The sequence below is a fragment of the Ursus arctos genome, unplaced genomic scaffold, assembly GCF_023065955.2.
Source record: "Ursus arctos isolate Adak ecotype North America unplaced genomic scaffold, UrsArc2.0 scaffold_3, whole genome shotgun sequence".
Lineage (NCBI taxonomy): Eukaryota > Metazoa > Chordata > Mammalia > Carnivora > Ursidae > Ursus > Ursus arctos.
This window is the reverse complement of record NW_026622985.1, coordinates 9,178,724-9,314,839: the sequence shown is the minus strand read 5'-3', so window position 1 is coordinate 9,314,839 and position 136,116 is coordinate 9,178,724. Positions and strand designations below refer to the sequence as shown.

The window sequence follows — 136,116 nt, the reverse complement described above, 5'->3', positions numbered from 1 at the left end:
GTGGGAACGGCCCCTGGAGCACAGCAGAACTTCCTGCCCAGAACAGCACATCCATGGTCCCTCGGCCACCGCCTGCAGCTGCGATGCACCCCCCTGCACCTCAGGCCGCCTCACCGGGAATGGAGGCTCAGATGGGCTGAGGAACCGTCCAGAGCCGGCCAGACCTCACATGACAGAAGCAGGACACATCTGCACAACGTCAGCGTTACTGAGCCCGCACTTCCTTGCCTGCTAAGTGCAGGCTCACCTGCTAGACGGAGCTGTTGCAGGCCTGACCCGCCCGCCTGGGCACACAGAGCCTCCAGCTCCAGGCCCGGCCTCCGGGAGCCTGTAGCCACGCGCTCAGCCTCATGGAGGGCAGGATGGGCCAGCTATGTGTCTGGGCCGTCCGAGGTCAGTCTCCTCCAGGGGTGGTAACCCCGCAGCCCCCGGCCAGGCTCACCAGGTGCAGTATGGCCGCCAGGATCCGGTGCACGGAGCCCACCTCCTCAGCACTGAAGCCGATCACCCGCATGGCTTCCATCACTGCCAGGTAGTGGCTCTTCTCGTCACTCTCCAAGGCCTGCAGGATGAGGGGCTCAGCACCCCAGGGCCACGCGGAGCCCCTGAGTCCTCCCAGGGAGTGCCTGTCACGTCGGAGGGGGGGGGCCCAGCAGGCCTGCTGAGGGGCTCAACCCCCCCCGCCCCGTCCCCCCCCACAGGTGCTCCCGAGGAGCCCTGCCCCCACTCACACTGAGCCCTGCGCCCTGCCGGGTGAAGTTGTACACGGCGGGGTTCCTCTGCAGGTGCAGCTTCTGCAGCTCTGCATCCTCACAGCCCCGCAGCACCTGGGGGCCCGCACACCCCTCGCTCAGGCCCTCAGAACTGCAAAGACCCCGCCCAAACATGCCAGAGGACCGACACCGGGGAGCTCAGGGCTGGTGTGGCCGCCGCCCCAGTCCAAGAAGACCCCACCTCACCCAGTGTAGACACCACACTCTTGGTGCCCCAGGAGATTCCCCTCCAGTGAGGGCAGGGGAATGGTGGTGTCACGGGCTGGGAGGGGCAGGGAGAGAAAAGGGACTGAGGATGGGGCGATCAGAAGGGCTTCCTGGGCGCCCCCACACGCCTGCTTGGGCTCACCTGGTAGAAGGCGTGGAAGTTCCGTTCCCCCACGTGCTGCTTGAGGACTCGAGACTGTGGAGGGAGGGGCAGCTGGGCCCTTGCCTGGGTCGCGGCCCCACCCAGGGGACCCCCCCCCAGAGCCCCTAGGGCGGTGCAGGCAGAGGGAGTCAGGCAGGCCTGGCACAGAGGAGCCCCGCCTACAAGCCTGGGACCACAGAGAAAGTGTGTCCCGCCCCCGGGGCCCAGCTTCTGGGAGGGTCAACACGCGAGGCCTGTGGCCGCAGGGCCCACCTTCTCCAGCAGGTAGCTGTGGATGTGCCCCCCAACGGGGTCTCCTTTAAAGTCGAAGTTGATGTCCATGTACTTGCCGAAGCGGCTGGAGTTGTGGTTGCGGTTGGTGCGTGCGTTCCCGAAGGCCTCCAGCACGCACGTGGACTTGAGCAGCACGTCCTTGACCCTGTGCGGGGCAGAGGGGCCTGGCTGTAGGGCACAGACCTTGTCCGGGGACTGTTCCTGCCCAGCCTCCCTGCCCAAGGCCTCCTGTCGCACAGGCTGGGGACCGGCTGGGCAGGCCACCTGCCCGGTGCCATGCTGGGTGTGGCGAGAAGGGCAGCCCCACACCTGGCGTGCTGCCGCCTGCAGGGAGGAGCTGGAGCTGCACTCTGCCCTCCACCTCCGGTGGCGGGGTGGGCCAGCCGCAGGAGCCCCCCACCCCCGGAACTCCCCTCGCCCCTCCCGACAGGAAGAGCCAGGGCGCTCACACAGGAAGCTGCTCCCACGAGGCCCCGCTGGTAATAGCCGGTGAGCCGCTGGTGAGGAGATGGACAGGCGGGGCCCAATCCGGGGCCAGGCCCTTCCTGACCATCTGGCCAGCTTCTCCCTTCCGTGGGGTCTCCTGTGAGGGGCCCAGCGCCCGTCTGTCGGCCCTGTGCACCTTGCCTCTTCCCTGTTCCTAGTGGCGGGGTCCCCCCGCGGCACTGGGCCCTACCTCTGCTGGGCGGACAGGTTCTGGATGGGTCACCTGGAGCCCTCCCTGCAGACAAGCGCTCTGAACTTGGCCTGAGCCACGCTGACTTTCATATCCTTCCCCGCCAGGCCTGAGGCCCCGGGCCGCCCCTGCACCAGCCCTGCCTGCTCTCACCTGTCCACCTCGGCCCTCTGGCTGGGGTTGGTGACGGCGGCGATGTACTGCATGATGTGCTTGCTGGCTTCCGTCTTCCCTGCCCCACTCTCCCCTGCCAGACAGATGGGTGCTCAGACGGAAAGCGTAGCCATTCCTCTTGACCGGCCCCCTGAGCCGCCCCTGCCATGGGGTCCGGGGAGGCTGCCCAGGCCCTGGCCACAGGGCCAGTACCTGAGATGACAATGCAGGTGTCCCTGGAGCGGCGCTTCATCGCCCTGTAAGTGGCATTGGCCACAGCATAGAGGTGTGGTGGTCGCTCATAGAGCTCGCGGCCCTGGTACTTGGCGATGGCCTCAGGCCCGTACAGGGGCAGCTCCTGGTAGGGGTTCACGGAGACCAGCACCTCGCCGATGTAGGTGTAGATGAGGCCCTTCTCGAACCTGGCACAGGCGGGGCCAGGCCTCAGCGCTCAGGGCTGTGGGGACGCACACCCAGGTGCTGGGGCCTTGGGCCCATGTGGGGAGTCTTGGGGACACTGGCCCGCCCCAGGGCTGAGAGTGGGAAGGGTGCGGGTTGACCTGACACTTCCCGGTGCCACCTTGCTGGAATCCCACCCCACCGCAGGGTAGTGCTGGGGACCACACTGTTTGGGGGGGAGGTTCCTGATGGCCCAGGAATCTCCATCACCCATTTTCTGAAGGGATAAGTGGAGCCAAGGGGTGGAGGTGGAGAGAAGAAAGGGGCTGGAGGCCGAGGGAGGGCCCTCTGGCTGTTTCCTGCCTTGAGGCCTGGGTGGGGACACAGAGGCAGCCGGGGACCCCGCCCAGCCCCACCCACATGGCTGGGACTAGGAAGGGCACAGGGAAGGGGCCTGGGGATGCCCCGGTGGTCCCCCCCTGCACATCCTCCTACTTCTCAACCCTTCTTTTCGGGAACTTTGGCTCCTGGACCTGTATCTGTCCCTCTCTTGACCTTTCTGCCCTGGAAGTTACGCTGGCCAGCCAGCTCAGCTCCCGCTTCGTCTGGGACCCGCCCTTCTCTGGTGGCTTGTGGTCCCTCCCCCGTCAGGGGTTCCTCTTCCTCCGCCTCTGCCTCAGACGAGGGAGTTCCCCCGGCTCAGCTCCCTCCACACCCTCTCTCATCTGCCCCGGGCCTGCCCCCCAGCGAGCTGTGTGGCCGGGGCTCAGTGCTCCATTGTTAAAACAGACACGGTAATGCTTGTCTCACAAGCTGGTGTAGAACGACGTGAAATTATGCTTAGCTCTGTGCCCATTCAGAATAGCCCATTTCCTGTTCTCTGACTTCAACAGTGTGTGCTCAGGGGGCCCCATCCTCTAAACCCTGCACAGCAGCCGCCTGTGCTCCCACTGGCTGTCCGGGATGAAGCCATCTGGCTGTCCAGCTCCTGGTGGCCACCCCATCTCACCATCCCCTGGCTCCTCCAGGGCAATCACACCCCGTGTCACTTGTACTAGCCACACCCTGCGACACCCTTCAAACCTCCCTGAGTGTCATCTCAGCCTGTCCCCCTGCACCCCGGGACAGCACCTGCCCGCTTCCCTTAGAGCCCCCAGGGTCAGCATGACCCCCAGCAGCAGATGGACAGTGTACCCATTCAAGGGCCCAGCACCTGCCTGTCCCTACCTGGCAGGAGGAGCAGAAGGCACCTGGGCCATGCGGGAGGCAGGGGTCTGGGAAGCCCTGTCTGGCACTGGCTGGCCGCCCTGGCCTTGGGAGGACAGTCCTTCCTGCCCCTCCAGGACCCCCTGCCGTCTCCCGCACAGTGGTCCAGGTGGGTGTGTGTGCAAGCCCACCTCCGGCTCCCACCCTGGGCTGATGGAGACCAGTGAGCCTGGGGGCCCAGGAGAGGAGCCGGAGCCCTGCGTCTACCTGAGTTTGAGGTTCTCCATGAAGTCCTCCATGGTCACTTGGTCCAAAAGCACAAAGTCGGGTTTGCCGCACTCCAGGCCTTCCTCGTCCATCCTGCCAGCGGGAGGCACCCAGGCCAGGTTGCTCTGGCCTTCCTGTGCAGAAGGGCGGAGGGGAGGGTGCTCCGAGCAGGCTCAGCCCTTCTGGCCGCCTCCCCAGCCCTGTGGTAAAGTAGGAAGTGGGTTCTGGCCCCAGGGAGGGGCTGCCCTCCCCACTTGCTGCTCCCTCCCGAGGGGCTCTGACCCTGGCTTCCTGGTTTCCGCACCCAGAAGGCAGGCACGCCTGACAGTCGAGGTGCTGGGTGCTTTGGAGCCTTCCTGCTAGCCCCCTCAGTAAGCTCCGAGCCTCTGTGGTCTCTGCGCCCACACCCCACCCCAAGCAGGGACGTCACCTGTGTGGCTTGACGCGATCACGCCTACCAGCCCTCTATCTGTTAACAGCCAGACCTCAACACTCGGTGCATCCTCAGCTAGGTACTTCGTATCTTGATAAAATTGGGAAATGCTGGTGCCCAGGCCTTTGGGGCGGGGCCTAGGGTAACATTCTTCAAAGTGTGTAAGACCACACCAGGATGTGAATGACAAAATTGGCTTCATGTTACGCTGAACTACAGGGCTGGCACTCTGGTTCCTCAGACTGAGATTCGGAGTCGGGCTGCAGGCCCAGGCCTCTGGATGTTACCCAGATGGCTGTCCCTGGGGTCCCACCACCTGTCCCACCTGGTTCCCCACAGCACTTTTAGAAGCCGCAGACTGGCCAGCTCAGATTTGTCTCCAGACAGCCTCCTTGACCCCATGGCACCCTCCAGGCGGGCGGTTTTCTCCCCACCCCGCCCTGGGGAGGCCAGAGGATTTGCCAAAAGTGAGTCATCCACACGCTGCTTTGGGGATTCTGTACTCAAAAGGCTAGTGTAATAATTGCCTTTCAATGAGCTCAGTCCTGAAACTCTGAAAAAACTGACACTCGAGTTAAGGGGTTTTTTGCCCTTCAAATTCATTAAGATGAATACACACCCAGTAAGATTGGGACATGCTTATGAAAAGCCTGATAAATGTGGGCCGTGCCCTTAGGCACCATCCTGAGGGGCTGTTGGCCTGCCCGTTCCCCTGGGCAGGATTCATTCATTCTCCCAGCTCTGGGGATCCCCTCTGCAAACCCCTCTGGGGCTGGTGCTTTTGAAGGGCTTTTCCACACCAACGCTCCAGAGAATCTGGTCCCGGGTTTTTTTTTTTTTTTTTTAAAGATTTTATTTATTTATTTATTCGATAGAGATAGAGACAGCCAGCGAGAGAGGGAACACAAGCAGGGGGAGTGGGAGAGGAAGAAGCAGGCTCATAGCGGAAGAGCCTGATGTGGGGCTCGATCCCACAATGCCGGGATCACGCCCTGAGCCGAAGGCAGACGCTTAACCGCTGTGCCACCCAGGCGTCCCTGGTCCCGGGGTTTTACTTCCCTCTCAACCTATAGGGTCCTCCAGCCCTGGGTTTAAATTGAGAGGAACAACTCAGCCTGTGCTCTGAAACCTCAACCTGATACAGCTTTCACGTCACTGGGTAGTTTTTGGGTTTTCTCTGGTAGGTTCCGAGGTTGGGCATTTGGCCCCTGGGCGGGGCTTGCTGTTAGTCTTTAGCGCTGCCACCCTGTGACCTTGAACCTAACTGTGGCCTGCACCGAGGGCTTGCAGCCCATGCGTCCTTTGTCCCAAGGCTGGGATGACATTGCAAGTGTTTTCCCTTTCTGGCCTGTCTCCTGTTCCTCTTGGGTGGGACAAACCCCTTGGAGGATTTCAGCTGGGGCACCAAGCAGGAGGGCAGGAGCTGCCGGGGACCCCACCCTGCCCCCTGCTCTCACTGATCTTTACTGAAGATGCCAAGCCCCCTCCAGTTCCCTGGCTCAATGAAGACTTAGGACATGTGGAACCGTGGGTTGCTGCAGGGAAGGGCCCCACCAGGGAACCTCGGAGGCCACCTCCCACTATTCCCATCAACCAGTGTGTGTGTGTGTTTGTTGGGGGTGGGGGTGCGGTTGCCATGACATCGGGAACAAACCAAATGTAAAAGTGTCCAGCTGCGTCTGTCCGTTTTTCAAACAAAGCCAACCATGTGCATCACTCCCACACGGGGCCTGCACACTTCTGTGTACCCACGTGTGAAGGTGAGCCCCATTCCCAAGTCTGACCCACACTGGGGAGAACAAAACATAAGCCTGTCAAGGAAGCAGAACCCATCCAGGATCCCCAGGGCAAGCTCCCGATGGCAGGTGTTGGTAGCCCAGCACCCACTCAGCACTTCACAAAGACCCCGAGCATCAAGCAAGGAGACACCTCCGGGCTGCCAGAATTTGGCTGCAACTCCCTTCACAGGCAGGGCTCCTGCTCCTTGTATCTAGCAAACGGAAAGGAGCCACACCACACGCTGAAAAGACTGTTTATTTTTTTTTATTTTTTAAACGATTTTATTTATTTATTTGACAGAGAGAGAGGGAACACAGCAGGGGAGTGGGAGAGGAAGAAGCAGGCTTCCAGCGGAGGAGCCTGATGTGGGGCTCGATCCCGGAACGCCGGGATCACGCCGAGCCGAAGGCAGACGCTTAAAGACTGAGCCCCCCAGGCGCCCCTGAAAAGACTGTTTACTAACCACCCCTTGTTTCCCACACAGAAGAGGTCAGAGAGGCCTGGGCCCTGCTCCACAGCAAGGATCCTTGTTTCAGGAGCAGGCAGTGCGGCACCGAGACCTGGAGGCAGAGAAATGTCAGTCAGATGTGCACACCAGGGCCTGAACTGCCCACTCCCCAGCCAGGGCCAGAACCAGAAACTCCCCTCTCCTCCCTGATGGGAGCCAGTGAGGACGCATACCTGCTGAGAGAGCAGGGGGCACAAGAGCCACTTAAATCCAGCCGCACCCTTGCGGGGCATGTCCATGGGCAGGCCACACCGGCCACACCCAGGGTCTACTTCCTTAGGCACGAGAAGGAGGCAGGTGGAAACAGCTTGGAGGCTGGCTGTGAAAATCAAGAGATGTGAGCACACAGCCAGGGACTAAATGCTGGTTGCCACCGAGAGGCAGAAGGGAACTGAACCGGAATCCCCCTCCTGACCCCACGGTGGGCTGAGGTCTCTGTGACGGGACTTGGCAGCAGCTGACTTTCCCAGGCCAACACACCACTGACCCAGCAGGGCCCTGGGGAAAAGGCTGCAGACTGAATCCCAAACCACAAAGTCAACCAATGCTGTGCCACAGAATCGGGGCCCCAGGAGGCAGATACTAGACCACTGCTGCCCAAAAACAGTCTCGTAAGCTTGAAGGCAATGAACCTTTCTGGGACTCAATCACCTGACTTACGAGATGGGAAGGTCAGAGCAAGTCAATGGTTTTGAACTTCTAGGGCAGGGGGGCTCGTGGAAATGAACAGAAGACAGGCCTCTGCAGCATACTTACCGCTGCCAATGCAGGATCAGCCTGGTGAATGTGGACCAGACCGCCTCTCGCGCTCTCCAGGCTCTGGCACCTGAGGACTCCTGCTGCTCAAACAGTGGGGGAGGGCAGACACCGAGTGTCCTGTGCTGGGGCAGGGAATCAGAGCAGAGCCTGCTGGGGTGCAGGTCAGAAACGGAAAAAGGTCAGAGGAACTCCCTGCCCGCCTCCCCCCCCCCCCGCCCCCGGTTTCAGGGATGCTGGTAGGACACGCGAGGCTCTCTGATTAGAGACAAAGACAGCTGATTCTTCTCAACAGCAGCAGCCAAGCATCAATCCCAGTCCCCACAGGGTGACACAGGGGAGCCAGGGGGCACTCAGGACACATGGTGGCCACGCAGTACAGGAAAGCCAGACCTCTCCCAGCAGAGAGCAGGCCTGCTCTGCAGGAAGGCACTACCTCGTCCATCCTGAGGCTGTCTGCTACTCCAACATCCTTGAAAAGATGGGCCAAAGTTCAGCCAACGCCTTGCTCCCAGGACCACAGACACAGGAGCCTCATGGAGTGTCTCCCGAGTGCAGCCCACAGGCTGATGTGTTCCTCGTCTGCACCTGGACTGAAGAGGTAGACCCCAAGTTTGCCAGAAGCCTTGACCTTCGAGGGAGATGTGGCATGACTAGCCACCCAGAGGAGCCCAAGAACTACACTGCCCTGCCACAAGCATCTTGGCTCATCCCTGACCGCACCCAGCAGCGCTCACACCCAGGTAGGGACCCATCGGTATCCTCCTCCCACCTACAGCTTCCCACCCACTCCCAGATTCCACTGCTTCCTCCCGATCAGGCATCTGGAAAGGAGCAGATGGTGGGCCTGGAAGGGCCTGGCGTTCCATCAAGACCTGCCAGTTTCTGGCTGGGCGACCTGGGCATGGGCCCCTGTTCTGTATTGGACCCGAGACCACCTCATGGTGGTGGCTCAAAGATCTGAGCTGGGCGAAGAATTAAGGTTTAAGAATTAAGACACAAGCTGGAGTGCCCTCCTCTCCTGAAAGGCCTCCCCCTCCAGCAGCCCTGCTATAGAACTTCTGAGCACCGCAATGCGAGTATTTTAAGAAACTGAACATAAACACTTATTAGGCTCGTCTAACCATACATGGCAAGGGGCCACCACACCAGACACAGACACCTGTCTGAAATTTCTATAACCTTGCTCTGGATGGAGCAGGGCAAGGCCTCAAACCGTTTCAGGATGCTCTCGCAAGCACTGTAGGAATGCACAGGGTCACCCCAGACCCAAGCACGCTGGAGGCTTGCAGCCCACACGGCCCCGATCAAACAGCGATACAGCCGGTACCCCAGAATGGGGGCTCCGGGTCAGGCAGCCTTAGAGAGCGGACCGGACGGCAGCAGCGCCCTTCCGCGGTGCCCGTGCGACCCCGACACCCCGGAGCAGAAGACCCTCAAGTCGCAAGCCCACGGCGTACCCGCAACCCCAGCATTACCCATTGCAGCCTCTCCCGGCACGGAGGCCACGGCTCCGCTTACACTCCGCAGCCGCAAGCCGAGGCCCTCGGATGCGCTCCGCAAGGGCCTCCCGTGATAGCCGGGGGCCGGGGCGGCCTCGCGATGGGGCGGGGGGGAACAAGCGGTCAGCCCACGCCGCGGTCGGAAGGCCTTAGGTTAGCACGCCCGGCGGCAGCCGCGACCCCATCCCCTCGGAGGCTCGGCCGGCGCCCTGCCGCAGCCCGCACCCCGGCCAGAGCTCACCCGGCCTCAGCCGGGCGCGGGCGCTGCCTGGAACCCTCGACAGCCTCGGATGGCCTCGGATGACCGCGCCGCCCCGAAGCTACCTGCCGCCGCAGACACATGGCGCAGCCGCGCACACATGCACGCTGCGTCATCACGCAGCCCGCCGGCAGCCGGACGCAGTGATGTCACGCGGGGCGCCGGGCGCGGGTAGGACGCGGGCGGAAGTCTCTTAACGGCTGCCGGGGGTCCGGCGGAGAGCGCGTTTTCCTAGTTCACATCGCGCAGCACGCAGCCCATGCTACCGCTGCTCTGCCCTACGCGGACGAGTGCGCGTACCTGGCGGCCCAGCGTCCCGGCGGGTTAATGGCCCCCCGCCGGCTGTGGGGCTGGGTCCGCCGAGCCGCGTACGACAGCGAGGTAGCGCTCTGCCCTCGCATCCCTTTAGCGGATTGCCCAGGATGCGCATCACTTTCTGGTTTAATAAAAGTATCTTCTCTTCTGCCTTTGTGGAGAGGTCGTCCGGGTTGGGAGGAGATTTTGGTTTTAATTTTATCCCCCCCCCCCCGTCCGCCGGCCGAGGAACGCGCACGGGAAGGTACTGAAGCTGGAAAGGGTGCGGCTTGTTGGAGATACAGCGAAGCGTTGTAGGTTGGCAGGGTGTTCTCCGAGAGGAGAGGTGGGCAAGAACTACACACTCAAGGGTCTTGAATAGGAAGGCGAGAACTTGTTCTGTAGGTAAAGAAGCCGAGTAGTACTTGAAACTCATTTTGCACCTGCTAAATTCATTCAAGCATTTTAGAGTATACAAATCCCATTACATATTTTATTAAATCTCTTGAGACTGGGCAGGAATATTACTTCCAGATTGCTAACATGGAAAATAACATTCAGCCAAGGAGGTTAACAAAGCTAGGGCTTGGTGCAGGTTCTAGCTCAGACTTCAGTGCTGTGTGCCTCCCGACACTCTGCCATGAGATAATCTAAGAGAACCGGGAAGGCACATGGTTATGGAGGGCCAAGGTATGGCTGTGAGGGTGTGGGTGTATATGTGTGACCCAAAAAGCTGGGCTCCCTGAGGACTGAAAGAGAAGAGCCTTTTTCTAAAATGATAAAAAAATTCATTAGAGACGTGAAGATGCCCCAAGGAAGTTTTTTCCCAAGGAATAAGAGAGGGTGCCAAAATATTAAAAACCACATAATCAAAGCTCAGTTGCATTGTACAGGGAGGCTGCATGAGACTGACACACAGACCTTCCAGCAGTTCTTAACCATCAGACTATTGGAAAGAACTTTCTCCAAATCCACATCTCAAAAGAATAACTCCATTATTCTTCCAAGCCAACTGGGATGTATGCCTGAAAAGAATATTAGCAATTTGGCTCTGGAAGAATACACAGAGAGTTACAGCCAAGGAAATGCCAAATACAGCTCACGGGGTCTCCCACAGGAGGCCACACAGCATGGTTGTGCTTCTGAGGAGGCATTATACCTAGAGCTGGTTTGGTCCTTTATCATGTACAGGCCTGGACACTAGAAATTACAAATTCATTGAGAATTCACTCGAAGTGATTAAAGAAATTCTTTTCTTCACTAAGCAAGTCAACCACTGGATTTATCATGGGCACAGCATGGTATGAAGTGCTGCATGGTATGTGTCAAAAAACTGAGAGACATCTAGTTAGTTATTTGCTATTTTGTTCTCCTGAAGAAGATAGTGGTTGGGCAAGAGGGACAAGAAAGAAAAGACCGAAGTCTTCCCAGCCTTGGGAACAGGGAAAAGATTCACTAAAAACAAGCAACAATAAGGAACCCCACACCAATTAGTTGGAATCTAGCCAAGATGTGAGTTGGGGAAAATTGTCTTTGAGCAGGCCAATTGAGGATAAATCTTCAGTTGTTCGGGGCTTTCTCAAAAGGAGCCTACCAGGAAGGCATCTTTGTGAGACCCTGTCTAGGTAACTTCAGTGTCCTCCCATCTTAGTCTGGTCAGGTGCATGTCATTTGTCTCGCTAGAGCTTCTCAGATACAAAGAGGAACCCCACACAGTCTCTAAAGGACCTTATAGTTTAGTAGAGGAAATGTCCTAACATGGCTAACTCTAGCATCAGGACATGCAAAGAAAGTGCTCTGGGGCTGGAGGAGGGAAAAATCGCATCCAAAGATTTAGTGGAAGAGGTGATAACTTGAGCTGGGTGAAAAAAACCCAGCAGCTAGGTCTACCAGGGACAAACCAGGCATCCAACAAAATGTGGTTTATTAACCTGCTGCAAAGAGAGAACCCTAGAGAAATCTGGGCTGTGTCTCATTGCGAGAGTAGAAAGGGAATTTTGTAAGGTTTGAGATCGCACTGAGTAATTTTTTTAGATTATTTATTTTATTTTTTAGAAAGATTTTATTTGTTAGAGAGAGAGCGCACAAGCGGGGGGCAGCAGGTAGAGTGAGCAGCAGGCTCCCCACTGAGCAAGGAGCCCAATGCAGGACTTGATCGCAGGACCCTGGGATCATGATCTGAGCAGAAGGCAGACGCTTAACCAACTGAGCCACCCAGGCGCCCTTGCACTGAACAATTCTGAGGAGGGGAAGTGAGGGTCAGCTCTAGATCATTGCTGTCATGAAGTGCAGACAACTTAGTAATTGGGTCTCAGTCTTTTTTGGCGGGGAAGGGCAGAGGGAGAGAGAATCTCAGGCAGACTCTCCCTGAGCACAGAGCCTGTCGCCAGGCTCGGTCTAATGACCCTGCGATCATGATATGAGCTGAAACCAACAGTCGGACGCTGAACCGACTGAGCCAACGAGGCACCCCGATCTCAGTCATTTTTGTTCATGAGGTGGGGCCACAGAGCAGGCTTGGGAGGTTCCTGGCAAGAAGAAGGAGGCCATCAGGACACTTTACAGCTGAAGTGTGACCTTGGGAGAAATGTTGTTTTCTGTTAACATTGCAGCTGCCTCATCAGTGTCAGTTCTGAGAAACTGAATATACACCTGGACGGTGGTCAGACCATTTATAGAAATAGGCCCACGACCTGCTGCAGGCTGCCCAGAAACCAACCCCTCCTCCACAGAAGCCTGCCCAGAAAGCTGGCTGCTGGAATTCAGACCCCTGTGTCTAGTGATGACCCAGGAAGCCACACAACACCCGTCACAATCCACATCAGCCAGATGGGCCGGCACTCAGTCAATAGCTGACATCCTACCTACTTTTTGTTCCCAGTTCCAACTCAGGACCAACTAGAGAACACCAAACACATGGGATGCCCCCACGTCCGGGTCCCGCATCAGGGCACCCCGGAGTCCTCCTTTTTCCGTCATGAAGCTCTCCCCCTCCCTGCCTGCCTTTGGGCCTCTGCAAAACCAAGGGATGCAGTGACTCCCTCATCATAGCAGGCTCTGGACAATAGCCTTTGCTTGTTCTCATTTGGTTGGTGCTTGGTATTTCCCCGATAGTATGGGGGTGCAAAGAGCTTCTGGGTTGGTGAGCACGTGGAGGTGCTGGTAGAGTTGCATCCCCCGAGGGGCGTGGAATCTCTGTGTGCCCTTCCCTACACCTTGCCCTTGGAAACTCTTTCATCTGGATGTGTCCCTGTTCCCTCTATCATGTCCTTTTATTAAAAATTGGTGAACAGTAAACTCTTCTCTTGAGTTCTGTGAGCCACTCTAGCAGGTTCATTGAACCTGAGGGAGGATGGAGGGAACCCCGATTCATAGCCAATTAGTCAGAAGCGCAGGTAACAAGTTGTGATTGCCGTCGGCATCTGAAGTGTGCATGGGGTTCTTGTGGGACTGAGCCCTCAACCCGTGGGATCTGATGCCATCTCTGGGTAGATGAAGCTAGAGTGAGTTAAATTAGTGCAGAAGGTAGAGTGAAAGATCATTTCCCCGACACCTGCTTTATGTGCCTAAGGGGCTGGAATACCTTGGGGGGTTCTAGAGACCAGCTATTTGTTTGGTATCTGTCTCAAATAGGGTCTAATCAGGAGACAGAAACAGGTTACAGGAAAGGTTTAATATAAAGCATTGTTGAGTTTAACAGTGGATTGGGGTAACAATGGATTGGCTAGTAAAAGGAAAGAAAACTCTGAAGAATACGAAATAGCAGCTATAAGGAGCAGCTACAATTCTGAGACTGAGATAAAGCTCCAGAGAAGAAACCCCTTCATCCCCAGGGCTGAGATCCAACTTTGTTAGAGAGAGCCTAGCTAAGGTCACCAAATGGTGGAGAGGCGCTGGCCGGACTTGCTGCGGGTCCCTCTAGAGTGCAGGGAAAGGTGTTCACGGGGAGTTGCCTTGTGGATATGAGGCAGGTGCTCCCAGAAGCTGGAGCTGGAAGAAGCAGTCCTTGGTGCAGGGAGGTGGGTCCTGGGGAGGCCTCTGATTCTGCAGGTGCCTGCCAAGGGAACTCCCCGGAGCCTGGCAGCAAAGCCCTTTCCTCCTGCACTGCCTCCCAGCGGTTCCTTTTGTACAGCTCTGGGACACAGGGCCACTTGGCGAGGGAGGAATGCTGAGGGCCTGGCTCCATGCCGCAGAGCAGGAAATGAGTGCGTACGGAGCTGGAGATAATACACTGACCACTGGCACGGGATCCAACACTTTAAATCCTAAGTCGAGACAAGTATCAGTTTACGTTCCAGCTGCGCTGCAAAGTTCTTACTGGCAGCTTAGCTTAGTGGCAAAGTCGTGGCCGGCGGCTGCTGACTCCAACCTGCAGTGGGGCGGGCAACCCCCCAAACTGTCTAGACTCAGCTGGAAAAGGCGGGGCCGTTATCCCGCTCACTGTTAAGGTGCTAGGTTTTGTTCGGACAGAGCCCGGCCGTTTTTTCGTTACTGCATCTCCCACCTTACTGAGAGTTTGAGTAACACAGGCGTTGGAGCAGGGGCAGTCTCAGAAAGGTGCAGCACTGAGGCCCCAGGAATTAAGGCGCAAATTGAGAAAGAGAAGGGAAGTGGCTTCGCCCGGTAGGCTCCGCCCAGCACCCCCCTTCTCGCCAGCCACGCCCTCCTCTTCCTGTTGGCCCCGCCCACCAATATGCAGGGCCCGCCCTCACCTTCCTGTCGGCCCCGTCCCTCCCCACCGGGCCCTCTTCTCCCCACCGGCGACGCCCCATCTCACAGGCTCCGCCCTTCCCTTCCTGCCAGCCCCGCCCCCTTCCCGTTCCCGTGCTCACTTTCCTGCCGGCCTAGCCCCTTCCCCATAGACCCGACCTCACCTTCCTGCCAGCCTCGCCCTCCCTTACCCACCGGCCCCGCCCCTTCCCAATAGCCCCGCTCCTCCCATCAGCCCCGTCTCTCCTTTCCTGTCCCCTACCTTGCCTCCGGCCCCGCCTTGACTCCCTGCTAGCCCCGCCCCCTCTGGCCGGCCCCGCCTTCCAGCCCTCCCCTCCCCACCAGCCACGCCCTCGCCTTACCCATGGCCCTTCCCGCGAGCCCCACCCCTCCTAGTGGCCCCTCCCCTCATCACAGGCCACGCCCACCACCATCTAGCTAGCCCCTCCCTTTCCCTCCGGCCCCTCCCCCCGCTTCCGGTCGGCCTGAGCTAGGGCTTCCCGAGCGGGAGGCAGGCCGGGAAGTTGGCTGCCCTAAAGATGGCGGCAGAATCGAAAAGTTGGAGCCGCTCCTGCGGCCCTGAAGGGCAGGGGACGGGCTCGGGGCGGGGCAGGCGCGCTCTCGCCCACCCTGAAGGGCGTGGGGCGGGATAGGGGCGCGATAGGCGCGCTCCCGCGGCCGTGAGGGGGCGGGGCAAGGCGGGCGCGTTCCCGGCGGCCCTGAGGGGTGGGGACGGGGTGCGGGGCGGGGACGGGGTGCGGGGCGGGGCGCGGGGCGGGGCCGTGCCTCGGCCCGGAAGTGCGGGGTGCGGGGTGCGGGGCGCGGACGTCCCCTGGCGGCCGCGGCCGGAGACTGCGGCCGCGCGGGCGGGAGGCGCAGGAGCGGCGGCGGCGGCGGCGGCCGCGGGGCCGGGCGAGCATGTAGCGGCCACGGGCGGCGCGGGGCTCCCGGGGCGGGCCGGGCCGCGGGGTCCGCTCGCGGCGATATGGAGGAGGAGGGCAAGAAGGGCAAGAAGGTGAGCGTGCGCGGGCGCGTTCTCCCGAGGGCCGGGCGGGGGGCGGGCTGGACCCCAGAGCGGGGCGGAGGGGCCGGCGCCGGGGGTGGACCGGGAGGGTCCCTCGGGGCCGCCCTTCGGCCAGCCGGCGCGGGGCGCGGAGCCGTCCCACGGAGGGAGGTCTGATTTGAGGTTAGGCGTGGAGAGGTCGGGGGGCGCACACGGTTGGGTGAGAGCGTGGCCGGCAGGCCAGGGTTCCCGGGTGGACCGTGCGCCGTCGGGCCCGGCACCGGGCCGCGGGAGTCGGTCTCCGCGGATGGGGTGGGAGACGAGCCCCTGGACAATGGGGTTAGGTGGTCCTCCGCCCGGCCCGCGCGGCGGGGGAGGAAGGAGCCACGCCTTTCCGCCCCTTCCGGTCAGTGAGTCCCCCAAACCCCGGCTCTGCACATGGCCATGCCCGCGGGTCAGTGAGCAGGGGCTGCAGGGGAGTTGGCCCCGCTGAGGGGCCAGAAAGTTTTCCAGGGCCCGTGTTTTAGAGACAATGGGGAGTCAGCGTAACGCAGGAACATTTGCTGCTTAGTTGACTTCAGTTTCTTGATACCAAGTAAAAGCAAAAGCTGTGCCTCACGGTCCAGCCCGTTCTCGGGCTCAGTTGTGCGCTACCTAATTCTCGCTGAGCGATTTCAGTGACGTTATATTTGGCAGCTGGATTTCGGGCATAGTTCAAGAGGCTCCTTAGTTTATGTAGTTTTAAAAATGTGGCTTTAATTATAGGCTAGAGTAGTTGATAAAGAAACTCATTTTCAGGAGACTATAATAGCTAAGCTGCCATTAACATGGAAAACGGGGTTTCAATGAAATTTCTCTTTTTCAGGTAGAGGATTTATAATGTGCTGAAATTTCGTTAGTGTGCACTTTTGTGTGCAAGTTTCAGACAGACTTTTGTAGGTCCTCTGATCTTACCAGCCTGTGCTGGCAGGAGCCAGCTGTGCCCTTCAGTTGATTCATCCCCTTGTTTCACAAGGTGCCCCATTTTTGAAAGGTTGTATTTGAAATCCGGGGTGGCCCGGTGGTCCTCAGGGGATCGTGTGGCACTTTTTCTCTCACTTTCGTTCCTCCTTGTTGTGTTATGTCGTGAACGCATGTCTAATTAAAGTGTGGTACCAGTTGCAGTTACCTAAGTCTGGAAGACAGCCGAGAAAGTGATTCAGCCTGCAGGCGCTAGACTGCAGAGGGATGGATGCTGCCCACCCTAGAGGGGGAGAGCTGAGTTTAATGTTTCTGTCACAGCGGGTGGAAGGCTCCAGAAGAAAGTCAGTCCAGTGCATCTTTCCCTGTTTGTTACAGGCAAGTAGGCAGGTGGGCCAGGAGTTGCAGAGGAGATGGTCCGTCCCCAGCGCTCTTGGCTGCCAGCATTAGTCCTGGCCCAGGAGATCACCAGTCTTGGCCTCGAAACATCTTCCACACTCAGGCCAGATGGTGCTGGCCGTGGAGGGTCACTTCCTTTGAATGGATGCTAACCTGTCTGTGATGGGGAAGCCTGGGATAGACCGACTTCTTTCAGAGCCCTCTACGAGGTTTCGAGGTTTCCTAGAAATGTGAGAATATTCAGCAATGTTGGGAGAGACAAAGAATCGGTGAGCCATTCCTGAAATAGAAGTGAGAAGCCAGTAAAACTCAGGAATTTTTGAGTTGGGGGCAGTGTTAAGATTTAAGAGGTAGAGAAGGTTAATGATGAATTTCATTGTGTCTGTTAGAGAAGATAATCACTTGTTACATAGTTGCCTAAGCCAGGAGCTCTGTGTTTTCTGTCTACTCTGCCCTTGCCCTAGCTCATTTTCCATAGGCAGGCCGGCCAGCCAGCTCTGGGGCGTGAATTCCTATCCAGGCCACAACTTAGCACACTTTCCCTCTCGCTCTCTGCCAATCTCAAGCAGGCAGAGCCTTGCTGCTCTGCTCCTCCATTCAATGTGAGGTCACCTCCAACTCATGAAATTTGGTGCTTACATTGTTCTCATTATGGTCAATTAACCAGATTAATCTATTGTAAAAGTTATACCCCAAATTCAAGCTAAAGTAGCAGAAGTAATGACCTAATAGTTTTATGAAACTACAGTTTGGGGGTGCCCGGGTGGCTCAGTCGGTTAAGGTCCTGGGATTGAGTCCCACATTGGGCTCCCTGCTCAGCGGGGAGCCTGCTTCTCCCTTTGCTGCTCCCCCTGCTTGTGCTCTCTCTGTCAAATAAATAAAATCTTAAAAAGAAAAAAAGAAAGTACAGTTTGGACATTTAAATTCTCCAAGTTAGCACCCTAAACATTGCAGATTTAACCTTTATTTTTTATTTTTATTTTTATTTTTATTTTTTTAAAGTAAGCTCTAGGCCCGTCATGGGGCTTGAACTCATGACCCTGAGATCAAGAGTCGCATGCTGTACCGACCAAGCAAGCCAGGCACCCCCAGATTTAACCTTTAAAAATGTGGATTGGGAGGCTTTTTCAGGTCTTCAGACACTTGTCCTGGTGTTTTGTTAAGCAGTTATTCAGGCTTGTTCTAATGTGGCCTATTTCTTTCTTCAGGACAGGAGTCAGTGAGCTGCCAGAGAATAAGTAGAACAGAGTGGGTTTCATAGAAAGTGGCCTCAGGTACAGCTCTGCCCTTTCTTTCTTTCTTTCTTGAACAGGGTGGGGTGGGGTGTGGAGAAGAGAGAAGAGGGAGAGGGAGGGAGAGAGAGAGAGAATCTTTTTTTTTTTTTTTTTAAGATTATTTATTTATTTATTCGACAGGATAGAGACAGCCAGCGAGAGAGGGAACACAAGCAGGGCGAGTGGGAGAGGAAGAAGCAGGCTCATAGTGGAGGAGCCTGATGTGGGGCTCGATCCCATAACGCCGGGATCACGCCCTGAGCCGAAGGCAGACGCTTAACTGCTGTGCTACCCAGGCGCCCCGAGAGAGAGGGAATCTTAAGCAGACTCCATACCCAGTGCAGAGCCCAACTCGGGGCTCGATCTCACCACCCTGATTTCATGACCTGAGCCAAAATTAGGAGTCAGATGCTTAGCTGACTGAGCCCCCCAGGCGCCCCCAGCCCTGTCCTTTCTTAGGCTACCCTGGCACATCTGATGAGGGTGACCCGAGCCCCTGTAATGGCCCATGGAAAGTCCTGGCTGATGGGGATGTGGGAGGAGCCGGTTGGGAAATGAGCAGGTCCCGGTACATCTGGGGGATGCGTGTGTGGACCAAGAAGTCCACTGGCTGCTAGAGGTGTGGGGCCTGGGGAGTAGGAATGACCACTGGGGGTCACTCTCCCACCAGCATGTCCCCAGAGTGACTGGTATCAGAGACCCCAAGTCCTGATTTGGGGTTTGGAGAATAAGGCTGCCTCCTTACAAAATGGACCCGAGTTCCAGGAGTTCTGACACTGTTCTGTCAGGATGTAATTCTTTTTTGTGAGAAACTTCTGTGTACCCGTGAGTTGCATCGTATGCTTGATTGGACGAGGGTGCCAGCCTGTGGGAGGTCGGCACCAGGCCTCTCTGCTGTTTGGGTCCTGGCTTCTGCTGCTCCGGCGGCCATGCTTTCAGCCTGAATGGTTAAATATGTTTATGTTGGGTTACTTTAATGTGCATTCTGTAAATGGGAAAAAAGAAAGGTTGTAAGGTACCCTGGAAATGTAGGACTGGATGTTAAGTAATAGCAGGGAGTTATTATTAATTTTGTTAGATATAATGTCTGTATTATGTGTGGTTGAGTTCTGAGCTGGTAGACATACACGCTGAGCTCTTTATAGGTAAAATTGTGGGATTCCTGAGATTGGCTTTACTCACGCTGGAAACAAAACAGGGGAGATAGCTGAATGCTCTGGTCATGGGTGTTCCTCATCCATTATTCTGTTTACTTGTGCGTATTTTTGAGTTTTCGCATATAAAGTGGGGAGAAAACGGTCCCCCAGGTTGTGGGCCCTGGGTCATCCGCTCCTATAGCTGCTGGACCAGCCCTCAGGCAGCGTGTGTGAGGAACTGGGGGCTTGGCTGGACTAGTTTCTTTATACCTTTGTGTCTCCAGCCGTCACACAGCCTTCTCCACAGACCTGTGTGTGTATGTATAGCTGAAATGAGAATTTAAAGAAGTGGTACTTCAAATAAGCAACGCACTAGGAGTTTTTTACTCTGTTCTTTTTTGTTTTTCCCGTTAAACCATGGCCATTCGCGTCGTGTTGCAGCCGTAACGTGGGTTAACAAAGGGACTTAGGGGTCTGTGCCTTGGGTAGGTTTCACAGTGACTCTTGGGTGACCACGTGGTGCTCCCGAGCCGGGAGGCGGGCAGATGGGGGCAGGAGGTGCCTCCAGAGACTGTAGGTCCAGCAGCCCGTGGATGAGTCCAGGGAGGCCAGCATTCGCAAGGCTCATTCCTCTTTGACTTGGAGAGTTACTGCTTACATAGTACCTTGTATTTATTAATTTTCCACGTAAGGAACCGTAGAGTCGCTGCCGCCTTCAGACCCGCGACCGGCTGGCCATGGCAGTGCCCCGAACCTCATGGTGCTTCTCTGTTACTGCTTGGAGCATTTGGGAGGAACGTCCTGGAGAGGGACACCTCTCTTTCGGCGATGGTACTGCCAAGGGGGCCTCTCTGAAGCCAGAGGGGCTGTCAGCATTGTGCCTGTGAGGTCGGGGACAAGTGCCTTCTTTAGCGATGGGCTCGGTGACTGCAGTCACTGTCGGTCTCCCGCGTCTTCCTTTCTGTCAGCAGCAGCACCAGCCCGGCTCATCCCCGCTCCGTGGTGAGTGTCAATTGCCACCCTTAAGTACTGCAGATCTGACAGTGTGAAATCCTCCTGTTCCTTTATCCGAGCGCTTAGGACATGCTGTGTGCCGCGCAAAGCAGGGCTGAGGCCGCCGCATCCTGTTTGGAGAGCAAGTGCCCACACAGCGTGGGAGATGGGGGCGTGGTGGGCGTCTGCTCATCCCACGCGGGGCCTGTGTGCATGACGTTCAGAAGCGGGAGAGGTGCAGGCTGGGGACCCCCCGAGGTGCTGGGAGGGCCCTGGGCCTGGTGGGGGGGATTGGTCCTGGGTGCCGCGGAGGCTGCTGCGGGTGTTCGTCTCTCCCTCTAACAGCTGCTCCCTGGCGCTGACCGAGTGCCAGGCCCAGATGCTGGGGACACAGATGAGCTCTGTGGTCACAGAGCTGGAAGTGGGGCTCAAAGGACCCACGAGAGTGGAACTTTAGAGAAAGCGCGCTTTGATGAGAGCAAATAGGAAACCCTTGTTGTTGTGAAGGCATCAAGTACAAGTGTAGAGAAACTCCTGTAACAAAGCTCCTGGGCCCCAACTTCAACATCTTCGGTGCGTGGGCGGCTTGTTCCTCATCTGCCCCTGTTCCCCAGGTGCTCTGGGCTGAACCGTTCTGCCCCCAGATCCACGGGGTGAAGTCCCGACTCCTGGGACCTCGGAACAGGTCTGTATTTGGAGAGGAGTCTTGAAGTGATTGAGGTAAAACGAGGTCAGTAGGGTGGGTTCTACTCCATTGTGACCGGTGTCCTTATCAGAAGAGGACATTAGGACGCAGACACGCACGGAGGGATGACTGTGTGAGGACATGGGGAGGAGACGACCGTCTGCACGGCCTGGAGAGGCTGCGGGGCTGGGGGGGTGGGGCAGGGGGGGACACCGGCCCTGCCACATCTGGATCTGGGGCGTCCAGGACTGAGAGAGAATAGATGTGTGTGTGAGCCACCCGGTCCAATGCTTTGTGAAAGCCAGTGAAGACAGGTTGTTTGGAAGCAAACCCTGGAGATCAGGGAGATGTGGCAGGAGTCCTATGCGAGGACCATGTTGAGGGAATTGGTCTCAGTCTAACCCAGAGGTTCTGAGCACCTGGTCTCCACCGGCAGCTCACACACAGGCTACTCAGAGTGGCAGGATGTCCTGCGCTGTGCTCTGCAGGCTGCAGACTGCATACGCGTGACCCGTGACAGGCTGTGTGGACGGGCTCCGCTCCTCGGAATCCCATCTGCAGTGGGGGAGCGGGCCGAGCGGTGTGTCCTGACCCGCGGTCAAGTGCTGACCCTTCCCATCACCGTCCTTGCGCACTCTCCTCCCTCATCCCAAGAACAGCAGCTCGCTTTTCAAGGTTATGCAGGGAGTTTAGGTTTGGATCTGTCAATTTAGAAATAGAAAGGAGGGGCGCCTGGGTGGCTCAGGTGTTCAGTGTCTGCCTTCGGCTCAGGTCATGATCCCAGGGTCCTGGGATCAAGCCCCGCATGGAGCCCTGCTTGGAGCTCCTTGCTCGGTGGGGAGCCTGCTTCTCTCTCTCCCTCTACTGTTCCCCTGCTTGTGTTCTTTTGCTCTCTCTGTGAAATAAATGAATAAAACCTTAAAAAAAAAAAAAAAGAAATAGGAAAATTTCCCCTTAGCTCTGTGCCAGTGCCAGAAATGTTACTCTTTTCCCTCCTAAGTGTGCCTGAATGGTAGCTGTTTGTTTGCCGGGCTGGTGCCAAGAATTAAGGCGTTTGATTGTGGGCATTGGATGCGTGCAGTGGAAATAATCCCTTTCACTAAGTGCAGCAGGACGTTGGGATTTAGGCTTTTGTTCGAGGCTTAGGATGATGGGTATCTTGTAACCTGGGAGGTGGGAAGGATCGTTGAACTCTGAAAGCGAGCATGGTCAGCGTGGACGTGCGGAGCTCCCGTCCTAACTTTTGGAGCCACTCCCTCGTGCGGGAGCCACGGATTCACCTGCTGACACTTGTGACTCTTGTTTCTTTGACTGTTTATGGTTCCCTGCACTGTTGGACCCACAATCCAGTATGCCTCCTGTGTGTCCTTACCGTTAACTCTGCAGTCCCGTGTGCTCTAGAACATTCCATTTTCCCTCATTGTCGACCTGGCGGGGATGCAGTTTATGAATCTAATGCTTGGATAGACCTGCATGTCAGCAAATGTCCCAGGTCTAACTTCCAGAAGACATGTCCCTCTCAATGGCTGTCACCGGTGTGCGTTCTGCGTTATAACAGTAGCTGAAGCAGACCTGCCCGTCATACACGGAGGTCACACCCATGTCAGGCCCTGTTAGACCTCCTCTCCAGGATGCCTGGGTGGCTCAGTTGGTTAAGTATCTGACTTCAGCTCAGGTCATGATTCTCAGGGTCCTGGGATTGAGCCCCACGTCGGGCTCCCCACTTATAGGGGAGTCTGCTTCTCCCTCTCCCTCTGCCTCTCCTCCCACTTATGCTCTCTGTCTCTGGCAAATAAAGAAATAAAATCTATAAAAATAATAATAATAAAAAAGAAGGCTTCTCTCCTCCCAGGATTGAATCTTCAGCCCCCTCCTTGGAAGAAGAGTGTGCGTCCGCCCCCCCAGCATTTGATTATGAACATTCTTGAATCCAGCAGAGTTGAAAGGATTTTAACAGCAAATCCCTGTCCACCCACTACCTAGATTCTACCATTAACGTTTGCTGTGCACACCTACCCATCCATCTCTGAATCCACCTGAAAACTCACCGTGCTGCCCTGCCTCTCTGAGGCGTTTGAGGGTGAATTACAGACACCATTCCACTTCAGTCTGGATACTTCAGCATGCTTCTCAGTAGCTGGAGTTCAATATCTTTAATAGTTTTCTTTTGCTGTAAACTTTATATATAGTGAAACGTACTCATCTTAAAAGTACATTAGCTAAACTCTGACAAATGTGTACACCTGTGCATCCCAAAGCCCTGCCAAGAAATAGACCATTGTCATCACTCAGAAAGTCCCTCATGCCTCCTGGGGCGCCTCTCCCTTCCCTGAGGCAGCTGCTGCTCTGATGGCTGGCACTCTAGATGGGTCCTTCGGGACAGGTTTCTGTTTGAGAACTTCACACACATGGATTCAGGCAGTACATATTCTTTTTTTCTTTTTTTTAAGATTTTATTTATTTATTTGAGAGAGCGAGCATGAGCAGGGCAGAAGGAGAGGGAGAAGCAGACTCCCCGCTGAGCAGGGAGCCCGATGCGGGGCTCGATCCCAGGACCCTGAGATCATGACCTGAGCCGAAGGCAGGTACTTACCCCACTGAGCCCCCAGGCGCCCCCAGGCTGTATGTATTCTTTTGTGCGGGGATCCCTTTACTCGTGTGATGATTCTGGGATTCACCCGTGATCTCGTGATGTCGAGTAGCAGTCTACTATATGTCTACACCACGACCTGTCATCTGCTGTTGGCCCTTGGGTTCTTTCGGGTCTTGTATTCTTATGAAAAGCAGTGAACATTTGTGAGTGGGTCATTGCATGGACGTATGTGGCCATTTCTTTCAGGTAAATACCTAATAATTGAATTGCCATTTATGCGGTAGCTATGCATTGAACTTTATAAGACACCGCCAAACTGTTCCCTGTGGAATTTTTGTCCACTGATTCTGTCAGTTACTGAGAGTGGGTGTTCACATCTCCAGTTGTTTTGGATTTGTTTCTCCTTGTAGTTCTGTGCGTTTTGGCTTCAAGTGTTTTTTTCTTAAGTACATACACATTTAAGATCATTATGTCTCGGGGTGCCTGGGTAGCGCAGTCGTTAAGCGTCTGCCTGCGGCTCAGGGTGTGATCCCGGCATTCCGGGATCGAGTCCCACATTGGGCTCCTCCGCTGGGAGCCTGCTTCTTTCCCTCCCACTCCCCTGCTGTGTTCTCTCTCTCGCTGGCTGTCTGTCACATAAATAAATAAAATCTTTAAAAAAAAAGATCATTATGTCTCGTTGAAATGAGTCTCTTTCATTGTGAAACGACCATCTTTGTGATAACGTTTCTTGTCTCGAATTCTTGTCCTGATGTTAATACAGCCACACCGCCTCGCTAGCTTTTTTTTTTTTTTGTAATGGTTTTGAAACTCTCTTTATTGTCTAGGTGAATAGAACACAGTGAGATTGTCATATCTGCTTCTGCATTTATTCTGTTGCTATGTGTTGTTTTGGTTGAAATGTATGAAGAAAATCTGGCCTCACACAGCCATGTAGCTGGAAAAGGGAGAAGTGTTTTCATAGTCTTCAGATAATGGTGGATTATTCTTTTTTTTTTTTTATTTTTTCATCCTTTTTAAATTTTAAAAATTTTTTCATCCTTTTTTTATTTTTTTTAACATCATGGCTTTATTTATTTATTTGAGTGGGCTCCACACTTAGCGTGGGGGCTTGAACTCACAACCCCAAGATCAAGAGTTGTGTGCTTTACCATCTGAGCCAGCCAGGTGCCGCAGTGGTGGATTCTTCCTTTTTTTTTTTTTTTAAAGACTTTATGTGAGAGAGAGAGAGAGAGAAAGAGAATGAGTGGGGGGAGGGGCAGAGGGAGAGGGACAAACAGACTCCCCACTGAGCAGGGGACCCGATGTGGGTCTTGATCCCAGGACCCCCTGAGATCATGACCTGAGCCAAAGGCAGATACCCAACCAACTGAGCCACCCGGGCGCCCCAGTGGTGGATTATTCTTGATCCTATACCCAAACTCAACAAATGGTGGTCTCCTAATGGTCATTCGCAATGTGGAATTTGACAGCCGCATCAATACACTTCGCATGTTCTATTGTACTGAAGCGTACCAGCTTCCTTACGCTGCATGTTGGCACGGTGTGCCCCTGAACGTGTCCGTAGCTTGGGATTGCATCTTCTGTAATCAGCATATTGCTTATGTAATTGTTATACCTTTTTTATTTTTATTTTTTTTATTTTTTTTATTTTTTAAAGATTTTATTTATTTATGTGACAGAGAGACAGCCAGAGAGAGAGGGAACACAGCAGGGGGAGTGGGAGAGGAAGAAGCAGGCTCACAGCAGAGGAGCCCGATGTGGGACTCGATCCCGGTACGCCAGGATCACGCCCTGAGCCGAAGGCAGACGCTTTAACGACTGCGCTACCCAGGCGCCCCAATGTTATACCTTTTTTTAAAAAAAAGATATATTTATTTATTTTAGAGAGAGTGTGTGGGAGGGTGCAGGGGAGGGGCAGACGGAGAGGGAATCTCAAGCAGATGCCCCTGCTCAGCACAGAGCCTGACACGGGGCTTGATGCCATGACCCTGAGATGGTGATCTGAGCCGAAACAAGTGTTGGACGCTTAGTCGACTGAGCCACCCAGGTACCCCTTGTTATACCTTTTTAATCTAGTTTGACACCTGGTACCTTTTGATTCTGCCTTCACTTTTAATATAATTGATAGGATTGTGTTTGCCACTTTCCTGTTTTTTTTTCTGTTTCTCTTTTGTGCTTTGTTCCTCCTTCATCTGTCTTCTTTTGGGTCGAGTGCTTTTAGGGTTCCATCATGTTGCTAAGCACGTGGAGGTTGCAGGACACACCCGTAACTCATTGCAGACAGCCACAAATCACTGCCATGCTCTTCCTCGTCTGCTGCGAGAGCCTGTCAGCAGTACTGCTCCACGGATGCTGCCTCCTCTCTTTGCAGAGCTCTTGGCATTTTATTCCTGTACATGTAATAAAGCCAACATTATTATTTTTGCTTTAGACCATTGAATTTTTACCTTTTTATATTGAAATAATGTTAAGTTTACAAAAAAGTTGCATAAACAGTACACAGAGTACCGAGGTACCTCTCACCCAGCTTCCCCAATTGTTTACATTTCTAAGTGATTTAAGAAGAAATTTCATGGGGCGCCTGGGTGGCTCAGTCGGTTAAGCATCTGCCTTCGGCTTGGGTCTTGATGCCGGGGTCCTGGGATCGAGCCCCGTGTCAGGCTCCCTGCTCAGCGGGGAGTCTGCTTCTCCCCCTCCTCCAACTGCTCCTGCTCTCTCTCTCTTTCAAATAAATAAATACATAAATACCTTTAAAAAAAAGCAATTGCAGACATGATGCTCTGTGACCCTTCATCCTTCAGTGTGTGTTTTCTTTTCTTTTCTTTTTTTTTAGATTTTTTATTTATTTATTCAACAGAGATAGAGACAGCCAACGAGAGAGGGAACATAAGCAGGGGAGAGGAAGAAGCAGGCTCATAGCGGAGGAGCCTGATGTGGGGCTCGATCCCATAACACTGGGATCACGCCCTGAGCTGAAGGCAGATGCTTAACCGCTGTGCCACCCAGGCGCCCCCAGTGTGTGTTTTCTTGATACAAGGACCATCCCACCTCAGTAAGACCATCCAATCAGGAAATCCACATCAACCCTGTATTGCCGTCTGATTCATGGACCGCATCCGAATTTGCCGATTGATGTCTGTTTGCTCCATTTCTGGTGATTCTGACTCATGATGTGCCAGGTTTCTGCATTTTTTTTTTTTTAAGATTTATTTATTTGAGAGAGAGAGAGCAAGCACGTAGGGTGGAGGGGCAGAGGGAGAGGGAGAGAGTCCCAAGCCAACTCCCCGCTGAGTGCAGAGCCTGACCTGGGGCTTGATCCCATGACCCCGAGATCATGACATGAGGTGAAATGTACAGTTGGATGCTCAATCAACCGTGCCACCCATGTGCCCCAGCCAGGTTTCTGCCTTTATTTTTGTTTTGTTTTGTTTTATTTTAATTTTAGAGAGTGTGAGAGCGTGTGTGCAGGAGTGGGGAAAGGGGCAGAGGCAGAGGGAGAAGCAGGCTCCCCGCTGAGCAGATCCCAGGACCCTGAGATCATGACCTGGGTTGAAGTCAGGTGCTTTAACTGACTAAGCTACGCAGGGGCCCCTAGGTTTCTGCATTTTAAAGTTCTTTTACTATAATCTTTTACTATTATTATTAACTTGGAAGCTCAAATTGTCCCAAACTCAACCTGTAGGAGCCACTGTAGGCTGGCTCTGATGTTTTTTTATTTTTAACTGTGGTCAAAAACCCATAACCTACCATTTGCCATCTTAACCATTTTTAAGTGTGCAGTTCAGTCATGTTAAGTGTATTCACGTTGGTGTGTGGCTGGTGACTTTTGACTAGTCCCCAGTATTCTTTGAGCTCTTGCTTACATTTGCTACAAGATGTTCTAGGCTATTCTGCTTTCCTGCCCCAGCCCGACCAGAACCAGACATTTGTCCGAGGATCCTGGTTGCTTTCAGTGGAATTGGTATCTAGAGACCAAGATCTGACAGTAGATGTGCTCATTGCTGTGGGAGTGTAACTTCTATTAGGGGACTAGGGACCTCTTTTGGGTTATTTCTTGACGATTTTTTGGAGATCTTGGATTATTCATAGGTAGTTTCTTTATTCCTCATTGGGGCTCAGTGGCATTTTCCTTTATGGATTAATGTAATTCATTTCAACAGTAGCCTGTTGATAGAATTTTACGTTGCCATTTTGCTTTAACGCAAAATGCAGAGATGAGCCATCTACTAACCTTTCACACGTGTATACGTGTATCTATAGGATTAAGTCCTGAAAATGCAATTGTTAGGAAGCTTTATGTACATTTGTAATTTTAGTATATACTGATAAATTGTTCCCCACAGCAGTACCAATTTTTATTCTTAACATCAATTTATCAGAATGCATGTTTTCAAATATCCTTGCTCACAACACATTACCAGACCGTTGAATACTTGCCAAGCCGATAGATGAAAATGGTATTTGCTAATAATTTTGGGTTTTATTTTCCAAAATGACCTTAAAATTTTTTCTTACTACAAAATACATTTACAGCTCAGAAAAATAGCAAAATATATTCAAGAAAAAATGACAAACAATCCTGTCCTATGAACAACTATTATTAGAGCTTTTCAGATCACTTTCCTACGTGTGTCTACTTTTCTGTGCATGTACAGTTTTACTTCCTTGGCTTCATTTATTTCAGACACTTGTTTAGTGCCCACTGGGTACAGGGCTTTCTGGGGAGTTGTCGCCACCTTCCTGAAACTCCTTCACCATCTTTGGGGGGGCTTTTAGTGCCACGAGATAGAGAGATCCAAGTGCTGTAAGAAGGAGCACGGGGTGGTGGATCAGGATGTGCACTGTGCAGAGTGAGTGGATTCTCTGAAGGGCCCACTCCCCCCATCCCCTTGTCACTTGAACTCTGTCATTTAGTTCTGTTGTTGCTGGAGAAGTAGGGCCCACCTGGCTGCCCCTGCTGGGCTGTTCCTTGTTGGCCACACAAATTTCTGTAGCTACATTTGGTGCGTATGGAGACAAGGTGATGGAGGGTGCCTTTGAGGTAAGTATCAGGAACAGGGTTATTTATCCTGGAAGGAGGTCGAAGAGTCAGGGTAGCTGTTTATGGATATCCCTTACAAAGATTCTGCTGTTTCAGTGCCTGTTAGAGACATCCGTGGCCCCTATTTCTGGGGCAACCCTTGTGTGTCTACATAGAGTGCTCTTGGAAGTTTATTCCTAGAGCTGGAACTTTGCTGTAATTACCAGGGTCAGAAAACCCTGTCACTGGTCTCTTATCACCTGGCATACGTAGAGAAGACATGCCACATCCATGAATCTCCCCGAATTTCCTGCTTGGGAACACTCATTTCCAGAGCTCTTCACACATGGGATCCTGCACGTCATAAGAAACTTGTGCTTGGCTCCCCAGTGCCGAAGCATTTTGGGAGGGGCACGATGTGACCTTTTCGGGGGTTCTGGACGCCAGGCCTGCCTTGTCTTCCCAGTGCCAGCCTTCAGTGGTACATCATGGCCTCACCTCCCTCTTTCTTCCTCCGTGGCTGGGTCTTGGCCAGCTGATGGGTCTTCTATTTGTTTTTTTTTTCATCTACTTCACTGCTCCTTTTCTCCCATCCCCAGACCCCAAGTTCTTTCACACCTGGCCTTCATTGGCAAACATCCTAACCTGTATAATACGGGTCCTTTTGTTTGCGGTCTTGTAAAACGTGTGCTGTTTTCACGCTTTTTTACAAATCTTTTTATTTTGAAATAATGTCATACTTAAGAGTTGCAAGAGTGGCACGAGGAGCCCCCGTGTACCCTCTGCGGCATTAAGGCAGGCGGCTTGCGCTGCAGAAGCAGGGTGGCGTGTGCGCTGCCGGCTCCTTGCTCTTGGCGGCTGCTCAGTCCCTGTGCCTGTCTCCCGTGTGGCCTCTGTCACACTCCTCACTGCCCGCTCACCAGGGTGCGGCAGGTTTTAAGAGGCTCTCCTGTTGGTCTCCCTCCGGTCGCCCATCACTGCCCGGTCAGGCCCGGAGGGAGATGCTTTTGGCCTCGCCAGCGGCCGGCGCCCTCTCTGGGCGCGTGCGCGGGCTGCGTGGCTAGGCGGTCACGTCCTGCGGGGAGGAGCCTGCATGGCCCCGCCCTTGGGCGTGGTGTCCAGGGATTGCGCTGTGGGCGCTCAGGGTCACTAATGCGGGCAGCTCCAGCCGGCTGTAGGGCCGTAGATCTTCTTCATCAGGGGTGCGGCCCTCCTGAGCCCGTGGTGTGGGTACGGGACGGTTGTCCTCCGCTGCGTCCAGCCCTGCATGGCCCTGTTTATGGAAGCGGCTGGCTTTGGCCTTCAGTGAAGGTGCCCTTTCCCTCTCTTTTTTTTTTTTTATAATGATTTTTTATTTTATTGTGTTAGTCACCATACAGTACATCCCCGGTTCCCTCTCTTGCTAGGCATGGCTGGGGTGAGTTCCACTTACGGGCTTGAGGTTGGGGGAACTCGTCAGAATTGGGCTAAAACGGTCACTGCTTTTTATTCTCCCTCACCCCACTCCCTGTGAGGGTGCTCCTCTCCCTCACCCCAATCCCTGCGTGGGCTCTGTTCTCGCTGCATTCCCTCCATATGCACTCCTCCCCCTTCATCCCATTCTTTCTGTGGGTGCCCTCCCCCTCAGCGTGCTCCCGCTGTTGGTTTTGTGTGTGTTTGGCTCACAGAGGCAGGGGAGGCTCTTGGGTCAGAAGGTTGGAAGAAGGTAGGTGCTGGGGAGGCCTGAGCTGCAGGCCCAGCCTGTTGCCAGAGCTCCTGGCAGCTGTGATGCTGACAGGCACTAGGAAGTAGCGGGGGCCTGGCCTCACCTCCACCTGATGTTCTTCTGTAGAGGCTCCTGTATGGATTTGGTCACACTGGGAGGAAGTGGCCAAATGCCCAGTTGTGGACGCAGCGTATCCCGAGAGGCTGTAAGGTGTTGGGCATCCTCTCTTGTTGGTGGCTGTGGGGCCCGCGTGTGTGGGGCTCTCTGCGGTGCTGTCCAGATGGCTCTCAGGTGACCTGGGGAAGCAGAGCCTTGGCCTCTGCCCGTGTCCTGGCTTGCCCTGCGCAGGTGTGCAGAAAGGACAGGTAGCCCTTGCAGGTGGATCTCTGGAAGCCATTAGTCTGCCAGGACTCCCACAAGGATGGAGGCCACCGGGGCTCGGCACATGCTGGCTTCGTGGGGCCGATGGAGCGTTCAGGCAGGGCACCGTGGCCGGGTGCAGGCAAGCTGATTTTCGGTTTCTCCTCCGAGGACACAGCTTTCCTTCAGAAGATACTGGCAGTGTCTGAGGTGGCAGATCGTGCCAGGCGCTGTGGGGCCAGCAGCTCTGCTGTTCCAGGCTCCGTGCACCAGTGGCTTCTGGCCGGGTGGGACCTCAGGCCCAGACGTGGGCTCAGTAGTGCATCTGGGCCCCTTTAAGGGTGCCAGCGACTCTCAGCCGTGCACTCGGTGCCTTGGGGCTTCTCTTCCAGTTACTTGTGCTGATGGAAACAGCAAGTCCAGACGCACCACAGCGGGCGTTCACATCCATATAGGAACCTGTGGGGTGTGGGGGGCGTGAGGGCTGACCCCACCTCGCCGTTCCTGAACCCCAGGCTGGCCTCTGCCTCGGCTGCCATGTCCCCCGCCCGCCTGTCAGCAGCCCCTCCAGCCAGCTTTGCTTGTCCCTCTGTCCCTTTGGAGCTCTGGCCTATCACAGAAGAGAAGGTCCTGATCCCAAGGGTAAGTGCGTGCTCTACGGCTAAATTAGCAGAGACATCTGAAATGTCTGTGAGACAAACTCCTGAAACACAGAAACGTGGGCTAGAAGAAGTAGAGAGACATCTTGTGTTCGGATGGGATTGGTGGCCTCATGACTGTGTCGGTCCCCCCTGAGTTAATGTATGATCCCAGTGAAAAGGCCACAAGGCTCTTCTCTGGAACCAGACACTTGAATGGAAGCTCACCTGAGTTACAAACAAGCAAGAACAGCCAAAAAACTTCCATGAGAAAGAAGAGCGATGCGGGAAGAAGCCTAGAATGGGTGGGGGTGCCGTGCCCCTGCTGGATGGTGTGGGGTTGTCCCATGATGAGCAGAGGGAGCAGAGGGGAGAAGTCAGAAATAGCCCTGCTCTGCAAGGAGCTGAGTGTGCAGGAGAGTGGGGAGATCTGATTCGTAGCGAGTGGCATGGGGTAACGGGGTCACCATACAAAAAAGGGTAAAATAGGTCCATCCTTCGTACCGTACACCAGGATGAACAACAAATGGGCTCCGAAATTTAAATAAAAAACTAAATAATTAAGCCTTAAAGAAAAGACCAAAAGACCTGGTCACATAAACATAAGCAAAGTAAAAAGACAAATCAAGAAATTATTTGCATCTTATAAAACAGAAGGTAAATGTCTCATAAATAAGGTGCTTCTAAAAAAGAAGGGAAAACAACAGCCAGGGGCTGAGAGGAAAAAAGGGCAAGAGATGGGAACAGAGGGTTCACAGGAAGAGAAACACAAATGGCTTTTAAAAACGTGTGAAATTTTGGGCACCGTGGCCGGGTGCATTTCTAAATGCAAATTTAGATACTTGGGGCCACCTGTTTCCCCCCCTTCCCCGAGGCCAGCAGAAACCCCAGAGTTGGTCAGGCTTGAGGGAAGGGGCCTGCACAGCCCCAGACATGACATACGGGCAATGCCTGGCTCACCTGGTGCATTGACTGACCCAGCGTCTCACTTCTTGCCGTGCATTGACTGACCCAGCATCCCACTTCCAAAGACCTACCCCAGGGACACATTGGCAAGAACAGGACATGGTTTGTGCGATGTGGCCCTATTCCATGTGCAGGGGGCAGGTTCTCCAAGCCGTGCTGCACCCACACCGTGGGTTTTGGGGCAGCGTGGCCAGAGAGAGGGATCCCCTGAGCCCTGTGATTAGGCTCCAAGACATGCATGTGCATGTGTTCACTCTGACAGTTTTTAAATGGTTACCTGGAGGCCAGGAGGGTGTGACCTCTGAGCATAGGCCTCGTGACTGTGCAACCATCTCGTGTTCTATAATATTACAAATTGAATAAAAGCTTCTTAAAACGTCACTTAAAAATACATATTAAAAACGGTGTAAAGCCACAAAAAGGCATAACCCCTCAGAGAAGAGTTATTTCAAGTAATGAAATCAAAGACCTGTGACAGCATACCCCCAGTGGGATATGCACTGAAGACAAGAAGTACAAAAAGCCCCAAATTGTTTTCAGTAATCCTATTAGTAATAATACTGGTATTGTCATTTTGCAACTGTCCTGTATGTTTTCGGATGCGGTGGCAGGGTAGTTAGCATCCTTGCATGTGCCCTCTCAGCATGGGACCCAGGGCAGAGCATACCAAAGGAGGTAATCCATAACCCTGTAATCCCAAATTGGAATTGGAAATGTCACTCTTAGCTCCTAAGGTCTTTTCAACACAGAAAGCTTATATCCCTACTCTGTGGTTGAAAAGTCCCGGGAATAAGCCCCAGTGAGCACCCTTGGTGCCTGCGGGACCCGAAACAGCATTTGGGACCCGAAACAGCATTTTCTTCCAGAGGCAGCTGCTCCCCCGCCTGAGCTGTCGTTCCCCTCCCCCCCCCCCCAAGTTGTTCCCTGCCTGAGATGTTCCCCACCAGAGCTGTCCCAGGTCTGAACTGTTCCCCTGTCAGAGCCGTCCCAGGTCTGAGCTGTCCCCCACCTGAGCTGTCCCCTGTCAGAGCTGTCCATTGCCTGAGCTGTCCCCTGCCAGAGCTGTCCCCGGTCTGAGCTGTCCCCCACTGCTGGTCAGAGGTGCGGCATCTGAGCATCTGCAAGGCGATGGCTGTGGTTTGTTCCTGTTCACCTTGGGCGATTGTTAAGGAACAATTTGACAGCTGTGATCAGAGAGGAAAGAGAAGGTGTTCGACTTGGCTTTTCTGACTGAGCTGAGGATATGTGGTGGGTGAAGGATGACAGGGCTTCCAAATGAAACACTCAGCCTGTTTCTTGCATGTTTGTGCTGAGCTTATTTTCTTTGGGGACCTGGGGCACTGGGTCTTTGGCTGTGTCCTGAGCCGTGGAGAACTAAGACTACTGGTCAGAACTCGTGTCCACCTTCATCCTCCCACTTGCTCTTCATTTTCTTCTTCTTTTCCTTTTTGATCTTTTGTCAGTTTTGTCAGTTAATTTTCTTAAAAAACAAAACAACAACAACAAAAAAACCCCAAACTCCTTAGGGTCAGATTATGTTTGGCACTTGCTCCAGTTTTTGACCCAGTGGAGAATATTTCTTATGTATTTTTTAATTTTTGTTGGGGTAAAGTACACATAGTCTTTGTGACTTTAACCATTTTATGTTATGTTATGTTATGTTATGTTATGTTATGTTATGTTATCTCTACACCCATCATGGGCCTTGAAGTCACAACCCTGAGATCATGAGTCCCACGCTCTACCGACTCAGCCAACAGGCGCCCCCCAGTGGAGAACATTTCTCTTTGACTTCCTTTTTTTTTTTTTTTTTTAAAGATTTTATTTATGTATTCGACAGAGGTAGAGACAGCCAGCGAGAGAGGGAACACAGCAGGGGAGTGGGAGAGGAAGAAGCAGGCTCATAGCGGAGGAGCCTGACGTGGGGCTCGATCCTATAACGCCGGGATCATGCCCTGAGCCGAAGGCGGACGCTTAATCGCTGTGCCACCCAGGCGCCCCTCTCTTTGACTTCCTAATTATAAGGGTGTTTGAGAGGATCAGAACGTGCCTTCCCTCCTGGGTGCGGCGTCTGTAGCCGGAAAGTGGTGCCCGTCGCCTGTGGTCGCCTTACCCCCACGTAGAATGGAGCTGCAGACGCGAGGCGCTGAGGAGGGCGGCTGCGGGGGGTGCCGAGACCTGACCCCTGCTTCCCAGCCACCCCCCCCCCCCCGCCCGCCCTCCCAGGCACTGTGTGGACCGTGATCAGTGCCCGTGCTGGGGGCTGCTGGCCAACCAGGTCGTTAGGAACCAAGATCATTCACATAAAAGACACATGCACAAAGGTAACGTAAAGGAAGATCCTGTTGAATTCATTTCAAATTAGGACTCTCAGCTTGAATTCATGTTGTCTTTTTAAAAGCACGCGCTTCTTAGCTGCAGAGACACCTGGAAGCAGTGCGCATGCCTAGCGCCTCAGGTTGGTCTGAGTTCTGTTCCAAGTTGTGCAGTCCGACTGAGCAGGAAAGCGGCATTTCTGCCACAGCATCTGCGCTCCCAGAGAGAGGTCGGTCTTGCTCTGTCTGGTGTTCAGAACCAGGCCAGACTGTAGTATCACACCGGGGTTGTGTGTATTTTGACCAACTTTGGTTTTCTAGAGTTTTTAATGATTTTTCTGTATTTATTTTGAGTAATGTTTGTGCCCAATGTGGGGCTTGAACTCACGACCCCGAGATCAAGAGTCCCACGCTCAATGGCTGAGCCAGCTGGGTGTGCTTATAATTAGGAAGTCAAAAAGAAATATTTTCCACTGGGGGGCGCCTGTTGGCTGAGTTGGTGGGCTCATGATCTCAGGGTTGTGACTTTAAGCCCCATGACGGGTGTAGAGATTGCTTAACATAAAATAAAATAGAATAGAATAAAATAAAGTTAAAGTCACAGTGACTATGTGTACTTTACCCCAATAAAAATAAAAAAACAAAAAGAAATATTCTCTACTGGATCAAGAACTGGAGCAAGTTTTTAATAATTTGCTTTTATTTTTTCTTGGGAAAGAGCCAAGCTTTTATCATCAAGGTGGAACTTCTAGGGTCTTAAACATATAATTTGTGTAATAGAGTCTTCCTTCGTGTTTTCTTTTGGGGTCTCCTCTGTTCTGTTTGTTTTTTTTTTAAAAGATTTTATTTATGTATTAGAATGGGTGAGAGAGCACGAGCAGGGGGAGGGCAGAGGGAGAAGCATACTGCCCTGCTGAGCAGGGAGCGCGACACGGGGCTCGATCCCAGGACCCTGAGATCACGACCTGAGCCGAAGGCAGACGCTTAACCTACTGAGCCATCCAGGTGCCCCCTCTGTTCTGTTTTAATTTGGACCCATTGCTGTGTTGGCTCAGTGCGTGACTCACCGTGTGTATTGGTCATTGCGTTCCTGGGTCACTTGCACGGTCCCCTGGAGTCCACATCTTTTTCTCTCCTGGACACTTTTTTATTTATTATTATTATTATTATTATTTTTTTTTTTGCCAGTAGTACATCCTCTGGTATGTTTTTCAAAAAGAGGTTTTAGGTGTGAACATTCCAAGGCACTTCACATATGAATGTGACATTATTTTGTATGAACTCAATGGACAGTTTGGCTTCGCATTAACTTCTGGGTTCAAAATAATTTCCCCTCAGAGCTTTACGGGGATGCTGCTCTGATCGTGTTCTGGTTCCCTCTTGGAGCCCTGCAGCCTTATGGGTCTGTGTGTCTGGAGTCCATCTGTCCCCGTCGGCCTTGGTACGAGGCCTTTTCCATCTGTACAGCCCATCCTTCATCACTGTCTTGAGGAATTGTGTCCCTTCTGGTCCCCTCCCAGGTCACCAACAGCCTTTACGGGTCCGGCCTCTGTGGCCTGAAGTATTTGTCATGTCTTCTATTTTTCATGTTTTGCTTTGTGTTCTAGGATGGGGGTGAGCAAACTTTTCACGTGGAAAGGGCCAGATAGTGAGTGTTCGGTCTCCTGGGCCCAGAGGGGAAATCAGGGATGTTGCTGGGTGTTCTACAAGCAGAGAGGAAACACATTTTCCACCACATTTTCACTGGCGAAGAGCACAGCGTGATGACCGTCGAGGACAGTTTGCTTGTGCTGCGGCCCTGCCGAGAACGGGGAAAGGAATTGTTTTGGGGGCTGGCGCGTTGTTTGAGTGGGGTTCAGAGTTAGCGCTGTGGGTACACTGGCTGGAATGTTCCGTTTGTAGGAGGTCTCGGCTGTCGGCTGCATCCCGGTCACTGGTTTCAGCCGTGGTAGTGGCAGCCCTCTGCTGGCCTCTGTATCTCGACACTCACGTTTGTCGCTCCAGAGGACGCTTGCTTGCTCTGTGTCACTGCTGTGTTTGGGGGCGCAGCCCTCCCAAGACTCCTGCAAGGGGCCGTGTGTCCTTCCCTGTGTCTCGTCTGCGGCATCCGCCCGTGCGCTCGCTGGTTTTGCTCTTTCTCGCCCACCGGGCGACCGTGGCATCTGTGAAAGCAAGCCACCTGGCGGGGGGACACCACTGGGGTGTCCCGTAGTTGTGCCTGTCCTGGGGGCCGCTCTGCACCTGCCCTCACTGGCTGTGTGGAGGCCAGGGCCACCTGGTCCTGCAGCGCAGGGGCTGCTTGGAGAAAGAAGGAGACGTCTGCATCTGGGCCACGTGCTGCCCCAAGTCTCTCGGGAGATAAAGGGACAGTCTGGTCGATGCTGGGTTTTATTCGAGCACATCTGGTTCACGGCCGCCTTCTCCGTCCCGTTGCACGTGTGCTCACCATTCGGGCACGGAGTGATGGCTTTGGAGCCCTCGGTCTTCTAAGCCAAGTACTGAACTTCAGTACGGTTTAAGTGGAACCGTGTGAAAAGGCCATTTTTATGGGCAAAAAGCTGTTGAACGCCTGGACTTTGGTTTGGTTCATTCCTAATAACAAACTTGTGTCATACTTGTGAAGTCTGTTGATCTGTGAGCACACGTGGTCGCTCCAATGAACCAGACGCTTACTTACATAGCCTTTCATGTTGGCAGGCTGTTCTGGAATAGTCCACGTCAGGCCACCCCATCAGCACACCAGCTTCTGCTTTTCTAGGTGAGGGAGTTTGACCCTAAAGACATTGAAGGGAACTTACTCGGAAACTTGCTCTTCTGTGTCATGTGGGGAACTCAAACTCGGGAGTCCCGGGGGACACAGAGGCTGTTGGAGGCTGAGGGCTTGAAGGGTGCGCTCTGTTCCAGCCTTGACCTGGGTGCTTGGGGGAGAGGTGACCACACACGGGTGGGCCCCCCCCCCCCCCCGAGTGGTCAGAGGGAAGCCCCGCAGGGTCCGGGTTTGCTTGGTCACTCTTGTTAGCAGTGGATTTACAGAATGGTTGGATTCCCAGAATAATGTCCTTCAGTGGACCACTCAGCACTGGCTAGAAATGCAGAGAGGCCGCCGTGGGCGTGCGAACTCCTGACCGCCTCCAGCACACGCCGCTTTTCTTGGATCTTTTCGTGCTCGCGGCCGTTTGGGTTTTGCCCGCAGTTGGAGGGTGCTGCCTGCCTCTTACCCTTTTTAACAAACGGTAAACAGCCTCAGTGGGGTTTGCAGAAGGAAGCTGTGGTTTCTGGTCTTCCTGTTCATTCACATGTTTTTTTCAGAGGGAGGGCTAACATCTGACCATATTTTTCAACAAGATCAGAAGTGAACAGAGGACAATGCACAGTAACTTTCGGCAGAGGGGGAGGAACCAGAGCTCCTCCTCAGACTTTCCAGCGGGTGGCCCATGGAGAACGAGGTAGGTGCAAGCCCAGTGGGGACGGAGCCGGCCAGAACGAGCGTGTGGGCCCATCGGGGGTGTGCTCATGAGCCGGGGTGACCCGGGCCCATGACCCCCGCTTTGGGGAGAGGGGAGGAGGGTTCCCGCTGGCTTCCGGGTCTGAGAAGCAGTGGCTGGTGGCGGTCAGTGAAGACATGAGGAGGGTCCACCCATCTGAACTCAAGGAGTAGGAGGCCTAGGTGTCCCATCTGCGGGGGAAGAGCAGGTTTCACGTGGATTTGTGGTCGGTTAGGATGCAGGATCTGAGTTGAAACGTGATTTAGGGAAAGGGTGAAGAAAAAGAGCCCATCGCGCTGGCAGATACGCACCCAGAATGTCGTCTGTGCGGTGGCCAGGGCCCTGCGGAAGGCACTGGCGCGTGTGCTGCCCGAGCAAGCTGTCGGGGGGCCTGAGGTCTGGGCGAGGCCTGGGAGCGCGGGCTGTGCCCTACTCTTCCTTGGCCCCTTTTCCTGTTGCTAGGCACTTTGTACTGAAGATTTCTTTAAAAGCTAATCTGCGGACCCGCGTAGCCGAGAATGCTGGCAGTTAGTTGATATTAAGATGAGCGGTGGGCGTGAGTCTGGGGGAGTGCCCGGCTGACTCAGTCGGAGGAGCGTGCAACTCTCGGTGGCAGGGTTGTGAGTTCGAGCCCCACATTGGGTGACCATGACTTAAAAATAAAATCTTTAAAAATAAGGTCGGCAGTGTTGCTGCATAGGTGTGACACGAAGGTGCTCTTTGTCGAGAAGCTCGCAGGGGACGATTTGCCACACTGCGTGTGTGCCCGCTGAGCCGGCCAGCCAGACAGAACCGTGGCCTCGGGTTTCTGCTGAAACGGGCCTGTGAGCTGTCTGCCCGACCGCCACTCTGGCCTCGGTGCCTCCCCCAGGCTTGACTGCAGCCCTGCGTGGCCCTGACCGCTGTGTGCAGCTGCCCGTCAGCTGGGCCCTGGGGGAGGGACGGAGGCTCCCTTGTGTTGCAGCCCCACGGTCGGGCCCCTACTAAGCACTCGTTAGACATTTGCTGAATGCTGGACTGGAGGACGTGTGTGGCCTTGCACTTGGAAAGTGTGTGTTCGGGGGGAGTTTTGAATTATGAACTGAAGGATAGGTAAGGTTTGTCCTTGAGAATGTGCGGACCTGCACCAAGATGCTCTGTGCGGTCCCTCCCCTCCTGGCTGCTGGGGACTCTGCGGAGCTCGCGGAGCCTAGTGCTGTGCATACACAGCCAGCTGGTGTGTCGCCTTGTGATTAACTCTGGTCCCCAAGTGAAGACCCCTGCCCCATGAATGGTTGTGCTGTTTCTTTCAGAGATGCATTGCTCATTGTAAGTTAGACGCTCTGGCGGAGATGTTAGCCTCTGAGAATTTATGTAGGAGACATGCTTGCTCAGAGCCTGGGCGCCCCATGTGAGCTGATAAGCGGAGCTTCAGCCCAGCAAAGTCAAGACCAGCCTGGCCCAGGGGCACTCCTCTGGGAAACACTCAGTAGCCAGATGGAGTGTGTGTTTAAGAGTGACCTTCCAGGTCCCCAACTTCAAAAGTGGATTCAAGCATAAGATGGAAGATTTTGTAAGAAGAGGTAAAGATCTAGGGAAAGTTCCCCATGGTCATAGAAGCAACTGACGTAAGCCCTGCATCCCCGCCCTGGCCCCTGTGGACTCTCAGGGCCCTGTCTCCTCAGAGAATATTTAGGGTCAGGTGGACCCCAGCCACACCCAGGACTGGGCTCCATTCTACAAGGCAAATCGTATTCAGCGCCTCGCTCTTTCTGGGGCTGAGTTGGTCCTTTGTCTCCTGGGGTCAGGGATTATGAGATCCTTCCTGTGATGACGATGAAGATCAGCGCTCAGTAAAAATTCCTGTTGAACGAGAAGGAGCGCTGGCACTGCTAGAAATGCTTTTAAAACTCGGTGTCTTGATCTGGAGAATATTCCAGAAATTAAAGGATCTATGATCGTGTTTGGGAACCCTGCTTCTGTGTCAGAATATTCTGAATTGTCTCTCCGTGTGTTTTCTTTTTCTTTCTTTTTTTTTTTAAAGATTTTATTTATTTATTTAACAGAGATAGCCAGCGAGAGAGGGACCACAAGCAGGGGGAGTGGGAGAGGAAGAAGCAGGCTCATAGTGGAGGAGCCTGATGTGGGGCTCGATCCCATAACGCCGGGATCACGCCCTGAGCCGAAGGCACGCGCTTAACCGCTGTGCCACCCAGGCGCCCCCGTGTGTTTTCTTAACCAGAACTTCACTTTACATTTTCATATTCAAAAGCAACCTCTGTTCCCAAACCCGGAGTGCCCTCGTGGTCACACTGTTTCTGGAGAGGCGGAGGGGCCCGCTGCCTGCAGCCGGCAGGGACATGCCGCTGACGTGGGCTCAGGTGGCAGCGGTAGGGGCAGGTTTGCCACGATCGTTTCTCTGCCCAGTGGTTTCAGCGTTCCACTGTCTAGGAAAGCTCGTCCACCATTTAAAGTCACCGGAGACATTAACAACAAAAAGCGTGCAGTGCCGGGGCATTCAGGGCTCCTCCCCGAGGCTGGAAGCTGTGTGCTCCCGGATGTTCCCACGGGGTCGTGCTCGACCCACGGCTCGTGCGTGGGGCCCGCAGGGTGGGCGCCCCTGTTCCTCATGGGCTTGAGCCTTGTTGCCAGGGTGGCACCTTTAAACGCAGAGCAGTTGGCACTAAGGCACAGCTTTGAGGCGGCCGGCCGGTGGTTTTCGTCATGGATTTAGTGCCTGTTCACCTGCTTCGGTCTCATTTCCCGGCCCGACAGTGCCCTCTTGAGGCAGGAGCTGTCTCATTCCCCCGCAGGGCCTTCCACACGCTTGGCCGGCGTAGGCATGGGCACCGAACATCCACCCACCAGCCCTTCCTCCTCCCCCGCGTGCTGGGGTCCCGTGCAGGGTCCCAGAGGAGGATGGGGTAGGGCTCAGCCTCGGGAGTGGTGGCCCTTGGGCAGTTGGAGGCCTCTGGGGTGGGCTGTCCAAGTTTCCTCGCGCTGCAGGGGCCACACAGGTGCCGCTGACCCGCCCGCAGAGCGTCTGTCTTCAGGGTGGGCTGCAGGGCTGAGGCCCCAGGGTCCCTCCCAACACGGACCAGTTGTGCGTGCAGACTGTAATATTATGAGCTGTACGTCCACCGCAAAGTAGCAGCGTGGGTTGCATGCGATCTGTGGACCTGGTGATTTGGTGGGGCTTTGCGGCGAGAGGCTGACCTTGGCAAACCTGTCCACTCAGAGTTGATTTCCCGTTGCTCCCAGGAGCCGAGGAGTAACGAGGTGGGAGAGCGCGTGTGAGCAGTTGCGTGTGCCCCTGGATTCAGACTCGCCCTCAGCCTGTGCCCCGGCTGGTCACCATCCAGGAGGGTTGCCGGGCAGAGATGGTGTAGGGACAGATGACTGTGTCTGTGTGGCTTACACATTTCGAGAGGGTCGAGCTTTGCGCGTGCCTGCTGTCGTTTCTCCGTAGCCCTGGGGCAGTGCGCACCTGTCACAGGAACCGGGAGGTGCTCTGTATATAGAAGCTAGAGGTCAGGAAGGCCCTGCTGACCAGGGTGCAGGCTAGAGAGGCAGCCCCAGTCTGGTGTGGTCTGCCTGCCTGGGGTAGGACTAGTGAAATGTGGTGTTTGCTTTACTACATTTCCAGGGTCATTTTTAACTTAAAATTTACTGTAGGCGTTTGGCCCGTTGTGGGTGACGGTTTCCCACTGTTCCCCACATGCGCCGCACATAGCGCCCACCTGCTCCGATGCCCCAGGCTTTCACCTGGAGTGCCCCCACTCTTGGCCACACTCCTAAATTGTGCGGGGCTGGATCTCCCAGGGGCGGAGGAGAACGGGGCCTGGACAGACCCCAGGGACAGGCAGGCTCCTCAGAGACGCTCCGTCCCTTCTGCAGTCTGTCCGTGTCCCTGTGAAGCCCGGGGCATCTTGTCTCAGCTGAAGCATGAGCAGCTGCAGGCAGGAGCTGCCCTCATCCTTACATAAAAAAAATTGCTGGGATGGAAAATGAGAAATATAAACGAGTAGAGAGACAAGTAAATGAAGCTCCGGTGGACATCGTCCAGCTTTGGTGGTGGCCCTGTGGGTCTTACGTCAGCCTTAGCCCACTCACCCTGGAGGGGCTCCGTGGAGGGGCATGGGGAGTGGGAATCAGGAGGTGCTCTGGAGGGAGTGGGGGTGCTCCGGGGCAGGGTGGGGAGGGGGTGCTCCAGGGTGAGGGAGTGCTCCAGGGCAGAGAGGGGGGTGCTCCATGGCAGGGACGGGGGTGCTCCAGGGCGAGGGGTGCTCTAAAGGAGAGGTGCTTCCAGGTAGTGAGGGGGTGCTCCCAGGCGGGGGGGGTGCTCCGGGGCAGGGAGGGGGTGACGCTGCAGAGCAGAGTATTCTGGTGGGTTCAGGGTGGGCCCTGCAGGGTGTGCTGAGGGACCCCAAGGCCTTGCCTGCCTTTGTGGGGGATCAGTGCACCTGTTCACCCTCCACCTGCGAGGCTGACTGGTGAGGAGCCTCATGGCTTCAAAGGTCATGGCACTCGTTTGTGCGGGACTTGGTCCGCCACTGAACTTCCCCCAGCGCAGGAGAAACGTGTAAGGAACATTCGGTGACAGAAGTACCTGGCTTGTTTCTGTTGTTTCTGGAAGCATGGGTCCAATCGAGCCTGTGGGTCCTGGCTGCGGTCGGGCACCGGGCCATGCGGGCAGGCAAGCTGCCTCCTTGGTCTGAGGGGGACTTTGGGTGTGGTGGTGGTTCCCTGCCTAGGCAGTGTGTTAGCATCTTGTTTTCTCTGGTTTGCATTTCTCTGGGTTGGCTGGAAGCAGTGAGCCTGCACCTGTCTGCGTGCAGGGGTGCGGTGACCACGGCAGGTGAGGGGCTCCCTTGCAGAGTCACAGGGAAGGGACACCAGGCCTGCCCCTGGGCCCCCTTGCTCATGCTCTGTAGGGTTACTTTGGTGGGAGGGTTAGCCTCCATCGTGCGGGTCGCCCGGTGTGGTCAGCACCCTGGGGCAGCAAGGCCCTGGCAGTGGAAAGGGCGTGCGGAGCGCAGGCATGGACACAGGCAGGGGGTGGGCTCTCGGCCGCTGAGCTGTACCCTTTGTTGAGGCTGTGGTGCCTGCCCTGGGGTCCTGGAGCCAGGGAACCCACTGGAGCCAGGGGCTTGGGTGGCGCTATGTTGTTGTCTTCTGGGGGGATTCTCCCCCTTCCTATCCTCTCCTGAGCCACAAGATTACTCGCCTGGAGAGTGTGCCCTTGCCCTTCCGAGTGTCTGAGGGCTGGTGGAGGATGGGCCCCCACTCTGCGGGCCCGAGCTGGCACCGGCCCCCCGCAAGCCCGTCCGGCATTCTCGGTACCGTCCTCCCTGGGCCGCACGGGCAGCCCCTTTGCAGGGGGACCGTGGTGGTGGCTCGGCCACTTCAGCTTGTGCACTGTGGGGGCTGCGCGAAGCCTTTGTGAATAACGACCTCCAACCCTTGCCGTTTCTGCCTGCAGCCTGGAATTGTGTCGCCGTTTAAACGAGTATTCCTAAAAGGTGAAAAGAGTAGAGATAAGAAAGCCCATGAGAAGGTGACAGAGCGGCGCCCCCTGCACACTGTGGCGCTGTCCCTGCCCGAGCGCGTGGAGCCCGACAGACTGCTGAGCGACTACATCGAGAAGGAGGTGAAGGTAAGTGTGGCCGTGGGATGCGCCGCCCGCTGTCCTGCCCGCGCCCGTGTGTTGGGTGACCGCCCACGCTCCACGTCCCTGTCTGCTGGCCCTGTTTCTGGCTCTTACTATGGGAGCGGCCACCTCCTTTCTCTCGAAGGCGGGTCTGTGTGTGTTCCGCGTGTTGTGGTCATGGCCGAGGGCGCGGGCCTCCCGAGCCCTGTGTGATCCTGTGTGCAGGCACTTGTGGAAGAGCGTGGCACGCCCAGCCCCCAAACATGCAGGAGTGAAAATGAACTAGGGAGAGGGGCTGTGGCCTTGAGGTCGTGGGGGGCACCAGGAGCCTGGTGCCTGTGCTTGGACAGGGTGCCGGGGAAGGTGGGTCAGCAGAGTTCACGGAGACAGCCAGCTACCGAGTCCTCTCAGAGCACGCAGAGCGGTCCAGCCTGACCTCCGGTCAGGGAGGGTGTGGGGCGGTTGGTGTCCTTGAAGGGGTTTCTGCCCTCACCTGGCCATCAGGTGACTGGGGAGGCTCAGGCGTGGGGACACTTGGCACAGAGGAGGGTTGGGGCGACCCTGAGTGAAGACGAAGACATGAAGCCAGCCTGTGTACGGAGTGGAGAGTCCCCCGCACCTCTCCCTGCCAAGCTTCCGGAACACCTGCACGGAGGCCTGTCCCACACGGGGTCCTGAGGGTGCTCTCAGGGGGAAACCGGGGTTACCGCCCACCGGCCTGAGCATAGCCATGTCTGGCGACGTTGCCCTTGCGCGTGGCTTCTGTCAGGGACAGCATGGATTCATACACGTCCAAGGAGATAGAGCGCACGACAAACACGAGAGGCAAGTGTGAATGTGGCCATAGCCACGCAGCAAACAGTGGGAAAATGTAACGCCCTTGGAGAGGTAAGAGCAAACACCGTGAACTCTGAAGTAAGAAGGCTCCGCTTCTAAATAAGGAGGTGCAGATGGGAGCCTTTGGAACGAGAGGTATGTCTTAAAACTTTCATGAGACGGGTTGAACGGAAGTCAGGAAAGGCACCAGAAAGAATGACCAGAAGGTGAAGAGAGAGGAAATTAGTCAGCGGGAGACGGAAAGAGTAAAAGGAGATGGTAGGGTCAACCAGGGAGGCCCAGCAGGGGTGGAGGGGGAGAGGCGGCCTCCAGGCGGTAATTTGGGACCTGTCGCAGAGTTTGCCAGTGTGACCTCGCAGGACAAAGGGGTCCCACCACGGTGACCAGGCTGACCCTGTTCTGAGGGAGCCACGGGAGGACGTGCTGCCTCCCAGCATGGGACACTCCTTGAAGGTGGAGACGCGGCTCCAGAGCCAGGGCTCCACCCAGAAAGGAGCCGGGAGGATTCCGGGCGCGACGGAAGAGCCCAGGCCCTGGTGAGACTCTGAGGACCAGGCCTGAGCACCTCTGGGAGAGGGGACAGGATGTTTTCTGTGTTTGGGGAGAGTCAGAGCCGTGCGTGAAGACCAGCGAGGTGCGGGGAAAGGTGGCCCCTATTAAACCCTGAAAGGTAAAAGTTGGGGATTTCTGCTTCCAGAAGGTGGGGTCCACGTGCCTCTCCCTGGGCCTCTTACTTCGCACAACTATAATCCTGGATGTTGCACATGCAGTGACCTCTGCAGGATGGATACAAGGCAGACCCTCAGGGACCTGGGGGCCCCAGGTGAGGCCCCGCTTCTCTTTGTCCTCGTGTATCCTAGGCGTGGGGTCGAAGAGGCCAGCAACCCAGAAACACAAGCAGGTGCAGACAGATCCCAACAAAAGCCTCTCCATCTGGACAAAAGACCAGCAAAGGGGTGCCAGCCAAGGCCGAGTGGGGGCCAGCACCTGCCCCAGAGGAGGCCGGACCGGGAGCAGGGACTTCCGCTTCTGATGAACCTGGGGTATCCGTGGGGCCCTGGGGGAGCCAGAATGCCCGCCATGCCCCACAGGACAGAGGAGCCCCCTCGGCGGCGGCTGTGGGACCAGAGCACGCTTTCCGGCGTATGTGTGGTTGGAGTCGTGGCCCGGAGGGGCTGAGAAACTGTTCCAGGGAGTCCTGTCCAAATTGTCACTCATTTGGCCAAAGACAAACAGATTTAAGAAGCGGAGCGCACCGCAAGCAGGGCGAATCCGGAGCAGTTCACACCAACGTGTCACCGTGAAACTTGTCAGGAGCAGAGCCAGAAGGTCTGGAGAACAGTGAGGAGAGCACTTTATCCACGGGGAGATCGGGGTGCCGGCAGTGGCGGGGCCCGCCAGCATGCGCGCCTCAGGAGCCCCCACCGCAGCGCGTCTAGCGGGCCAGCACGGCTGGCTTGGATCACTCTGCGACGACTAAGGACACTCAGGCTCTTGTCTGGCCTCTCCCGGCGGAAGAGGCCTGCCTGCTCTCACTGGAAGATTCCCTCACTTGATCAGGGAACGGATGCCGGTGCTGCACAGTCTCTCCTGGAAAGAGAAGGGGCGAACTTACTCTGAAGGGGTGCAGGGCTGGCTCGGGATTCCAAGAGGGAGTCCATCGCATCGACAGGCCAGGGTAGAAATCTCACGGGATCCTATCAGTTGATGCAGAAGAAACATCCAACACCCACTCATGAGGAAAACCCAGAAGAACAGGGTGTGTGTATGAGCCACGGTACACGTCCAAAGTGGGCACCAAGCTTAAAAACGAAATACCATTTACAGTTACTTCAGAAAGACTGAGGTGCAGATGGAACCAGACGTGTACGGGATTTGCTGAGAGCTCACAGTAGGGGCGCAGGGAAGCACAGATCTGCATGTCGGGGACCTGCCGTGTTGGCGGGTAGGGGACTCAGCCCTGTCAGCGTGTCACGTATCCCCAGACCCATGCGCCGCTTATCAAAATCCCAGCGAGGTTTTTTTGTAGATCCGAAGAGGACTCTAAATGTATACGGAAAAGCAGAAGCAGCAGAGTCGCTGAGACGGTTTTGAAAGAGAAGAGCAAACGAGAGGAGCCAGGCTGACTGCTGTCACGCAGTATCGGCAGAGGGACCCGCACGGAGGTCAGCGGGACGGGGTCGAGAGCCTGAAACAGACCCGCACTGACGTGCCCCGCTGGATTTAGACGAAGGTGCAAACGCAGCGATAACGGGAAGGACGGTCTTCTCAGCACGGTGCCGGAGCTGCTGGGCACCCGCAGAGAAAAACGTGGACCTCACCCCACTCTCCACCCCCATATGTGCAAAAAATTCACCTGGGACAGGCTGGAGCTGGCTGAGAAGCTGCGGGCAGGACAGGCGAACCCATTCCTGGGGTATGTGTCTGTCCTCACCAGGAAAGAGTTTCCCTTTTGGAGGCTGACCAGCCACCCAGAGCCTGGTTGGCCCTCGCGGGACGGTGCTGTATGGGGGCCTCGGAGTCTGCCACCAGGACAGGGACTATTGTGGGTTGGCTTGTCCCCAGCGAGGTGAGCCCAGCTTGGCCTCCGCCTTCTGTCAGCTGAGCGTAGGCTGAGCTAAGGGGAGGCCCCGTGCTTCTCTACTGGGGTCTCGTGGCTCGGGGGTAGGACCATGACTCTGCTTCGCTCCATCCTGGATGGTGGATGGGAATGGCTCCTGGCGGCTTTGGAGGGGAAGGTGTTTGTCCCGTGAGCTCACCCTCTCTCGCAAAGAATCCGTCTAGCTCCCTTGTGCAGGCCACGGCCACGGCTACGGCCCACCAGTTCTGCAGAGCCAGGCTGGGTATGAGGTGGAGCCCGCCGTCCCCACGCCATGTAAGTCTTGGAGGGCAGCTCGCATCTCTGCTTTGGCCACTGGCAGTGACATCATTGTTGCTTTGGAGCTGTGGCCAGGGGCAGCGGCGGGATGAGCGTCAGGGGCGCCACGTGGCCTTTTGTATGTCAGTAGCTCCCGCATTCTGGAGACTGCTAAGTACACCTGCTCCTATGACACAGGGGATGTGGGTCTGGACGCCGAGGGCACCGTGTGCACATCTGGGCCTGGTCCCTGAGCCCCCGGCCCGGCAGGACCCCTGGCCATCCGGGTCCTGGGGTGCTGGCATCATCTCTAAACTGTGAAGGATTTCCTGGTCCCCAGGGTACGGTTGCTCAAGGGAGAGACTAATCCCTCCGGGAGAGCTGGGGGCGTCTCTGCAGCGGGAGCTGTGGGTACATTCTCCTGGGGCTCCGGCTCTCCTTCAGCCACGTTTCTGGGTCTGGAACCGGCGTCAGGGATCGCGCCTTTGTGCCCGAGCCGTGCACTTGGTGGCGTCCTTGTGTGTGTGCATTAGGTGGCGTCCTGGGCTCCTGTGCTGTGGGAGCCGGCTCCGTGGCCCCCGCAGGCCACGCCCCACTGCCTCTCCACGCACTCCTGCGGTTCCTGCAGGTCAGCGCCACTGCCTGTCATTGCTCCCTGGGGTCCTCCTGTCCCCTCGCTCCGGGGTGCCCCGTTCTGTGAGCGTCTCCTGCCGTCAGCTGTACCTCCTCAGAGCTGCTCATCCTCCAGAGTGGGGTGTCTTCCCGGCCCTCCCAAGGAGCAGGGGGAGCAGCAGCGTCTTACATGGGGGACCCCATCCAGCAAGCCCACCTCTGAGCCCTTTCAAACCTTCACCCACGGTTTGCCAGGGCTGCTGTGTGTGTGTGTGTGTGTGTGTGTGTGTGTGTGTGTGTGCGTGTGGTGAATGTGGTGTCATCTGTCTTCCAACAAGTGGGGATGGGCCACTTGTGCAGGCCCGGCGCGTTGAGAAGTCGTGCACCCGCCCTGGTGTCCCTGCCCCGTGGGAAAGTCCTGCCCTTCCTTCCATCAGGCCCCGCTCTGCTGCGGGGATCTTGGCGACCGAGGCCAGTGGTGGGTGGATGTTGTCGAGAGGCCACCCTGGGGTCAGTATAGAAACAGACTTCTGTTGTGTCCCGTCAGCAGTGATTTTTGGAAGCACCTTCTATATTTGGAGCCGGAGCGTGAGCTTGCTAGCACGCCTCTGCGCCGGCTGTGGTCCCTGTAAGGCTGCAGGAGGGCAGCGGGGTGAGGGGTGCCCAGAACGGTCTGGTGGTCGCATCTTCCACCTCGCCGATGCCGGGACCATTGACAGGTGTGACTGCTAGTCACGGGTCCCCTCGGGGCCTCTCACGCTTCATCACGTTCACCCCTCTGTAGCTGTGCCCTTGTGCTGTGATTCGTTGGTCGGGCCGGCGCCCCATGCCGTTGCCCCCACGGTGGGTGTGGGCCAGCCGCAGCTGACCTTGTGAGGGCGCAGGGCGTCGATTAGGGGACCTTTCAGCATGATGGGACGTGTGTGGTAAGCCCTGTCCAGGAGGCACACCTTGTCCCATCTGGAATTGTAACAAGGATGACAGCTGCAATGTTCTGTTAATGAAAATGTTGTTTTGCCAAGAATTATGTTGCAGTGAAGCAAATCTCAAATGAATGGCGGCTCCCCGTTCTATGAAGAAAGTAGAATCTGCCTGGAGATGTGCTAGCTGGGTTTGAAGCACAGCGGCGCTAAGAGAAAGGGAGGAGACGGGTGACGTCATCCCCCCCAGGCCACGTGGCGGGGGCAGGCCCTGTGCAGCCCTGTGCACACACAGCAGGACACTGTCATTTCAGCAAAGCACTGAAGCTGAGAGTGACGGTTCATGGACAGGATCGTGCTGCTTAGGATTCAAAAAGTTGTTAGCAAATGAAATTATTGAGTAAAGAGTAAAACTAAAAAGATAATTTTTATTGTGGTAAACTACATCACAGGGGCGCCTGGGTGGCTCAGTTGGTTAAGCATCTGCTTTTAGCTCAGGTCATGATCTCAGGGTCCTGGGATCGAGCCCTGCATCAGGCTCCTTGCTCAGCGGGAGTCTGCTTCTCCCTCTCCCTCTGCCCCTCCCCCCAGCTTGTGTGGTCTCACTCTGTCAAATGAATAAATAAAATCTTAAAAAAAAAAAAAAATATATATATATATTTGACAAAATTGGTCATTTTAACCCATTTTAACCACGTTTAAGTGTGCGGTTCAGTGGCATTAAGTACGCTCACGTTGCTCTGCGGCCACCACCACCATCCATGTCTGGAACGTTCTCATCTCCCCAAACTGAAGTTCTGTCCCCATGAAACACCAGCTCCCTGTCCCCTCCCCTGGTTTCAAATACCGGCTCCCACTGGTCGATTGTCATCCCACTCTATTGATTATGGTCTTTGATGCACAAATTTTTTAAAAGATTTTATTTATTTGAGAGAGAGAGAGTGAGAGAGAGAGCACAAGCCGGCGGGGGGGAGGCAGAGGGAGAAACAGACTCCCTGCTGAGCAGAGAGCCCAACGTGGGGCTTGATCCCAGGACCCTGAGATCACGATCAGCTGAAGGCAGATGCCTAACCAACTGAGCCACCCAGGCACCCCTAAGAAATTTAATTTCTTTAAAAATTTTTTAAATTTAATTTTGTCTATTTTTATTTATTTATTTATTTATTTATTTATTTATTTATTATTAACATATAATGTAGTATTTGTTCAGGGGTGCAGGTCTGTGATTCATCAGTCTTACACAATTCACAGCACTTGCCATAGCACATACCCTCCCCAGTGTCCATCACCCAGCCACCCCATCCCTCCCAGCCCTCTCCCCTCCAGCAACCCTCAGTTTGTTTCCTGAGATTAAGAGTCTCTTATGGTTTGTCTCCCTCTCTGGTTTCATCTTGTTTCATTTTTTCCTCTCTTGCCCTATGATCCTCTGCCTTGTTTCTCAAATTCCACATATCAGTGAGATCATATGATAATTGTCTTTCTCTGATTGACTTATTTTGCTTAGCATAATACCCTCTAATTCCATCCATGTTGTTACAAATGGCAAGATTTCATTTTTTTGATGGCTGCGTAATATTCCATTGTATATATATACCACATCTTCTTTATTCATATGTCGATGGACAGCTGGGCTCTTTCCATAGTTTGGCTGTTGTGGACATTGCTGCTATAAACATTGGGGTGCAGGTGCCCCTTTGGATCACTACATTTGTATGTTTGGGGTAAATACCCAGTAGGATGCACAAATGTTTTTAATTTTGATGAGTTCCAATTTATCTGTTTGTTTTTTTTTAATTGCCTGTGCTTTTGGTGTTGTAACCAAGAAATCATTACCAAATCCAATGTCATGAAGCTGTTTCTCTGTTTTCTTCTAAGACTCTTAGAGCTTTAGGTCTTACATTTAGGTGTTTGATCCATTTGAATTAATTTTTGTATATGGTGTGAGGTAAGGGACCAACTTCTTTCTTCTCTGTGTGGAACTCTAGTTTTCCCAGCATCATTTGTTGAAAAGACTGTCCTTTCCCTATCGATGGTCTTTGCTGCCTTGTCAAAAATGAACTGACTGTGTTTGTGAGGGTTTCTTTCTGGACTGTGTTCTATTCCATCAGTCTGTATGTCTGTCCTTATGCCAGTACCACACTGTTCGGTTATTATAGCTTTGTAGTAAGTTTTGAAATCAGGAATTGTGAGAATAGGTGAATTTAATACTGATCAATGTAAACAAGCTTCTGTGTTTTTTTTACATGAGCACAGAAGAAGCGGATGGAAAGGCATTGGCCAGCTGCAGCTCCGTGGAAACGTTCTGGACTGTTTACTGATGAGAAGCTAAGTACGAGCCAGTGGTTCCATGTGCTGCTTATTTATTCTCAAACTGCTCTTTCAGAGAGACATTCCCAGCCCTAGAGAGGGTGGGGAAACCAGTGCACAGTTTAGCTTTATCCTTTCTTCCTAGCCCCCAGTTTAGAGAAGATGAAATATAAAACTTCTGAGAATGAGTATGTGTCTCCCTACAGAGCTGCCCAGCACCCATGGACAGTTGTTGAAAGCAGCTTTCCTGAAGTTTCGGCCCCTTGACTGGTACCTGCCACTGTGTTCTGGGTGTACTTCAGCCAGCTCCTTCTCTGTGTGAGCGGGTGATTGCCTGGCGCAGCCTTGGGCAGACCAACTTGGGCCACTGTGTTTACCTTACTTGCACTCGGGAATCCCCAGAGTGACCTGCCTGGTTCCTCAGTTGGAGAGGGCATCTGCAAATAAACACAGTCAGATTTCTTCCTTCCCAATCTGTACCTTCTTTTTTCCCTTTTCTTGTCTCATTGCATTAGCTAGGACTTGCAGTACAGTGTCGAAAAGCAGTGGTGAGAGGGAGTATCCTTGTGTTACTCCCGGTCTTAAGCAGTCTTCAGGCATCTCACTGTTAATTAGGACGTTAGCTGCAGGTTTTTGTACATGTTCTGTGTCAATGTAGGAAGTTTCTGTCTATTCCTCGTTCGATGAGGGTTTTTGTCATGAATGGGTGTTGGATGTTGTCAGATGCATTTTCTGCATTTGTTGATCGGATCGTATGATTTTTCTTCTTGAGAGTGTTGATGTGTGAGGGATTACATTAATTTTTTTTAAAGATTTTATTTATTTATTCGACAGAGATAGAGACAGCCCGCGAGAGAGGGGACACAAGCAGGGGGAGTGGGAGAGGAAGAAGCAGGCGCCCAGCGGAGGAGCCTGATGTGGGGCTCGATCCCATAACGCTGGGATCACGCCCTGAGCTGAAGGCAGACGCTTAACTGCTGTGCCACCCAGGCGCCCCAGGATTACATTAATTTATTTCTGAATTTTGAATCAGCCTTGCCTCCCTGGGGTAAACACAACTTGGTCATTGTGTATATTTATTATCTTTGTATAATTTATATAAATTATATAATCTATATAAATATCTTTATACCTTGTTGGATTAGATTTGCTAATATTTTGTTGAGGATTTTTACATTTATGTTTATGAGAAATATCGATCTGTAGTTTTTCCTTTCTTGTAGTATCTTTGATTTTGATATTAGGGTCGTGCTACCTCATAGAATGGGTTAGGGTGTTTTCTCTGTTTTTATTTCCTAGAAGAGATTATAGAGAATTGGTATCATTTCTTCTTCTTCTTCTTCTTTTTTTTTTAAAGATTTTATTTATTTATTTGACAGAGAGAGACAGCCAGCGAGAGAGGGAACACAAGCAGGGGGAGTGGGAGAGGAAGAAGCAGGCTCCCAGCGGAGGAGCCTGATGTGGGGCTCGATCCCAGAATGCCGGGATCACGCCTTGAGCCGAAGGCAGACGCTTAACGACTGAGCCACCCAGGCGCCCCTGGTATCATTTCTTCTTTTAGCGTGTGGTGGAATTCACCCGTGAGCCTGTCTGGGCCTGGTGCTTTCTGTTTTAGAAGGTTATTAATTATTAATTCAGTTTCTTTAATAGATCATACGCCTATTCAGATTATCCATTTCTTTTTATGTGAATTTCGATAGTTGTGTCTTTCCTTTTTTTTTTTAAGGTTTTTTTCTTTTTTTCTGATTTTATACTCATGAAAGCAACCTTCTGATATGGATTTTTAAAAAGACTTTATTTATTTATTCAGGCTCCCTTTTGAACAGGGAGTCCAATGCAGGTCTTGATCCGAGGATCCCTGGGATCATGACCCGAGCCGAAGGCAGACGGCCAACTGACTGAGCCACCGAGGTGCCCCTAAAGATTTTATTTATTTATTTGGCAGAGAGAGCGAGAGGGCACAAGCAGGAGGAACAGTAGAGGGAGAGGGATAAGCATGCTCCCCGCCGAGCAAGGTCCAATGCGGGACTCAATACGAGGACTCTGGGATCATGACCTGAGCCAAAGGCAGACGCTTAACCATCTGAGCCACCCAGGTGCCCCGATAGTTGTGTCTTTCAAAGAATTCCATTGTGATTTGAGAGCATACTGTGTATGGTTTCTAGTCTTTTAAATTTGTTAAGGTGTGTTTTATGGCCCAGAATTTGCTGCTTCTTGACGAATGTTCGTGTGAGCTCATGAAGAATGTGTGTTCTGCAGCTCTTGGATAAGTAGTCTATGGTTACCAATTATATTCTGTAGGTTGAGGGTGTTGAGTTCACCTGTGTCCTCACTGATTTTCTGCCTGCTGGGTTTGCCCATTTCCGTTAGAGAAGAGTGTCTTGAAGTCTCCAGTTGCAATTGTGGATTCATTTATTTCTCCTTGCAGTTTTGTCAGTCTTTGCCTTATGTATTTTGATGCTCTGTTGTTAGGTACATACATGTGAAGGATTGTCACATATTTAGAGAACTGTTTTCATTACATAAGATCCCTCTTTGAAGTGGGTTTCCTGTAGGCAACATGTAGTTAGGTCTTGAATTAAAAAAAAAAATTTTTTTAGGGCGCCTGGCTGGCTCAGTTGGTACAGTGTGTGACTCTCGATCTCAGGGTTGTGAGTTCGAGCCCCATGTGGGGTGTAGAGATTACTTAAATAAAACTTAAAATTTTTTTAAATAAAAAAATTAAAATTAGGGGCGCCTGGGTGGCACAGCGGTTAAGCGTTTGCCTTCGGCTCAGGGCGTGATCCCAGCGTTATGGGATTGAGCCCCACATCAGGCTTCTCTGCTAGGAGCCTGCTTCTTCCTCTCCCACTCCCCCTGCTTGTGTTCCCTCTCTCGCTGGCTGTCTCTATCTCTGTCGAATAAATAAATAAAATCTTAAAAAAAATAATTAAAATTAAAAAAACATCTTTAGTAAGCTCTGTGCCCAACACGGGGCTCGAACTCACAACCCTGAGATTAAGAGCGTTATGCGCACTCTAGTGCTCTCTCTCTCTCTCAAATAAATAAATAAATAGATCTTAAAATCCCTCAAATTTTCTTTGTCAGAGAAAGTTTTTATTTCTCCTTTGCTTAAAGGACTGGTTTACTGGATACAGAATTGCAAGTTGGTGGGTTTCTGTCTACACTTCAGTGTTTCATTCCTCTCGTTTGCCTAGTTTCTGAAGAAAAGTCCGATATCATTCTTTTTTTCTTAAGTATTTTTATTTATTTTTGAGAGAGAGAGAGAGAGAGCGAGTATGAGCGGGGGGAGGGGCAGAGAGAGAGGAAGGCTCCCCAATGAGCAGAGTGCCCGATGTGGGACTCGATCCCAGGACCCTGGGATCATGGCCTGAGCTGAAGGCAGACGCTTAACCAACTGAGCCGACCAGCTGTCCTCGTTCTTTTTTTTTTTTTTTAAGATTTATTTAGGGGTGCCTGGGTGGCTCAGTTGGTTAAGCGACTTCCCTTCAGCTCAGGTCATGATCCCAGGGTCCTGGGATCAAGTCCCACATCGGGCTTCCCCTGCTCTGTGGGGAGCCTGCTTCTTCTCTCCCTCTGCCTGCCACTCCCCCTGCTTGTGCTCTTTTTCTCTGTCAAATAAACATATAAATAAAATCTTTTTAAAAAAAGATTTATTTATTTACTTTTAGAGAGTGAGTGAGCGAGCTTGTGTGAGCAGGGGGGAGGGGCAGAGGGAGAGGGAAAGAGAATCTTACGAGGGGCTCCACACTGGGTGTGGAGCCTGATGCGGGGCTCTATCCTATAACCCTGAGATCATGACCCGAGCCGAAACCAAGAGCGGCCGCTCAACCACCTGAGCCCCCCAGGCGCCCCAGTCTGATATCTTTCTTATCCTTGTTCTTCTGGGGGTAAGGTGCTTTTGTCTTGTGGCTTACCTCAGGGTTTTCTCTGTGATTGTTTACAGTTTGCCTATGAAATGCTAGGTGCTGGGCTGCTTCTGTCTTTATTCCCTTTCTTCTTTTCTCCCTGTGTGTCCTGCTTGGTACTGAGTCCCTGGATCTGTGGTCTCGCGTCTGTGTTAGTGCTTCTCCCCGTCATCCCACCACACGCACGGCACAACTTTTTGAATTTTCTGACCGTTTTTGGATATTCTGTTCCATCTTCTTCATGCTTTTTCCTCTTTGTTTTCCAGTTTGGGGAGTTTCTGTTGACATATCTTGATATATCTGCACGCCCGCTGACCCCTCCCTTGGCCATGTCCAGCCTACAGATGTGTCCATCGACAGCACCTGTCACTCTCCGTTTCTGTTACGGTGGTTTTGATTGTTGGCATTTCCCATCGGTCCGTGTTCAGCATCTCTGTCTCTCTGCTTACATCACCCATGAAGCACGATGTCCACTTCTTTTTTTTTTTTTTTTTTTTTTTTTTTTTTTTAAAGATTTTATTTATTTATGTGACAGAGAGACAGCCAGCGAGAGAGGGAACACAGCAAGCGAGTGAGAGAGGAAGAAGCAGGCTCCCAGCAGAGGAGCCCGATGTGGGACTCGATCCCGGAACGCCGGGATCACGCCCTGAGCCGAAGGCAGACGCTTTAACGACTGCGCTACCCAGGCGCCCCTACGATGTCCACTTCTTTTGTTGGAGCCCTTAGCACATTAATCCCACTGCTTTATATATAAATTTTATTTTTTTAAAAGATTTTATTTATTTGACAGAGAGAGAGAGAAAGAGAGTACAAGCAGGGGGAATGGGAGGCAGAGGGAGAGGGAGAAGCATGCTCCCCGCGGAGCCGGGAGCCGGATGCGGGGCTCAGTCCCAGGACCCCAAGATCATGACCTGAGTCGAAGCCAGATGGGCCTGCCTAACCGACTGAGCCACGCAGGCACCGCAGTCGCACTGCTTTAAACTCTGGGGCTGGCGGCCCCTGAGAACAGCCCTGGTGCGTCCGCGTCTGGTTCTGGTGCTTGCTCTGTCTGTTCAGATGGTGTTTTCGCATTCGGCGTGCCTTTCGTCAGCTGGACGTGTCGTATGGGGTAACAGGAATGGCGGGGGATGGGCCTTCCGCGGGAGGCCGTGTGCTTATCCGGCTGGAGGATGCCATGTGGGGAGGGGTGCACTCTCCATCCTGTGGTCAGTGTGTCTCGGTCCTCCAGTGACCCATGCCCCTGGACTGGACGGCCACGCGTGCTTCTCACTCGGTTCCCCCTTCAGGCTGGAGCTGAGTATTTCCATCCCTGCCGGAACTAATTCTCCTTGAGGAAGGGCCCCCGTTACGGGTAACAGTCCTCACAGTGCGGTACAGTGGGAAGTGTGGGCGCATCTCCTGAGCCAGTAGAGACTGCTTCAAGAATTCAGAGCACACTTCCTAGCGGAGGCCCCCTGCCCGGAGCCAGGCCAGCAGGCCTGGTGGCAGAAGACGGAGGCCAAGCCATGTCCTCTGTGTGTCCATGATGGTCTGGGCTGATCTTCCCTTTCTCATGGCAGCTTCTCTCCACACTTTCTTGCAGTACTTAGGTCAGTTAACGTCCATACCAGGATACCTGAATCCTTCCAGTAGGACCGAAATCCTGCATTTCATAGACAATGCAAAGGTAACTCCATCCTTCTGACCCTGACCTCTGACCCCTGGCCTGTAACACCCCCTAACCCTAACCTCTGACCCTCAGTCTGCTCCAGCTCCTAACTCGGACCTCTGACCTTTGTACTCTGATGCCAGCTCTTGGTCTTCTGACACTGGGCCTTCACGGCTGGGAGGGATGACCCCGTCCCATCATGTCATGGGTGTGCTTGGCTCTTGGGCCGTAAAGACTGATACTGTCTGAACATGAGCTTTATTCTCTAGGCTTTGCTCCTTATGGTTTTGGGCTGCTTTCAGAATTCACATTTTCCAGATATGCACAGCGCACAGCACAGGTGTGAATAAAAGCAGCTGCAGAAGCAGCAGGGCTCCCGGGGGCCGCGGCCGGGCCTGCGTTTCTGATGTGCTGCGGTCCCTTCCAGAGAGCCCACCAGCTCCCCGGACACTTGACCCAGGAGCACGACGCTGTGATTAGCCTGTCTGCCTACAACGTCAAGCTGGCCTGGCGGGACGGGGAGGACACCATCCTCAGGGTCCCCATCCACGACATCGCTGCCGTGTCCTACGTGCGGGATGACGCCTCACACCTGGTGGTCCTGAAGACAGGTATGGACCTGGGGGCCGGCGTCAGGGGTCCTTGGCAGGAGCAGCCCACATCGTTGTCCTCAGGAGCGAATCTGGGAATTTAGTGGAGCTCTGGACACAGTTTCTCCAGCACCGGGTCAGCTGCCGCCCGAGAGTGGGCCTTCGCTCAGCCCCACCAACACGTGGGCCCTGCCTTTGGCCACAGGCTTCCCAGAGTTGGGTACAAAGAGGAGACCAGACCATCGCGGAGCTCTTGGTCCAAGAGACGTTCTGAGCATGTCCTTGTAAGGGAGTCAGGAGGAATCTTAAACCAGGCCCCGACCCCAGCCCCCTGCACCCCTCCCCTGGGGTTGGGAGCCCAGTGTTGCCTACTGTGCTCTCCAGATGAGCTGCCCCCCGGGTCCCACAGCCTCTGCCTGGTACCAGGTCACTGAGACACAGGAGAGACGTCACGCCCCTCCGGGTGGGGTTCTGAGCTTGGCGCTGGAGTATCGCTCTTGTCCTGGGCTCCTTTGGGCGTTCTGGGGCGGGATAGCGTCCTGAAGCCATTCATTTCCAAAGGGCCCGTGGCAGTGCAGAGGGAAAGTTGTTTTTCTACCTGAGGTCGGCAGTTCATGGCAGATCCGAGAGATTTTCTTAAGAGCCAGGGCCCTGGTGAGCCTCCTCGCATGACCCCTTGAGCTTGGGGGGCTCTTGTGGCACAAATCCGGTAGGGATGCTGCAGGCCCACCCCCACCCCTGTGTGCTCTGCCTATCCCTCATTTCCCTTTGGTAAACGTCTACTGTTGAATAATGGGCATTACTTCAGTTTGAACCACACAGAGCTGCTCATATGTAACTGTTGTAATTTACAAAAATGGCTCAAACTAGCAGAAACCCTGGGACATGGATTACCTGGTGTACCCTCCACCCCCAACGGTGAGGGGGACCCTGTTCTCCCACTTCACAGATGGAGTAGGAGAGCACAGAGGTTGAGTGACTGGCGGGGGGCCCAGTGGGGCGGTGGCGGGACCGGCCGGCCCGGGAAGTGGCTTCGTCAGGGCTCCTGCCACCGCCACCGCTGCCGCAGTGACCGCCTGTTCCCCTCCTGGGGGCGGACGGTTCCGCAGGAGGCCCAGGGTCTGAGCCATGGGAAGACCGACCTCTCACCAGCGCCTGCAGGCGAGGAAGCGGGTGGGCGGGGAGCTGGGCCCCCCTGGTTTGTTGTGTGGCGGGACATGTGTCCGCGTTGATCGTTAGAACGAATCGGCTAAGAAAGGGGGAACAGATTTTTTACGAGGGAGAGAATGAGCTCCGTAGGAGATCCTTTGCAAAATGAGACGAAACCGGGATCCACAGCTTTGAGAGCTTTTGAGTTAAAGGGAGAGAAGGAATCCCTGTGTCCTGGGCGTCTTCCTCATGCAGCGAAGTCCTGAGACCATGAGCCTGCACGCCCCGGTGGCCCCGGCGTGCTGTGTATGAGATCATGCGCGTAGCGGTCCTCAGCACGCTGGCAATGACGGCTACTGTTCATTGAGTGCCTACCACGTGCAGACACACACGTGTGCCTCTGCGGGTCCAGGCTACGCCAGTGCCTGCGGCAGTGCAGGGTGGGGTGGGTGTGCGGGGTCGGGTCTGGCTGCAGGGGCTCCATGTGGCGGGCATGTCTTGGGGGGGTGGGTGACCAGATGTCCGGGCACACCGGGGCGGAGCAGACCGTGCAGACATCTCGTGGAGGGTGCTTCCATGGGTGTAGGAGGACAGATGGGGGATCTGAAGCCGGAGCTGTGGGGACAGCCAGTGGGATGCTGCTGGGGGCCAGACGGGGGCTTTGCAGACACAGCCCACCCTCACTGTGTATGGCTTTGCAGCCCCGCACCCTGCTTCCTCAAAAACAGCCGCGGAGCTACTTAAGATGTTCTAGGACCCACGGTAAAAGAAGTAAAAGGAAGCGAGTGAAATCAGTGTTCCTAATGTATTTTATTCAGCCCTTCATATCATAGTAATACAGCGGCCGTGCATGACCAGTATGACCGTTATTAACGAGATGTCCCCCGTCTTCCTTGTACTTCCCCTGAGACCCTGTGTGGAGTTTACACTCTGCACACAGCACCGTGTGGACTTGCCACATTTCGCATGCTCAGTGCCTGTGGCCCATGGCCGCCGTGGGGCAATGCAGTCCTGGGGTCTGGCGGTGGTGTTCATGGGGCTCATGGGGTGCTGCACCCCGGGTCCGGCAGGCACACCTGTCCGAGTGTGGCTTCTGCCTGGTGCCCGGCTCCCAGCCACATCTGAGGCTTCAGGTACTCTGCGTGCTGAGATGGGCTGGTCCGGAGATACCCCAGCACCCCCCATCATCGGGGGGAATGGGAGGCTTCACTTCCAATTCCTGCTTCCTGGTCTGCTGAGCCGATGTGCTCATGCTTCCCAGGGCGGGGGCCTCCCTCCGTGCCGTGGGCAGGCTGGGAGAGACCTCGTGCGTCTGTGTCCTGGGACCTTTGTCTGAGGAGGTGGTGTGCGGAGTGTTAGAAACGTGGGCTGGGGTCCACATCCCCTCGTAGACTCTGCCCCTCTCACACCCTTGGGCCCCATACCTCAGTGTCCCCATCTGTCAAGATTGAGTTCATGCCCGTGGTTCCTGTGAGTGGAACTCTGGGAATGCCATGGTGTGTAGACCAAAAGCAGCTGAATATAGGCCATTTCAGGTCTCAGCCCAAGATACTAGCATCATCTGTGGTAGGGACGTTAGAGGGTCCTGTAGGGATGCTAGAGGGTCCTGTAGGGTGGTGGTTCTCAGCGAGCAGTGGCCAGAGCGGCCGCGGAGGAATGTGAGATTGGGGGCAGCTTAGCTGAGAAGATGGGGGAGGGGGCACGCCTGGGGCAGGCCTGTCCCTTACCTGAGCCAGGTCGGGGCTGTCTGGAGCCGGCTGTCAAGCTCCCACACCTGCCCTAACCTGCTGTGCTGTTGACTTCTCAGCCCAGGACCCTGGCATCTCCCCCAGCCAGAGTCTGTGTGCAGAAAGTTCCAGAGGCCTCACCGCAGTCTCCTTGTCAGAGAGCGGAGTGGGGCCTGTGGAGGCCTGCTGTCTGGTAGTCCTGGCCACAGAGAGCAAGGTGAGTAGAGGGTGGGACCTGGGTACTCGGCACCTGTCTTGCCCACAACCTGTCTAGGCTCCTCCCACCTCCCCAACCCGGGCCCCTCCCCCACCCTGATCCAGGCTCCTCCTATATTCCCAACCCTGGCCCCTCCCATATTCCCAGCCCAGGCCCCTCCCGTCCCCCCACCCAGGCCGCTCCCACAGCCTCGCCCAGGCCCTGCTCTGGCCCCTGCCCTGCTCACTAAGTCTGGTGCCTTCAGTCTGTGTTCCTTCTCTTCCAGGGCCCTCACCCTTTCCCCAGTGCTGATGGGGTGATGGTCTTCTGCACCCCAAGCTGTGCCCTGGGAGTGGCGAGTTAGGGCTTGGGGCCCCCTCAGCTTTCTGAGGGCTGCCAGCTTCTGGGAGCTCTTTGGTCTCCTTGTGTGTAGTTTGGGTCTTTGAGACCGTAGGAGGGACCCCCTGCCTCGGGGACCCTTTGATCAGGGCGCCTCCTTGGTGCTGGCCACCTTCTAGCTGGGCAGTTCTTGCTTGTGGGGCTGCCTCCCTGGCCTGTTGCCACCGCAGGCCCCTCTGGTCACTGCCCCTTGTCCGGGGGCAGAACCACCCCAGAGGAGACCCTGCCTTGACAGCACGGGTGTGAAGCCGTGTCCCGTGCTGGGAATGCCGTCCGCCAGCCTTGGGGCAGCAGCGGCGGCAGGGTGTTGGTGGGCCAGGTCGGGGGAACAGGAGGGCTGGCAGCTGACAGACACATCTGGCCCCCTTGGGCCCAGAGAACCTTCTGGATGTGGGCTGGTCTCCTTGTGGCCCTGTCAGCCGGTGGGGGGCCAGGGCCCTTGGTCCTGGTGCAGGCTGGGCATCAGAGGAGCCAGGTGGCCGGCAAGCTGCCCAGGAAGGTCCAGCTTTGTCCCCACGGCAGGTCGCTGCGGAGGAGCTGTGCTCTCTGCTGGGGCAGGTCTTCCAGATCGTGTACACGGAGTCCACCATCGATTTTCTGGACAGAGCCATATTCGATGGGGCCTCGACACCCACCCACCACCTGTCCCTTCACAGCGGTACGTGAGCGTGGGCGGACAGTGATGCTGTTGTCCCTGTCCCCACGGCATCGCGCCAGTGCCTCGTTCCCAGATCCACGTCCCCCACCTCGGCGAGCCTGGTGGCTTCCTGCACCACGCTGGGGGCCAGGGAATGCTTTCTCAGCTGAAGTCCCTTCACCTGCCTCAGAACAGAGGGTGGGGGCTGGAGGGGGTGTGTGGGGGGAGGAACCCCCGGACCTCACAGCTCTTGGGCGGGGGGCTTCTTCCCGGACGGAGGCTGGGGGGGCACTTGGAAGCCACCCCCTTTGTATCTGCTTAGCATTTTCGGGGAGCATTTTTAGGAGGCGTCTGTAGCCCCGTGTTCCACGCGCCAGGAGCGCCCCTTGCTCCTCGCACACCTCCCCGACTCCGCACTTCTCACCTGCCTCTCTCAGATCTCACCAGCTGTGCAGAATGGTGTCCGTGTCCCTCACAGTCTGTGTCACACGGACTTTAGGTCACCTGTCCGGTGTTTCCCGAGTAGCTGCTGTGTCCCGGGCTCTTTGCTGGTGCGAGGGGCTCAGGCATGCTGGGGTCCCGCCTCCGTACGCGCACGGAGCCCACCGGGTCCAGGCTGGGGGTCAGCCATGCCTCTGACTGTGGCTTCTGCCCTCGGCCGGCCCTGTGAGGGAGGGCAAGCTGTCCGACCTCGTCTAAAGGGGGCAGAGGAAACAAAGTAACCCAGGCTCTAGGACACCGGGCAGGCGGCGGCCCCAAGTAGCGCTTGTCTTTCCTTGGCCCTCCGGGAGCGTTCTTCAGCCTCCCATTTGCTGCGACCCCTGAAGCCCAGAGCATCGCGCTCAGGCCCACACCTGCGACAGGTGGTGCCTGTCAAAACCCCCCAGGAGGAGCCCGTCTGGGTGCTGCCTGAGGCTTGTCCCCCAAGGGCCTGCCGGTTCCCCCCCGCCAGGGCACACGTGTCGTGGGGTGCTGGGCCCCGGGACTCAGTGCCCCCTCCCCACGTAACCGGGAGCCTCTATGTTCTGCACCCTGTACAGACGACTCTTCCACCAAGGTGGACGTGAAGGAACCGTATGAGACGGAAACCAGCACTTTGTGAGTACCCGCCCCTCCCCCTGCCCGCCGCCTCCGCGCCCCCCGCTGGGCGTCTCTGGCCGGAAGTGCGCGTCTGCGGGGTGGGGGGGGGGTTGGGGGCACGGTGCAAGGTGGAGGCCGGAGGCCGGGAGCCACGTGCCCACGGCTCCTGTCCTTGCAGTTCCTTCCCCGAGTGTGCACACGCAGGCGGCGTCTCGCCCTTGTCCTTCTGTATGCCGACGGCGCCCCACGCCAAGACGGTCAGTGAGAGCGAGCTGAGCGCCACCGCCACGGAGCTGCTGCAGGACTACATGCTGACGGTGCGCGCCGGCCCGGCCTGAGCTGGAGCGACGGGTGGGGAGGGGGCGCCAGCGGCGTTTGGGGGCGGGCTGCTCAGCGGACTCCCCGGCCCTCACGTGGTTCCGTGCATGCGCGTGCCCCGCAGGGGCGCATTCTGCCCTGAGCTCCTTGCGGCGCGCTCCGTGGGGGCACCGGGTGGGCTCGCGGGGTCGCAGTGGGCTCCGCAGTGGCGCTCACCACCCCCACCCCTGCCCCGCTGTGGGCAGCTGCGCACCAAGCTGTCCTCCCAGGAGATCCAGCAGTTCGCCGCGCTGCTGCACGACTACCGCGACGGGGCGTCGGTGCACGAGTTCTGCATCAACCTGCGGCAGCTGTACGGGGACAGCCGCAAGTTCCTGCTGCTCGGTGAGTCCCGTGGGGGTGCGGCCGCAGCGTAGGGGAGCTCTTCCCAGTGACTGGCCGGCTCTGCCCTGGGGAGCCAGACTGAGGGGAAGCCAGGAGCAGCGCACCGCGGAGTGGGGGCCAGGGGTGGGGCTCCTGGGGGGGTGGCACTCCAGTGTGTTTTGGTGGGTTGATCAGGAGTTTGGTGGGTGGAGAAGTGGACCCCGTTTCCCGGTAGAAGGACCAGCCTTTGCCGAGACACTGGCCCTGAGAGCTGGGTGGGCAGGGTGGTCGGGGCTCTGCACACCTGCCGGCACCGTCGGGGATGACGGCATGGTTGTGTCTCCCACATGCTGACCCTAGAAAACTCGCTGGCGGCTGGTGGAGGCTCCTGGGCGCTGCCCCCCACCATCCAAGAGGGGTGGATTATACCTTTGTCAGCAGCCACCGAAGGGCTCTCCACTCTGGGGGATGTAGGGCCGGAGGCCTGGCCTGCTGTGTCCAGTCTGAGCTCTTGCCAACCCTGTGGCCTCCCTCCAGGGGTCGGAGGCCCCAGCCCCGTGTTCCTTTCTGGTTTATTCCCCACCAAACGGGGTGGTGCCCCTAGGGGTCAGCCTGCTCCCTCTGTTCTGCACCTGGAGGCCCGAGGGTGGGCTTCCTCCAGGCCCAAGGGAGGGAGATGGGGCCAGCCACCTGCTGCAGGGCCGTGACCTGCTTGGGCCCGTGGTGCCCATCGGACTGGGCCGGACACAGGGCGGGCAGGGTGGGCAGGGTCGTTCTCCCCGCTGGAGGCCTGGCGTCAGACACACCCTGTGTCCACAGGTCTGCGGCCCTTCATCCCGGAGAAGGACAGCCAGCACTTCGAGAACTTCCTCGAGACCATAGGGGTGAAGGACGGCCGAGGCATCATCACTGACAGCTTTGGCCGGTACCGGAGAGCCCTGAGCTCCACCTCCACCGGCACCGGAAACAGGGCCACGGGCAGCTCTGATGACCAGTCCGCGCCCTCGGAAGGGGACGAGTGGGACCGCATGATTTCGGACATCAGCAACGACATCGAGGCTCTGGGCTGCAGCATGGACCGGGACTCGGCCTGACGGCACCGGGAGGGACCCGCTGGTGCGCCCTCTACTGTGAAGGACCGGCCCCGGGGCGCCGGTGCCCGTGGCCTGCTCCACGAGGGGTCCTGGGGGGGTCCTTTCGGTTTTGCACACGACGTTCCTGTCGAAACTCTCAGAGACCTTCAAAGAAGTTTACTGCGATGTGAATAATTCATTTCTGGTCCCAGCATGCTTCTGGTCTCGCGGTGTGGGAGCTGGGCCCACAAGTCCGGGCTGGGCGCTGTGGCCTGGGGGCCGGCTGCCCTTCGGTGCTCGTCGCAGCAAACTGGGAGGATAGGATTGGGGCTTTTGCTTCATGGACATGGGGTGGGCAGCAGGGGGCCTAGGCGCTGGTGTGAGTGTCAGGCCCTCGCTGTTGGGAGCGGGATCCTGGTTCCCGAGGACCTGCTCTCTGTCCCCTCACCCGAGTCCCCCAATCTTTGGTCTCACTGCTACCACAGGTGGTCTCCACTGCAAACCTGTACCCCTCACCTCCCCACCAAAGCACGCCCTGCCCCCCCCCCCCCAGAGCGTGTCATCTTGGAGCCCAGGGTCCCGATCTCCAGGGGGGGTCACAGGGGGGCACTGTGTTCTAGGTCGTTCCTGGGCTGGGCCCCTCCTCTGCCCTTGGCACGTGGGGAGGCAGTGGGGGTGGCCCTGGGCCGGGCCCTGGAGACCCCCTCCTCACCTAGAAGGTGCCTCTGCCCTGGGAGACCCCCAACAGCACGTGTGGGAAGCCCCAGGCTGAGCAGGGTGGGTGCTGGGGTCCGGGAGAAGGGAGGACAGAGCCCTGGGCTCACAGGCCATGTGGGGGCCAGGTGGGGGTCGGCCTCCTGGCCAGCGGCAGGTCAGGATAGGAGAAGGTTCTGGCCTGGGCTTTCCAGGAGCTGGTAGTGGGCCCAGGCCAGCAGCGCTAAGGGGACATGGGTAGGTCTCCAGACATGTGCAAATCGCCCTGCTCTGGAAGCATCTGGAACAGCTGAAGTCGTCCAGGCAGGGCCAGCCCACTCTGGGTGTGAGTGGCCGTAGCGGGCGGTCGGGGTTGCAGTGGCCGCACTGTGGGACCTAGTCTGAGGGTCCTGTGTGGATGGCAGGAGCTGCTCCCTCCTCTCCAGGGGCCCCTCTCACACGCAGCCCCCCTTCATGCGTCCCTGGACTTTGAGAAGAGGGAACGTGGAGAAGATGGGTGGCCACTCCAGAGCTGAGTGCCAGGAGGGCCAAGAACTTTGGGGGCCAGTCGCTGCCTCCCCAGCAAACACCTTTCCGTGGCTAAACCTCTGGAGCCCCTGAGTCTGGGGACTTCCTTCCCCAAACCAGGCCCCAGGCCCACGCCTTGGGCCACAGCCAGGTGACTGCCTACCATCTCTGGGCAGGTGGGGCACCGTGGACGTGGGGGGAGGACAGACCCCCAGCTGCTGGAGTCCCAGGACAGATCCCACCCTCTGGGGACACATGGGGACAGAGCCCTGCCCTCTGGGGACATGGTGGGGAGAGGACTCCCACTCTCTGGGGACATGGGACAGACCCCATCCTCGGGGACCCAGGGAGAGAACATCCACCCTCTAGGGCCAGGGGCAGGCCACCACCTCTGGAACATGAGCAGGTAGGACCGCCGCCCTTTGAGAACACGGGGGACAGATCCCCACCCTTGGGGATGTGGAAGGGAGGACCCTGTCCTCCGTGGGCTCTGCACAGACCCAGGAAGTGTCTCCACCCCTTCACAAATCCCATGTGGCCGGAGCAGGCGCCCAGGCAGGTAGGAGCGAGAGCAGAGACCATGAGGAGACACCCCTTTATTGAGCAGCAGAGCCGGGGGGCAGGGACGGAGCCGTGCGGTCAGGTGGCAGTCAGCGGCTACATGGTGAGCTCCTGCAGGAAATGCAGAAAGAGAGGGCAGGCTGGGGAGGGGCCCAGTAGGGCCCGCAGCAGGGGGGCCGAGAAGGAGCCAGCCACTCACCATAATGGCGTTGACGATGTCGCTCTGGTTGTCCCTCAGGGCTCGTACGGCCCTGGCCCTCGACACGTTGGCCTGTGCCATCACCAGCTCGATGTCACGGAGCTCCAGCCCCGCCTCATCCACCTAGAGAGGGGCAAGCAGGCAGGTTCTGGGGCTGCCCCCACCTCCAGGAAAAGCCGTGAGGACCACCCCCCACCGTCCCTGTGCCTCACCTCCTCCTCCTCCTCCTCCTCTTCTTCCTCCTCACACTCGGGCCTCACCAGCGGCCCGGGCGCGGACTCAGGGACCAGGGCGGAAGGCTCCGTGGGCACTTTGAACTTCTCGGCAGCAGCTCTGTGCACTTGCTGGGACAGGTCCTCGATCTGCAGGGGCACAGTGGTCAGCCCAGCCCACGCTCTGGGCCCCCGCCCCCTCCCACGGCCGGCCAGACCTTGGCCTCGCCGAAGACCACGTAGGTGTCCGAGGCCGGGCTCTTGAAGACATCGGGCTTGGCGATGACGAACAAGATGTTCTTGGACTTCTGGATGGTGATCCTGGTGACCCCCTGGATTTGCCGCAGGCCCAGCTTGGACATCGCCTGGGGCACGGGGTGGGGGCTCAGGCCTGGGCATCGGCCCCAGGGTCCCAGGCTGGGGTGGGGAGGAGCGGGCAAGCCCAGAGGGAGAGACTGATGGGGGAACGAGGATTCTGCTGCCAACTCTGGGGGATACCTTGGGAACACCTGCCCCCCCCCCCGTGGGGTACAGTGGGGTGCCGGACCCCAGCTGGGGGCAGTCTTGATCGACACTCTGGCCCCAGCAGTTTCACGACCTGATGGCCCCACCGGTGGCGTTTATCAGCCACTGGGTGTGAGGGGTCCGCTTATGCAGTGGGCCCCTCCCCCGTGGAGTGGCCCCTGGAGGGACCCCCACCCACCTTTCGGGCCTTCTTCTCACTGCGACTCTGCTTGGCTTTGGCCACGGTCTCCTCGCTGCTGCCACCTGCCGGGGCCTGGGGAGAACAGGGTTTGAACACCTGAGGGGAGGGTGGGGTGGAGCCCTCCCAGGGGTGCAGCCTCCCCCCTCCCGGGCTGGGCACCTGGGCTGGGCACTGTGCTGTCTGCGCTCCCGAGAGGTCCTGTTCCTCCAGCTCTGCCGACGACTCCCCGTGGCTGTCCGAGTGCTGGCCGGATCCCGGAGCCCTTGGTGGCGAGTCTGGGCATGGGATAGGGGTGTGTGTGTGTGAGGACGGCTTCTGCCTTGTAACTCAGCCCCATGGCCCGCCCACCTCCACCTCTGGTCCCTGGCTCAGGACAGCACCCCAGCCTCAGCCCCCCTCACCTTCTTCCAGGCTGTCCTGGTCATCCTGCTGCTCGGCGGCCGGGAGCCCTCGAGGGCCGGGAGGCACTTGGCAGGGGGGTGAGATCCGCCAGGCCTGGTCTTTGGCATGGGTGTCCCCTGTGGGGGCCATCTTGGGGCTGAGGAGGGGGGAGTGGGGTGGGAGGCTGACCCGGTGCCCAGCCCCAGGAGGTTTCGTGGTTCCTGAGAAGGCAGCCACTGCCCGTTGGGCTCCTGCCCGTGGAGGCTGGAGGCCCAGAGAGCCCAGGGGCTCCTTGCCCTCTGCCGAGTCTTCCCTGGGGCCCTGGCAAGGGCAGGAGGTGAGGGGTGCCATGGGGCATGGGGCTGCCTCTGTGGTGACCCCAGGAACGGAGGGCTCTGGGCTGAGAAGCCTGTCTTGGGGCACGCTGGGCAGGCCTCTGGCAGGGCTTTTGGGGGCTTGTGGGGGGGACGAGCTGGGGCTTCCGGGTGCTATTTGCACCCACTCGCCACTGCCCCGGCCCAGCATGGGCTCCGGCTGCCGAGAGGGTGCTGGAGAGGTGGGGGCAGGCTCTTTGGGGCAGCCCCTGCCAGGCCTGGGCACAGACTTCGGTGGAAACTCGGAGCAGGAGCCCAGTCCAGCTTCTGAGGCCACAGCAACAGGAGACCTGGGCTCGGGGTTGGCTTTTCCCTCCTCTGCTGGGCTCTGGGGCCATGCCTGGCCAACCTCGGGGCAAGCAGCAGGGTGTACCTCTGGGCCACTATCCCCAGGAGCCTTCCTGGCACCCTGGGGTGCTGACTCGAGGCCTCCAGCCCCCTGATTCTCACTCCCTGGGGCCTCCTTCTGGGGCGAGTGGGTCTCAGCTCCATCACCAGCACACACACAGGCACTGGGACAGGTTCCCAGCTCAGGTGCCAACAGGCCCTCCTCTACTTCCTCTCCAATGGAGGCAGGCTTGCGTGGGTCTGTGGCTTCCATGGCAGGCCTAGGAGGGCCTGTGGCAGGCTCTGGGCATTCCGGGGCTTCCGAGACAGACTCTGGGCATTCTGGGGCCTCTGCGGCAGGCTCTGGGCATTCTGGGGCTTCCAAGACAGGCTCTGGGCATTCCGGGACCTCTGTGGCAGGCTCTGGGCGTTCCGGGACCTCTGTGGCAGGCTCTGGGCGTTCCGGGACCTCTGCGGCAGGCTCTGGGCGTTCCGGGACCTCTGCGGCAGGCTCTGGACATTCCGGGACCTCTGCGGCAGGCTCTGGGCATTCCGGGGCCTCTGTGGCAAGTTCTGGGCATTCTGGGGCTTCTGCGGCAGGCTCTGGGCATTCCGGGGCTTCCAAGACAGGCTCTGGGCATTCCGGGACCTCCGTGGCAGGCTCTGGGCATTCCGGGACCTCCGTGGCAAGTTCTGGGCGTTCCGGGGCCTCCGTGGCAAGTTCTGGGCATTCCGGGGCCTCCATGGTAAGCTCTGGGAGTTCCGGGGCCTCCGTGGCAGGCTCTGGGAATTCCGGGGCCTCCGTGGTATGCTCTGGGCGTTCTGGGTCCTCTGTGACAAGCTCTGGGCATTCCGGGTCCTCTGTGACAAGCTCTGGGCATTCCAGGTCCTCTGTGGCAAGCTCTGGGCATTCTGGGACCTCTGTGGCAGGCTCAGAGTGTTCCAGAGCCTCAGTGGTAGGCTCTGGGCGTTCCAGGGCCTCTGTGGCAGGCTCAGGGCATTCCGGGGCTTCCGTGGCAGGCCCTGGGCGTTCTGGGGCCTCCGTGGCAGGCTCTGGGCGTTCTGGGCCCTCCGTGGCAGGCTCTGGGCATTCTGGGCCCTCCGTGGCAGGCTCTGGGCATTCTGGGGCCTCCGTGGCAGGCTCAGAATGTTCCAGGGCCTCAGTGGCAAGCTCAGGGTGTTCTGGGGCTTCCGTTGCAGGCTCTGGGCATTCCGGGGCCTCTGTGGCAGGCTCTGGGCGTTCTGGGGCCTGTGTGGCAGGCTCAGAATGTTCCAGGGCCTCAGTGGCAGGCTCAGGGTGTCCCGGGGCTTCTGTGGCAGGCTCTGAGCATTCCAGGGTCTCCGTGGTAGGCTCTGAGCATTCTGAGTCCTCCGTGGCAGGCTCAGAATATTCCGGGATCTCCATGGTAGGCTCTGGGGATTCTGGGTCCTCCGTGGCAGGCTCAGAATGTTCCAGGGCCTCAGTGGCAGACTCAGGGAATTCCGGGGCCTCCGTGGCAGGCTCAGAGTGTTCAGAGTGTTCCAGGGCCTCAGTGGCAGACTCAGGGCATTCCGGGGCCTCAGTGGCAGGCTCTGGGCATTCCGGGGCCTCTGTGGCAGGCTCTGGGCATTCTGGGACCTCCGAGACAGTCTCTGGGCATTCTGGGACCTCCGAGACAGTCTCTGGGCATTCTGGGGCCTCCGTGGCAGGCTCTGGGAGTTCTGGGGACTCCATGGTAAGCTCTGGGAGTTCCGGGGCCTCCATGGCAGGCTCAGAATGTTCCGGGGCCTCTGTGGTAGGCTCTGGGTGTTCCGGAGCCTCTGTGGCAAGCTCTGGGCATTCTGAGGCCTCTGTGGCAGGCTGTGGGAGTTTTGGGGCCTCCGTGGCAGGCTCAGAATGTTCCGGGACCTCTGTGGCAGGCTCTGGGTGTTCTGGGGCCTCCGTGGCAGGCTCAGGAAATTCCAGGGCCTCTGTGGCAGGCTCTGGGCATTCCGGGGCCTCTGTGGCAGGCTCTGGGCATTCCGGGGCTTCTGTGACAGGCTCTGGGTGTTCTAGGTCCTCCATGGCAGGCTCAGAATGTTCCAGGGCCTCAGTGGCAGGCTCAGGAAATTCCGGGGCCTCTGTGGCAAGCTCTGGGCGTTCTGGGGCCTCCGTGGCAGGCTCTGGGTGTTCTGGGTCCTCTGTGGCAGGCTCAGAATGTTTCAGGGCCTCAGTGGTAGGCTCAGGGTATTCTGGGGCCTCTGTGGCAGGCTCTGGGCATTCCGAGGCCTCCGTGGCAAGCTGTGGGCATTCCAGGGCCTCAGTGGCAGGCTCAGGGTATTCCAGGGCCTCTATGGCAGACTCCAGGCATTCTATAGCCTCCGTGGCAGGTTCTGGGCATTCTGGGGCTTCCGTGGCAGGCTTGGAATGTTCTGGGGCCTCCATGGCAGGCTCTGGGCATTCCAGGGCCTCTGTGGCAGACTCCAGGCATTCTACAGCCTCTGTGACAGGCTCTGGGCGTTCTGGGGCCTCCGTGACAGGCTTGGGGCAATTTGTGTCCTCTGTGTCAGGTTCAGGGAATTCCACAGCCTCTGTGGCAGGCTTGGGGTGTTGCAGGGCCTCTGTGGCAGGCTCAGGGGGCTCTGGGGCCTCCGTGGCAGGCCTGGGGGAATCCGGGGCTTCCATGGCAGGCTTGAAGGCACCTGCATTTCCCCATGAGGCCCAGGGTGCCCCAGCGTCTGCAGCTGGCTCTGGGCCATCCAGCTGGGCCTGGTCCCAGGCTGGAGGCTCCGGGCCTCCAGTGCAGCTCGTGTCCCTCTCCTCAGGTGCTGGCCTCAGTTCCAAGGTCACTCGTCCTTCCTGTTGGGCTGCAGTGACCACAGGCTCGATTGCTGGCACGCAGCCTGCATCTATCTGCAGGGTCTGAAGCCTAGCCTCAGCGGGGGTCCCCTGGCCTGAGGGGAGGCCTTCATCCTGCAGGGACAGAGGTGTGGCCACAGAGTCAGGGTCCTGGGGTGAGGTCCTGTCCGCTTCTCCTGGCTGGGGCACAGGGCTGACCTCAGCGGCGGGCACTTGGCCTGAGCGGAGGCCCGCGTCCTGTAGGGGCAGGGGTGGGGCCACAGAGTCAGGCTCCTGGCCTGCTTCTTTCTCCAGGTTCTGCAGAGAGTCTGGGCTTTGAGTGAGGGCTCCCTCTTCCGGGGTTGTCCAAGGCTCTGGGCCTAAGGCAGTGCTGTCATCCTCCCGTAGGGGCTGAGCTGTGCCCGCGGCAGCAGGTGCCGGACCCACGATGGAACCCACCTCCTCCCCCCAGGCCTGGGGGGTCACCGTGGTGAGGCCTGGGGCATCCTGCGGGGTGCAAGGGGCCGTGGCAGCAGTGGATGCCTGGCCTGAGGCATGGCCTGCCCCGGGGACCTGTGTACCCGGCTCCTGGCTTTCGGTGGCTTGGCCGGCCCCTCCCTCGGAGACCGCGGGAGCAGGCTCACCAGGGCTGTCCGGGAGCAGGGCGGCGGGCCGCGCGTGGGGCTCCTCGCTGTACAGCCTCTCGTCGTCGGCCCCCGCGTAGGAGGCCGAGTCGGGGTCAGAGGAGGCTGCCGAGGTGTCGTCCCGGAAGGCGAAGGCCTCGTCCATGCCCTCGGTGATGGAGAGGTCAGACAGGGACTGCAGGGAGGATGCAAACGTGCTGTCGTCCTCGCCCTCCCCGGCAGGGTCCTCTCCAGGAACAGGGACGTCCTCCTCCTGCTCCTCCTCGTCCTCGGGGGCCCTCGGCGTCACCTCCACGGCCTCCACCTGGACGATGAGGCTGCCTCGGAAGGGCAGGAGGGCGGCGGGGATCATGGGGTCGTTGGCCAGGAAGTCCAGCTCGAAGAAGTGGCCCTCCTGGCCCCAGGAAGAGCTGCTGTCGGCCGAGATGCTGGACTCTGGGGACGGGGGGCCGGGGAGCCCCATGGGAGGCAGCTCCTGCTCGTCGGCCACAGAGCCCGGTGGGGAGAAGCCCCAGCCTGAGGGGACGTCCAGCCCTTCGGCCGGGGCCAGCAGGCTCAGGGAACAGGACAGGGACGAGGCCCAGCTGTCCCCATCTGCCGTGATGTAGGAGCCCGAGGGCGAGGCAGGCGGGGAGTCCCCTGGCTCGGCTGGGGCCTCCCGGGCCTCCCTGCGGGGCCCAGGGCCAAGGAGCAGGGCAGAGGCGGTCTCGGTGGGGGTGGAGGGTGGCGTGAAGTAGGAGTCAGGGTCTGGGGCAGGGCAAGGCACAGGAGGGTCACCCTGAGAACACAACTCGGGGGATGGGTCCAGGCTGCAGTGCCCACCCTCCCGGTCCCTGAGCTCTGGCAGGGCTGCCCTGGATGGCTGGGGCGCCCGGCGGGTCTCCTCGCCCATCACGATCCGGGGCTCCAGGGTGGCTGGGGGAGGACCCCCAGCAGGCTGGGCCTCGGGGTGCCCCGGGCTGGGGCCGCCTTCTGCGGGGACTACCCAGGCCGAGGGGGTGCCACCCGGCCCTGCATCCCAGCTGGCTCCCTCTGGCGGGGGCCGGGTGCCTGGCTTGCTGGGCAGAAACTCCAGGGCCAGGGCGCTGGGTCCGGGGGTCAGGGCACAGTGCTCCAGCCGGTCCCCTCTAGGGGTGGTGGCCGCGGCCACATCACAGGATGACTCTGTGGAAAGAGAGGGGCATGAGGAGGGCAGACACCCTCTGGGAGGTGGAGCTGCTGCTTCTGGGGGAGAATTTCCGACAGTTCTGACCCCGGGGACACAGCCTGGGGCCAGGGGGTGGGGGGCGTGCCTCCTGTCTGAGGCTCGGCAAGGCTGGGACTAGCACCTGTCTGCGGACGCCGGCTGGCTGGCTCCCTGCCCTCAATCTGCGCTAGGCCCGGCAGGCGACCTCTCCTGACATCCTGCGTCAGAGGCCCCCAGGGCCAGGGGATCTGCACCCCGCTGGCCCTGGAAAGCTCTAGGTCTCCCACCTCCTGTGCATGGGGGTCTCGCCTCTCTGCCTCGTCTCTCTCCTTGCTGCCCGCAGCTGAGGCCAGCCCCTGGGGGTGCCATCCGGCTCTGCCCCATCCTGCTCCCAGAGCTGGTGGACGGAGGAGGGAAGCGGGGCCCCTGTGTGTGCGTTCTCAGGCTGCGCGTCCCACGGAGGCCGAGCTGGAGCCTGGGGTGGGGGTGGGGTCCCGTGGGAGAGGGCAGCTGTGGGGGATGGGCTCTGCGGGCTGTGGGATGGTAGGGCCGGCCAGGCCTCTCCACGGTGGCAGCCGCCCCACTGGGCTGGAAGGGCTCCCTCTGCCAGGAATATGCGAGCGGGTCCCAGGGCAGTGTGCTGGGGGCTGCCTAGGCCCCGACCACGTTCTCAGGGGTGGTTCCTGCTCTGTCACCCGTGATCACTCCACAAGTACCTCCGGGCCTCAGCCGTCTGTCTGCAAAGTCGAGTATCTAACAGGATTAGAGATTTTACGAAGGGGCAGGGCCCTCCCCAGCCCGTCCGTCGGCCTGTAGCAATGGCAGAGCCCGGGGCCCTTGGGCCGCACTCCTGGGTTTCTGAGGTGGCCTGGGGATCCCGAGAAGGGGGCCCTTCAGGTCCTCAGCCGTGTGACAGACACCCAACGACTGGAGGTGGGTGTGGTGAGTGGGGACAGGTGGAGACTGGGCTCCTGGCTCCGAGCCTGTGGTACCCTTGCCCACCAGAGCTGGGCCAAGGAGGGTGAGGAAGGGAAGCCAAAGATCAAAGGTTTTTGTAAACATTCAAGGTCATCAAGCAGCCTGAGACCCTGGGTCTGGAGAGTCCTAGCCCCCACCTGCTTTACTGGACCCCAGAGGGAGGCCAGGCCCCTGGACCCAGCACTGGTGACATTCCCAGGTGATTTATCACAGCAAGGTGCCCTTGGCCCTCCAGGGGTCACTCATGGCTGACCTCCTGCTGGGCAACCCTGGCTGGTCCTTCCAGACCCAGGCAGACGCCCTCAGCCTCCACCGACACTTGCTGACCTAGCCTCTCCAAGGATGTGGGCCTGCACCCCAGGCCACTACCCCCAGACCCTGCTCCCCCAGGGCTTCCGACCTCCCACCTTCACAGCCTGCCCCCACCACCACCCCACCCCCGGCTTCCCCAGGCTCCAGCTCCAGTCTCACTCCACCTGCCCAGGCCAGACCAGTCACGGGCCCTGAGGCGGCTTCAGGCATCTAAGGGGCGGGTGCTCCCGGTGGTGAGGGTGCAGCTGAGAACCCCCCACCTCTGGTTCAGAGCCGCGGGGCCAGGGCCCGCAGCTCCTCTAAGACAATGGGGCGGCGGCGGCCCAGAGGGCGGGACGCGGGCCGGGAGCAACGGAGCCCTGGGATGCTCACAGGCCCTCGCGTTGTTTCTGGCTCCTGGAGGAGCCCGCCCTTCCCCGCAGTCCTGAGCTGGGACGTTCGGGGCTGGGGCGGGGTGTTGTGGGGGGCGGTCAGGATTCAGGTGCTCGAAAGGGCAGGGCACCAAAAGGACCGGAGAGGGCACGGGGTAGGGGGTGATTGGAGAAGGGAGAAGGACAGAGGGGACAGGCAGGAAGAGGGACCGGAGAGGGGACAGGCAGGGACAGGGCGGCCGAGACACACGCAGGGGGCACAGCCCGAGGCCTCACCTGTGCGGGGCCCGGGCCTGCCCGCCTCTGGCAGCAGCGGCTCGGCGCGGGCAGCCTCCCCAGGCATGGCCTGACCGTGCGCCCTTCCCTTGGTACCCGGTCTGTCCGTGCGTCCGTCCGGCGGAGCCTGCGCGGCCACCGCCCCTTGGCCAGGGGGTAGGGGTGGGTGGGTCATCGGATGACGTCAGTACCGCCCCGCCCGCCCGACGCCCCGAGTGAGCGTGCGCGTGCGCCCCAAGCACTGCGGAGCGCCGTGGCTGGGGGCGGCCTCCCTCCTTACCCCGACCCGGGCTGCGCCCTCCTTGCGCGCTGCACAGCCCCGCCTTTCCCGCAGCATTACCCCTGAACGAGAGGGGGGTCGGGGGCCAGTCGGAAGCTGGTCAGACCCCAGGGAACATCACCCCTAAGCCGGGCCTGGAAGAGGCGGGGTTGGGGAGGGTCGCCGGCACGCGGGGCGCGGGGGCCTCGGCGCCCTGGGGTACGTGGCGGCGCCGTCCTGTGGCCCGGCCTCCTGCGCCCCCCTAGCCTCCATCCAGGAGGTGAGGTGGAGCCGCAGCTCCACGCTGATTGGCTGGCCGTCGCACGTTGGTCTCCGTGGCAACCGCCTCCTGGCTCCATGGAAACCGGAGACCGGAGCCGGCACGGCTGGAACGCCGCGGGAAAGGCTGCCCCGGGGGAAACTGCGCGCACGGGTCCCGCGCGCCCCGCAGCTCGGCTCCCGGACACCTGGGCGGGAGGAAGAGGAGAATCACGCCTTCCGCCTCGGCGGCCGCCTCCGCCACACCCCAGGGCCGCAAGCCCTCCCGAGCCTGCCTGAGCCGTGCCCTTGCTACTGCCCGGACCCTCCCGCGCTCGCACCCGCCCAGTGCCAGGCTCCGGCTCCGGGAGACAGATGACCATTGTCGCCACCCCAGAGCTGGGACGGGGGCAGGGAATCAGAGCGGTCATTGTCGTGGGGGGGGGGGGAGTCTCCCCAGCCCTGTCTCCTGAGGGCGCTGCCCCGGACGCACCGCGGAGCTGGCTCCCTGCCTGTGCTAGGCACCAGCCCCGCCACGCCCAGCCTCAGCCCTGCATCCTGCACCCCTCTCAGCCGCTGGAAATGCTGGAGATCCGTCCACCTATCCCCATGATGGGGACCCTTCCTCGTCCTCCCCTTAGCCCACGCCTTCATCCTCACCTCTCAGGCTCTTCTGAGTTGCTTCCTCCCATGGCCGTTCGCCTGTTGCTGTAGCAGTCCTTCATAGCTCCCACTGCTCTGCCGACCCCCTACCATCTGGCCTACACACACTTTCCAGAAACCAAAAGCCCTTCAGGATGCCCTGAGGGGCTTCTAGTCTGGCTGAGGTGGCCTAGGCTCATCTCTTTGCTCTTCCCAACTACCAGTAAATGCAGGAAATCAGAGACAACCAAAACAGAACTCACACATGAAAAGAGTGAGGTGACATGGCGAGGGTCCCCAGGCTGGAGGAACAAGAGAGCAGTCTGCCCAACATAAGGGGGTCTGGGACCACATTTCCTGACCCCCAGCCTGCTACTAGGAAGAGGACCAGGTGGCCGTATTCATCCCCCTGTGGGGCTGGAGTCCCGCTGACGACTCTAGGGGGGTCTGCTAGAACTGGCAGGAAGATCAAGGAGAGGCCCACTTCTTCCCCACCCGGCTCACTGCCCCCCCCTGCCCCACCGAGAGGCCCCAAGGGTGGGGGTGGGGGCACTGGCTAGGGGGAGCCCACAACAGGCTTTCAGCCCGGGAGGTACTCCTCCCAGGGGCCAGATATCCTGCCCCCGTCCAGAGGCCCACGATGGCCCAGCAGGGACCTCTGCACATTCCATTCTCACTGAAACCACAGGCCACTAGAGTAGCCCAGGACATTCATGCTGAGCCCAAACAGGATGGCGACCTGCTAAAATACAAAATGGGACATAATAGCCTGACCGTTCGGGAGACAATAAAAAAAATTGCCTGTCATACCAGGAAACTCAAGGAAGAATCCAAGACCCAGGAAAGTCACAACTAGAATAAGAAATCAACTGATGCCCAAACTGAGGTGAAGATGCTGGAATTATCTGACAAGGGTTTTAAATCAGCCTTAATCAGAGCGGTTCCACAAGGGGTAACAGTGTATCTTGGAGCAAATGGAAAATGTCAGCAAAGAAACAGACATTATAACACAGAAGCAAACCAAAGTCACAGAATGATACAGAATCCCTGAAAGGAAACACTTGCTGAGCAGCTCATCAGTGGCCAGAGATGACAGAGGATGTCCCAGTGAGGCTGGCGATGGGTCCACAGAAAGTACTCAACTGAGTAACAACAACAACAATAACAACAACAACACTGGGGAAACAAACAACTGAACAGAGGCTCAGGAGCCTGTGGGATACAATGTGAGTTGCACTGTTCACATAACCAGAGTCCCAGAAGATGAGCGGCCAGGGCAAGCAGTTGAAAAGAGCATTCAAAGAAATGACGGCTGAAACTCCCCAAATTGGGCGAGAGACAGAAATTTACAGATTCGAGGAGCTGAGCAAATCTCAAGTACGATACATCCAAGGAGATCCATGTCTGGACACTTGAGCTGTAACTTCTGAGCACTGAGGACGAAATCCTGGAAGCAGCCAGAGAGATGAGCACGAGACCCACAGGAAAGGCCGAGGACAACTGCAGGGCACTTCTGGTCCAGAGCCAGTGGCCAGAAGGAAGTGGCACCATGTTTTCCAAGTGCTGAAAGCGAGCAACATTCGGGAAGGGAGACACTTGCTTCAGCTGCGCGCCCGTGCACACACACAAGAACAAAGGAGAATTGCACTCTGAGTGAGGGGCCACTGAAGGCTCCAGCCCCGGCAGACCACCCCACAAGTCAGGGGTGGCTTGTCTCTCCACAAGGATGGACATGATAAGGGCGGCCTCTTGGGGCATTGGGAGGGAAGAAGGAGCACATGGAAAGGGCAGAGAGATGGGCATAACGATGGACACTCCTTCTCCTGAGTGCCCGGCGGCACATGTGATGATAGAAACAAATGTTAACACCAGCTGACACTTGAGAGGACACTTGAAAGCAGAGATGGCAAAGCGACCGACGTAGAAGCAGTGTGCGCACGTAACCCAAAGTGCACACGCTGCTGGCAGCTGACGGCGAGGACCTGCACGCGAGTGTGTTTCCATACCCAGAAGCAGCACTAAGAAGACCATACAAGGGGCGCCTGGGTGACTCAGTCAGTTGGGTGTCTGCCTTCGGCTCAGGTCGTGGTCCTGGGGTCCTGGGATCGAGTCCCTCATTGGGCTCCTTGCTCAGCGGGGAGTCTGCTTCTCCCTCTGCCTCTGCCTCTCTCCCCTGCTCATGCTCTCTCTCTCTCTCTCTCTCTCTCTTGACTGGGTGACTCAGTCAGTTAAGTGTCTGCCTTCGGCTCAGGTCGTGGTCCTGGGGTCCTGGGATCGAGTCCCACAACGGGCTCCCTGCTCAGCGGGGAGTCTGCTTCTCCCTCTGCCTCTGCCTCTCTCCCCTGCTCATGCTCTCTCTCTCTTGACTGGGTGACTCGGTCAATTAAGCATCTGCCTTTGGCTCAGGTCATGATCTCAGGGTCCCGGGATTGATTCTTGCGTCAGCCTGCTCAGTGGGGAGTCTGCTTCTCCCTCTCTCCCCTGCTCCTGCATGCGTGCTCTCTCTCTCTCAAATAAACACATAAAATGTTCTAAAAAATGTTCAAAGAGTCCATAGGAAAGCAAGATGAGAGAAACAAAAGAACAAGAAACAGAGGCAAACCAGAAGACAAATAACAAAATGGCAGACTTCTGGCCTTAACACACATAAACGTAAATAGCCTAAATATACAAATTACATTAAATACGTTAAAATGTACACTCACAGATCAGGAGGCAAAGACTGGCAGAGTGGACAACAAAGGTGGACTGAACTATATGCTGTTTACAAGAAAGTCACTGCAAATTCAAGGACGTAAGTGCGTGGGAGAAAGTAACAGAAGAAGATAAACAAGATGAATAGTAAACGCAAAACAACAACGACAACAAAACGAAGACACAGGAGTGGCTAGGTTAACAACCGAGAAAGCAGACCAACTATTAGAGCCTCAAAATACACGAGGCTGAAGCCGATAGAGCTGAGGAGAGACATCCAATCTGCAAGTACGGTCGAGGACTTCACTGTGTCCTCTCAACAACCCACAGGACCACCAGACAGAACACCAGCCCGGATGTAGGAGACCCACACCATCCCCCCGCCCACAGCCTCCCGCGGGATAGTCCAGCCGGCAACACAGAGTGCTCCTGTGTTCAAAGGATGGAACATTCCCCAAGAGAGATCAAACCTCAGGCCATACAACAAACGTCAACACGTCTAAAATAACTGAAATCACAGTATTTGTACTCAGACCACAATGGACTCCAACAAAATCAATCACAGCAAGACAAGAGGAACATCTCCAAACACTGGGAAGAAAACCACACTCTTGTAAATGATCCATGGGTCAGAGGGGAAGGACCTCCGGGCGTTTTTTTTTAAAAACACAGAACTGAACCAAATAAAAAGAACACAAAACATCAAAGTATGTGGTCTGCAGCTAAAGCAGTGCTGAGAGGGATATTTATAGCACCTCAGGAAGAGGCAAGACCTCAAAGTCATTGAAATGCCTGCTTCATGAAACTAGGAAAAGAAGAGCAAAATAAAACCAAAACAAGCAGAAAGAATGAAAAGAGCAGGAAATCAATGAAATTCAAAACAGGAAATCAATGAAACAAACAAAATGGTTCTGCGAAGAATTAAGATGGACACACACCTAACAAGACTGACAACCTTAAGAGGAGAAAGGCACAAATGCCCAGTATCAGAAGGGCACTGGGGGCTGGATGCTTGGTTCCGTGTCAGCCTGACTGGGCCACAGGATGTCCAGACAGCTGGTGAGATACATTTCTGGGAATGCCAGAGTGATGTCTGAATTCTCTGGAGGCAAAAAGAAAACTAAAATCTACCAAGTTCGAGGAAGCAAAATGAAGTAGGTGATCTCAACAGTCCTGGAACCATGAAAGCAATGTAATTTTTCATTTAAAAGCTTACCCAAAGAAACTTTCAGGCCCAGATGATTTCACTGGAGAATTCTACTAAGTATGTAAAGTAGAACTGACATCAATTTTAAGCAATCTCTTCCAGAAAACAGAAGATGAAGGAACACATCCTAACTCATTTCCTGGGACAAATTTAAATGCTGTGCCAAAACCAGGCAAAGATAGTACCAGAAACAGACAGACAGACAAGAAACAAGACAATTTCTCCCATGAACTTAGGCACAAAAAAATCTCAGTAAAATACTGGCAAATCAAATCTGACATTGTATAAAAAGAATTATACGGGGCGCCTGGGTGGCACAGAGGTTAAGCGTCTGCTTTCGGCTCAGGGCGTGATCCCGGCGTTATGGGATCGAGCCCCACATCAGGCTCCTCCACTATGAGCCTGCTTCTTCCTCTCCCACTCCCCCTGCTTGTGTTCCCTCTCTCGCTGGCTGTCTCTATCTCTGTCGAATAAATAAATAAAAAATCTTTAAAAAAAAATTGTACAACCGTGACCAGATGGGACTTATTCCAGGTGGGCATGGGCAGTTCAATGTTTGAAAATCCATTTGGTGTGATCCACCATACCAATTACGTGATCGTATTGAGTGACACGTAACCCATCTGACGTAATCCAACAGCCGTTCAGATAGTTCAAAAATTCCCAGCAAGTTAAAATGAACTTGAATAAGATCATATGCAAAAGCCTTACAGCCAATACTGTGCTTGGTGGTGAAAGACTGAATGCTCTCCAGGGCCGAGGCAAGAAAAGGGCATCTGCTCCCGCCCCTGGTTTCAACACAGGGCTGTGGGTTCTAACCCCACAGTGAGGCAAGAAGAGAAGTAAGGACAGCCAGACTTCTAGGATGAAAGCACAAGCGGCGCCACTGGCCAGCTTCCCAGTGAAACTGGTGGAACTTATAGGACAAACAGCTCCTGGAAATAGTCTGATGGGCAAACAAGTGAAGAAAGAGTTATTCAAGAAAATTAGTGCCAGGGGTGCCTGGGTGGCTCAGTCATTAAGTGGCTTCCTTCTGCTCAGGGCGTGATCCCAGAATCCTGGAATCGAGCCCCACAACAGGCTCCTCTGCTGGGAGCCTGCTTCTTCCTCTCCCACTCCCCCTGCTTGTGTTCCCTCTCTCGCTGGCTCTCTCTTTCTCTGTCAAATAAATAAAATCTTTAATAAAAAAAAATTGGTGCCAAGTTATTTTATTTTTTTTAAAGATGTGTTTGTTTATTTGAGAGAGAGAGGAAGGGAGTAGGTGTGTGTGGGAGGAGGGGCAGAGGGAGAGAACCTCGAGCAGACTCTGCACGGAGTGCAGAGCCTGACGCGGGGCTTGATCTCATGACCTGAGCTGAAACCAAGAGTCAGACGCTTAACCAACTGAGCCACCCAGGAGCCCCATTCAAAGTTACTAAGGAAGCAGAGTCAGTGGTATCTGAGCCAAGCTGCTCCCTCTCTCCCCTCTCCCTGCTCACCAAACTAGAGAATCCACCCCACTGCTGGGGCCAAGACCACAGGGCCCCCAGGCACGTAGCATTTCCTATCCGATCATCCTGACACCTACGGCTGAGGCTAAGTCCCAGGCAAGTGTGACCGATGTGGGGCTCCCTTCCTCTGTTTAGCCCCCACTTGTGGGAGGGAGACTCTACCTTGGGCCTGGCATGCTGAGTATGCCGACCCAGTGGCCCCTCTCCCAGCTCAAGGCCATGGTTCCACTCCAGAAGAGGCTACTGTCCCCCCTCCACTGAATGCTCAGCTCTCAGACTGAGGGTGTCTCTCTCAAGCTTGCTTTGAGCCCAGGCTGAGATTTTGCCGGGCTATGAAGTGGATAGCTCCCAATCTCTTCCCATAGGAACCGACTTCCCTTGCAATAGAGCATGGGGAAGTTTCAACCCGAGGGCGCACTCGGGACAGTGGAGGCTGTGGTCAAAAGCATTTAGGAGGAGATTCAAAGGGCCAATGAAAGCACAGCCTAGACAGCAGGCCACGGTGACCGGGGGCAGACCCATGTACCTCCCAGAGGAAAAGCACCAGAGGCTGAACACTGCAGGGGAAAAGGAGCAGACTTCACCAAAATAATCTAGCCAGTCACCCAAGCAAACAAGCAAATTACAGTAAGAAGCCCCAGAGGGGGGCGCCTGGGTAGCGCAGTCGTTAAGTGTCTGCCTTCGGCTCAGGGCGTGATCCCGGCGTTCCGGGATCAAGTCCCACATTGGGCTCCTCCGCTTCTTCCTCTCCCATTCCCCCTGCTTGTGTTCCCTCTCTGCTGGCTGTCCCTGTCAAATAAATAAATAAAATCTTAAAAAAAAAAAGAAGCCCCAGAGGAGAGGGGGTGTTGGCTCTGAACCCAGAATTGTTACAGTATTTTATTAAAAATGCCCAATTTCCAACAAAATAACCAGGCACACAAAGAGAGGAAAGTATGACCCATATCCTGGCAAGAAAGCAGGCAACAGAAACTGCCTGTAAGAGTGACTAGATGACACATCTCGCAAAGACTTCAAGGTAGCCACTATAAATATGCTCCTTGTAAGGGAGAGCATGAGTGAAGAAGTAAAGAAAGGTGTAACGCTAGGTCACATGAAGTAGAGAACACCCATAAAGCACAGAAATGATGAGACTCACTTCAGGGGTGAACAGAAGATTTGAACTGGCAGGAGAATTGGTGAACTTGAAGATGGATCACAGATTACGCTAGCTGAAGAATAGAGAAAAAAGAAAAACGAACACAGCCTCCGAGAAACGTGGAACACATTAACTGCCCCAACATACACATAATGGGAATACCAGGAGGAGAGAGAGAACTTTCAAAGAAGACACGGCTGCAAACTTCCTAAGGTGAAAACAGAAGCCTCCCATTCATTCAGGAAGCTCAATGGACTCCAAGTAGGATATACGCAGACAGAGCTGCAGACATATACAAATGTTAAAAATCAAAGACAAAATCTTAAAAGCAGCAAAAATAATTAGGACTGATACATTAGTTTAGCAAGGTTGGAGGATTCAAGATCAGTATATAAAAATCAGTCCTAATAGCCAAAGCAATCTTGAGAAAGAACAAAACTTGGAGGTGTCACGCTCCCACATTTTAAACTATACAACAAAGCAAATATGAAAACAAAGTAATCAAAACAGTATGGTAGTGGCAGGAAACAGACACACAGATCAATGGAACTAAACAGAGAGTCCAGAAATAAACCCACATTTATGGGGTCAATGAATCTATGACAAAGAAGGCCAGACTATCTGATGGGGGAAAAGACAATCTCTTCAACAAATGGTGTTGGGAAAACTGGACAGCCACATGCAGAAGAATGAGACTGGACCATTTTCTTACACCATCCACAAAAATAAATTCAAAATGGACGAAAGACCTAAATATGAGACCTGAAGCCATAAACTCCCAGAGGAGAGCACAGGCAGTATTGGTCTCAGCAATATTTTTTTGGACCAGTCTCCTCAGGTAAGGGCAACAAAAGCTAAAATGAGATTGCATCAAGCTAAAAAGCTTGTGCACAGGTAGGAACCATCAACAAAACATAAAGGCAACAAAAGCCTACTGAATGGGAGAAGATACCTGTGAATCACTCAACCAAGTAAGGGGTTAATATCCAACATATATAAAGAACATATACAATAAAAGAAAAAACCCAACAACAAATGCCCTGATTAAAAAATGGGCAGAGGATTTGAATCGGCATTTCTCCAAAGAAGACATCCAGGTGGCCAACAGACACATGAAAAAATGCTCCACATCACTCGTCATCAGGGAAATACAATTCAAAACCTCAATGAGATACCACCTCACACCTGTCAGAATGGCTAGTATCAAAAAGAAAAATATGACAAATGTTGGCAAGGACGTGGAGAAATTGGAAAGCTTCTGCACTGTCGGTAGGAACATCAATTGGTGCAGCCACTCCATGGAAAACTACAAAACAAACTGTAAAAAATCTAAACCCCAAAATACACAAAATGGAAATGGCTTCAAAGAAGGGTTACCAGGGGGTGGGGGGAGGGTTGGGGGAGTGGTAAATAGATGAAGGGGATTAAGAGGCACAAACTTCCAGTTAGAAAAGAAGTAAGTCATGAGTATGTAATGTACAGCATAGAGAATATGGTCGATAATATTCTAATGCCTTTGGTGACAGATGGTAACTGGACTCATGGGGATCATTTCATAACGTACACACAGAGTCACCATGACGTACACCTGAAACTAATAGGATATCATACGTGAATTATACTTTGGGTAAAGATTCAATTGTATTTCTATAAATTTGTAGTAAACAATCCAAAATTTTTGAAGAAAGAAAATGCCATTCATAATGACACCAAAAAGAATAAAATCTTTAGGAATCAGTTTAGCAAAGGAAGTTCAAAATTTATACTCTGAAAATTACAAAACACTGTTGGGACTAAGGAATATCTAAATAAATGGGCAAACATCCCATGTTCATGGATCAGAAGAGCATGGTGGCTCAGAAACACCCCGAGTCAAGACTTCCTTGATATTCCTATCAGAATCCTGACTTCTTTGTAAGAATTGATAGTCTAGGGGCGCCTGGGTGGCACAGCAGTTAAGCGTCTGCCTTCGGCTCAGGGCGTGATCCCGGCGTTGTCGGATCAAGCCCCATGTCAGGCTCTTCCGCCATGAGCCTGCTTCTTCCTCTCCCGCTCCCCCTGCTTGTGTTTCCTCTCTCGCTGGCTGTCTCTATCTCTGTTGAATAAATAAATAAAATCTTAAAAAAAAAAAAAAAGAATTGATAGTCTACTTCTAACATTCATATGCAATTATGAGGGACCCAGAATAGCCAAAACAACCTTGAAAATGTAGAATCCACTAGGACTCATGCTTTTTAAACTTCCAGTGTAGTTAACGTTGTGTTGTATGTTTCAGGCATACAGTACAGTGAGTCAACACCTCCGGATCACTCAGTGCTCATCAACAGTGTACTTAGCCCTTCACCTACTTCCCCCATCCCCTGGGTCACCTCCCCTGGTACGCATTCGTTCTGTACAGTTAGAGGAATGTTTTTTGGTTTCTTTCGCTTTATTTTTCTTAAATTCCACATGAGTGAAATCCTACGGTGTCTTTCTTAATTCACTTGGCATAATACCCTCTCGCTTCATCCACATCATTGCAAATGGCAAGATTTTTTTTTATAGCTGAATAATATAATATTCCATTGTGTATGTATGTGTATATACCCCCTCCCCCCATTTTCTCTATCCATTCATCAGCCGATGGACACTTGGGCTGCTTCCATAACTTGGCTCTTGTAAATAATGCTGCTATAAACAGAGGCGCATGTATCCCTTTGAATTCGTGTTTTTGTCTTTTTTGGGTAATACCTAGTAGTGCTATTACTGGGCAGTTAAGGTAGTTCTATTTTTAACTTTTTGAGGACCTCCGTACTGTTTTCCACAGTGTCTGCACCAGTTTGCATTCCCACTGACAGCATAAGAGGCTTCCCCTTTCTCTACAACCTTGCCAACACCTGTTGTGTCCTGTGTTAATTTTAGCCATTCTGACAGGTGCGAGGTGGTGTCTCATTTTGTGGTTTTGATCTGCATTTCCCTGATGATGAGCGATGTTGAGCATCTTTTCATGTCTGTTCGTGTCTTCTGCCCATTTTTAAACTGGAAGGCTTTTTTGGTGTTAAGTTCTTTATATACTTTGGACGCTAATCCTTTATTGGATATGTCATTTGCAAATATCTCCTCCCATCCTGTAGGCTTTTAGTTTTGTTGGCTGTTCCCCTCGCTGTGCAGAAGCTTTTTATTTTGATGTAGTCTAGGACGCACCCTTTCTAACTTCAAAATGTCCTACAAAGCAACAATCAAGGGACAGTGTGCTACCGAGAGCCCAGAAATAAACCCAGACATCTGTGGCTGAGTTTCCACCAAGGTGCCAAGACCATACAATGAGAAAAGAACTGTCTTCTCAATAATGGTGTTGGGACAACAAAAGAAGTTCACACTAAGCACATACCAAATACAAAAATTAACTCAGAACAGATTAAGTTAACATAAGGAGAGAATTATAAAACGCTCCTTGGAAGCGGGTATATTTTCATGACCTAGATTCACCAAAGGATTTTCAGATATGAGCCCCTCTAAAGTACCAGCAAAAGAAAAAAGTTACAGTGGCCTTCATAGAAACTTAAATCTTTTGTTGCTTTAAGTTAAAGACACCATCAAGAAAGTGAAAATACAACCCACAAAATGGGAGTAAGCGTTTGCAAATCCTTTATCCAATAAGGGACTGGTTTCTAGAACATACTCTTACAAGTCAGACGACCTAATTAAAAAACAAGACAGAATTGGAATAGGTATTTCTCCAAAGATGACGCAAATGGACAGTAAGCACATGCGAAGATGAAGAGACCACTGGTCGTCGTGGAAACGTACAGCAAGAGCAGGGGCTCGCTGTGAGCCCACCAGACCGCTAGTATGAAGGGCTCCCCGGCACTAGCCACAGGGAAGATGCACCACATTCTGGAATCCTCGCCTCCTGTGAGGACACCACATGGCGGGGACAGAGGACCTAAGGGCTCCTCACTCTGTTGACAGGAACATAGGATGGCACAGTGACAGCTGTGCTCCTGGGCATTTATCCAAGAACTGGGGTTCCTGCCATCCTCGCAGGCGGGGCTGAGCCATCTAACCGCAGGGACAAGGAAGGACTGGCACAGGGAACACCCACACGAGCCCCCCCCCCCCCCGGGAGCTAGTGCAGACCCTACCTGACGGCCACGTAGATTCCACTATACAAAGCTCTTGAAACCAGAGTGGAAATGGAGAACAGGGGGACAGCCAGTGAGGGAAAAAGTGTGGGTGTAGAGGGCACAGGGGTCCTAATGCAGAGGTGCCAGTCCTGCCTGGGGACACCCATCCCTGTCAGTCTCCCGGTGTGACACCTGCCAGTGCTACGAGAGGTCACCACTGAGAAAACGGGGAGGACACAGATACCACCGTCTCTTCTCACAAATGCAAAGGAACCCAAGTGTCTCCTGTGGAGGCCGGTGGTCCCAAGCAGTGCACAGGAGGAGCTCACGTGCCCTCAGTGGGCCCCCAAGCCGGCTCTGCACCTGGCACTCAACCATGCCAGTCCTTCACTGTGGCGTGCCCTCCCTGCTCCGTCTTACCCAGGCCCCTGTGGCTGCCCCCTCCTACCTGGGGAGAGACAGCCACCGGCCTGTGCAAACCTCATGGCTCTCTGTCCGCCCCCATGTGAGCTGTGACGTTTCAGGAAGAGACCCCTCTGGAGCCATGAGATAAGGCTGGTCTGGGGACCCAGGGCGGAGGTGGCCCTTCTCCCCATCTCCCTCCGCCCCAGAGCTGCTGGGGGCAGACGGCAGCGGTCTCTCTCTCATCTGCTCCGCCAGCCAAGTCTCTGGCGAGGGACCGGGGAGGAGACAGACCTTTCTTCCCAGCGTCTGGTGGCGCTGCTGCGGGAAAGGAGGCTGGGGCACACAGGCACAGGACACCAGGACCCCTGGCCTGGCCAGCGGGGAGGGGTCACAAACCCTGCTGTGTCAGCCGAGCGCACTTTCTTCTGCTCCAGACCCAGTGCCTCCTGTTGGCTTGGCTCCCCGGCTCCCCCCACTCGCCTGAGACTAGCCTGAGACTACGGGCAGGAGAGAACCTCCCAGGATGACTGCACTCAGTACCCATGCCGCCGTGAGACCCCCAAGCCACATGTTCCAAATGCAACGGGCCTGCCCAGGAAGGTCCTGATGGCCCCAAGGTTGGAAGCGGAGGGCTGCATCCATGCCAACGCACTGAGTGCCGGCGGGTGGCTGTGTGCGCATGGTCAGGACGAGGGGCCCGGGGAGGCAGAAGCGGGGACAGGCTGGCCGTGTGGAAAGCAGGACAGATGGCAGAGATGGTGACAAAGGCCGGATGCCACCTGGTGTTGAAAACCGAAATCACAGGTTTATTGCCCACAGGAGGCAGGAGCTGCCGGCCAGTGGCCAGCACGCGCAAGGATGTGTGTCCGAGTGCCCCCCACGAACGCGGTCCACCGCTCGGGACGGGTCACTTGGCCAGCTCCTCTGCCACTGCTTTTCGCATCTTGTCCTTCAGGTAGGCGCCTTTCTGCCATTCGGACTTGAGCTCCAGCCACTCGTAGTACGGGACCTGCAGGGAGGGTGCGGGGACCCTGGCTCTGCCTGCTGTTCTGTACCTGCACCCCTGGCCTCCCAAGTGCACAGAGCTGCAGGGCTGTGGCCGCGGAAGACGCCCGCTTCCCTCAGTGCTCAGAGCTCCTGGGGCCCTGATCTCTGGGCCACAGACCTGACAGGCTGCGCTGTGGCACCTGAGAACAACTTTTTAATTTTTAAAGACTGTTAAAACACAGAGAACCGCTCAAGATGTAAATGTGACAAAACCGTCATGTGGTCTGGAAGGCCACTTCTGTGTCCTCCGGCCTATACGGGCCACTTCACTCTCCGGGGCCAGCATGCAGACCTGGTCTACAAGGCCTTGAGCGGATCCCAGAACCTGGGGCCTTGGGGAAAATACCACCTTCCAAGCTTCCCTTTCTCCTGCATGAAGGGGGGAACCCCGGCGTGGCCGGCCTCCTGAGCTGGGGCCCGACGGTACTCACGTCCACCACCAGGAAGCCAGCTGCCTGCACGTGGCGCCGGGCCAGCGCAAAGCGCCCCAGCAGCTCTCGGCTCCGGCTGTTGTAGTTGGGGTACTCCCAGCGCAGGAAGGCCACCCTGGCGAGGAAGGGAGACAGAGCTGGAGTGCAGTGCGCTCCCGGGGCCCTCGGAGTGGGGAGGGAGCCCTGGAGAAGCTGTGTGGCTGCCTACCTCTTGGCCCCAGGGGGCAGCGGCTGGCTCCCGGAGGGTGGGGCGAGGTGAGGGGCCACAAAGTCCCTCAGAGGCAGGAACTGGCTGTCGGAGTCCAGCAGCACCTCGGCGTCTAGGGAGGGGCATGGGTGCATGTGTTGGGGACCGTCCCCGGGGCCGCAGGGCCGTCACCGCAGGGGGCAGAATGTGAAGCAGCCCCATGGCCGCCAGCAGGGGGGAATGCGGGGAGGGCCTCACCCAGGATCCAGCCGTACTGCGTGGGCACCATGAAGCTGCCCCTGCTCCCCAGCAGCCCCTTCAGCGCGTCCTGCAGCTCCTTCTCCAAGGGGGTCACCTTCCTCTGCAGGACTGAGAGTCTGGGGACCAGGGCTGAGGCCGGCAGACGGGGGCCCGCGTACTCCGGGTGCTCCAGTTGGGTGGTAGCGTTGATGTGGAGCAGCTTCTGGAAGGTGCTCTGGTCCTTTGGGGACGTGCTCTCTAAGGGGTGAGAAGAGCAGGTGAGCTGAGGGCTGGCACTGGGGCGGAGGGCCAGGTGGGGGACAGTGGCACCCCACCCCCTCGCTGCCCCCTGAACTATATGCGTCATCAGGATAAGAAGATCTGTAAGCCCCCCGAGGGGAAGGGACGAGGAGCAGCGAATGCCAGGTGACTCGGGGGACCACCTCTCCCCTCCCGATGGAGGCACACAGAACCAGGCAGGCACCCTGCGGCGGCCGTGGGAGAGGGGGTGCGGCCCTGGGCTCAGCATCACTCAGGGGAGGAGGAGACAGCCCACTGCTCACCTAGGAACTGGGTATGCAGTTCAGGGCGCAGCACGGCCCGCAGCTCCGCCTCCTGCACCTGCTGCAGCACGCACAGGGCCCACACCACGTCCACCTGCAGGGCTGGGGGCAGGCCCTCCAGCTCTGAGCCCAGCTTCTCGTGAACCTGGGCAAGGACAGGGCGGGCGGAGGAAGGGGGGCTTCCCTCAGCGGCCGCCAACATCCCCGGGCCAGCAGTGCTCAGGGCTCCCGAATGACTTGGCCACACTGAGGCCCAAAGCAGCTACGAGGGCAATCCTGCTGACGCTCTTTGGTCAGGCTTGGGACAGCCCTCATAGAGAGTACCAGAAACTCGCCTTGGCAGCCAGGGCCAACATGGACAGCACGACCTTCAGCTGGACCTTCCCATGGCCCCTCCCAGCAGCAAGGGTCCATGGCACGAAATCATGTCTCCCGTAACACGGTGAGCAAGCCCCAGGCCAGGGACGTGTTTCTGGCCTCGAGCCGCAGCTGACCCGCGGTGTCCCATGGAGGCCCAGGGTCAAAGCCAGTGCACACGCGGGACGTCTCACCCCTGAATGGATGCACTCTGCACGGTGGCCTGCACACCACGCAGCCCCGCCAGCAGGTCAGTGTCAGCGGGGTGTTCACAAAGCACCAGGAACGGAGACCAGGGGTCCTCCAGCCCTGACTGTGTGGCGAGGGGGATTTCACATCTTTTGTCCCCAATGTGTGCCATGTGGCTCTAGCCGGCTCCCCTTGCACCCCCACGGCCCTCAAGCAGAAGTCCAGCCCAGAGCTGCTCCCCAGGGGCCCAGCAGCACCCGGCACAGAGAGGGACGAGGATGGGGGAGCAGGGATGCACAGACTGTACCAGGCTGAAGAACTGGTCCTCTCGTTCCGGACGGAAGTTCAGATGCGCCAAGGCCAGAAGCACGTTGCACAGGTGCGGCACCGTGATGGTCTGGGCTCTGTCCAGGATGTGCTGGGCCGGCAACGTGAGGCAGAGGACAGCGTGAGACAGACCCGTGCCTCCCGCCAGGCCCATGAGCCCAGCCACCCGGGGCCACCCAGACCTTCCCCGCCAGCAGCTGCCATCCCCCAGAGGCGGGGAGCCCTGGAAGCCGCCCTGCACGGCCTTGAGCCGCTGCGCAAACATAAGCATCTTGCCTCGCTACTGTTTTGGGAGCTGTGAGCAGATTCTGGGCCTCACTGTCTGTACCACTCCCTGTGACAGCGACCCAAGGACAGAAACCACTCCAAAGACGAGCGAGAGGAAAAGGGCACACCGTCCTCACCCACGCCGCCTGCACCACCAAGAGAGATCGCTCCTCCCCGAATGACCCGAGAAGGAACCCCCTATCAGCATCAGGCAGCACGTCTGGCCAGCTGTGGCTCCCTGATGGAAGGGGCAGGGAACCCACTCCTTGAGGGTGTCGGGCCCATAGGGCCGTCCCAGCCCAGGCCGCAGGGCTCTGCCTGGCTCACCTGGACGAAGGCCTCAAACAGGGGCCCATTGAGCCACTTGAGGAGGGCGAAGGACTTGGCACAGCGGGCCACCTCGCTGGAGGTCAGGCTGGGTGTGAGGGGCAGCAGGTCGGCAGCCAGGCGCTGGAACACCTGGGTCTGCTGGAAGCCAAGTTTGCCTTCGGGACAGAAAGAGCCGGTGAGGGTCGGCAGGCTGTCCTGGGAGCCTCCCAGCCACCCCAGCCTGGCTTCGAGGTCTGGGGGCGAGGTGTCCGTGACCAAATTTATCCCTGACGCCCAGCACGGGGGATCAGGGCCCATGGGTCACAGTGTTTCTGTGGCAGCCTTTCGGGCCAGTGCCGGCCACAGAGTGGGCAGGCACCGAATTTGACACAGCTGCGGCCAGAGTGCCGTTTCTCCCCACTGCTCCCGGTGGGAAGGGCTCACCGAAGGCATATGCCAGGTCCAAGAGGACGCTTTTCATCAGGGGTAAGGGCTTCTGGACCAGGTGGTAAGAGATGGCTCGCAGCAAGGGCACTGACCGCCGGTTCTGAGCAGCCAGCGTCACCAGCACCTTCCGCAGCTCATCGGCGCCGAACTGTTCCACCAGCTCCAGGCACTGTCAATCACAGCCGGCAGGGGTCAACTGGACAGCCGAGGCCAGGGCTCCCGTGCAGTGCTGTGCGGCCCCTGTGGGACAGCGACTGGACCTGAGCTCACTAACCCCAGGCCCTACCTGGGTGGCGCCTGCCTCAGCTCCCAGCCGGGGAACCCTCCCAGGCCCGGGGCGCCCTGTCTGCAGCCAAACTTATCCCCAGGCCCCACGCAGGGGGACCCGGGGCCCATGAGCTGCAGGGCTTGCTGTGGCAGCCATCTGGGCCAGCGCCCGCTATGATGGGAACGGGGGCTGAATTTGACTTGACTGCAGGGCAGGGGTAGTGGGGGTGGCATGACATCACCGGGAAGTGCGAGTCTGGAGCCGGGCCACCGGCCGGCGCAGGTTACACGCACAAAGTGGTTCTGGAGAAGACGAGGCATGGTTCAGGCTCTGTGCGGCCCGCCAGCCTCATCAGCGTGGCCACAGAGTGTGCCCGCGGCTGCCCGGGACTCCTACCCCAGTACCTTGTCCTCCAGGCGGTTCATCAGTGGCTCCGAGAGGAGCCCCGTCCTTGCCATCAAAGCCACCACCGTGCGGCCATCCTCGATTTCCGCCCAGCGCCGCTCCAGGTGCACAAGCAGCTCAGCCAGCAGCTCCTGGGAGCCCCGCTCCTGCATGTAGGTGGCGCTGGTCTCTGCCAGGAAGGCCAGGTGCCGGTACCTGAGCCTGCGCATGCGCCAGCGGATCTCCTGCTCCACCGACTGCAACTCCTTGCAGGCCGTGGGGAGCGCCAGTGCATAGAGGCTCCGGAGCAGCCTCACGAGGGGCCCGTGCCATACCGTGGCTATCTGTGGGGAGGACACAGGGAAGTCACACCTGAGACCCCGCCCATCCTGTGCCAGGGGTCTGGGCCCAGCACGACTCCCCACCCACTGCTGTAAGGCAGGCGCCTCCAGTAGCCCGCCCCGCTCCACCAGCGGTCCGGATCACCTGCAAACAAGAGCTCTGCGTGAGAAGGGAAACTCCCCTTGGGTTTCCCCAGTGCAAATTCCACAGAGGTGGCCGGTTACAGAGACCTGGCCACGGATCTGCGCGGTGGGCACCCCCGACGAGTGCCCCTCTCGCACTCGCAGACCCAACCCCAAGCAAGCCATGGAGTCCAGAAGTCAGGGGAAAGCCCGCAGGACTGACTCAGGGTCAAGTTCTGTCAACCCGCTGGTTCCTTTGCTGGCAGTGACAGTTAAGGACTGGTAGCTGTCACGGACACGCTGACTTTTTTTCTGCAAACAGGTGCTCCACCGAGACTGAGAAGCCCCGAACTCTACGCCCCCTTTCTCCAGTGGAGCAGTCCTACAGCTCCCAAGAACGTAGCATTTCTCAGGAACACTGATGAGAGCAAAGCCGACACCCCCCAGGGCTCGTCCAGGGGCCGGCGCCCTGCTGCCCCACCCTCCCACCCAGCCCCTGCTCCCCAAGGCAAGAGGTTGTGTGAAGCAGCCCTGGGATATGTGGGCAAGGGGAGGCCTGGCCACCCCTACGCCCCGAGGAGTCAGGGACGAGGGGCTGGCTGTTCACCTGCTGCCACTGTTGCCGTGTCCGCCCCCACACCGTGAGGCTTCACAGCGCACTCCACATGCAGTGTCCCCAAAGCCCTGTGCCGGCCACGCCAGCACCTCCCTCCTCCTCAGGGGCTGTTTCTGACAAAGGCAACCCCGCTGTTCCCAGCGGGATGTGTTTCGAGGCCTCAGAGATGCACAGCGGCCCCTCCAGCCCAGCCCACACCCTGGCAGACGCAGTACATGGCCCACGGCAGAGCCAGGGTCCAGGCACTCAGGTGGGGCTCTGTCGGGAGCACTGAGCCTCTAACTCTGCCCCTTCTGGTGGAGCCGCTCCCCTCATCTGTGAAGTGGGACCGCACAGAGGGAGCTGAGCGCAAACAGGGGAGCCAGTGAAGGGCTGGGGAGGCCAACAAGTGCAGAATTCGAGTCCGTATCAGGAAACCCGGTGCCTGTGTCCGGGCATCTCCTGGACGGCAGGGGGACTTTTAAAAGGAAGCTTCGTCACTGTCTACATTATACTTTGTTCTTGGTTTGTTCTGGCTCATAAATTTGTTACAACATTCGTTTTCATCTCCTAGAACGTGCTTCAATTGTCTGGGTGTGTACCAAACAATAAATAACAATCAGGATCACGATCTCAGAATAAGGGGCTTGTTAAAGGATTACAAGCAACAGCATCAGAGAGATGCGACCTTCTGTCCTGACCCCAGCACACGCACACGTTTCACTATGACAAAGTTCTGTGACACGATACTGCCCTACCACGCGAGCATTCCAGCATTTTCTCCATTAGCCTATCTCGTTAAAAACAGCCAGCCACACCCACTGCTTTCGTGGCCTGCCATCTGGAAAGCCCACCCTTGAACTGTGACTCTCCTCCAGCACCTTTGACAACTGGACACAGCTCCGGTGCTCGGTGACAGCAGCACGGCTTCCTCCCCCCAGCACGGAGCGGCAGAGGGCATGGGGGCTGACCAGGCCAGAGCCAACAGCTGGCATTCTGCTTCCCCCCCACCCCCATGCCACACAGACAGGTCCCCCGTCTCCTCTGTGCTCACGGGTCAGGATCTGACCGGCTGGATGCTCGCCGCACTCAGCCCAGCTGCCTCTCCTCCAGCTTTAGGGGCGCGCCCGCTGTAAGTCAGACACTGGAGGGGAGCTACACCAAGTTAGGACTGCCTGGGGGGAAAAAGCACCCGGGAAATGGGTGAACCAGCCTGCTTCCTGTGCATCCATTTTCCACGTCCCATTTGCTGCTTGGAAGCGAAAAACAGCAATATTCACCTAACAGGGCTGTGTAGAAGATTAATGAGAAAACAGACTCTACAAAATGAAAAACCACAGGATGTGGAGAGCTAAGCAGGCAGCAGGATTCCTGCCTATAGAAAGTGACTGGCTGCTCTGGACTCCAGTGCCACTGTTTTGTGCTCGTGGAGCCCTCAGAGAACATCCTAGAAACCCACCTGGCTGTTGGTAAACTGAAGAAGCCGCTGAAAGCGGGCATCCTGCAGGAGCGAGGCCCTGTCCTGTGGCTTGTCAGAGACCAGGCGAGAAAGCTGGATGAGCATAAGGGCCGCGTGGTTCTCGTGCAGGCAGTGACCACCACCAACCAGCTCCAGGAGCTCCTCCGGCTGGGTGGCCTTCTCAATAAGCTGGTCCACCTCTTGCTGCTCCTGCCTGGTGGTGAACACTTGTTCCTTCTCTAAGAGCCCCGACAAGGAACCTGGGGAATGAGAACTCGGCGAGGTAGCTGAGGAAGTCAGAGTCCTGGGGGTGACCCGGGCAAGTCTCAGTCGGCCGACCGGAGCCACGGCAGGGCTCACAAGGGTGGCCTTCCTCAGGAGGCATGTGCATCGCTTCACCAGGCGAGCCGCCATGACAACTTGGGGGTTAGGCAAGTAAGACTGCTAGCAAGCGGTTCCACAGCCCTGAAGAGACAAAGGAGAGAAAGGGGTGATGCGGGCAGAGCTCCCGACTCCCAGACACCAGAGCAGGACAGATGAAACCACCGCCACTCTCTCCACACCAGTCGGAACTTCTCCTTTCTGCCCGTCCCCTCACAGGCCAGTGCTTTCTGAAGCAAATACCTCATGGACTTTTCGTTTCTGCGTAGAACGTGACCAAATACCCAAACTCAGGACAATTACAGTGTGGGCTGTGGCGTGTCAGTCCTGGCTGTGCTTGGAATCACCTAGCTCAACAATCCAGACCCCCAGGCCCAGCCGGAGGCCTCCATGGGGGCCTCCGACGGCATCTGCTCTTTTACTTCAAAAGCGCCCAGAATTAAGAATCGCTGACTTGGGGTCGCGTGGGTGGCTCAGTCAGTTGGGCCTCTGCCTTTGGCTCGGGTGGTGATCCCGGGATCGAGCCCACATCGGGCTTCCTGCTCACTGAGGAGCCTGCTTCTCCCTCTGCCTGCCACTCCCCCTGCTTGTGCTCTCTCTCTGTGTCAAATGGATAAATAAAATCTTAAAAAAAAAAAAGAAAAGAAAAGAAAAAAAGAATCGCTGACTTGCAGAGACTCTGGACAAGACTGCTCCCAGATCGTGTAATCCCCATTCCACAGTTTCACACTAGGGCCGGCCAGGAACGACCTTCCTGCAGCACACTCCCGCCTCTCACAGGCCCACACCTTCAGGAGACCCCGGCAGGTCCTGCGGTTCTCCCCTCTTGCCCCCAACATCACAGGACCCAGGAAATCGCCCTTCATCCCTCCACGCCCAGGCGAGACGTTACCTCCTCCAAGGATCCGTCACACATCCCGCTGCTGGGGCCTCTAACCGCTCGGACCGTCTCGCACAGCAGGGCGATCCAATGGCCGGCGCACGGCAAGTGCCCGGGCCTCCCCTCCTGCCAAAGCAGAGAGAGCTTTCGACCTTCGATTTCCTGGAACTTGGCATACAGCCTGCAGGCCTCACTGGCTCCTCAGCGCATCGCAGCTCTATACGTTCGATCTGATCACCGAAAAGCGGAGGCTCCGGAGGGACACGGGCCCAAAGGCAACATCCCCCATCCACGGCGCCCCGGCAGCGGGAACACCGGGGTCGCTCCCCACGGAAAAGAGCCCTGAGGCCTAAGGAAGGAGCTGAGGTCCGGAGGCCCCACTGCGGTTAGGCGAACACCAGCCCCAAAGGTCGGCCCTCGGGGGCAGGCAGAACACCTGCACCCACGCCCGCGGGCCACCACGCGGAATGGCGGCGGAGGAGCGCGTGCGCACGGGCAGGCCGGTCCCCCCTCCAGCCCCGGGACCCCGACCCCCCGCATTCCCGCGCGCCCTCCAGCCCTCAGGACCCACGCCCAGAATCATCCTCCCCGCTCGCACCAGACCTACGCAGCAGCGGAGAGCGTTCCCGCTGACCTCCATGTGCCCCCGCACCGTCCTCGGCTCACGCCGCGCGGCGCCCTCGGTACGTCACTCGGGGCGCCGCCGGAAGCGGGCCTCGTCGCGGTCCGCCCGATCGGAAGTCCCGCCCGCAATCCTTTCCGGCCGGGTGCCATCTTTGCTGAGGACACACAGCCGGAAGTCACGCTGGCTGCCCCTTTCTGGCCGGGTGCCATCTTTGCTGAGGGCAGACTAGGCGATGGGAAGTAACGGAGAGACGGGTGTTAGGCAGCTCAGGAAAGGTGGGAGGGGAGAAGAGTGCGGCGCCCAGGACCGGGGGGCTGAAAGCCGGGCATCTTGCAGCCCGCTCCGGGTCCCCGTGCGGAGCGGCTGCCATGTAGACGGTGCCCGGCCGAGGTCGCGCAGAAATGCAGGCGGTGTGCCAGCGTCCTGCCGGGGTTTCTGTTTTCTTTGCAAATGTGGAATTTATGTGCAATCTCTGGCTTGTAGGTGTGGACGTGTAATTTTGGAAGGACTGAAGTGTTGGGAAGAGGAGCTCCAAGCATCTGAGGTCTGTGCGTGGCTACTGCCCCTTCCCGCCGCGCTCTCCCCGCTCTGTGCAGTTCGCCCCGTTCCCGCCGGCGCGTGGGCTGGGGGTACCCCTTTCCCCGAGGCCTTCGGCGGGGTCCCCCCCTTCCCAGGGGCCGTCGGCGGGGTCCCCCTTGCGGAGTCCTGTCGCTGCTCCTGCGGCCGCGCGTTTCCCGGAGTGCGCCCTGGCTCGCTCTAGAGAGCCGATGGGGCGGAGGCAAATTCGGACCTTGTGGGTCTGAAGGGACTTCCTCCCACTTGCTGGCTCGTCGGGCCGGCTGGCTGTGGTTAGAAGCCTTTTCCTGCTTTTGAAGGCTCACTGCACGACCCTCGGGCCTCTTAGCTCCTCACGTTTCTGGGGAGTCCAGAAGTTTGTGGTGCCTGTCCTTCCTCCTTCTCTCCCTCCCTCCCTTCCTTTCTTCCTTCTGTTCTTTTCTTCTCTCCCTCCTTCTTTCCTTTTTCTTCTGTTTTAATTTCTAAAATTAATAAAGATTACTAAATTTCTAAGTTTCTAAAATTAATAAAATTTAATTTCGAAAAGCTGTCTTTTCATTATGCCTGGGGTTCTGATATTTCACAGTGATGCGCCGAGTCGCCGAGTCGCCCTCTGTTGCTTGAGCCCATGATGTGCCCTCAACCTAAAAACCCGTGTCCTCAGGCCAAGAGTTTGTTGTCCAGTTGGATGGATATTTCTTTTCCTTCATTTGATCTCTTTTTCCAAAATGCCCACATTTGAATATTGGCTCTTCCGGACTGGTTTCTGATTTTCCCTGGTTTTCCCGCCTTTGCTCTGCTTCTCTTGGTCTCCGCTTCTCTTGGTCTCCTGATTATTATTATTTTTTGCTCTACTTTCTGAGGCATTGCCTCAGCTTGAGCTTCCAGCTCTTCTCCCAAAGCCTGATTTCTGCTGTCACACTTTGATTTACCAAGAGCCCCTTTTTGGCTTTTGAATGTTCCCTTTTATACTATTTCTCCCCCATGATTGCGATATTTTCTCTTACCTCTGTAAGGATTTTGGTGATAGGGATTTTTTTTCCTAAGTTTTTCTTTTCCCTGTGTAGTTCTTTTTCCTCCTGCTGTTATTATTCATCCTGGTTTTGCTTCTACCCTCAGATGTCTGCTCATCTGTTTCTGGTGGGACTGCAAAATGGTACACTGGCTTTTGAAGTTCTGTATTTTATTACAAAACTAAACATACTCTTACCATGTACAATGCACCGAATGTGTCGCCCCAATTCATGTGTTGAGACCTAGGTGTCGGTGGTAGGAGGTGGGGCCTTTGGGACCTGATTGGGTCACAAGAGTGGAGGCCTCATGGTGGGATTAGTGTCCTGGGCACCTGGGTGACTCAATCGGTTGAGCGTCTGACTCTTGGTTTTGGCTCAGGTCATGAGCTCATCAGGGTTGTGGGATCGAGCCCTATATAGTGGGGCTCCATGCTCAGCACGGAGTCTGCCTCCTCCTTTCTCTTACATGTGTGCTCTCTCTTCAAAAAAAAAAAAAAAGAAAGAGAGACATAGGGGCACGTGGATGGCTTAGTAGGTTAAGCGTCTGCCTTTGGCTCAGGTCATGATCCCGGAGTCCCGGGATCGAGCCCTGTGTCTGGCTCCCCGCTCAGTGGAGAGCCTGCTTCTCCCTCTTCCCGTCACCCCTCATCTCGCTCGTTGCTCTCTTTTTCTCTCTTGCTCTGTCTCTCAAATAAATAAATAAAATCTTTAAAAAAAAAAAAGGGGAGACAGAGACCCGAGAGAGCCCCTGAGTTTCCACCACGTGAGAGCACAGCAAAAAGTCCACAGTACAGAACAGACAGCCCTCCCACAACCGTCCTGGTGCCCCGATCTCAGACCTTCAGCCTCCAGAACTGTGAGAAACAGATTTCTGTTGTTCATAAGACAGAGTTGACGGTATTTTTGTGACAGTGGCCAGAACACACTCAGATGCCACGGAGGCCTGCAGTCGTGCTGGTGGATATTCATCCCGAGGAGCTGAAAACTTACATCCTCACGGGGACCTGCACCCAGATGTTTCTAGCAGCCTCAGTCCTAATTACCAAGACTTGGAAGCAAACAGGGTGCCCTTCGGGGGGGGGGGCGGCTAAGCAAACTGTGGTCCATCCACATGGTGGGGTATTACGTAGCGTTAGAAAAGAGTGAGCTGTCAAGCCACGAGAGGACGTGGTGGAACTTCGAATGCATGTTGCTAAGTGAAAGATGCCCATTTGCAAAGGCCGCGTACTGTGTGATTCCAAGCACATGACGTTCTGGAAAAGGCAAAAAACTATGGGCACCATGGAGAGGCGAGTGGTTGCCAGGGGTTGGGGGTGGGAAGGGTGACTAGGCGGAGTGCGGGATCTTTAGCGCAGTGAAACTATTTTATGTGATACAATAACGGGTGGGGATCGCACCTTTGTCCAAACCCATCGGATATACGCACCAAGAGGGAGCCATCACGTCAGCTGTGGACTTCGGGTGTCCATGATGAGTCCTTGTGGTTCATTGGTCATAACGAATGTCCCCTTTGGTGGGCGATGTTGATAGTGGGGGGAGGGCATGCGTGTGTGCTGTGGGGACGATGTAGATTTCAGTGTACTTCTCACTCGGTTTTGCTGTGAACCTCAAATTGCTCTAGAAGATGAATATTAAGCAGAAGCAATGAACAGCAGCGCGCGCAGTGACGGGGTGTGTCTCCGAGACGCAAAGGCAAAGAGCTCTTACACCTCTACGGTAAGGGGCAGCTGCCCAGTTAAAAACTGGCCAAAGGATTTGAGTAGACGTCTCTCCCAAGCCCCACACGTGCCAACAAGCACAGGAAAGGACACTCAGCATCACTGGTCCTCGCGAAAATGCCGCTCACAGCCACAGTGAGGTGCCCCTTTGCACCCACCTACATGGCTGCTGTGAAAACAACCTCCACAGAACCCAGAAGGTGACGGGTGTTGGCGAGGGCGTGGGGAGCTTGGCGCGCCAAGCGTTGCCAGTGGGCGTTTGACATGGTGTGGCTGCTTTGGAAAATGGGGCAGTTTCTCGAAATTCTCTGACTCTTAGGGGCACAACCTGAGAAGATGGAAGACATGTCAGCGCCAATGCTTGTTTCACAAGCGTTCCCAGAAGTCCCGAACTCGACACAGTCCAATGATCATCGACGAATGAACGAACACACAATGCGGTGTGTGTCCGATGGGATGTTTGCCAGCCAGCATCACTTGAGATGAACCTTGACAACATGCTCAGTGACAGAGAACCGACAGGAGACGACTCGCCGTGTGATTTCCATCCGTGCGCCTTGTCCTGGAGACGCAGGTCCGTTCGTGCCCAAGTAGACCAGCGCTTGCCAGGGCTGGGGTCGTGGGGTGGGGATCGGTTTGGGTGCTGGAAGCGCTCTGGGGTTGGACGGTTGCCCCGTTAACTGAGAGAATAGGAGGAGCCACTGGGTGCTACACGTTGAGGGGTAGATGTAGGTTACGTGAATGGTCTTGGTAAAAGCAGGGCCGTCACAGAAAGCGGGGGGCCTGTAAGAGGGGCCTCTGGCCCACAAGTAGGCCTCGCCATCAGGCCACATTTAGGGCACCTGTCGTCGCCGGCTGTTTAGTTCCTTCCTTTTGGGCTGGCGGGACAGTGGAGATGTTGTCAGAGCTGCCAACGTTTGGGGAGCCTGGGCTGGGGGACAGCTGGCCTGGGAACAAGGGCGTCAGGTTTGAGCACGCAGACCTTGCCGGGGCCGCCGTTCTTGTCACCATTGCTCCTGGAGGTTGTGATGGTGGCTTGCCTGGGGCCCGGAGTCTGGAGACTCACCGGCCATGGCAAGGAGCCAGAGACAGCCCACCCAGAGCCCGGTATGGCCCCTCAGAGCCTCTCCTACTTCCCAGGAGCCAGGAGTCAGCGTTCCAGCAAACATGGCCCGTGGGCTGCATCCCCGGCCTGGTGGTGGTCTCGGCCACCCAGACCGTGGGGGCCTCCGACCTCACTCTCGGAGGAGTGACGTCTGGACCTGGGGGCTACATCTAGCGCCCCCACGGTCACTCAGATTTTCACAGGTGGGCCCATGCTCCGAGGGGCTGAGGCAATTCAGAGGCCCTCGGCCACGCTCCTCAGAGAGGCTCCTGTCCTTGTGGGTGGGCGGGGCTGGGAAACATAGTGCCTCTGTTTTGTGGGTTGGGGGAGAGGATCTGACTTGGTGGGAGGTGTTCAGACTGTTCCTGAGCGCTGAGCTTGGAACGGCCGCTGCCATCAGAGGCAGTGGACCCAGCCGGATGCGGGGAAGATTCAGGGGGCTACGTTCGTGGTGCCCTCCTGTTCTGCTCTGTTAGCGCCCCTCCACGTTCCTCCTCCTTACGCCCCGTACCACCCTATTTCCTGTACCCCTTCCAGTGAGGCCAGCCCGGCTTGCTCCCTTACCCCCCAGCCTGTTGGTGACTTGGGGGCAGAGTGGTCTTGGGGTCCCAGCCCGGTGCCCTCAGCAAGGTGCTGGGGAAGGACAGTGCCCTCCATGCACCTGGCTGACCTGGAGGCCAAGAGCACCAGGCTGACAAGAAGGCTCAACGCGAGGGGTTCGAGGGGGAAGGATTGCTGGGGAGACTTCAGCCCACCCTGTCCAGCGTGCTTGCTGACAGGGAGAGGGACAGACCCAGAGCGTCGTGCAGACTGGCCAAGGGCTGGTGGTGGTGGTGAGGGGGGTTAGGGTTGTCTGGTGGCTGGGGGCACAGCTCCTCTACTGTGCCCCCCACAAGAGCGCCTTCCTGGGCCTACCCTGGATGGTGAGGTGTGGTGCTGGCACCGCTGTCCCCTCTGCCAGGCTGGATTTCAGCCTGCGCTGGGCGGAGGGGGTCCCCCAGACCAGCTCCGGGGAAAACTCCGGATGAGCTTCCTGGGCGGACATCACCGCACGCCGGTTGTTGGGGAATCCAGTGGCTCCTGGGGGCCGGTCTGGAAGCTCCTGCCTGGCCTCGTCCAGAGTTCAACCCTGTGCCTCTTCTGTGTGCAGGGTTTGCGGTCTCCTACTGCTATGAGACATCTTAGCTGTGGCCAAGGCGCTGCACTGAGTCCTTTGTAGAATCACAGAGCCTGGGGGTGAGCCTGGAGACTCCCCAACGGACCTGGTCACAGGCTTTCCCCTCTTGGGGAAAGACCCTCCCCTGGGACCTCCCCAGACCCCTGGTGAGGAGGAGGAGGAGGAGAAAGAGGGATCAGACCTGCAGGCTGTTCGCTCAGCCTGGCCTCAGCTCCGGGGGACACATGACCCTGTCCCACAGACCCTCCTTACCTGTGGGAAACTGAGGCCGGGGAAGGGGGATGGGGCTGCCCAAGGGTGCATGGAGACTTCCTACAGACCCGAACCCCCAGCACCTCTCCAACCTGGCCAGAGGCTCCCTCCCAGCTGGCAAAGGATGGTGAGCTCTCTGCCCTCCCTCCCGAACCCTGAATCCTGCCAGAAGTCAGGTCCCCCAAACCCATAGACCAACACATCCAACCTCCCCTTTCATCCATCCCTCCTCCCTTTGCCTCCTACATTCTTCCTCCTTCATCCCTTCTCTGTCATCTCTCCTTCCTCTTCCTCTCTTCCTCCTCATCCCTCCACCCCTCCATCCCTCCTCTTCCCTCCGCCACTTCTCTTCCTCCTCTCCATCCCTTCACTCCCTCCCTGTCTCCCTCTGTCCTCCATTTCTCCATCATCCTTCCTTCTCCTGCATCTCTTCTCCTTCCTGCGTCTTCCTCCTCATCACTCTATTCCTCTAAGCCTCCTCCATCCCTGCCCCTCCTCCTCCATGTTTCCCTTGCCCATCCTTCTACTGCGTCCACCAGGACGTCCTGCAGGGCCTTCTGGCGTGGTATGGTGTGTGCTCAGTACGGTGTGGGGGGCTGGCCCTGAGCTGTGCTGACCGCCCTCCTAGCCTCTCCTGGCTCCAGCCCACCTGGGCTCCAGCACGGAGGAGCGGTGCTTCAGGGGGACGGAGCTGGGTGGGCTGGGCAGGAGGCCAGCTGGCAGGGCCTGTGAGCTCTGGGGTGGGCTGCCATGAGCACGCGGTGGGAGGTGGTGGAACAGGGAGAGGACCCCCCCACCCCATGCTCCTCTCTTGGATGGACATCGAGCCCCTGAAAGCGGCTGTTTTAAGATACCGTGTCATAGGAAATCCTAGGTCTGGCGAGGCCAACACAGCAGGAGATGGGTGTCATTGAAGACAGGTTGTCAGGAAGAGGGGCACTCCACGCACACAGGGCCACACGGGGAAGCCCCTGGTCAGGAGGCAGGGGAGGGCCGCTGTGGGCAGGAGCCTCTCCGTGGTTTCTGGGGGGAGGACCTGGCCAGGGCCGGCTCTGCTGTGTGGGGGCTGCTCCTGGTCCTCTGGCCCCTGGGGGCGAGGAGGGGGCAGGGGAGGAGTGGCCTGGAGTAAGACCCCCATGGAGTTGGGGGGTGGGGCATGGGCTCCGTATTGATTTACATTTGAAAAGGACCCCCCCTTACCTGGGGGAGGAGGAGTGCTTCTGAGGAGGGGTGTGGGGAGGTGAGTAAGTGTCCACCGTATGCCTGTAGGGCAGATGTTAGGGCATCAAGCTGACAAGCCAGATGCCTGGCTAACGCAGGGATGGAGGGAATGGTGTTCTCTGCAGGGGAGGGGTCCCCCAGCATGGCAGTGGGGGGCTGGGGTGTCTCCCTCCTGCCTGGTTCACTCTGAGCTTGAGGCAGGGTGGGCTGCGTGGTTCAGCTGCCCAGGCTGGGCTCAGGTCCTCCTCCCCTTCTCCCCTCCCCCACCTCCCCCCCCCTTCTATAACACTGAGTGGAAACTGCACTCATCTGATGGCACATCTCTGGCAAGGCCACCACATGTAAGTGTCGTGGTCCCCTTGGGTCGCCCTGGGACACACAGAGCCATGGTGGTCCTAGAATGTGTGGTGCCGCGTTCGATCCCTTGGATCTGTTGGGGACCCGCTCTCTGCTGTGGAAGGAGCTCCCCCTGGTGAATAATGAGCAAGTATGGGGGATGCTTTGAGACTGTGACTTTCTCCCAGTGGTTTCCCCAGCATCTGATGATGCTGCCTGGAGTATGATGGCTTTAGAGTTGCGGATGGTGGGCTTCTAGTCCTGCGGTTCCTCCCCCCTCCCCGTGTTAACTAGCATTTTCTGTAAGAAGGGCTTCCTGTCCACCATACGCTGCTGGGGCCCCAGTTGGCTGGTGGTGGCTGCAGGCTGGTGACGCTTTCTGGCACACGGGGCCCCACGTGACCTTGTCCCGTGTTCACTCAACAAGTCTCCAAGGAATCCTTTTTCCTTTTGCTGGAGAATGGTCCAGAAACAAAATTCAGCCACTGGTCGGAGCCCTTTGCATTTGGGATGATCCATCCTGTCTCCCCAGCTCCTGACATGTCAGCGGGCACGCACGTGGCAGGTGGCTGCATGTGCACGAGCTGGGGCCAGGCTGGCAGAAAGCGCCCACGCTGGCCGGCTGCATGCTGAGGTGCAGGCAAGAGCTCTGGCCTTTGTCCCTCCCTGGAACAGCACTTCAAAACCTTGCAGTTTCCTGCGTGATACGAGCATCCTGTGATATTTGCAAGGACTCCTTTCTCATACCTGAGTTAATGCTGAGGAGGTGGCTCTGGGCTGGGGGTCCTCGATGGCACAGCATAGGGGCCGGTGGCCCGAGGAGCCAGCCATGAGGTTTGAGGGCCGGGGCTGAGTTGGTCAACAATGGCCAGTGGCTTCATCCTAACGTCTGTTAATGAAGCTTCGAGAAGACCTCTGGACACCGAAGCTCAGGGGGCTTCCGGGCTGGTGACGTGGGGGTGTGCTGGGAGGTGGTACAGCCCAGCCCAGCAGGGACACCTGCTCCCACGTCCCCGTCCCCACCTCCAGGGTGGGGTCTTTATTTGGCTGTTGCTGGTCTGTGTCCTTTAAAACAGACTGTGCTTTGGGAGTTCTATGGGTCGTCCTCACAACTTAATGAATCTGTGGGGTTTGTGGGAACTCCTGAATCTGGAGCTAAGTGAGGGTGCAGGTGGCCTCCGGAAATTCTGGGGGGTGGGTGTTTGCAGTCGGGACAGCATGGTGGGAACCCCGGGGCTTAGCTGTGGGGTGCCCACTGCGTGTCTGGTGGGCATGCACACTTTCCTGGAGGTCCTAACAAGGCTGTCCGAGTGGCGTCGGCACCGAGGCTCCCTATAACCACGCCTGCCCTCCGCACCCGCCACTGGACGGGGTCATGGGCTGCTGTGGAGAGAGGCCACGACGACCTCGGGGCCCCAGCCCTCCCTGCAGGCTCCACTCTGCCCCGGTCCCCATGCCAGCAACGCCTCTCAGCAGGTCCAGGGCTCCAAGGGCCAGGTGCGCAGTCTTGGAGCTCCCGGAGGCCTGTGTGTTTTGTCCCTCCTGGCAGGTGCCCCGGACAGACAGACAGACAGACGTGAAGCCAAGTGGGTTTTTATTAGCAGCAGGTAGGTAGCATCTTGTGCTCTCTGGATCCGAGAGAGAGGGTTTCTTGTCAAGCAGACTTGGGCCGGTCACTCCTGGCAGCCAGGGGCTCCTGGGGAAGCCCCTCACTGAAGGGGTTCCTCTGCAGGGGACACGGAGGCCTCAGAGGCGCGGAACCGACCATGAGGGGGGCAGGGGAGGGAGGGCCGCTCCACACCCATCCCTCCCCAGCCCTCCCCGTGGTGCGCAGGCAGGCACGGTCCCAGGGGCCAGGAGCCACATTTCCTCCTGCATTTGGGAGCCCAGCCGCCTCCCAAGGTGACGTGGCGAGGGCACAGGCCCTGCTCCGGCCGGGCTGGACCACGTCCTGCTGTCCTGTTTGGGCAAGTCTCTTGGGCCTGTGCCTCCTTTGCTTGCCCGACACCCACTCAGCCCAGACCTTCTGCTGCATCGGTGGCCGAGGCCGGGGCGCTGTCCGGGGAGGGTGTGGGGCGCTCACCTGCCTCGGGCTCCAGACACCGCATGGCACAGGCGCTGAGGCAGCACTTCCTGTTGTCCGCGCACTGGTCGTCTCTGGAACACTCGTTGCTCTCCAAACAGGGTGCTGAGATCAGCGGGGCCTGCACGTGGGGGCAGCGGCCTGCCTTCTGCGCGGGAGCTGGGGAGAGAGGGCCGGCCCTTCAGGCCCTGGGACTGCCCTGCAGCTGGTGCCCCGGCCCCCAGCGCCAACGCTGCGCACCCAGAGCCCCCAGGGAGGGGACTGCGGCCTCTGCCTCGCGGAGCTGGGCCTGGGCAACGCTGGGAGGAGGTGGGCGAGCCTCAGTGGTTGGCCGGCAGGGGAACGGGCTCACTGCCGGGTGGAGTTTAGGGGGCTGGGGGGGCGGGTCACTAAGAGGGGTGTGGGTGCCCACTCAGGGTGGACCCTGGACAAAGCTGGCTCCTCCCACCCCCAGACAGGCCTCGGCATGGGGCACAGGGGCCGCGGTGTTACCGATGAAAGGGACCATGCAGGAGCGGCTGCAGGGGCTCCTGGGGCAGCATTTGGTGCCTCGGGGGCAGCTCTCATCCGAGTTGCAGGAGACCGTGCAGGCATCCTCCTCCGAGGAGCTGAGCTCCGGGCACATGGCCTGCCCTGCACACAGGACAGGCAGGTGGGTGGGGGGCCCAGTGGACTGCCTCCACGGAGGCTGCTCGGTTTGGGGGGAGGTAAGGGGGGGCGAGAGTGGGAACCAAGGGGAGTCTGGTCCACAGTACCCTAACTTGCACCCTTTCTTGAAAGGAAAAGAATATGCGGGGTGTGACCTGGGGACAAAAGGGCAGCGCTGGGGTTAAGACCCAGGGGGCCAAGGACAGGCCCACCATGCTCTGGGAGCTGTCCTGCCACAGTCGTCGGGGGACAATGGCCCAGGCCCTGCAGCACGTGGGGTTCTCCAGGCAGTGCCTTGCTCTTTTGCTGTGGGGAACCCCCAGGGGCCAGCCTCCTCCACTCTGCGCCTCCCGTCCTGTCACCAACACATCAGGGCCAGCGGTGTGTCAGGGACGCACCTGGAGAAGAGGGAGTTTGGGAGGACCCTCCTGAGGGGCGGCAGCTCAGGCCTACCTGGCAAGGTGAGGGCTGGGGCCGGGGCCAGGGCCAGGGCGGCCTCCAGGGCCAGCAGGGCCAGAGTTAGGCTGGCGAGACAGCGCATGGTGGCGGGTGGCAGGCGGGTGGCAGATGGTGGCCTGTGGGCCCCAGGTGCCTTTAAATGCGGCAGTGGGAGGAGGAATGTGGGGGAGGTGCTGGCGCTGGCCCAACTGGCCCAGAGGCTTCCGCCTCGGACAGGCCAGCTGCATCAGGGACACGTTTTAAAAACTTAAAAAAGTCCCTGATAAGGTGCGCCATTTCTCTTCCTTGTGCCTGAAGGGCAGTGGGGTGGGATGGGGGGCCTGGCTGCATTTGTGAAGGTCGTGGGGACAGTAGATCCTGAAAGTTGTCATCACAAGAAAAGAAAATCTGTCACAGTGAGTGCTGGTGGGTGTTAACGAGGTATCATGCTGATCGCGTCCCACGGCTTACAAACATCCAGTCGCCTTATTGCACATCTGAAGTCAATAGCGTATCTTATGTCAATGATTTGTCCAGCACAGTGTTTTCCCTGTGATGCCCTCCTCCCCCAACGGAGTGCCCGCATCCTGCACTCAGATCCTGGGTGTGGGGGGTGATCTGGAAGGACAGGCTGTGTCTCTTGTGGGGCCTTGTGTCTTCTTTGGAACTTTCTACAAGAACGGCTGCCTGTGTTAGAGCAGCATCGGGCCAGGGACTGTCCCAGCTGTTTCTGCGCAGGGCCGGGCGGCCACCCGGAAGTCCTCTTCCCAGAAGGGCCCACCTATGGCAGGCAGCCAGACCACGTGGCGGTGGTGGCACTCCTGGGGTGGGGAGGGAGCTTCCTCCATCCTTCTTCCCTAAGGGCCTAGGCAGGGAAGGGGCCCCAGGGTGACTGAGGGCCAGTGCCATGTGACCTCAGCCTAGGACAGCAGTCCCCCGAGGCCCTCAGCCTGTGCTCCATGCATTTCCAGATGTTTCAGCCCCAACACTCTTCCACTGGGGCTCAGGTGCCGCCAGCCCCAAGGAGCACCGTGCTGGCCTCGCACCCCCTCAGCAGAGTTCTGGGCCCTCAGCCCAGGCCCCTCCCAGGACGGCCAGCAGCCGAGATCCTGGCCAACGACAGTGACTTGCAGTCTCATGCTGGCAGTTCCTGAAATGTTCCCCCCGGAAGCCTGGGAAAGAGACAGTGCACGGGCCTGAGGATGGAAACTGGGCCCAGGAGGAGAGAGGGGTAGTGAGGCCACGGTCACTCCCTGGCGGGTCCTGCTGGCCTTTCTGTCCCCGCTCTCTGTGCCTCCCCTCCGCCAAGACCGGGGACTCAGTGTCTGCTGCCCTGGCCTCTCCCCTTCCTGCACAGGCCTAGGGAAGCTTCCCTCTGGGACGGTTATTGTCTGCTCCTCCAAATCGTAATCTGCTGGGTCAGGGCCCTTGTCCATCACGTTGCTCAGCGTGTCCCCGTATCTGGGCACCTGTGGACGGTTGGGGAGGGGACTGCATCAGGCCTTTCCAGACAGTGGCCCGTGCTCTGGCCAGTGACATCTCACATCTTAGTGCGACCCTCTGACCTGGGGGCTGGAGTCCAAACACGGGTGAGCCTGAACGCCCCTCTGGACAGGGATGGTTTGGGCCCCTGACAGTTGCGTGGCCTCCAGCAGCTCCCCAGAGGGCTGCCTGGAGTTGAGGGCTGGGGTAGGTCCTGGGAATCCGGGCTGGGGGGAGCCCGTCCGCGAGGTGGAGGCCCTCAGACAGGACCTGGCCTTCCCCTGCTCCCCCCAAGCTCTCCTGTCGGGGCCGCGGAGGACTGCAGGAGGCTGGCCAAGGTGCTGGCGGACCTGGGAAGCTTTCTGTGATGCAGGTCAGATTATTTAGAAGACAACCTCTAACCGTTCTGATTAGAAGAGTAACACACGCATTGCAGGAAGCCCGCACATTCAGAACAGCGCGGAGAAGAAATGAAACTCACGCCTTATCTGCGCCTGGGAGCTGTCTCGTCCCCGGCTCGCTCGGGCTTCATCTAGGTTTCCTGCATCTGTCCATCTACCATCCATCCATCCGTCTCATGCTCCCCTACACGTCATAGATGGCCCCCCGTCCCTGCAACGATCTCAGTCACTGGGGCCATGCTGCCCCTGTGGTATAGGCACGTACGCTGAGCCCTCCCCGGGCCCTCCAGGCTTCCAGAAAGCACCATGCTCAGAGGTGGTAGACTCCGTGGTGGTGGAGAGCGGCGTTCACCCGCAGGCGAGCACCACTTGAAACATTTCCTCACCTGCGAAGGGAGCCTTTTGTGCGGCAGCCATGGGGCTGGGCCACACTGCTCTCTGAGCTCGGGGTCTCACGGGCGGGGGAGCGGAGGTCCCCGCCTGGAGTCACGAGCCGTGGCCTGGAGGGGACGCACGGCCCACAGGCCTGGGGGGTGAGAACAGGGCAAGAGGTGTTGGCGGAAGAAGCGTGGGGGCAGGGGCCCTTCTGCCTTCACAGTCCTGAGGGCAGGTGGAGAAAACAGAGGTTTCCAGGAATGATGTTGTCTTGAGCTCTCCAGCCCCGGGGCAGGGACGTGTGCCGCTTCTTGGCGTGGGGATGCGCCTGGGGATGCTTGCTGGCCCCGCGGGCCTAGCCTCAGCCCATCTTCTTCCAAGATAGGCAGGGCTTCCTGCTTCCCAGTAGCCCCTGAAAGTCAGGAGAGGTGGGGAAACTGAGGACCCACTGTGATCACTTGGACATCATGGCCTTTGTGGGCTAAGCACACAGTATCCCCACTGGTCCTACGCGTCAGCTGGGTTGGGGTTTCCTCCAGCTCTCAAGGTGGAGACAGGGCTGGGGGGGCATTGTATACACTTGCCCCTCTTTGTGGGGAGCATCATGGCCCCTGAGTGGGGGTCTTGAGCTCAGTCCACATCACCAGGGGTCACAACCCCTGGGTGAGGGTCCTGTCCCCATCACCAGGTATCACAACTCCCGGATGAAGGTCACGTCTCCATCATCAGGTGTCACGACCCCTGGGTGGAGGTTCTGTCTCCATCACTGGTGTCACGACCCCTGGGTGGGGTTCAGTCCTCAGCCCTCCTCATCGGGGCTCTTAGGCCCAAGGACCCTTCCACACCCCAGTCTCACTGAGTCATGCCCCTGCACACAGCGGCTACACCTCCTGCCTCTCGCTCCTCTCTGGAAAGTTCTCTCCTACCCACAGTCTCTCAAGGCATCTCCTGTGCAGGGCTCCTTGGTTGGTTGGATGTCCAGGGTGAGGGGTGGGTGGCGGGAGCTGCTGGGTGGAACTTGGGCAGGAAGGCAGGTGTAGGGCTGGCGGTGTGGCTGGGGCCACCCCCGGATGAGGTGTGGCCCTCGGCCCCAGGGGAAGCACCGATGCAGGCGTCCCACCACCTGGAGGCCTGCAGGAGAGGGCGGGAGGTGCCCTCAGTCCAGGGGCCACGACTAGCGGTGTTGCTGGGCACAGAGAAACGGGGTCTTCTGGGGGGCAGCAGATATCCAAGTCACTGAAGGGGGAGGGGCTGGGAGGCTGCAGGGTCAGGACCGCAGGACGCCGTGGGGCCGGTACCGGGTCGGGTGTGGGGGGGGCTGACCAATGGATTTCACAAAGGCCGTCCGCTGGCCAACGGGGGAGCCCTGGACAGCCCACTGCCCATTCTAGTGAGAAGGGACCAGGGTGGTGGGGGTCCTGGACAGAGGAGAGCGGCCCAGCCCCCTGATCAGGGGCCCAGCCAGGCCGTGGCGGGAGCGCAGAGGGGAGGGGACCTGCTGTCTGGTGTCTGCCCTCACCCTCAGACTCCCTGCCCTGGCGGCATGTCCTGCTTCAGAGCCAGCCGGGGCAGAGAGGTAGCACACAGCGGGCCCGCCGCGGGAGGAGCCCTCCCACCAGCCCGGGGAGCCAGAGGGGCTGAGGCGTGGATTTGGAACAGGCCCTGGCGGGACCCCAGGGCCAGGCCAATGGCCACGTCATCACAGCTCACCTGAGATGGCGAGGGTGTGAGGGTGCCCACACTGGCTCAGAGGCTCCCAGGGCCCAGGGCAGGGGTGAGGGTTGGAGAAGCCCTTGGACTTCCTCTCCAGCAGACGCTGAGCTGGGGGGGGGGGGCTCCAGCAGAGGAAATTGTGCTTCCCTTGACAATCTCGCAGCCTCGTCCCCTCCCCTGGCATTTAAAAATCTCATTTTCCTTCCCAACGTTCAGAGAACGGGAGACTTTCTGTTAAAATCTGCTTTCTGGTGGGGGGCGCCTGGGTGGCACAGTCATTAAGCGTCTGCCTTCGGCTCAGGGCGTGATCCCGGCGTTATGGGATCCAGCCCCACATCAGGCTCTTCCGCTGGGAGCCTGCCTCTTCCTCTCCCACTCCCCCTGCTTGTGTTCCCTCTCTCACTGGCTGTCTCTGTCAAATAAATAAATAAAATCTTTAAAAAAAAAATCTGCTTTCTGATGGGGACACGGGAAGGCCTACCAGGCAAGGGGCACAGGCGTGTGTCCACGGCAAGGGCGTCCCCGTCGCTTGGGTGGGCAGATGCCCGGAAGCAGGCAGGGGAGGGGAGGGCTTCCTGGTGGAGGGGGCGCAGAGCTGGTGGGGGCTGCAGGCCTGGGGGGCTGGAGGGGCTAAGGAGAGGCGGGGTGTCCCGTGTGATCTGTATATGTGTATCTGTACATTGATACGCACGGAGTTCAAGTACACGCGGATCCGCGTGCGCATGTGTGTGTGTTTATGTGTAGACTGTTTATATCAGTACAAATGTATCTACATCTATGTGCAGCCCCTTAGTGCCCAGTGCACTTTCCAGAATGACCAGGGAGTTCTTTTCCTCTGCAGCGGCCTCCTGGGAAGGATCTGGACTCCGTCTCCGGGCCTGGCCAGACCCCAGACTCCGGCCGGCCCTGAGATGCACGGCTGGCAGGGGGCCCTCGGCCTGTGCTCCAGACGTGCTGTTACAGCTTTAACAGCACAGAAAGGCGGGTCCTGGGGTCTACACCAGTGCACTCGGAGCCGACCAGTCCCCCACCTGGGGCCAAGGGACCGTGATGGGAAAGTGACGTAAGGCGTGTCAGCCCAGGGCTGAGGTGGGGTCCCCCCACCCCACACCTGTCGACCACGGCTTAGAGGCCAGCCGGGTGCAGCCAGGGCTGCCCAGGGCTCCTTCCTGGTTGGAAGCAACGAAAACGCTGTCCTCTGGCCAAGGCCCGAGAGGCAGGAGGTGGACACGGGCTCGGTGTGCAGGGCTTCCTGGGGCTGCCAAAGCCTGCCTAGGGGCCCGTGCGGACATGGCCACTTATCCCCTGCAGGTCCGAGAGACGTGGACCAGTCCTTGTTTAAGCGGAAGCCATCAGTACACCTCTCTTGACAATCGGCGGAGTGACTTCGTGGAAAATTAGCAGGTACGTGGAAATACTCGGTTCCAGGGTCACCCACCAGGACCGCCCTGACGTCGACGGGCACACACACCAACAGCAGGGCGCACGTTCTCTTCAAGCACCCACACCCCAAGATGGGCTCATCCTGGCCACAGAGCGAGTGAAGCCACGGAGTGTTTTCCATGACCACAGGGGAATTACAGTAGAAATTAATAACAGAAAATAATAGGAAAGGCCCCCAAACTCTTGGCAACTAAACAACTTGCTTCTAAATAATCCGCGGGTCAAAAGGAAGCCCCAGGGACCCGGAAGGACCACTGGAACTGGATGACGAGGGAGATCCGGCATATTCCAACCTGGGGGCGTGGCCAAGGCGGTGCTGGCGCTGGAAATGGGGAAAGGCTCTTGTCAGTCCTCTGAGCGCTCCCCTGAAGGAGCCGAGAAAGGAAGAAGGAAGAGCAAACAAAAGGAAAGGAATAATAAAGATAAAGGTAGAAATCAATAAATCCGGCACAGAAACACAGAGAAAAATGAACGAAGCGAAGTCCCCCACAGGCTCTGGGTTTGGGAAGATCAATACCATTGATAAACTGCTAACAAGGAAAAGGCGGGAGACAAAGGGGCAGCATCTGTGCTGAAAGTGGGGATGTGGCCCGGGAGGGTGGTGGGGGAATCCCGGGGACAGATGGCTCCTCCTTTCACGGCCCCTGTGACACCTTGGACAGAAGGGACCGGCTTCCCAACCACACTGGCTGACCTCACCCAGGACCAAGCAATTAGGGAACTGAGCTTGTAGATGAAAATTCCTGAAAAAGAAACCTCCAGGCCCAGAGGGATTCACTGGTTACATGTCCCAAACATGTAAGGAAGATTTAAGAACCAATCTCCACAATCAGTTCTAGAAAATGGAACAGGAGGGAGCCCTTCCCAACTCATGTTATACCAGCAGTATTACACTGAGCCCACCCAAATCTCACAGAGTCAGCAAAGCACGCATACACGCAGACATGTGGACACACAGACACACAGACATATGGACACACAGATATGCAGACACACAGACATATGGACACACAGACATACGGACACACAGACAGACACACAGGCACAGACACATGGAGAGACAGAGAGGCACACACAGACGCACACAGACACACAGACAGAGACAGAGAGACAGAGAGACACAGGCACACAGACATACGGACAACAGACACACACATAGACACACAAACATATGGACACACAGACAGACACACAGACACAGACATATGGACAGACACACAGACACAGACACATAGACACACAGACAGACACACAGATAGATGGACACACACACAGATAGACGGACACACAGACACACAGACAGATACACAGACATACACAGACACACAGACACACTGACATAGGGACACACGGATACATAGAGAGACGCAGACACACACAGACCACAGACATATGGACACACACAGACATACACAGACACAGACACACACACAGACACACACACAGAGACATACAGAGACAGAGACACACAGACAGACACACAGACTCAGACACACGACACACAACACAGACAGACACAGAGACAAACAGACACAGACAGACGCAAAGACACAGACACACAGACACACACACACAGACACAGACAAACAGGCAGACACACACACGGACACACAGACACAGAAGTCCTCGACGAGCATGGGCAGGAACTCAGTCCTGTGTACAAAGAACTACACAGCATGAGCACGTGGGGCGTGTTCCCGGGGTCCGAGGCTGGTTCAGCGTGTGAAAACCAATTGGCGTACTCTACTCTATACAGAGTATAAAGAAGAAACATCAGGATAAACACTCTCAGAAAGTTAGGAATAGAAGGGAATTTCCTTGGCTTGATAACATCTATAATGCCGTTCCTGTGAAAATCCCAGGGAGATTCTTAGTAGTCATGGTCAAGGTCATTGTAAAATTTTACGTTGGAAGGCAAAGGGACCTGAGTAGCTAAAAGGACTTGGGGGAAGAATAAGAAGGGAGAAAGCCACGTGCTTGGTGAAGGACGTCTGTGGCTGTAGCAGTCAGGATGGTGCGGGACAGGCAAAGGGACAGACACCCGGGACGGTGGGATGGAACGCGGTGTCCACCCGTAGCCCCACACAGACAATGGATTGTTGGACACAGATGCAAAGCCAATTCAGCGGTAAGGAAGTGTCATCTTTCTGGCTGATGGTGCCGGAACAATTGGGCATCCATAGGCGAAAGAGTGAACTTTGACCTAAACGTCACACCTTATAGAAAAATTAACCCCACATGGCTCACGGGGGGCAGCATGAGGAAGGACCCATGGGATCTCTCCGGATTGCAAATAAAAAGTTGAAAATGTAATAAAAATCCCAACAAAAATGAAACCTGAAGGAAAGACATTCAAGACCTAAAACGTGGAAAAATACGTTATGTTCATAGATCAAAAGATTTAATCATTGTGGATGTTCCTTGTTCCCAAATTGATTTCCAGAGTCAGCACAATCCTGGTGAAAATCCTGAGGTTAATCTTGAGCCCCCCGGGAGAAGAGAGTTCTGACGTTCTTGAAGGACCCCTGCCTGAGGGCTTTGCGGAGTCCTGCATCAGGACTAAACCATGGTGTATGGCTCCTTTATTGTGGGGCTAAATTTGGTTTACAAATATTTAGTGGAGAATTTTTGTTGAATTTTAGTTGAGGTTTTGATAAATCTATATTCACCAGGGATATTGGTCTGTAGGTTTTTTTCCCCTTGTAGTGTCCTTGCTTGGCTTTGGTATCAGGGTGAGTCTGCCCTCGTAAAATGAGTTTGGGAGTGTTCTTCCCTTTTCAATTTTTTGGAAGAGTTAGAGAGATTGGTATTAATTTTTTTTTTTTTTTTAAGATTTATATATTTATTTTAGAGAGAGAGAGTACTCATGAATGGGAAGAAGGGGAGAGAGAATCTCAAGCAGACTCCGTGCTGAGCTTGGAGCTGGACACGGGGTTCGATCCCACGGCTCTGAGATCATGATGTGAGCTGAAATCAAGAGTGGGACGCTTAACCGCCTGAGCCTCCCAGACACCCCAACAATATAGTATTTGTTAATTAGAGTACGTACATTGCTTTTTTTAGACACAATGCTGTTGCACGCTGATAGACCACAGGGTCGTAAAAACATCACTTTTATAGGCATGGGGAAACCAAACAATTCACTTGACTTGCTTCATTGCAATACTCACTTTATTGCAGTGCTCTGGACGTAATACCTGTATTTTGATTAACTAGGCAAATGGCAAGTTGGGAAAATTGTGGGTGTTTTTTTTTTTTTTTTGTAGTGTCATGTTGCCTTGATTTTTCATGTTTCTTGAAGTTTTGTGCTACCGTCTTCACAAGGGAAAGGGCAGTCACGACCTGCAGTCGTTACTGACTGTCTTCACCGACTGACTCCCGGAGAGACATACCTTTCTGACTCTGTTAGGGATTCTCAGGCTTTCTCACACCTGTGGACACACCTCCTCCCCGCTCCTTGCCCCCACCCGTGGCAGAATTTATTAGCTTGCCCGCTTTCCCTCTACCTGCCAAGTCAAGCCCTGTGCCCCCAGCCTCTCCTTTGCTTTCCCAGAGGGTGCTAAACCTTGTTTGGGTCTCTCCCTGGCCCGCGAATCTGGGCTGGCTTTCTGGGCATGCCCACTAGCTGTCTGCAAGAGCTCTCTCTCGCCCCTGTTGGGGGCTCGGGAATGGGCACAGGTTGCTGTCCATGGTGTGTGTGTGTGTGTGTGTGTGTGTGTGCGCGCGCGTGTGCATGTGTGCGTGTCCGTGTGTGCGTGTGCATGTGTGTGTGTGGCACATGGAGTGCTGGGGCTGCCCTGGGCCCAGGCAAAGGTGAGGGAGACTCCTTCCAGGTCCCTTGGCATTTGGTGTTGGTGACAGACTGGCTGAGCGGCTGAGTCCTCAGAGGTGTGGGGCGGTTTCCTGCTCAGCAGCCTTTGGTCCCCGGGTCAGCAGCCTGGGTGGGGGCCTGGCTTCTCAAACCAGCTTTCCTCGGTCTTGGAGCACAGTGGGGTTTCACAGGCTCCTGGCTGGACCCCACAGCCCCTTGAAACCACTGTTGTCTGTGGCCGCATGCCACGTTGCTTTTGTCGAGGGGGACATGAGTGAGGGATGTCCTGTTTGGTCACCTTCGGGACGTCATCCAGACTTTACTCTTCAATGCAGGACAAGGACTCCTGCCTCCTGTTTTGAGGACTCAACGAGCTTTCCAAGGGGGCATGTTCCCCAGACATGGCTCTCAGCCTCACCCATCTTACTGGAGATCGCACGGCTCTGCCCTCCTGTTGCTGTCTGTGTGCCTCAGGTCCCAGGGGAAGACCCTCGTAAGTCCCCCCGGGAGCCTGGGAGGCCGACCTCAGCAGGTCATGCTGTCGGCAGGATCTCCTTCCTATGCACTGTTGGGGTTAGAGGTTTGAAGCTGACTTGATTTTTTAGGAACTGTGCAATATTCATCAGCATTCGACCAGGAGCCCCATCCCCCACCAGTGAGGGGGGCATCTCCGTGGTAGAGGCCCCTCACCTTGCTTCTCTCTCTCCTCCTGCCCCGGTGGTCAGCTCTGCCCTGTCGGCTCCATGGGTGCTCCTCATGCCAGCCCTCTGTTTTTCTCAAGCTTCTCCTCTTCTGGATCTCACACGGCTGAGTCCACGCAGCTCTTATCTCCCGGGCCAACACTGAGTGCATAGCCACCCAGGCAGCCCACCCTGGCCGTGGGGAGCATTGCGCTGTCTGACCCCACAGCAGCCCCTCGAGGGGCATCGTCCACTGTCTGCTACAAGGAGACAGGCATGGAGAGGAAGACACGGGAGTCAGGGTCTGAAACAAGGTGTCCAACTTCAAAAACAGCAACTACCTTCTTAAAATTTTTCACACGGATTGCTTGTTGAAATTGTCCTGCCCTGCCTTGGTTACGATTTATGGTGAGGCTCACAGGGGTAGTGAGGAGACTATCCGTGGGCACGGGCATGCCGTACCAACGTTGGGCCCCTTGGTTGCTAGAAGTCCCTGTAGAAACTTTGAGCAAGAAGGAAGGGGGCCACGAGGGTGGGTGTGCCAGACGGCTGTAGGCGGGGATACCATCGAGACGCAACTTCAGGGTCCCACAGTGTCAGGTTCCTATCTCCTGGCCAAGAAATGTTATTCTGTGAGCATATAACAGTGACTTCATTCCTCAGGGAAGGATGCTTATTGGCCAAGACACGTAATCGACTCTTCCAGCAGCAGATCAATGTCCCATCAAAATAACCACCGCCAGAACAGAACGCAGTCCGACACCAGGGTGGTTAGTGTGGTTTCCCAGGAGACGGAGCCACGTGGAAAACCAAATGGCAACTGGAACCCTGGCTGCGTGGCGTTTAGTCAGAGATGTGATGGCCTCAGGCTGGCACATGCGCATCCCGGCGGCGTGGGACTGTGAGCTCCAGGTCCCTGTCTCAGCAGACTTGGACAGACACCTCACTGCCAACGCTCCTGGGTGCCTGGGTGCGCGGCTTCTTCTCCTCTCCTCCCCCTCATCCTCCTTCTCCTCCCCTCCCTCCCCCTCCTGCCCTTCTCCCTTCCCCTCCTCCCTCCTCCGTTCCCCCTCCTGTACCTCCCCTCCTCTCCCTCCTCCCTTCCCCTCCTCCCCCTTCCTCCTCTTCTTCCTCTCTCCCTCTTCCTCCCCCTACTCTCTCCTCCCTTCCCCTCTCCTCCTCCCCCTACTCTCCCTCTCCCTCCTCCCTTCCCCCTCCTGTACCTCCCCCTCCTCTCCCTCCTCCCTTCCCCTCTTCCCCCTTCCTCCTCTTCCTCCTCTCCCCCTCCTGTACCTCCCCCTCCTCTCCCTCCTCCCTTCCCCTCTCCTCCTCCCCCTACTCTCCCTCTCCTTCCTCCCTTCCCCCTCCTGTACCTCCCTCTCCTCTCCCTTCTCTCTTCCCCTCCCTCCCCCTTCCCCTCCTCCACTTTATATTTCCTTGCTTTGCAGAGGGTTTCCACCCTGTGAATCTCTTTATTCTGTGTTGCAATCATCAAGTATTAACTTTAGAAAAGCGTTCTACAATAACCAAGTGGTAAAATGATCATAACAAATCAAGTAAAAAAAAATCTGGCATCTTCCCTGTTATTTAATTTTACATGAATCTCGTTTAAAACATTAAAAAGCAGTTTGCACGGCCAAATGAGATTCTTTCTTTCTAAAATAAGTTTGCAAGAGATGGTATCTATTTCCTTTCGATTCACTTCATTTCTGTTTTTCCCTGAAATGATGTGTATTATTTCTATGAATGGGGGAAAACACAAACAAAAAATAGGGATGTCACCTGTGCTCCCTGAGTGGGGCCTGTGGACTGGCCAGGGACGCTCTGTGTGCTGGCCTTCAGCCTTCAGCCCCAGCATGTGCTCACCCAGCTATGTTACCACCTGATGGCCCAGCTGCTCCACAGACTGTTGAGGCCAAGGACCTGTTTTCTCCAGGCTTCTAGGGGTATTTCCGGTGATGTCTCTGTGCTTTCTCTGGCTGCCTCTGGGCTCTCTCTGCTCTACCTCTGGCTATCTCTTGCTGTCTCTGTGCTCTCTCTGAGCTGTCTCTGGCTGTGCACTCTCTCTGACTGTATCTGGGCTGTCTCCGTGCTATGTTTGCGCTGTCTCTGACTGTCTGTGTGCTGTCTCTGTGCTATCTCTGGGCTGTCCCAGCTCCCTTGCACCAGCCCCACTGGGTCACCCGCATCTCTGCACAGATTGTGGGGTATGCCCTGGTGATCTGGGCAAGGCGCCCCCTGAACCTCTGCAGTGGGGGAAGGTGTGCAAACCAGGAGCTGTGTTCTAAATTTGCTGAGCTGCCGTTATTCAGATCAACAGTGGCTCCATCGAGGGGTCCTTAGGGCTGCAGCAGGGACACCAGAGGGGGACCCGCAGGGAGGAGGAGCCACCCTTGCCTTCGCTCGCTTGGGGTGGGGTCATTCCTTCCTCTGAGGCCTGAGCACCTGCCCAGGGAGGCCCTGCGCACCTGCAAGGCACCAGTGTGGCCAGCCTGTCGCTGCGGCAATGGTGGCGGGTCCTAGCAGTGTGCCTGTTGCCCCCCACATTTCCTCCGCACCTGGTACTGCATGCAGACCCCAAGATAGTCAGAAGTGAAATTCACAGTGAGGTCCTCGGGTGACTGCCAGAGCCAAGGAGTTGGACCCTGCGGTTGCCTGCCCCTTCCCCAGAGCCAACTTCCCCCTGGATCTGGGCACCAGGTTTTTGGGGGGCTCTGTGGTCGGTCCGGTCCATGCACCTAAGTGTCCACCTGCGCCCTGACCTTGCAGATCCCACGGCGCTCCACGTGCCTGCAGGGACAGGGGTGCTGTGCAGGGGGGATGGCAGCCCCGACCCCCCAAGTTCTGGAGCACACTCTTGTTCTCCCCACTGGTCCTGTTCTTCTTGTGAGCAACGTGGCTACCTGCTCCTGGCCCCTGGTAGAGACCACCGTCTAGTCAGGCCACAGGAAGTGACCAGGTGGCCCCCGTTTCTCACCCTGAGGCACGCTTCATGTATTCATCAAGTCAGTGAGGTCGGTGCATGCAGTAGGAGTGCACACGTGCACACACATACATGTACGCACACATCAGACGTGCACACATATGCGCACGCACACACATGCAAGCAGGCATGCAACACACACACACACACACACACACACACACACACGACATAAAACCCACCAAGGGCCACTTCCGGCATGGCGGGAAAATGAGAAAACAGAAAGGAACATAAATTAAAAATCCCTCCAAATCCCTCCAGATCCAGCAATGACCAGGGATAACGTTGTGGTGTATTCTCCTCACAACATTTTCTGATTGATTCTACTAAGTTGAAATCAAAAGAAGGTGAACTTGCTTTGTTCACTGAAAAGGGACGTGGATGACGGTGAATGAGTAAACAGAACGTGGCCCATCCACACTGTGGTCCGTCCTCGGCCTGGAAGAGGAAGGACACTCTGACACCTTCTCCAGCTGGATGAACCCGGGGGTCGCGATGCTGAGTGGAATGAGCCACACACGGAAGGACACACTGTAGGGGTCCCATTCTGGGAGGTGCTGAGACGTGTCCAAGCCACAGAGACAGAGAGGAGACGGTGGGCACCAGCGCGGGGGCAGGGGATGGGGGCTAGCGTCTCACGGGGACAGAGCTTCAGTGCGAGGAGAAAGTTCTAGGGACGGACCTGGTGGTGGCCTCGCCCAAGGGGAATGTGCTCAACGCCACTGAAGGGTGCACTTGGTGAGGACGGGGAGTGCGATGCCATGTGCATTTATAATAACAGTGAAAATGATAGTGATAATAAGACAGAGAGAGTTGGGTCCTGGGTCCTGGGGCAGCTGGGAAGTGGCTGCGGGTCCCCTTCTCCAACCCCGGGCCTGGGGGACAGCCCCCTCGCCCCCTTGCATGGTCCCACAGGGCACTGAGGATGAAGATGCAGTGCTCGTGGTCTGTCGGCAGGGGGAGCCAAGCGCCCATGCACCTGCCCGCTGCTATGGCCTCTCAGGCCACAGCTTTGCAGGGGACCCTCCCAGAGCTAGCGGGCCTGCCTGACCTCAGCCCCTCCCACGCTGGTGCATACCCAGTGGGGCGGTTCTCTGATTGGGCTGCCAGGCTACTCACGGGGGGGGGGGGCAAGACCACTCAGGGTCACCCTGGAGGGCCTGGTTGACTGCAGGGACTGTGCCTACTGGGAGCCTTGGGGGAGGCGCCTGTCTTATCCAGAGGACTTACACTCACCTGTGCTGTCCCTTCCCCAGAGGACCTGCCAAGGGGTCCAGGAGCCTGGAGAGACCCCTCCTCCATGAGAACACACACTCAGTCTTCCATCTGGGAAGAGTAAGTGCGTGGGGACAGGACTGTCAGGTAGTTGTCTGCAGGCTTGCTGGAGCAGGTGGGACTTGATGGCCTCGCTTTCTTGATGTAGAAGCCACCTGCTCAGGGCCGTAGGGCGGCAGGGGGAGACACACCGGGTTGCCAGGAATGACAGCTGCTCTTGGCCCCAGCCATCCCAGTCCTCCCCACTGTCACTCCCACCTTCCTCCCCCTGTGCCCATGTATCTCAGCTTGGAGTGGCCCTCCTAGCCTTGGTCCTCACCCCTAATCCGGGAATGAGGCAGGGCAGTGGGCAGTGACTTTCTCCAGCTTCAAGATTTTGTTTATTTGTCAGAGAGAGAGAGAGAGAGAGAGAGAACGCGCTCAGGGGTAGGAAGAGAAGGAGAGGGAGAGGGAGAACTCCCCGATGAGCAGAGAGCCTGCCTTGCGGCTCCGTCCCAGGACCCTGAGGTCCTGACCTGAGCTGTGCCACGTGGGGAGAAGCAGACACCAGGAAGTGGGTGAGATTTGCTTGAGCCTCTTGAAGGAGAGGTGAGCAAGTATGGGGAGCTTGGGGTAGATTCCTATAAAAGGTGATTGGGCCTGTTCTCAAGGGCGTCTGGGCTGAGCTGAGGGCAGTTGTGGAGCTGAGAAACTCAGCTGAGCATGACATTCTCCTCCTTGGGGGCGGGCTGCATTCCGGGGTTGGACCCCTGGGCCCGGCAGGAGTACCAGGGGGCTGGCGGCGGGGAGGGCTGGCTGGGTGCAGGGACACCACCTTCTGGAACTGAGACAGCCCAGAGCTAGAGCAAAGCCCTCTCAGATGCCCACTGACTGCCTGCGCCGAGCCCTGCCCCAGACCAGGCCAGGGTGCTGGCCCCAGGCACAAGAGAGGAGAGGACAGGCAGCAGGAGGACCCACGGGGGAGGACATTCCCAGCGAGTGGGCTGGAGGGGAGTCAAAGGGGTCTGGCAGCTCAGCAGAGGCAACTCTGAGCGCTTCTGTGAAGGGGCAGGAGGAGAGAAGTGGAGAGCCAGGCCCGAGGAGGAGGCCCAGGACATAGGCTGGCCCGTGGGCAGGTGCAGGTCCTCTCTACGGGGAGCAGACAGCCTTGGGGAAGAGCGGTAGGCTCTTCTGGGCTGGCAGCTTGTGAGCTCGGGGAAGGAACCAGATGTCAGGGCAGCCCCTGCCTTGGACCTGATCTGTCCTCTCTGCCCTGAGGCCTGAGGGCTGCAGCTGGGTTCCAAGGCTTCCCCGGGATCCTGGGATCCCGCGTCAGCTTGGCTCCAGCAGGTGGGGGCTTCTGTCTCTGGAGGGAGGGATCCAGGCTACAGTGCATTTACATGCGTCATCCTCAGGCAGCCCCTGAGCCAACCAGCACCCCCTATTGTGAGCACCGAACCTAACCCACCTGTCCGGGGTGTCCCCTTCCCCTCCTCTTCCCCTCTCCAGCTCATTCCCCCACCAGGACAGCCTCTTCTGTCTGCCCTGGGCATGCCACACCTGTGCACCCACAGCTTACACAGCAAACATGCATCAGTTCTCACTAGCCTGGGTGACTGGCTCCACCGGGAGGCTGTCCTGCTCAGGGTGGGTTCAGATTGCCCAGGTCCCGACCCAGCCCAGATGTCTGAGTGGCTGGAACGTGGTGGGAGCTCATCCCAGAGCTCCCCACAGGGCTGCTCCTTGTCCAGGATGAAGCAGTTCTGCACAGTGTGGAGCGAGAACTGCCGATCTCTTCTGTCCCAGCCTTGGAGTTCCCCGAACATCCCTTCTGCCATGATCCAGGGGTCACCGCAAATGCTAATGCCAGCCTGGATCTGGGCAGGGTGGTGGCCATCTCTGAGGACTGTTGACCTGCCTCTCTGGAGAGGAGAGGAGAGAAGCAAGCTTGGGGCAGGGGAGGTACCTGTGTGCCTGTGGGGGGGGGGTTCATGTGCCCGGCAGGTGCCAGGCCAGGAAGGAGTCAGGATGAGGGGGAAGGGCAGGGGCCTTTCCTAACCCCTTCTCACTAAATGTGGGAACCCCCTGCACCAGCAAACTCTTGCCCAGTGCCCCCCCCCCCCCCCCCCGCCCCAGAGCACAGGAGGCTTGCACAGGGACGCCCTCTAGTGGGGACAAGGGGTGGTCTGTGGAGCACGGAGGAGCTCCTGAGCCTGGGGGGTGCATGGGACCTCAGAATGGGGGAGGGGAGAGCATCCCCGACGGGGGAGCGGCTTCAGCCAGGTCCAAGGTGGAGTGTGCAGGCCCTGGGGTTCTCCTACTATCATTGCTGCAGCCCTGCCTGGCCCCGCTGTTCATTCCCAAGGACTAGTCCCACGGAATCACAGCCGCCAGGCTAGCCCAGGCTTCTGGCTGCTGTCCGACCTGTCCCTCTGTATGGAAGCGCGGGGGGGGGGGTGTCTTGGGGGTCTGGCCGAGCCTCTCCCGTGGAGTGCCATGGGCCCTGGTGAGTCTCCTGGGACGCTGGTGGGCCCCTGCACTGTGCTCTTGCGTTGTGTGGGTTGGCGCAGGGCATTGGAGAGGGGGTGGCTGGCTCGGAGCAGAGCTCAGCCCGAGGCCCCTCTGCGTGAGCGAAGGCTTGGGTTGCTCCTGTGCCTGCCCTCCCCACCACCTCTGGGGGAAGGCAGGCAGAAAGGCTGATCAATTTTAATTAGCTTTAAGTCTCCGTTGAAATAATTCTGGCTACTGCCAGAAAAGGCACAGAAAGCTTCGATCGCTTACTAATGCAGGAAGGGTCAGATCAGCTCACGCGGCCAGCAACGGTGTGTGACTGCCACCAGCATCTGGACTCCGGGGTGACCCCACCAGCTGTTATTACCCTCTACCTCCGCCACTCAGAGAGGCGGAAGGCTTGTCCAGGTGGGGAGCCCACTTGCTGGTACTTCTGGTGTGGGCTGGGCGCTGGCAGACAGCAATCCCCCAGGGAGCCCCGCCCTCCTGGCTCTGCTCTTCGAGCCTGAGGACTGGTGTGTGATCCCACGGTTGGGCTGTGGGCACCGAGGGCAGAGGGGTCCCTCCCTCCAAGGTACTCGGGGTGACAATGTGACCAGGTGTCCACTTGGACCAGGATCCATTGCTAGGGGCTGAAGGTGACGGAGGTGACCAAACCCGCATAAGTGATCTAATCGAGTCTCTCCCTCCCCCACTCCAGGCCCGCGATGCTCCTTGCGGTCAGGTCTTCCTGGTTACCAGTCACTCCCCTGGCCCTGATTTTGTCCTTTGAGGTTTCCCAGAGGTCACAGGGCAGGGACCAGGGCCTGAGGACTGGGGCGCGCACCAGCGTGCTGTACCTGCCCAGGCCCCATCCCTTTTTGGTGCAGAGGGGTGCAAAGGCACAGGGAAGCCCCCAGAAAGGTACCCTGGGGGCCCTGGGGCCAGTAAGGACTCAGGGATGAGCCGCTTCACTCTGGTGGCCCCTCCCTGCTCCAGCACACAGGGCTCCCCACCCCTCCGCGGCCCCACCTCTCCTCCGGCTGGTGCCACCCCCGCACACCCTCCCCTCCAGTCTTTCCTGCCCTCGGAGCCGCACAGCACTCCAGCCCCAGGCACCTTCCCGGCCCTCGGCCGCCCGCTCCCCGCCTCCAGGCGCACTCCCGGACGCGCACCCACTCCTTCCCGCTCCTTAGGCCGCTCCTCCCCCCCAGCCGCCCCCGTCCTGCCAACCGCGCGCTCGCCGCCGGCAGCACCCTGGAACGGGAGGGCCGGGGCTAGCACCGGGGGTGGGGGGCGTGTCTTGAGGGTGTGCGCTCCGGCTAGGGGGCGAGTTCTGGGGGAGGTGGGGCGCGTCCCGGGTGGGCGCGTCCCGGGAGGGCGCGTCCCGGACAAGCGCGCGTTCTGGAAGCAAGAGTGTCCCCGGTGGGTGGGCGCGTCCCCGAGGGGGAGGGCGCAGTTTAGGGGCGGGCTCTCCGCGGCCCCACCCTCGACCACGTCCCCCGGCGCCCCCCGCGCACCCAGCCGGGACCGAGCCTACCGCGCGCCACAGCCATCCGGCCATGGAGACGCGAGAGCGGCGGCGCCCGCAGTTTCGGCTGCTGCTGCTGCTGCTGCTCTGCGGTAAGGGGCCGCGGGGTCCGGAGCCAGGGCGCCCCGACCTCCTCCGGGGCCACGGGGACCCGCGCGGGCTTCGACCTCCCGCGCCCCCGCCGGGCCGCGCCTCCTGCCCTGCACGGATCCTGGCCTGCCCGGCGCGCCTGGCTCCGGAGAGGCGAGGCGTGACCCCGGCGCCGTCCCCAGCCTCCGAGGGAGGGTCCTGTCTACGGTCCCCGGAGGAGCCGAAGGCGACGGACCGGGGCTGGGAAGGGGGACGTGGGGTCTTGTGCAGGATCTGCCCGGCTGGGGCCACGCCTGCTCCTCGCAGCTGCGATGTCCCGGGTCTCACTGCCAGCGGGCTGGGGTGGCCTGCCAGCGCGACTCCCCGAGCGAGCACAGGCGGCGCAGGTCCGGCTCGCACTTCGCTGTTAGGTAGTGAGCTCTCCGTCCTGGGGCTCTTGCGTGAACCCCACTCTCAGGGCTTGGGTGAGAGGAATCCAGACCCCATAGGGCTGGTGCTTTCCACTTGTACTTGTCCTCCGAGGACAGCCCTTCCGTGTGTGTGTGTGTGTGTGTGTGTGTGTGTGTGTGCGCGAGCGCGCGCAGCGCGAGCCTGTGCGCGTGTGCGCAGGGCTCACAGGACCGGGAAGGGGGCAGCTCGCTGAGGCTTCACTCCCAGATCCCTCCTCCAGCAAGAAAACTGGGCTCCAGGGAGAATACGTTGTTTACGGCTTGGGAATGGATCCGATGAAAAGCTTGTTTTGAAAAATTTTACTAAAGAGACGATCCAAGATCAAGTAAGAGGGTGTGTGTGTGTGTGTGTGTGTGTGTGTGTTTGGGGAAGGCTTCCCTGGGAGAGGCTTGCTGAGTAGAAGGCTGAGCTGAGGTGGGAGCCCTGACCTGGGGGTCAAGGGGCTCAGGGCCTCTCAGAGGGGCCACTGTCCCCTGAGTCCTGTGGGAGGCCAGCCTTGCCCTCGCTGGCCCATGTCCCTGGCTGTAAGATGCAAAGTTGACCTTGTTTGAAATCGCTGTCAGCTTTGCTGGTTTGGAACCAATTAGGAGGTGGGAAAGGGCTGGATTGGCCGCTTGGCTTCCCAATCTCTGGAGATGTCTGGGTGAGGGAAGTGGGGCTTCATCTCACCTTCCAGGGTCAGAGCGTAGGGCTAGGTGGATGTTTGTGTTGAAAGAAAGGGTGCGTTGTGGCTTCTGACACGGGATTTCAGTAAGCCTCAAATGCGAGGCCCTTGGAATGGAGATTTTGGTTCCTCAAGGGAAGGGAGCCTTTAGCTTCATTCCGGGGACTGTTGAGGCTCCGCTGAGCTGCCTCCAGCATGAGATTGTGAAGGGCCAGAGCAGACCTTGCACACACATCTTCCGCGTCTAACAGCACTGGGTTCGGGGCCTGATGGCCGTCTGGTCCTCCCTCCGTGGCTCCACCGGCTCCCTTCCATGGAGCTCGGGTGGGGCGCCCCGGCCAGGGTGGGGCCAGGCCGGCCTCTCTGCGGATCCAGCCCAGTGCTGGTCCTGCCAGAGGGAGGGCCTTGGGAAGTGGCTGCTGACCGAGTGGGACGCAGGGAAAGGCAAGACCTGCTCATGGTCACACGCCATGTGTCATAGCTGGGGCCGAGCTGTGGAGGTTGCTACATCTGGAAGGAGGGTCCCAGGCCTGCTGACATCTGTGCAAAGGGGGGGCCCGGCCATCCAGGGAGCAGGGCCAGCTGGGGGACTGGTTCCTCCTGCCGGCAGAGGCCCATTGAGGACTGACTGTGGAGGGCCAGGGGAGGGAGGTTTCCGGGGGAATTGCAGACCTCCATTCAGAGGCAGCAGCCACTGTGCAGGGCCTCGGGGTGGTGAGGTCCAACAGAAGCCGCCACCCCCCCCCCGCCGGGGCTCACCTCTGTGCCCGCTCCTCGATGGCACCCTTCAGTCTGGGCGCGAATCCCAGGGCCTCCATTTGCAAGTGCTGAACCCCAAGATCATAGGGCACTTACTGGCTCTGGACTCAGTTTCCCCCACTGCAGTGTGGATGTAGGAATAGCAACATGTGAAGGACTATTGGGACCTTTAGTTTGATTCCCGATAACCCTGTGGCAGCCGTGGGGTTCAGGCTCAGACACAGGGATGTGTGGGAAAGCGCCCACCAGTGCCTGGCACACGTGCCATGGCTCCAGGGGCCGACAGCACCCCCAGACAGCGCTGGTGCTGTGAGTGAGCATGGCACTGTCCTCTTTTGGTCAGTGATGAGTAATGATGTCCTGATGCCAAGTCACCTCTGGTCATCCTGACTCGTATGCACACCACTGGGCCCAGTGACACAGGTGGTTGGCTGAGAGGGGCCTCGAAGGTCTTCTGACCCCACTCCTCGTTTTATAGAGAAGAAATCGAGGTCCAGGGTGGGGAGGACACTGCTCAGACTCAGGGGCAGGGGCAGAACCTTCCAGAAACTACGGCTAGCCTGGCCATGCCTGCCGCTCGGAGCCTGGTGACTGGTGTCGTTGGTCCTCATTTCCATCCGAGCGGGATGAGAAGTTCCGGTATTTCGTTTCCAAATGCCCCGCTTGTAAAAGGCCTTTCTCTGGGAAATGCATCTGTTTGGCTGTTTATCATCTCCTGGAGTCTGGAAGTCCCCGAGACAAAAGGAGCACAGTTCTACATTTTCTTTGTTTCCCTGATGGGGAACTGAGTTTTGTATTTCAGTTTAATTCCCGAGACCTTTACTGATGCAGCTGGTAGCTTGTGGCAGCCGCCCACTTTCTTGGTGTTGTCAGGAATCTGCGTCTTTACCTGCTGTTCTCGCACTGGCTGGGGTGTTGGGTTTTGCTGGGAGCGTTTGAGCAGGGTGTGCATCAGAGATGGTGCTAGAATCCCGCCCCCTCGCCGCCCAGGACAATTCTGGTTTGTCCCACGGTGCCTGTCTGGTGCAGACCCAGGGGTGGCACTGTCCTGGCATCCCCACAGCACCCCCGTGGTCCTCGATGGCGCATTTTCCACCAGTCCTTGCCAGGCTCCTGCTACATTGCCAGGTGGAGACTCTGGTCCAGGAAGAAGGAGGAGGAGGGGTGAGAAGAGAGAGGGTCCCAGGGCAGAGGGAGGAGAAGAAGAGGAAGGAAACACTGGGCTGGGTCTTAGTGGTTTAGGTGGTTAGGGTACGCTGTGGGGCTCAGGGGTTCCGGGTCCAGAGGCTCCTGGGGGTTGAGGTCCAGGAGATGCAGGTCCAGGGGGTTCAGGTCTAGGGGTACAGGTCCAGATGGGGCTGGTCCAGAGTTTCAGGGCCAGGGGGTCCTGGTCCAGGGGATGCAGGTCCAGGGGTCTGGGGGGTCCAGAGGTGCAGGTCCAGGTGTCGGGGTCCAGCCCAGGTGTCAGATCAGGTAGGTGGTCTAGGTAAAGGTGGGTTTTCGCTAGGAGGTGTGGCAGCAGCCAGGAGGAGGTGACAGTGTGGGACTTGTGTGGCTTATGCCCCTGTGGGAGGTGGGTGGAGCTCAGGAGACTCAGATGGGATGCTGTGATGACCCCATCAGGGAAAGGCCAGGCCCAGGATGGGGCCAAGGGCTAGGTGTGGAGAATGCTGGTGGACTTCCAGCACCTTTGGTGGGGAGTCCATTGGGGAACTACAGAGAGAGGTGCCTTTGGAATAGGGCAGTGATGGGAGAAAGGAACATGGGCTGGTTTCATCATCATCCCCCGCGCTCCATGTGGCCCCTGAGGGCCTGCACTCCCCAGAGTCACTAGCACCATGCCCATGTGGCCCTGGACCCAGGGCTGCCTTCCTGCCAGCCGCTGGGCAGGTGCATCTGGACAGGTTCATGGCACACCCTGGCTCTCGTTTGGTTGTGGGAAAGTCACTTTTCCTCTGGGCATTTAAACTGGGGAGATGGGGGCAGGAGGCATGATGCTGTTCCTCAGGCAAACCAAAGATGGGATTGGCATGAGGGTGTTGGCTCAGGCCAGTATGACAGGCCACCGGGGGCAGCTCTGCAGGCAGGTGGCTTGGGCTGACCTCCCACTGTGTTACCGAGCAGGTGGATGATCTTCCCTCGTGGTGACCCTGTCTTTTTAAGTGACTCTGTGAGTGGGACCTTACTTAGGACAGGGCACTCTGTGGACATTGGTCGGGCATTGTGGAGGAGATGGCAAGGCTCCCCTTGAAGGGACATCAGCTTGAGTCTTGGCTGCTACATGCCTGGACCCTGTGAGTGAAGGCTTTGAGATTGGTTTCAGCGGGAGTGTGCTGGGGTTGAGAACTGCCCTGGGAGGCCTGCTTCAGTCTGGCTCAGGGTCCACCTTTCCAAACTCACTGTCATCCCTTCACCTCTCACAACTGTGGGTGCTCAACCCCTAAGCAAAGTGGTTTGGCTCCCTGGCCTCCTGTCTGTACCTGGCACTCCCTCACTGTTCTTTTTCTTTAAACTCACCGATTTTTTGTTTATTCATTTGTTCTGTAAATTATTGAGAAAAGAGTATTTAATTCTCAACTGTTATTGTGGATTTGTCATTTTGTTCCTTGCAGTTCTATCCATTTTTGCCTCCTGTGTTTTGATGCTCTGTTATTAGGGGCATACATGTTTAGCATTGCTATGTCTTCTTGGTGAATTGAACCATTTATCATTGTGAAAGACCCTCTTTATCTCTGGTAATATGCTTTGCTCTGAAATATACTTCGTTCAGCATTCATATAGCCACTCCACCTTTCTTTGGATTAGTAGTAGCATGGTATGTCTTTTTTCTACCCTTTAACTTTGAGCGTATTTGAGTTTTTCTGTTTAAAGTAGGGTTCTTGTGAAAAGTCTATGGTTGGGGCTTATTTTTTTATTTTTTTAAATCTCATCCAACAGCTTAGCTTCTTAATTGGGTGTTTAGGCCATTGACACTCAACCTTTTTTTTTTTTTTAAGATTTTATTTTTGAGTAATCTCTACACCCAATGTGGGGCTCAAACTCACAATCCTGAGATCAAGAGTCACATGTTCTATCGACCGAGCCAGCCAGGCGCCCCTCAATCTGACTATTGACATGGTTTGGTTTACGTCTACCATCGTGTCATCAGTACTTTTTCTCTTCTCTTTTTTTCTGTATTCTTTTGGACTTAATTTTTTTTTAAACTCCTCACTACCTTGCCTTCTTCATTCTCGTCTCCCTTCTGTTCCCAGAAGTGCCCTTCTGGTCACGGGGCTACCTTTTGCATGGCGCAAGCCCCTCCCTGAGCCAGGCAGCCTGTGGTCTCCCCTGGGGATGACCTGGCCTGCAATGCAGGATCTCAGTGGGTCAGAACCTGCCATTTCTTGTTGACGGCCATTTCTTCTGCATGTGCTTGTGCTCAGACTATGAAATTTGTGCTGCTGCCCTCAGGAACTGATCATTCATTCATTCCTTCTCTTGAAAAGTCTTTTTGGAATACCAAGGAGGTGCTGGTGGTCAGGGGTGGTTAGGGTGGTTAGGCGGTTAGCGCAGCAGGCATTTATCAAACACCTGCAGTAACAACATCATAAAGACGGGAGCCTCTGTGGGCACATGGCTAGTGCCTGTCTGGACGGCCCCCTTGTGAAGCAGGACCTGTTTCCCTTAGTTTACAGATGGGGAAACTGAGGTCAGCTGGTGACCAGTGATGCTGGGGGTGAACCCAGGTCTGCCCAGTTCTGGGTGTGGGCCTCTCTCCTGTTTCTTTCCCTGTGGTTTCTCCTGCAACACAATACTCTCTGCAAGGACACACAGAGATGTATGCACACACGTACACACATGCACGCAAACATACATGTACACACACTCACATGCACACACACCAGGGAGCACATGGCAGGGCTGTATGCACACACATACACACACATGAACACACACAGATATACACACATATGCACACACAGGCATATACACACATGCACACACACAACAAGGCTGTATGCACACACATACACATACACACAAACACACACGCGTAGACATACATACACGTACATACACACATATGCACACACATACCAGGACACACACCACAGGGCTTTCTCTTGACTGTGTGGTGGGAGCTAAAGCAGGGGTCATAGGAAGGGAGCTTACGAGGGGTGTCTGGGGAGGAAGGGTGGGCCGGTCCTGAAGGTAGGCACTGCTCAATGGGGAATGAGCTGGGAGAAGGTGGAGGTGGAGGGATGGGGGTGCTGGGGGCAGAGGTGGAGCGGGGAGGGGGTGCCAGGAATCCTGGGGGGGACCCCATGGACCTGGGGAGTAACCTGGCCCCCGCTTCTGGAACATGAGTCCCTGTGTCTTGTCAGCCCTGGGCCTCCTGGAATCGAGGGGCAGCTCTGACAGGGCTGGTGGTGTTCGCTCCCACGTGGCCCTCTCTGGTGCCCTTGTGGCCCTAGGTGGTCAGCAGACTCTCAAGATCTTTCTGGGGAGGTGCTCTGGGCACCCTCAACCCTCGAGGTCAGTGGGGCCTCTTTGCCATCCCTGATGGATGGGACCCACTTTCCACCCTCCCCATATGCGGGAGCCCACCTGTTCTCGGCTTCCCCAACCCCCAGGACACGCATCCCCTGCCCGCTGCCCTCCCTCACCTTCTTTCTCCCACACCCCGCTGGGAGACCATGGCTCTCTGGGTTCCATCTAGGTGACACCCACGTGGGTCCCCTTTTGGCAGTGGCTTCACCTCCCTGGGCCACACGGTGGGGGGGAGCGTGAGGGACCCCCGCTGCCTGCAGGGGGGGTGTCAGCAGGAGGGCTCGAGGGTCACATTGCAAATGACATTCCCAGCAGTGTCATGGCCGTGGCTGTCCCCTCTCCAGGTGGGTGTCCTCGAGTGGGTGGCTGCAACGAGACTCGCATGCTGGAGAAGCTGCCCCTCTGTGGGAAGGCCTTCGCCGACAGGATGCACAAGGTGGACGTCTGGAAGTGGTGTAACCTGTCCGAGTTCATCGTGTGAGTGCTGGGGCTCTGCATGGGGCTGCCCTCCCCGCTGCCTGGCCTCCCTGCTCACCCCTGTCCTCCCCTGCCACTGCCTGCCCTCCCCTGCCCTCCCCTGCCACTGCCTGCCCTCCCCTGCCCACCCCTGCCCTCCCCTGCCACTGCCTGCCCTCCCCTGCCCACTGCTGCCCTCCCCTGCCATCTCCTGCCCTCCCCTGCTCACCCTAGCCATGCCTGCCCTCCCTGCCCTCCCCTGCCCATTCCCAGCAGATGCAGAAATTTCACTCTGTTTCGTTCAGGAACAGTTCCTCCACACCAACTGTGCCAGGTCCACGCAGGGGTTGTGGGTGTGGACCTCACCCCCAGACCCACTGTCCGCTGGGGCACTGGGCATGGAAGCCCCTAGAACAGCTGTTGGGGATGGAGAGCAGGGGGCCTGGGTTTGGAGGAATAAGGACTGAAGCAGCCGACAGACCCCCGGCTTCTGGGGAAGATGGGGGCTCCCGGCACGCATGGGGCAGGCACAGCTCAGCCCGCGGGGGCCACTGGCATAGCACCATCTGTGATGGGGAGATGCAGGGGGAGGGCAGGCCCCTCGCTGATGATTTGCAAGAAGGGAGAAGCCAGTGCGTCTTGATGTTTGATGCAAAGTGTGATTCTGGGCTCCCTCTTGTCCTCGGAGCCGTGAGGAAGATTCTGGACGCCAGGCTTGGAGTGGACATGCGAGGTGGGCCAGGGAGGGTGAGGTGGGAGATTCCCACCCTGTGCCTCTGTCACCACTAAAGCCTCGGTGAGGAGGTCAAGCTGATGTCCAGCCCCAGGGCCAGAGGACAGGAGCAGGCTACCAGAGGGGCATCTGGGGTCAGTGCCAGTGGGAGCTGACTTCCCATGGCAGCTGAGCCAGACCCAATCCCGGAGAGGGGGGCCGGCTTCCAAAGACCTGGGTGGTCTGCGAGGCACCTGAGGACCATCCAAGGAGCAGCTGGGGTCCAGAGTCCCTCCCTGAGGCTTGTTCTCTGAGCCGTTGGGACTGCGGGTCTGTGCCTTCTCATATCCACGAGCATCGCCGGGGGCCCGGAGCTGGGGGCCTGGGGACAGCTGTTGGCGCCCGGCCGCCCCTTCCACTGTACCCAGGAGGTGACCCCTCGGGTGAGCCGACCTTCCTGAGGTGCGGGGCCCCCGGGGATCCCTCGGAGGGAAGTTCCAGGCCACCCCTTCCCCCAGGCCCGAGCCCCCACCAGCCGTGACCCCTCCCAGTCGTGAGAGACCAGGTGGGACTGGGGCACTGGATAAGGGATAAGGGCTCTGGCAGGAACAGCATGGCGGGGACCAGCATCTCGAGATCCCCGTGCAGCAAGAGGGAGACCCCAGTGCCCTATTGGTGCCTGAGATGCTTGGTGAGGGGCCAGAGAGGAAGTGCCGCAGACACAGAAAGAGTCCCTGGTGGTGCTGGTGGGACCACGGAGCTGGGAGCGCAAGGCGGTCCAGTTTCCGCCAACAGGCCAGGTGTCCTGGGGGGGGGGCAGGACTTCTAGAAGGCGGGCAGGGAGGTGCAGGGAGAAACTCAAGGCCATTTGCAGGTGAGGGCTCAGGTTCGGACCCCAAGGGCTCGCCCACCAGTGTCTGGCACCGAGGCCCCGGACCAAGATGCGGGCCGTGAAGGGGCAGAGGTGTGTGTGCAGGGAGACAGCAGCGGGCTAGACACACGTGAGGACTCAGGGCCTCAGGCTCCCCACTCAGCCCTGGAAACCAGGAGGGGGTGAGGCTGGGGCTTCAGAATTCAAGAATGCTTTTCCCCCTGCCAATCCGTCATCATGGAAACAGCGACAGACACGCAGGGCTCCCACCTCCTGTTTCCCAGGTGCCCTTTCTCAGGTTGCAGCTGCCACCCTCCCAGCCCCCCAAATAGCGAGAAAACCACCAAAGAGGACAAAGTCAGAGGCAGAGCGTGAGAGCAGGAGAGGGGGAGCGAGGGGTCTCAGTGGCAGGGAGCACCAGGGGGGCCTGTCCCCACGGTGATCCATATCTGAGGTCACTGCCCTTGTGCTCGCCCCACGGCCGGCTCACTGAGGGTGGGACCCCCTCCATCCCATTAAGGGGTGGCTGCTGGCGAGGTTTCCAGGTGCCGTGCTGTATCGCCTACAAGCAACAACACGGGCAGCCAATCTGAAGGAAAGCAAGGAGCCGAGTGGGAAAGCATCTGCCTGGTGGGAGAGGGCATCTGACCGGGGCTTCTGGGCTGTGTGCCCCCCCTGCCATCGGGGCTAGAGCTGCATCTCCTTTAACTGTGTGTGCAGCACCCCAGGAGCTGGAGGGAGGGTGCTCCGGGGGCCACACCCAAAGGGGACATGGGGAGACCCCTGGTGACCAGGGGATGCTGGGGAAGAACGAGTGTTGTGACCCTGGTTCCCTGAAGTCGTGCATACAGCGCCTTCCTTGTGAAGAAAGCCTCAGTTGTGTCTCCAGCCTGAGCCGGGGCCAGCGAGTTAGCAGGGCGTGGGGCTGCGTGCGGACGGCAGGATGCCAGGGAGTCGTGGCCTCTGCTACCCTTGTGCGCCCAGCTAGTCCCCAGCATTCTTGAGAAGCACCCGGCGTGGGCACTGGGTATGCGGCTCTGTGAGCTGATCCGCGGTGATGGGTGCTATGCACACTCACCCGTCCTCTCCGTCATCCTCCTGGAGAGAGGTCCTCTGAACCCCCCTTACAGGTGGAGAAGCTGAGGCTCAGGAACACAAGAAACGTGGCTGAAATCTGGAAGATGGTCAGAGCTGGGGCCGGAGGCAGCCCGTCAGCCCGCGCTGTTCCGCGCTGCCCTCTGAGGGGCTGGGGCTGGGCTCCACTGCCTGGCTTTGCACGCTCGTGTCCAGCCTCAGCCGGCCTCATCTCGGGCCTGCGGAGAGTGGTGCTGGCCTTCCCGCAGGCAAGGGAGTCAGAGCATAGGGTTCTCGTCAGACTCCGGAGGCGGGGGCTGCCCCAAGCAAAGGCCATGTTGGATCTCTCCTGGACAGCAGCCCACTAACCCTGTGGGTGCGGGGGTGGGTCTGGGGATGACAGGCTTCCTGTGGCTCTGACCTGGGCATGTCCCAGGCTCTGGACATGACTCAGGCGTCCCTTCTACTTCTGGCTCTCTTCCGTCTGTGTGGTCTCCTCCTTGTAGGCATTACCTGGGGGGCCCAGGTGTGTGACCTGCATTCCAGCCTCTGCGCTAGGACCCTGCCTGGTGCTGCCAGGAAGGCTGGACACCCGGAGGGCCTGGCCACGTGAATCCACTGCCCCTCGTCTCCTACCCCTTGTTGGGCAGAGACAGCATCTGTGTAGGAAGCAGCTCCTTCCTGTTGAGGGCTCAGGCCAGGCCATGTTCCCCAGGACAGCGCAGGAAGGAGGACACGGGGCACAGAGCCTCAGGCCTGCCTCACCCCAGCCTTCGTTCCTGTGGGGAGCCAAGGCCGGAACCCTTGGCCCTCCTAATCCTGATCTGCATGCGGCACTCAGCCTGGTGTGGGAAGGCACGGGCCGTGGACCTGGCACGTGTCCGTCCAGCCCTCTCTCCAGAGCATCTTGGGTGCTGGTCGCCAGTCTAGGCTCCCACGTCTGGGGGCCGCTGGTTGTGTTCAGGGTGGGGTGGCCGTTTGGCTGACTCTGGGTCCCCGTAGTTGCAGCATTGTCGGCTGTTTGAACTGTCCAGAGCCCACCTGCTGGACAGACATGGCACCTCATGGGTCGCTTGCTGAGTGCCCTTTGGAGGTTTGATGACATGGACAGGGAGGCCCGTGGAGGAGGGGGCTCGAGCCTGTCCTGTTCGATGGGGGCCGCCCCCTCCTGACCTGGCAAATGAGGCAGCTGGCCCTTGGCCTTGGAGACCCCTCCCCTGCGGCCCACAGAGCATCTTAGATGATAAGGCCCTTGTGGGTCATGCATCCCTCTGCCTTGAAGGAAGGGGTCAGGCCTGATGTGTCCTCCGGGCAGACCGGGAAGTCCTGGGAGCCCTGGGGGCTGGGCCCAGACTGGGGGCTCTGGGGGCTCCCAGCCTCCCAGGGAGCCAGTCCCAGGCATGAGGTGTGGACATTACTCAGCCACAGAGCTTCCCTGCTCCGTTTGCTCTTGGTTGAGATGGGAGGTCTGGGGTCTGGGCTAGATGAGCTCAG

General features: G+C 57.2%; 6 protein-coding genes and 3 non-coding genes across 16 annotated transcripts in view; 2 read left to right on the top strand and 7 right to left on the bottom strand.

The window, feature by feature from the left end:
* The window catches only part of MYO1G (myosin IG), an 11,636-nt gene extending 7,342 nt beyond the window's left edge, over nt 1-4,294 (bottom strand). Inside the window, exons 1-7 of the mRNA XM_057304339.1 lie at nt 4,118-4,294; nt 2,459-2,667; nt 2,246-2,339; nt 1,396-1,561; nt 1,123-1,176; nt 732-827; nt 443-562 (exon numbers count right to left, since the gene is read on the bottom strand). Coding sequence (XP_057160322.1) covers nt 443-562; nt 732-827; nt 1,123-1,176; nt 1,396-1,561; nt 2,246-2,339; nt 2,459-2,667; nt 4,118-4,209 — 831 coding nt within the window. The 5' untranslated portion in view covers nt 4,210-4,294. The remainder of the gene's footprint in view (nt 1-442; nt 563-731; nt 828-1,122; nt 1,177-1,395; nt 1,562-2,245; nt 2,340-2,458; nt 2,668-4,117) is intronic.
* Nucleotides 4,295-8,753: 4,459 nt separating this feature from the next.
* Nucleotides 8,754-8,885, bottom strand: LOC113267244 (small nucleolar RNA SNORA9). Its single transcript, XR_003320654.1, has one exon. It is a non-coding gene; the product is annotated as a small nucleolar RNA SNORA9 (small nucleolar RNA).
* A 6,370-nt stretch (nt 8,886-15,255) lies between these two features.
* Nucleotides 15,256-64,357, top strand: CCM2 (CCM2 scaffold protein). Of its 3 annotated transcripts, none has more exons than XM_026502103.4 (10): nt 15,256-15,373; nt 43,355-43,528; nt 56,546-56,629; nt 57,039-57,222; nt 60,158-60,294; nt 61,195-61,330; nt 62,350-62,407; nt 62,568-62,706; nt 62,953-63,091; nt 63,890-64,357. In XM_026502103.4, exons 1-10 carry the CDS (start codon nt 15,344-15,346, stop codon nt 64,162-64,164), a joined length of 1,356 nt encoding a protein of 451 aa, XP_026357888.1. In that variant the 5' UTR covers nt 15,256-15,343; the 3' UTR covers nt 64,165-64,357. The 3 variants fall into 3 exon arrangements, with proteins under 3 accessions (XP_026357888.1, XP_026357904.1, XP_026357899.1); XM_026502114.4 differs by lacking the exon at nt 15,256-15,373 and adding an exon at nt 37,732-37,854; XM_026502119.4 differs by lacking the exon at nt 43,355-43,528.
* Nucleotides 64,358-65,940: 1,583 nt separating this feature from the next.
* On the bottom strand, nt 65,941-74,841 carry NACAD (NAC alpha domain containing). Its single transcript, XM_044385366.3, has 8 exons — nt 74,689-74,841; nt 67,444-72,729; nt 67,202-67,317; nt 67,040-67,114; nt 66,555-66,701; nt 66,337-66,486; nt 66,125-66,247; nt 65,941-66,036 (listed from the first exon to the last, which is right to left on the bottom strand). The coding sequence occupies exons 1-8, from the start codon at nt 74,753-74,755 to the stop codon at nt 66,022-66,024; spliced, it is 5,979 nt and encodes a 1,992-aa protein (XP_044241301.2). The 5' UTR covers nt 74,756-74,841; the 3' UTR covers nt 65,941-66,021.
* A 12,826-nt stretch (nt 74,842-87,667) lies between these two features.
* Nucleotides 87,668-96,422, bottom strand: TBRG4 (transforming growth factor beta regulator 4). 6 transcript variants are annotated; one of them, XM_026502083.4, is made up of 12 exons: nt 96,281-96,422; nt 95,695-95,808; nt 94,422-94,886; nt 91,924-92,247; nt 91,249-91,420; nt 90,823-90,980; nt 90,209-90,319; nt 89,356-89,500; nt 88,811-89,050; nt 88,574-88,685; nt 88,366-88,480; nt 87,668-87,896 (listed from the first exon to the last, which is right to left on the bottom strand). In XM_026502083.4, the coding sequence occupies exons 3-12, from the start codon at nt 94,833-94,835 to the stop codon at nt 87,795-87,797; spliced, it is 1,893 nt and encodes a 630-aa protein (XP_026357868.1). In that variant the 5' UTR covers nt 94,836-94,886; nt 95,695-95,808; nt 96,281-96,422; the 3' UTR covers nt 87,668-87,794. The 6 variants fall into 6 exon arrangements, with proteins under 6 accessions (XP_026357868.1, XP_026357860.1, XP_026357875.1 ...); XM_026502075.4 differs by having other exon boundaries at nt 96,290-96,409; XM_026502090.4 differs by having other exon boundaries at nt 96,286-96,395.
* On the bottom strand, nt 91,068-91,202 carry LOC113267228 (small nucleolar RNA SNORA5). The gene has a single exon (XR_003320644.1). It is a non-coding gene; the product is annotated as a small nucleolar RNA SNORA5 (small nucleolar RNA).
* LOC113267233 (small nucleolar RNA SNORA5) lies at nt 91,592-91,728 on the bottom strand. The gene has a single exon (XR_003320645.2). It is a non-coding gene; the product is annotated as a small nucleolar RNA SNORA5 (small nucleolar RNA).
* A 9,274-nt stretch (nt 96,423-105,696) lies between the features above and the next one.
* LOC113265870 (whey acidic protein-like) lies at nt 105,697-106,956 on the bottom strand. Its single transcript, XM_026513308.1, has 3 exons — nt 106,869-106,956; nt 106,260-106,400; nt 105,697-105,926 (listed from the first exon to the last, which is right to left on the bottom strand). The coding sequence occupies exons 1-3, from the start codon at nt 106,954-106,956 to the stop codon at nt 105,697-105,699; spliced, it is 459 nt and encodes a 152-aa protein (XP_026369093.1).
* An 18,056-nt stretch (nt 106,957-125,012) lies between these two features.
* RAMP3 (receptor activity modifying protein 3) overlaps nt 125,013-136,116 on the top strand; it is a 12,919-nt gene continuing 1,815 nt past the window's right edge. Inside the window, exons 1-2 of the mRNA XM_026502062.4 lie at nt 125,013-125,108; nt 131,854-131,986. Of these exons, the coding sequence (XP_026357847.1) occupies nt 125,048-125,108; nt 131,854-131,986 (194 nt within the window). The 5' untranslated portion in view covers nt 125,013-125,047. The remainder of the gene's footprint in view (nt 125,109-131,853; nt 131,987-136,116) is intronic.

Bases quoted from the DNA above. Each gene is read 5' to 3' on its own strand.
- CCM2 (XM_026502103.4), top strand. From the start codon at position 15,344: ATGGAGGAGGAGGGCAAGAAGGGCAAGAAG. The intron at 15,374-43,354 runs GTGAGCGTGCGC...TTCTGCCTGCAG, and splicing joins AGGGCAAGAAGGGCAAGAAG to CCTGGAATTGTGTCGCCGTT. The intron at 62,707-62,952 runs GTGCGCGCCGGC...CGCTGTGGGCAG, and splicing joins TGCAGGACTACATGCTGACG to CTGCGCACCAAGCTGTCCTC.
- TBRG4 (XM_057304247.1), bottom strand. From the start codon at position 94,835: ATGGCGGCTCGCCTGGTGAAGCGATGCACATGCCTCCTGAGGAAGGCC. The intron at 89,051-89,355 runs GTGAGCAGTGGG...CTCACCCCTTAG, and splicing joins ACTGCATACCCAGTTCCTAG to AGAGCACGTCCCCAAAGGAC. The intron at 88,686-88,810 runs GTGAGGCCCTCC...GCCCCTCCCTAG, and splicing joins GCAGTACGGCTGGATCCTGG to ACGCCGAGGTGCTGCTGGAC.
- NACAD (XM_044385366.3), bottom strand. From the start codon at position 74,755: ATGCCTGGGGAGGCTGCCCGCGCCGAGCCGCTGCTGCCAGAGGCGGGC. The intron at 72,730-74,688 runs GTGAGGCCTCGG...CTCTTTCCACAG, and splicing joins CAGGCCCGGGCCCCGCACAG to AGTCATCCTGTGATGTGGCC. The intron at 66,248-66,336 runs GTGAGGCACAGG...GCCCCTCTCTAG, and splicing joins AGGAGGAGGAGGAGGAGGAG to GTGGATGAGGCGGGGCTGGA.
- LOC113265870 (XM_026513308.1), bottom strand. From the start codon at position 106,956: ATGCGCTGTCTCGCCAGCCTAACTCTGGCCCTGCTGGCCCTGGAGGCC. The intron at 106,401-106,868 runs GTAGGCCTGAGC...TCCTGTGTGCAG, and splicing joins CCCAGCCCTCACCTTGCCAG to GGCAGGCCATGTGCCCGGAG. The intron at 105,927-106,259 runs GTAACACCGCGG...CTCTCTCCCCAG, and splicing joins CTGCATGGTCCCTTTCATCG to CTCCCGCGCAGAAGGCAGGC.